General features: G+C 35.1%; 4 protein-coding genes and 1 non-coding gene across 7 annotated transcripts; 1 reads left to right on the plus strand and 4 right to left on the minus strand.

Moving 5' to 3' along the window:
- Positions 1–373: 373 nt before the first annotated feature.
- On the minus strand, positions 374–11703 carry LOC126974345 (CDK5RAP3-like protein). 2 transcript variants are annotated; one of them, XM_050821806.1, is made up of 9 exons: positions 11685–11703; positions 10785–11198; positions 8930–9082; positions 7589–7813; positions 6822–6938; positions 5444–5599; positions 3747–3940; positions 2899–3070; positions 374–497 (listed from the first exon to the last, which is right to left on the minus strand). In XM_050821806.1, exons 2-9 carry the CDS (start codon positions 11064–11066, stop codon positions 426–428), a joined length of 1371 nt encoding a protein of 456 aa, XP_050677763.1. In that variant the 5' UTR covers positions 11067–11198; positions 11685–11703; the 3' UTR covers positions 374–425. The 2 variants fall into 2 exon arrangements, with proteins under 2 accessions (XP_050677763.1, XP_050677762.1); XM_050821805.1 differs by lacking the exon at positions 11685–11703 and adding an exon at positions 11279–11497.
- Positions 11704–32317: 20614 nt separating this feature from the next.
- Positions 32318–42392, plus strand: LOC126974355 (leucine-rich melanocyte differentiation-associated protein-like). 2 transcript variants are annotated; one of them, XM_050821818.1, is made up of 6 exons: positions 32318–32461; positions 33698–33814; positions 34944–35084; positions 35300–35410; positions 38183–38332; positions 39548–42392. In XM_050821818.1, the coding sequence occupies exons 1-6, from the start codon at positions 32433–32435 to the stop codon at positions 39786–39788; spliced, it is 789 nt and encodes a 262-aa protein (XP_050677775.1). In that variant the 5' UTR covers positions 32318–32432; the 3' UTR covers positions 39789–42392. The 2 variants fall into 2 exon arrangements, with proteins under 2 accessions (XP_050677775.1, XP_050677776.1); XM_050821819.1 differs by lacking the exon at positions 32318–32461 and adding an exon at positions 33379–33490.
- Positions 42393–48235: 5843 nt separating this feature from the next.
- LOC126974342 (peroxidase-like) lies at positions 48236–67903 on the minus strand. The gene is made up of 12 exons (XM_050821800.1): positions 67715–67903; positions 63859–64102; positions 62527–62735; positions 62201–62374; positions 60113–60306; positions 57778–57979; positions 56402–56599; positions 54689–54872; positions 52884–53111; positions 50574–50637; positions 49206–49404; positions 48236–48463 (listed from the first exon to the last, which is right to left on the minus strand). The coding sequence occupies exons 1-12, from the start codon at positions 67887–67889 to the stop codon at positions 48267–48269; spliced, it is 2268 nt and encodes a 755-aa protein (XP_050677757.1). The 5' UTR covers positions 67890–67903; the 3' UTR covers positions 48236–48266.
- Positions 61065–61137, minus strand: Trnas-aga (transfer RNA serine (anticodon AGA)). Its single transcript has one exon. It is a non-coding gene; the product is annotated as a tRNA-Ser (tRNA).
- Positions 67904–68759: 856 nt separating the features above from the next.
- Positions 68760–120889, minus strand: LOC126974351 (uncharacterized). The gene is made up of 6 exons (XM_050821812.1): positions 120592–120889; positions 86845–87067; positions 75384–75559; positions 74814–74940; positions 73341–73460; positions 68760–71018 (listed from the first exon to the last, which is right to left on the minus strand). The coding sequence occupies exons 1-6, from the start codon at positions 120874–120876 to the stop codon at positions 70933–70935; spliced, it is 1017 nt and encodes a 338-aa protein (XP_050677769.1). The 5' UTR covers positions 120877–120889; the 3' UTR covers positions 68760–70932.
- Between the last annotated feature and the right edge of the window lie 8423 nt (positions 120890–129312).

A 129312-nucleotide genomic window follows, 5' to 3' on the forward strand; every position in this document is an offset into this window, starting at 1 on the left:
TTGAAAGAATTAGCTACGAGACCAGCACTTAACTTGGCACTGACTATGACAGAGGAAATAATTACCTACTGACTCAGAAATCTCGTCCGTCTTCACTGGACGTGGTGGACACGGGTTTCTACAGAATTTTTATTTGATGAGGCTGTATATGTACTTCGTTTAGTCGGGTGACCACGTGGATATGGATTTTCAGAGGCTTAGAGTTAAAAAAAGCGTATCGCCGCATATCTAGGCGATGAGATGATAACGTTGCCGGGTCAATTATATAGAATATAATCTCCAGATCTCAAATAATTAATTCAATCATAGTAAGGTACAGAGCATTTACAACATTATTGGAAAACAAATTTTAATTTTTAAATAAAAAAACATAGAAACGTAAAAATATATATTTTCGGTCAACAACATCATATAATTTGAGACAGTTACAGGAATTTAACACCGCCGATTATGTTGACAGGACGCCCTTTGTACTTTTTAGAGATTTCCATTTCAATCTGAAATAAATATTATTTTAATATAATTATAAATTATTTAAGACTACTTTATTTATTTTATGGAAAAGGAGGACAAACGAGCGTACGGTACCTGGTGTTAAGTGATCACCGCCGCCCACACTCTCTTGCAACACCAGAGGAATCAAAAGAGCGTTGCCGGCCTTTTAGGAAGGTGTACACGCTTTTCTTGAAGGTACCCATGTCGTATCGTCCCGGAAACACCGCACAAGGAAGCTCATTCCACAGCTTTATAGTACGAGGAAGAAAGCTCCTTGAAAACCGCACTGTGGAGGACCGCCACACATCCAGATGGTGAGGATGATATCCTTACTTGTGGCGTGTGTGCGAAGGTGGATTTCGGCGGCAGGAATTAGATAAAACAGCTCTTCGGAACATTCCCCGTGATAAATGTGGTAGAAGACACAATGAAGCGACGTCTCTACGCAACGCCAAGTGATCCAGCCGTTCACAGAGTACTGGGTCCCCGACAATTCGAGCTGCTCTGCGTTGCACGCGGTCAAATGGATCGAGCTGATACTGGGGTGCACCAGACCAGAGCTGACAGCAATACTCCATGTGAGGCCGGACCTGCGCTTTGTAGAGCGCTAGAATGTGGGCCGGCTTGAAGTATTGCCGTGCTCTATTTATGACGCCCAATTTCTTCGAAGCCAATTTGGCTTTGCCCTCCAGATGGCCACGGAATTGGCAATCGCTCGAGATTTCGAGACCCAGTATTCCGATACTAGGCGAGGCTTTAAGGGAAGTGTTCTCGAAGAGCGGTGATACGGCAAATGGGGTTTTTTAGTGGTAAACGCGCAAACTTGAGTCTTCTGGGGGTTACATTGGACAAGGTTCAACTTACCTCATTCCGCGACCTTCTCGAGAAAGGACTCGATAGAAGACACAAGTTTCTCCCGACACTGGTCGACGATTTCCCGAGAGAGACCTGCAAGGCCCGTGTATATGGCATCACCAGTGCTGTCGTCTGCATAGCAATGTATGTTAGAGGTGTCCAACATATCATTCATATGCAGAAGAAACAGTGTCGGAGATAGCACACAGCCTTGGGGCATTCCAGCGTTCACGGGCTTGTGATTCGAGCAATAACCGTCAATAACGACCTGTATGCTGTGCCCAGTGAGGAAGCTGGAGGTCCACTTGCAAAAGCTCTCGGTAAGCCGAAATGATGGAAGTTTTACACGATCAAAGGCCTTCGTTATATCCAGGCTAACTGCCAGGCCTTCCACCTTGCTTTCGATAGCCGCCGCCCATCTATGTGTTAGGTATACCAGAAGATCACCAGTCGACCGACCAAGGCGAAAGCCGTACTGCCGATCGTTGATCAACTGGTGACCGTCAAGGTATACCAAGAGCTGGCGGTTAATTATGCTCTCCTTGATTTTGGAGAGTAGGGAGGTAATAGCAATAGGCTTGTAGTTTGCCGGATCCGAACTGTCTCCTTTTTTTGGGATCGGATGGACAAGGGCTGACTTCCATTAATCAGGGACTACGCCTTTTGAATAAGAGTGCCGGAATAAACGCGTTAGCACCGGCGTCAACTCAGGGGCACACGTTCTAAGCACGATTGGAGAAATGCCATCCGGCCCGCTCGACTTCCTGACGTCCAACGAAAACAGAGCTCGCCTAACAGTTTTCTGTCTGAACTGTACTTCCGGCATGGAGCTCTGACACCGCGGGATGGTCGGCGGTGTTTTTCCGTTGTCGTCAAGAGTCGAGTTGGAGGCAAAAAGAGTGCACAGGAGATCGGCTTTCTCTTTTGCCGTATGGGCCAGGGTGTCATTCCTCATGTGCAACGGCGGCATGGACGGCTGGTTGAAGTTACCAAGAGCAGCTTTCGATAACGACCAGAAATTGCGTGTTCCGGTCGGATACCTGGAAAGCTGCTAGCCAATTTTGACGAAATGCATCGATTTCGCACGGGCGATTTGCCGCTTAAAAATGTGGTAATATCTTTTTAAGGACTGCTCTCATATTTTGGGGGGTGATGGTGAGGGGGAGGGGGAAGGGATGGCCTCCGGTCCTCCACACTAACCTATGCGAAACATAGCGGCACTAGGCCGCTACTTCACGCCGGTATTCTGTGCGAGTGTGGTAAGTAACCCGGACGAGTCTGGCCCGATATCACTCACATATCCACATCCCGACTTATAAAGTGTATTTTGTATCATCATCATCAGCCGGAACACGTCCACTGCTGAACAAAGGCCTTCCCCTAAAGATCTCCGCGACGACGGTCCTGCGCTGCCCTCATCCAACATATTCCGGCGATCTTGACCAGATCGTCGGTCCATCTTGTGGGGGGTCTGTTGGTAGACTGCGTCTTTCGTTCCGTCGTCCGTATCAGTATAATTAATAAAGAATCCCAATGATAAAGTCTTACATTGGCCTGCAACTCCTTAGTTCGTTCAATGATCCTCGCTAGCAGGGGCCGCAGCTCCGTGGCCGTCTCGCTCGCGCCGATAGCTCTGTCCCGCTCGCGCGCGGCCAGGCGCGACAGTTTGTCACACACGGCCAGCTTCTGTTGTAGCTGGCCGCTCAACACGTCCACGTATCTGTGGAACATGACACAACTGCAATGAGGCTGAATGGAGCACTAGCCTGTGTTTACGTTCTGAAGGATAGAAGTGTATCATCACAATCGTATCATCAAAAGTGTATCAGTCATCACAATCGGAATAGAACCGTCATTCTGTGATAGGAGAGAGATAGAGAGAGATAACTTTTGACATAAGGTTGCTTCGATTTTTTTTTTTTGACAATAAGGGACGAGACGAACGGGACGTTAAACTGATGGTAATTGGTACGCCCTGCCCATTACAATGCAGTGGCGCTCATGATTCTTGAAAAACCCAAAAATTTTGAGTAGCACTACAATTGCGCTTGTCACCTTGAGAAATAACAAGTCTCATTTGCCCAGTAATTTCACTTGCTACGGCGCCCTTCAAACCGAAACACAGTAATGTTTACACATTACTGCTTCACATCAGAAGTAGGGTACCCATAATCTAGCCGGCATCCTGTGCAAAGGAGCCTCCCACTAGTGGGATCGATCCTATTCTCGTTTGACTTGACGCTTTGAAATGTCATGTCTGTGAATTTATTATTTTTAGAAAGTGACAAACGGCCTTCGTAACGAGCATCCCGCTCGGAACGTTCATTGGCGGTTAGTGACAGCATCATTCAGGTCCGTGGTTATTGTTCTCCTTAAAACAGGAAGTACCCACTTACTTAGGGGAATGTTTAACGTTGTGCAAGTGAGTTATTTCCGGCGCTAACAGCGAGGAGGTCGCCACGTGTACGGAGTCCAACATGGCCGCCAGAGCAGCGACGCTCTCCGTCGGCAGTTGTTGTATCAACGAGAAGCTCGAGCTCTCGTTGGAAACGTTCGTCTCGTGGAGTCGCATCTTCAGGAATGATTCTAGCTGAAAATAAATTATACATAAAGTAATGTTCTATGTATAAGAATAATTTATAATTATACAGCTGTGAAAACGTTTAAAAAATAATTGATGTTGACTGATCTGATGAATCTCTATTTTTAACAATGCACGCACACTAACACAAAGTGTCATACAAATCGCGAGTGTAAGTCGTAGCTTGTCACGGACACTAAAGTAATAAACTTGGCCTGTTTTCATCGGTTGTCTAGCAGCAAGAGTCTCTATCTAGACGAATAAATTATTTAAGCTTTTACATGTGCATTGTCATAAAATTACAATAAGTTTCAATATTTTACAAGCTTATATGTATGACTATCACATTGTGATTATTATTAATTTCAATATATTCTTGATAATGTAATGCATGTTCATAGGCACATAACGAATTTGCTAGAAACTGTCATAACCATAATGTTAACACCAGGAACAAACATAAACTTATAATGCCTACTACTAGGCTAAGTCGAGTAAGTAAGTCATTTGCGGGGCGATGTATATATGTATTTACAACAAGATTCCAGAAAATGTTCAAAACAAATGTATTACGAAATTCAAAAGAATCGTTAAGAAATGTTTGAGTGGTAAAGGTTACTATAACATAAATGACTTTCTTAATGATACCACTGATTGGGAACGGAGCGAATTTTATTGTACCATTTTACATTGTAACCATATTTTTATATAAAAAGAAGCTTCGTTTGTTGCACCTGTTCATCTCAGGTGTCAGACATATCTTTTGGAATGGGTTGTAGTTTTTTACATTCAATGAGTGATTTTATATAAAAATATTTGAATTTTGAATTGTCAATCAATCGACGCACTATTCGGAGACTATATCGTGGGAACAAATAAAGCTGTCATTAACAATAAACCAATTAACTTCCATATATACTATCCACTAATAATCTACCTTAAATAGATGCCGTTCTATTTTAATTTTTATTTTTCATATTGTGATCTGCTTTTTTGACTGTACTATTATTCAAAATATTCTAGGCTAGTTACATCAACTAGTGCTCATTATTTAAAATATGGCAACAAAAGCGATGGGTAGTCTGTTCGTCTTGCGGGGCTGCATGTGTTGTTTAGGATCATTTAATCTTTGGCTTTGATCCTAAAAAATAATGTTTTTGTACAATAATTAAACATATATTTAGAAGAGTATCAATGTATTTCTGGCCACTCTTCATGACCTTTCTTTATCAAAATTGGCAAAAATGTTCAATGCTTTTATTCGTCATTTTGTGACGTCATTTAATAAATGTATTTTGATTTCATTTATAAATATTCGCTCAATAAGGTGTGCATACATACACACATATAATATATCTATATAAAGAAAAAATTTGTAAGCAGTACTTCTGTTCCAGTCTTGTGATGATATTTATAATACTAAATGATGTTTCAAATACTGTCAAATGTGACATGCCCTGATAAGCCTTCATCCCGTTCCCTTCATCCCTTCGCACACGAGTGGTACTGTACCTCGACAAGTTGATCTATGATCTGGTTCCTGGTGGCGGGGTGGTCCAGTAGGCGCAGAGCTTCCCTCCCGCGAGCAACTCCTCCGGCCACGCCCTGTGCCTCCACCACGATACCAGACTCCTCCAAAGACACCCCCGAGATCTCGCCACTCACATTCTATAATAAATGTTTACTAGTACTACAACTAAGAGCGGTTACCAGGGCTCCTTTGCACAGGATGCCGGCTAAATTGGAGTGAGACAATCGGCATATTAGACTGCCCGTCACATTGAGACACTTATGTAAATTATATAAAGGCCGACAACGCTCCTGTGATTCCTCTGGTGTTGCAAGAGATTGTGGGCGGCGGTGTTCACTTAACAACAGGTGACCCGTACGCTCGTTTGACCTCCTATTCCATAAGTCTCAACAAAAACGAGCGCAATTTGTAGGACAGAAAATTTTGGTTTTTCAAGAATCCTGAGCGTCACTGCCCATGAGGCAGTGCGTATCAATTACTATCAGCTGAACGTCCCGATTGTCTCATCCCTACTGTCATAAAAAAAACTAACATTGTATACAGTCTATTTCCAGGCTGAACTACAACTATTATATTTATGAGATACAGTCCATTGATAGACACACAGTCGTCCGGATGTAAGGACACAGCGTACATGTCACCTGATATTAAGTGATCACCGCTACTAACACTCCCTTGCAACACCAGAAGAAACTCACACGTTGGTTGCCAGCCTTTTAGGAAGATGTTCACGCTCTTTTGAAGGCATCTCGCATCATCGTTTAAAGACCGCTGAAGGAAGCTCATTGAAAACTCGATGGCGGTAGGGACCATGTTAATCTTCTTCGCCTCTTCGCTCAAATATGCCAGAAGAAGACATAATAAAGCGAAGTCTGTCCGCAACGCTACATCCAGCAGTTTACAGAGTACTAGATCCAAGACAACATGAGCAGCTCCGCGTTGAAGTATTGCCATACTCTTTTGATGACAATACTTTCTTTATAAGGTTACCTTAGTTAGTTACCTTTCGCGTACGCGATAGCTACATGGAACCCCTTACTCGATAACATTATTGTCTGCCTGTCCATCCGCCTGTCCAGACCCTACTCCTCAAAGAGTAAAAATTTTAAATAGACATCATCACATCATCAATACTGTTGGTGGTGTTAGAAACTATCGATTAAACTATTAATTAACTATTAACTAACTAAATCTGTTATATCAAAAATACAGCAATTTAAAATTTGATATTACACTGGTGTATCCATCAATCAATAAATTGGTTATTTTTAGTGATATTAAAAGATTGTTCAAGTGTAAAAAGACTAACAGTAGACTAGTAGCAAAACATTCTTCTCATTATAGTTATAAAATACTTACAACATCAGCTGTTGCATTCAAATTGCCCCAGTCTATCTCAGCTGCATCTCCGTCACCGAAATCTATTTCAGCCGGAGTATCCAAGGTCCCAAAATCAATGTGATCACCAAAATCAATCTGTATCATATTATTACACAAGCATATTAATGTCTTCTCTCAAAGAGGTTTAAAGAAATAATGAAACTATAAGAAGGAACAGTATTACTGGATAAGAGGATGAGAAAAAAATATGTAAATTTCAACACAAAATGGAAGGAAGTATTCATGTTTTATGGTAAAATTATACAAATGAAAACATAAAAACTAAGACAAAAATATTAGATGTACAGAAAAGAATTAAGCTACCGGAAAAGAACAAATGTGTTTATGAGAATGGGGATGAGGGATTGAGAGACATCTCCAACTACAAATGTGGATGACTTATTTTATGTACTTCATACATTATATTATTTATTAAAACTAGAATAAGTTTCACATGTAAAACTGATACTGTGGTAGAAAATAAAGGCTTATTTTATATTATATTTATGTCTTTTATGGGTTTTACTATATATTTATGTCTATATTCATTTAAAAATTACATTTACCAATTCAGTCTGCTTTATGAAGCAAACTAGTAGGACAGTATTGTCTAGAATGTTCTGTGGGTGTGAGTATCATATTATGATACTTTTGATGTTTGTTACTGAATGCCCAAAAGTGTTTTTGACTGATAAAGTGGATGTAACTTCACAACAAAGTGTCATTTAATTTTTTTACACTGTTACCTGATCTCCTGCACCCTGCTCATCATCAACATCAATATGCACAGGGTCCTCTTCAATCTGCAGTGGTGCTTCACCATATGTCCATTCATATACTGTTGTGTTACCATTTTCTATCACATGTTGCAGCAGTGGCAGTACTTCTGTAGCCTGATCACCAAGGATGTATTTTGAAAATGCTGTGTACAATTCTATACTTGGTCTTAATGGTTTCAGTGACCCTCCAATCTGAAATTCATCATAATTTTGTAAGTAAAACGTTTATTCACCTATAAGTACTGGTTCTGCACAGGCCACCTAAAATTGTATATAATATTAGATAAAATAGGCTATGTGTGATGTTTACCAATTGTTGTTGCAAAATGTTATGTTAACATCACTCCTTATAGTAAACAAATAAATTTCTATGACGGCTACATAATATAGTTTATTGGGGTAAACATTTGGTTAATAGGCAAGATATGTTATGGCACCATTTTCGGAGCTCCTAACGTAATCTGTGTCTACCATCCATCTTGGGGTAAATTATCAGGTAAAAAACAGCTTAACAATTTTCAACCCATCTGCACACACCTAATTGTGGAGACATTGCTAATAATAATTGGCCTCTGGTATTATTTGCTATATAGCAAATTTTTAGCATTTCTTAAATAATTTATGTGTAGATAGAGCCTCTTGCTGTTAGGCAACATAGAAAAATAGGCCATGTTTATTACTTTGGTGTGCATGACTGCTAGATGATAGATAGTTTTGCTGAAAATAGAAGTTAACAGTTCGCCTGTATTTTTGTGTTCACAGCTGTCACAGTCTATTGGTATTGGTAAAGGGCTCCTGTTTCCGCAATTAGACCGCTTAATTGGGTCCATTTTGCGTGCAGTGTTGGCCAGTCATACCAACCAGCCCAGCTCCTTCCAGTAGTTCAGAACACTCCTGGGGTATTTGCAGACTTCCTGGAGCGACCTTGTATTTACTATGGTTTGTGCCCGTTGGTTGGCCACCCCAGCACATTCCTGCTGTCACAGTCTAACTACACATATAAATTATCTAAGATTTATTGTTATAGTCCGATTAAGACCAGACCATGTTTGGTGTCCATGGAAATAAATATTAAACATTTGAAATATTTTGCAAGACAATTCAGGACATAATATAACCCTTTAACATTGAGCTTAAAAAACAAATGACATACTTAAGTAATATCAATTTTACTTTATTTATTATATATAAAAAAATGTTTCTATTGTTTTAACTTTACCCTTTTTTATCCTTATTTCATCTTCATATTGTCTATTTCATTATATCCGTAATACTTAATTTATATGGTATAGAAAGGAGATATATTACCTTATCATATATCGCAGATAATTCCTGAAGCCTCTCAACTAATTCTCGCTTTATCTTGTCACCTTTGATGCCAAGCTGCTTACACAGATTAAGAAATTCACTTTTCGTTGATGCTTCACTCTTCAGATAATCAGTGTGTTTTTTTTCACAGTCCTGTACTTAAATAAATATGTGTTACATTATTATATCATACATAATTATAAGAAGATTATATTATTATGTAATGATTGTTGCGAAACAATAGCAACTGTAAGGGTGCCAAATTGATAGAAATGCCCCTTTTGAAGTTAATAAGGTTGTTCATATAAGATAAACTAGCTGACCCTGAAACATTGTTTTGCCATATAAAGTATAATTCACGTGATAGTTTTATAAGTAATAAAATATTGCCTATATTATAGCCTGTACATCATTTTGTTCTATTGTCAATAGTTTTTGCAGCGCACGCAAAAATAGGTTTTCGATTTTACAGCTTGTTTTACAAAATAGGAATTTTATTACGAATCCCTAATTTTGAAAAAAAAACATAGCATGTAGCCTTCCTCGATAAATGGACTACCCAACACTGAAAGAATCATTCAAATCGGACCAGTAGTACCAGAGATTAGCGCGTTCAAACAAACAAACAAACAAACACTGCAGCTTTATAATATTATTATATATTATATTATATTATAGTATAGATGTATATATTTCTAAATGGCATCATACACATACCAGAGAACAATGGGAGGTGCTTCATCAGGATGAGTGGAATGAATTAGCTATTGCAAGTCCATTCTCACTGTAGTTGACTGAACTTACAACTTACGGCAGTTGTTTCATGTATAGTTTATAATGTCTGAACAGAAATTTAAGATATTTTTTAAATCTTTATACTTAGCTTATTTTTTAACACTCAAAGTATTAAAAACATTTGCAGGAGCACAGCTATACAATAAGCTACCGAAAACTGTTAGAGAAGCGACTTCGCTCAACATCTTCAAAAAAAGGCTGCTATATCATTTACAAAGCAATGAATAAAAACATCTTATCATAATAACAATAAACTTTATTTTGTAACTTGGACCAGCACCTTAAAAAACCGGAAAGCAGCAATGAGCAAATTCGCCTCTCACTCAGTGATTTTATGTTCTCATGTAAGTGATGACAGTCTTAATGAGAAATTAAAGTTCTTTAAACCGAAAGTATGACACTTAATTTTCAATTAATAAAAAGAAACCATCTGTTTGTATATAATGAATAACTCTATCTAAAACAGACTGAATGGGCAAAAGATTGGGCTTGTTTTTTTTTCATAAGTCCTGTAATGAAAAGGTATAAATTTTGCAATTGACATTCATTACCTGACTTAGTAGTTAGGACTAAAAAATGCTTAGGTTTATAGTATGTATATAAATATTTATATTTTTTTATTTATTTATAATCACTTATAAAATGCTTACAGAATACTTTTATTTGTTTATGGTGTGTGTGTATGATGCAGCTACTGTACTCAATAACTTTTGTATTAATTTACATTTACATTTTTGACTAACTCATCTAGGGCATTGACTATTTGACATTTGATTATGTTTGTTGCATCATTTTAGATATTATATTGTAATTGAAATGATTTGTAAATCGATGAAAATGTAAATCTTGATATAAAAGAGTGGCAATGAGTTTCTTGCTATTTCTTCTCATTAGCTCAACCCTTTACGAAGTAGCAGTAGATTCAATAAGAAAAATATTTTTTTGACATTCATAAGTGTCATTTCTGTGACCTACATGAATAAACTGATTTTGATTTGATTTATGTATGTTTCAATTAAACATAAGATATGTAAGGACTACAATAAGTTATGAAACTTACAAGTTGAGCTTGTTCCTCTTTTGCTATTTGTTTCTTCAAGCCAGGTATTTCATAGCTAATATTTCTAGCAAGTATTTGAGCTGCTTCAGCTAAATACAAGTTGTCCTTCTCATAACACTTCACAACATCCACCCAATCTTTCATTCTTTGTGAACCATATCTTCCAAAAAGATTTTTAGTGTCTGCTTCAGTTTCTTTTAATATCTCAATTATTTTTAGGCAGTGAAAATAGTTTATATAGCTTCCTGATAGTAGAGCAGCAATATCATCGTGTTTTGGCATGTCTTGTATGGCATTATTAATTTTTTCCCTCACTGCTAATATATTTTTTTGCCAATCTTTATTTACATGACGACGGCTTATAAGCCAATCTTGAAGTTTGCCGATATTTATATCAATGGGTATGTTGCTCTCCTAAATAAATGAAAAATGAGTTTATTAAGTTATTGAAAATAATAAACACCTTAAAAATTTAAATCCAAGCAATAACTTACTTCCATATCTGATTTTGAAATTTCACAATTATGATTTAAACTGACTTGGCCTTAAGTAAAAAAGCTGAATGTAGTGATACCCACAAAAGGATTTTTAGATACAAAATACTGATGTTTAATATAAAGTTTTTTTAATAACACAATAAAAACATTTCTATTAGAAGGATCAAGTTTGTGTTGTGGAATGTGGAATGTGGCCTGTCACCTGTGAAGTGTTAGCTGTCAGCTGTTGCCACTTGGCAAGTTGGCAAACCGCAAAATTCAAATTGACATATTCCACTCTGGAGATACCTAAGCATCACAAAAAATTAATAGGGGTTTGATACAAAGAAAATATTTATCAATTTTCGTAAACGTGCCAAAATTAATGGTCGTGCAGGATTCAAATCCGTATCTAGTTACTTACCACTAAGCGAACCGTTCAATACGACACCGATGTTAATGGGGCAAGCGTGACAATCAATGACAAACGATCTTACGGATCATCAGATGGTAAGTGATACCTGCTGAATATACTCTTTTGCAAAACAGACGAATAACAGGAGCGTTGCCAGCTTTTTATAATTTAAATATTGATATTTAAAAAACTAAGGCATGTTGCTTCCAAATCTTTGCTTAGTTTATTATATACTTTTCTTGCACAGTCAATTTTAATTAACTGCATTCCTGTCTGACGTGGTGCCACAAAAAGTAAATTCTTAACTGTGGAAAGATCACAGATAATTTTGAAAGAAAACAGTTGAATTTTAAAACTGACATTTCTAAAGCCAAGATTCTCTATCGTACTGAACAATTGTATAAAGACTGCGACGTACTATGCTTTAGAAAACTTTATGTCATACATGTTACTCTTAAAGGACACTAAACTTTAATCCCTGATCCTTTTTACCCTTTGAAAAGGAGAAAACATGTTATTATTAAGACAACTAGTGAAAACACCACTTTTGCAAAGCGACGGTTTACGAAACAATCAGAACATGTTTATAACCTTATTAATGAAAAACTCGAGATCTATACGCTTAACAAAGTGGAATGTAGACGAAGTTTAACCAATTGGTTGAAATATATGAATTATGTGGAAATGGAAGAGCTATTTAACTACACGGACTAAATTTTAATTTAACTTAATTTAATTTGGACTTTTGTACTATCAAGAATATATAGTATAAGTATACCTAATAGGTACTCCTAAAGGTCCTTCTTGATAGTAGGTACAATAAGTGGTGTTTTACGAAAAGTAACAATGACACTCAATATAATGCTCATACACACGCACACACACACACACACACATACACAAACACACAGACATCCTATTCGTATAATATTTTTCTTTTGTGATATTATATTTTTATAGACTTAATTTGTGATCCCTATTTTTTGGTACTGTTAATTTTAATTGATATGGACGTGCGTGGACTTCTGGCACAAGTGTTCCTCACTTAATAGAAGGTCACATCGACTATTATGTTTGTACCATTTTTGTTACTGAAATAAAAATTTTTTCATTTTCATTTAAATAATATGTGGTCATGTTGTATTGTCCTGGCACGGCACAAAGATGTTCATTCCATTGTGAAGCGATGCCGCACATCCACATGGTGAGGACGATATTTAAATTCGTGGCATGTTGTGCGCTGGTAGAATTCGGCGGCAGGAACAGATCAAATAGCTTATTGGAACTGAATAAGTCAGTGGCTCGTGTCATACTGCCTTTCTGGGACTTATTTTGAATAAAAATTATATTATTTATATGATATTAAGGCGGGTACGTATTCTCTATGAAAACGTGGCCTTATCACTGGGGGACTGACTTGATATTGCGGTGCTCAGCTCGTAGTGCTCCAAATTGTATCACTAGTTCACATAATAATCCCGGGGTATAAAGAAGTCGAAACACAATACTTAAGTTACTAAATATATTGACGTGGATTCGAAAGTGATATCGGCAGAAGTTTCAAGCGAAGACTGACGAATCATATTTTAATATGGCTGACTGGAAGTGGTGCCCATTCTTCACCCCAGGTGGATAACGTTTTAAATTAGGCATTGAAAAGTACCTAAATGGCGCGAACAGGAACACTCCCCGTGATAATTGGGGTAGAAGCAAAGAATATGTAAGTACAGAAGGCTCACTCACTCAATTAAAGTTATACAATAAGGTGCAATTTAGATCGCACAGTGCCTCTCTGTCCATCGCGTAACTCTTACCTCTTCTGACGACCTTAGGGTTGTCTTCTTTACCTAAAACTGTAATCTTATAAAAAAGGTTTTTTCCTTATAATTAAGTATATAATCGTAATTTTAAATCAATAATCTTTCGTTATCAAACCAATATTAGTTGCAGATAGTAATGTTGTATGTGTCGGAAGACCGAGACATAGTCAACATAGTTCATATTTCCTTCAAAAAGTAGGAACTATTTAAATAGGACATCCATTTAGCCCAGTGGTTAGTGACCCTGCCTTCTGAACTAGTGGTCCCGAGTTCGAATCCCGGTAGGTGCAAACATTTATATGATGAATATGAATGTTTGTTTCCGAGTCATGGATGTTTATAATATGTAGTTATATATAAATAATATGTTTAAGTAAATATGTATATTGTATTAAATATATCATTGTCTTGTACCCATAGTACAGGCTATGCCTAGTTTGGAGCAAGGTAATTTGTGTAAAAGAATGTTTAGAAAATTATGAGCTTAAACAGAACCCCGACGCAAGCTTGGACACGTTCTCTTAGGAACTATATATAACTTTTTTGCGGTCGCCTCTTTGTATCGAAAAACGAAACTTAACCATTCAAACCCAAGTAATATCTATAGGTAATAAATACGTAGCTAACATGGAATGGTAATTTCATGATAATAATCACTGTAAATTAGATTAATTTAGCGTCTTAAGGAAGCTTAAAAAATTATATTTGGATCGCAATGGCTTTTAATATGTTTTGTATTTTTTTTATTTTTCTCTATTTTTAAAATATCGGTCGGACAGTAGATGACAACAAAGCCCACGCGTGCGTCTCGTGAGTCCCTACTGGTGTGGCCACCGCGTGTACTTAAATGAAATAAAAATAACTTTATCCATGTACGTCACGGAAATGACACTTATGAATCTCAAAAAAAAATCTTATTGAGTCTACTGCTACTTCGTAAAGTGTTGAACTAATGAGAAGAAGTAGCAAAAAACTCATTGGCACTCTTTTAAATCAAGATTTACATATTCATTGTTTTACAAATCATTTCAGTTACAATATAATATGTAAAGTGATGCAACAAACATACTCAAACGTCAAATAGGTAGTCTATGCCTTTGCCAATATTAATAAATACAAAATAAAAGTTATTGAGTATCTACAGTAGCTGCATCATCCACACACACCGTAAATAAATAAAGGCAGTCTGTGAACATTTTATAAGTGGTTTTAAGAATCTGCAGCCGAGCCTCCGGCAACAGGATCATCCTGCCACCACAAGTAGCGCCCGTTCTCGAGCATGACGCATGAGCCAGCCATCGCCTCCCTCAACCATATTTTACTGAAGTTTATTGTTTATTTACCTGAAGGGGACGACCCTTCCCATGTCGCCGCCACAAGCAATGACATTTAAGCGAGCATGACGAAGCCTGTTACGAGAACTCAAACAAACAACAAAAAAGAATCTTAATCTACATAATATCATGCAATACTCACCAAATACCTCTACTTACAATTTGACAATTCTGCTTAAATTTGTAATTAATATTATATAATATAATTAAAATCATTTGTAATTATTAATATTATGTTTTTACTCACAGTAATAAAAAGCTCAAATCCTTTAGGGTAGTCAAATCAAAATCACTTTCACACAAGTCAAATAAAATATTTTAATACGTATAAAAAAACTACGTTTAAAAAAATCGAATTCCAAAATTGAAAAGTATCAAATAACTAAAAATTTAATTTAATTTTATATGTGCTACCAATTATTGATAGGTTTTATGTCGGTGCCAAGCCCTAAACAAAATAAAACTCAATATTATAAACAGCTTACTTACTGTAATTGTTAAGGTTGTCGGACCACGCGTGTCTGTCCGCTTGGGTAATTTTGTTCTAGACGAAGCTATTCAAATTCAAATATTTTTATTCAAAATAGGATGTGACATCACTTATTGAAAGTTAAAAAACTACCACCCATTCCAAAATGAATGCCTCAGACCTGAATCCCGCTCAAAGTCACGCGTGGCTAGTGTGAGTACTTATTATTACATTTGGCTTGGCACCGACTTCAAAGCTATCAATATGTAGCACATACAAATTGTTTAAGCGGCAATCCGCACGTGCGAAATCGAAGCACGTTGTCAAAATCGGCGAGCAGCTTTCCAGTTACCCAACTGGAACACGCAAGTTCTGGTCGTTGTCAAAAGCTGCTCTTGGTAACTTCAACCAGCCATCCCTGCCGCCGTTGCACATGAGGAATGTCACCCTGGCCCATACGGCAAAAGAGAAATCCGATCTTCTGAGCGCTCTTTTGTACATTTAAAACAAACTACACTATACATGAACATAACCTTAATCAACTCAATCACATATATAAACAGCATTACAGACATAACAGCTTCATTCAGATTTATAGAAACAAAGCCTTATTACACACACATTACCTCATTTTCCAATTTACATTAATACAGTATTTAATTTCACATAAGTATCAACCGATTAGTTATCAGAATATTACCTATTTAAATAATAAATTATATATTAATAACGTAAATAAAAATGGATAGCTATTGCTATTGTTACTATTGTAAAACATTAAAAATTTATTATCAAAACGCCAGAGGCCTAAGAACAAAGACAAAACTATTTTATGATAATTTGTTACCACAGAACTATGATATTATACTTATTACTGAGACTTGGCTACATGATGGGATATTCGATGCGGAACTGTGTTGCGATAGATATAATGTCTTCCGTTTGGACCGATGGTCACTATAGGAGTCGAGGGTCACGGAGGGGACTATGGTTCTATGTCTATCTAGCATACAAGCACGTGTGCGGCCGGAATTTCATGTAGATAATTTAGAATGCATATGGATGACCATACCCGCTAAAAATGTAAGGTCTCTATACGATATTTATATAGCTTTGACTTATATGCCCTCAAATCTGCCATCAAAAATACACACCCTACTTAAAATAGCCTCAGACGTTTAGATTACTCACCCTAACGACAACTTGTTGATAGCGGGTGATTTTAATTTATCGTGTGTTGATTGGAGTCTGAATACTCACCCTAAAATATTAAAAAAGGGTTCAGTCGAGGTACAAAAGGCTGCACACAACCTAATTACTGATCTATCTTTCTTTGGTCTTTCTCATAATATAATACACTTACTAACAGCTGCAATAACACATTAGATCTTATATTCTCAACTTTCCCTTTAATAATACAGAAAGCTAATTATCCCCTTGTAAAAGAAGACGTTTTCCATCCCGCACCTGATATACAAGTCCCTCCATTCAAACCTAAATCTAAAATTATATTTCAATATGAAAAGCAGATTATTTAAAAATTTATAATTATTTAATGCAAACCGATTGGTCTTTTGTGGTTTTGAGGATATTGATTTGCAAAATGTCATTACAAAGTTCTATAAAATTATCAACGATATTATAGAAACATATGTGCCAAAACTCGCTCTAGTAGTAATACTTATCCAATATGGTATTCTTAAACATTTATAAATTTAATTAAAGAGAAAAATAAGATATATGCCAATTGGATAAAGCCCCGAAATCCTAACGATGACTCAGACTTTACTGAGCTGAGGAAAACGCAAAATAGTCTACAAGATAAATATTATAAAAGATATATCAACTTTGCACAAAATACGATTAAAACCAACTCTAAGATGTTTTGGAGTTATGTAAAGTCCAAACGAAAAAATGTTTCTTCCTGTCCTCAACAAAGACCCTTGGTACTTCTCAAATCATTAACCCGATTGATATATGTACAGCATTTAATCATTTCTTTACCAAATATTTTAATCAACGATTACCAAGCTATACCAAGATAATAGTTTTGATAACTGTCCGCAATCAAGTATTATTCAATCAATAGTTGTTACAGAGAAAGAAATAAGAAAAATCATTCTTCATCTCGATAAAAACAAGGGCGCTGGTACTGATAACATACATCCAATTTATTTTACTCACACGGTCAACAGCCATACACACCCTATTACATTGCTGTTTAATAGATGCCTACATGAGGGATATTTTACGAACATCTGGAAAACTGCTCATATTGTGCCAGTTCACAAAAAAGGGTCAAGGTACCTACAGAGAATTACCGCCCCATATCGATACTTGATGTTCTCAGTAAGTTAATCGAAAGAGTTGTTCATACACATATTTATCCTGCGCTGAGTACATTAATTCCTGAAGAGCAACATGCTTTTATGAAGGGGCGTTCTACAACTACTAATTTAGGCTGTTTTATGGACTATGTTGTGTCAAGTATGGATGGTGGGTCTCAGATTGATGTGATCTTTTGATTGTGACAGCCTAAGAAGCGGGGCCGCGTTAGGCGCATGATCGGCACGGTGCTCCGGATCAGGCAGTGGTACGACTATCTCAGAGGAGGGTCAACGGAAACTAGGTAGCCATCCGGATGTGAGGTCAACAGAAGGTCCAACAGTGAAGGTGTATGATCTTGCACATCTGGGATTCGCGTTGGCGCAATAACCAGTTGCGCCAGACCATATGCTAAGGCGAAGACATAAACAGATCTCCCTGCATGATCAGTGGTACGTGAGCCTAGCCATTCGGCGTGGTGGGCATTAAAATCGCCAAGAAACACGATCTCTGCAGTGGGGATCTGCTCCAACACGGAATCTGTAGCCATTTGGATGTGTTCGAGGAGCCGGTCAGTCTCTGCGTTACCGCTATGGGACCTATACAGGAAGGCGTAGATTCGCGGATGGTAATCGCAGTATACACGCAGCCAGATTATGGATAGGTCCTGTCCTTCAAGAAAACTCAGGCGTTGAGAAGACACATCCTCCCTGACGTAAACGCACACGCCAGCCCGTGGCATAAAGGAGTGTTCCAAATTATACCCCGGGTACGAAAGGTAAGGTGAATCAACCAGGGAGGATATCTGTGTCTCGGTTAAAAAGAGCAGGGCCGGCTTTGCCGTCTCCAGGTGAAAGTGGACGGCATTTAAATTTGAGCGAAGCCCCCTGATGTTACAAAAGTCCACAGCGAGTGTGGAGGAGGGTGGTTTGAACCTCCTGCTCTGTTTGCCCCGAGTCAGTCATAATTATCAAAATAATGGTCTCATACTTATAATGTGCTAATTGGAAAGCTCGAAATGGATTTTATCCTCTTAGACGAATTCGATAGTTACCTTGAGCATTTCATGAACATGTTGATAGCCCTGTACAACACTCTATCAAGCTAGTAGGGGCAAAGCAGCAAAATTCAATTTACAAACTTGAAGCTCTATTGTACCAAATCACTTAATTAGCCACACACACACATTTTGTTGGTTTAGTTTGATATAAAGCTTCCATGGAACATCACAAGTTGGTAACTATCTAGTCAACCGATAAGAAAAAAATTGTAGTAAGTATTTGTGTTGTCTAGTTCTAGTTAGTCTAGTAAAAATCGGACAAACGAGCGTACTGGTTACCCGGTGTTAAGTGATCACCGCCGCTCACATTCTCTTGCAACACCAGAGGATTCACAGGAGCGTTGCCTTAAGGAAGGTGTACGCGCTTTTTTTAAAGGTCCCATGTCGTATCGTCCCGGAAACACCGCACAAGGTATTTAAGCTCATTCCATTTTGCTAATTGATTCATGTAAGTATATAGGCTTTTTTGTAATTTAATCTATGAACGTACTTAGAAATAAAATAATATAAAAATTATTAAATAGTATGTTAAGTATTGAATGTATATTGAATAGGAGATAACATATTTTAAAAAATCTTGAAGAAGTGGGGACATACGTGTCTGTTTAATATAAATCTAATAGTCTTCTCTCTGTGCGAAGCCGGGCCAGGTCGATGGTAATGGTATATTTCTAAAAGAAAACAATAATTAGTATGTACCTAATCACACAATTATCTGTAAACATTTTGCTGTGATTTTATAATCTAGCAAAATAGAAATATGAATAGTAGAAAGATACTATCAAGGTACCTAATCAAGAAAGAAGTAATAGATCTCTCCTCTTACGTTTAAGTAATTGTATACCTACACACAAAACTACGCATGCAATGGAAACAGTTGGTACCTTGTTGTTGATTTTTAATGGTTATTACGAAACATAAGCTCACGAAGAATGTAGGTACACATTTCAATCAAAATGAGAAAATTATTAAAAATTAAATGAAGAGGAATCTATATGAAACACTCTCAGGTTTATTAGCACAGTATGTGCTTGTTAAATTCTCTATGTTCGTATTGACTTTCAATAGAATGTCGCTATATAATTTATCTACACCCATGCTTTAAGTCCTCTATTAAAGATTCTGAAACAGTTAGCTTATTGCCAACATTAAAACACCCAATGTTCTAATAACCATTACATCATCCAAAAGAGTGTTGTAATGTTGTACTGAATTTCATAACAACACTCCTATGTTTTTTTATCCCTTCATGCGCAAAGAGTTTAAACAGACAGCCACAATCTAATTGCTCGATGCGTGGTATCTATATGAATTAAAAAAAAACATTTTCGTTTAAGCGCGTTCCACACTACCAGAACGTCGCGCACCGTAAAAAAAAGGGTTATTCGAATCCCCGCCATTTTTTTTTCGATATTTTATTGTTTTGTTTACACAAAAGGAGCGATTCATTTTACACGCTGCAAAAGAACATTATATCCGAGTGAATATTAATTATTGCACTACACAAAATGTAAATTACTACTAAAATAAATAATTGTTTAATTAATACTTACTTAATTTGTATATAATCAGTAATGAATGATATTAGGTTACTACTAGGACTGGTGTTTTAAAGTTAGCAGTAAGCTAACTGTTCCAGAATCTTTTAGAGGATTCATATTCTGGGTGTAGATAAAGTCTTGTATGCAACTATTGATAATTAGGAATTAAAACACTCATGTGATACTATTATCACACTGGGCTTCGCCTCGTTTGATAAATCCACATTCGTGTTTTAATACCCCTTGTTACACAGTTGCATAAATAACTATTTGAGTATCCTAAACTGTGCTAAAAGACTATTCACGATTCACTATATAGTTATACACCTATAAAGGATTTTAGAAATAACATGATGACCAAAAACATGCCAAATAATTGTTTGTTTCATTATAGCCTATAGGTACTTGTGGTGGCAGGATGATCCTGTTACCAGAAACTGCTTCAGATTCTTAAAAGTAATTTTTTTATCCCAAATTTTTATTTATTTATTTACGGTATGTGTGGATGATGCAGCTACTGTACCCAATAACTTTTGTTTTGTATTAATTAAATTTACTTTTTTGACTTTCTCGTGTAAGGCATTGACTATTTGTCGTTTGAGTATTTTTGTTGGATTACATATATTTTAATTGAAATCGTTGGAAAACGATGAAAATGTAATTATTTATTAAAATAGTGGCAATGAGTTTCTTGCCTTACAAAGTGGTGGTAGATTCAAAAATGAAAAATATTTTTTTTGACATTCTTATGTGTCATTTCCATGGCCCACGCGAATAAAGTTTTTTTTTATGGAATAGGAGGACAAATGAGCGTACGGGTCACCTGTTGTTAAGTGATCACCGCTGCCCACAATCTCTTGCAACACCAGAGGTATCACAGGAGCGTTGCCGGCCCATAAGGAAGGTGTACGCGCTTTTTTTTAAAGGGTCCCCGACAATTCGAGCTGCTCTACGTTGCACGCGGTCAAATGGATCGAGCTGATATTGGGGTGCGCCAGACCAGATATGGCAGCAATACTCCATGTGTGGCCGGACCTGCGCTTTGTAGAGCGCTAGAATGTGGGCCGGCTTTATTGCCGTGCTCTATTAATGACGCCCAGTTTCTTTGAAGCCAATTTGGCTTTGCCCTCCAGATGGCCACGAAATTGGCAATTGCTCTAGATTTTGAGACCCAGTATTCCGATACTAGGCGAGGCTTTAGAGAAGTGCTGTCGAAGAGCGGTGATATGACAAATGGGGTTTTTTGATGTGAAACATCTATAGCCGCACGTAAAACCGATTTCTGGCGTGGCGACGCATGCCGTGGCGACGCGTCGCCTTGTCACAGTAATACTGTCCTCAGAGGCAACATCGAAAATAACTATTACCGAAGTCACTGATTAAACGAATTAAGTAGTCACGATTTGAAATAAATTCGTAAATTTTTGTATTTAATGAAAATAAATGTTTATTCAATAAATATTCATCGTTATCTGGAAAAAAACGTAATATTTTATTTTATCATTATGACATATTTAGTTCCTATCACAATATGTTCTTTTCTGCATAATACTTTTACAAAATAATGTCGATGTTTCACATCTGCCAGGCGTCCCGTGTCACATTTTTTTAGTGGTAAACGCGCAAACTTGAATCTTCTGGGGGATAAATTGGACAAGGTTCAATTTATCCCATTCCGCGACCTTCTCAAGAGGACTCGAAGAAATGTGATTTTGATTTGATTTGATTGAGTCAAAATATAACTAATTAAATAACAGACTTACATTACAATCCACAAACCGACACACACGACTATAGCTACCAACCAATTCAAAAGATAGGATTCATAATTTATAACCAATGACTTTCTATATATATGTATAGAACGTCATTGTTTATAACTAATAATCATTTCCATAAAGTGTAGCAATATCATAATATATGATTAATATCATTTATTATCGTCGTGTCCTTACTACGCATTAATTTCTGATTTGCCAAGATGTTGGAATTTAATTAATGTATTCACTCATCAAGATATGTCTGGAACCATAAGGCGTAGAGACTTGTAGGAATATTCCTTTCGCCGAGTAGGGATAGGGCTAAGAACTTTACGAAATTCCACCCGCAAGAGTTTTTTTAACCGACTACAAAAAGGAGGAGGTTATCAATTCGATGGGTATTTTTTTTATGTATGTAAACCGATTACTGTCAGATTTATGTAATTCTTCTTTTGTTTGATGCGAAATAGATGCCATTTGGTCCCATAAAAATTTTACATAGTTTGGCCGAGTAGTTTTCATTTTATGAACATTTATATGAAAATTTTCGTCTGCCTGGATGATATAATTATTTTCTGTGTACGGCTTTTTTTGGAGTTTTCATTCAAGTTGATTATATATTATTATTAACTGACACTAAAACGTAAAAATTAAAAAAACTACGTTTAAAAAAACGGACGTCAAAAACTGAAAAGTATCAAATAACTAAAAATTTTATTTAATACACCTCTTATGCAAACCTTTAATATTAATAAAATACTATTATTTGTATGCGCTACATATTCATATCTTTGAAGTCGGTGCCAAGCCAAATGTAATAAAGGTACCTACACTCGCCACGTGTGACTTTGAGCGGGATAGCTTCGTCTAGAAAAAAACAACCCAAGCGGACAGACACGCAAGGCCAGACAGCCTAAATAAATACAGTAAGTAAGCTGTTTATAATATTAAGTTTTATTTTGTTTAGGGCTTGGCACTGACTTAAAACCCATCAATATGTAGCACATACAAATAATAGTATTTTATTAATATTAAAGGTCAAGGTTTGCATAAGAGGTGTATTAAACGCATTTTTTTTAATTATGATGAACAGAAGAACGTCTGTCGGGAGTTATGTTCGGACGATCATAAAAGGTCTTTTTAAAAATTATTATTTATTACACAAAACTAATTACAATGATATTAAAATATGACGTGTTACTTATAACAAGACTGGAGCGAAAGTGAATTATAAAAATATTAAATTATAGACAATCGAAGTTCAGCGTCAGCATCTATTCACTTGTTCAGTCTGCCACTCAGCTCTTTCACACCGATGGGGCCCCGGTAACGCCTCCCCCTTCAAGATGGAAGCGTAACTTGCAGCTTCCTCCAGCGTCCTCGTTGGCTTCTTCACTGGCTCTTGGGTTAGGCTTCATCCGCTTGCTCTTAAGCCATTGATAGATCTTTTTGGATATTGTCACGAAGCCTATGAAGTATAATATTACTGTAGTCCAACTCGGAGTCGCCATGATGAGGGGCAGATTAACTTCATCTGGATCTTCCACCTCTCGTGCCTGGTTAATAAGACCACGGATGTTGTCTAATGATATATCCTCGATATGCAAAGTGAAATCAGCTGGTGACTTATATGAATAGTCTTGTTGATGTGGCAATGGTATAATTTCATTCATATTTAAAAAAAATCTATGAGCTTGAAGTGTTCTATTCATTATTTGAATCACGCATCCTTCTGAAATAGTAATGATTTGGAGTCCCTTTATTTTTTCGTAATGAGTCCTTCCATCACACATTTTCCTCACTAGCTCTTCCGTTGTTGGAATAACAATCCAGCTGTTGTCGTTGATCTTCTGAATTTTCCCACTACGCAAAACCATTTTAGCTAGTGTGCAACTGGCAGGTTTGTGTTGCACCAGTGCGATGATGCAGTCTTCATTTTTCTTTATAGACAATTCATTTAGTTGGCTGCATAGAAGTGTAGTCTCGGAGATATGCCGGCATCCGTCATCAAGGTAAGCGTACCCCTCACTTCCAAGTGCAAGGTATTTGGATTTTGGGATTATCGTAAGGTTTTGTTTATCGGGGATGGAGTACAGGTGAATAAGGTCATAAATCTGGAGGTCAACCGAGGGGATTTCTAATATAAAATTTAGTGTGTGCATTGTTTTATAAGCTTTAACCACCACAGATTTCTCTATATCATCTATTGTACGTATACCTATTTCCGAGATTGGGTTGAGAAAATAGTTTTCCTTGATACTTAGTAATTCATTAATTAAATTATGAGGATTAATTATACTAGGATGCATGACTTCCATTCGGGTAAACGTAATTGCATTTTCTAATATCATTAGCTTATTTAAAATTAATTGTAAACTAAAACTTAATTGGACGTATATATCTAGAAAATGTAATTGATTATAAACTAAATTAGAACTATTAGAAACATTATTAACTATCGAGGCTAGTTTATTCTGATTCTTATTAATCTTTTCTAATTCTGAGGTAAATTCTTTAATAGTATTTTCAGCCAAAAAAAATGATTTTTGTTGCTTGTTTTTAATATTATTAACGGTATTCTGTATAGAACTAATTTCTTGTTCTATTTTTTCTGCGTCATTATTGTCCAAATTTCCAGTTATTGCTTTTACTATTGAGCCAAGCCCGTTTACTAATCCTCGCTTAACTCTATAATTATTAGAATAAGATCTAAATAAGCTAAGTTTCTTATCTACCAAAGTAAAAGTGTAATTTAACTGATCTTTGTATGTTTTATGCGAATCTCCGGATACTGTATTTACTTCTAAAGACTTTGTTATCATAAAAAGAGAAAGTAATTTCAGTGACGAAGATTGAAGTGCTGTAATATTGTATACACATACTAGGCTGAAGGAATCGATCTGCTTAAATACTTGCCCTTCTTTAATAAGTACAATGCCATTTGTATTATCTATTGAGTCTATAGCTACGTCAGCTGATGCGTAGAGCACGAGGGCTCCTGCGTAGAGCATGAAGGCTCTTGAGATGAAGATCCTGTAACAAGATGAGGCCGTCTGAGCAGCTTGTAATGAACTCTTATCGATTTGGCATTCGGATGACTACCAATAATTTCGGCTATATTATTAGGATGCAAGTGAATTATTTTATACGGACCTTTATAAGTAGGCTTTGTTTTGTCGTCTCGCGCCGTTTTTGCCACCTGTTTGTAAACAGTTTCACCTACCTTGAAAGCCGCTTCATGTGCTGCCTGGTTCCTCTTGCTAATTATCTGCTCCTTATTTTTAGACATGTATGCTGTAACGCACTCTTGTACAGCTTCTGCGTTATTTTTATGTTTTAGAACATAATTTTGATAGAATTCCTTCGGGTAATACAGTTCAAGTGGATTCCTAGATGCTGTATGTCCAAACATTAATTCATGTGGTGTATACCCAGTACTGGAGTGAATTGAATTATTATAGGCGATAAGTGCATATTTCATTAACAAAGGCATAGGATCGTCTTTATTTGTCATTCTCTGAATTCTTATTATTTCAGCAATAGTGGAATGGAATCGTTCTATTGGAGAATTTGAGTTAGGGTTGTAAGGGGTTGTGAAATGTATGCTAATATCATGTAATGCAAAGATCTCTTTTATTAAATCATTTTCAAATTTCGAATCCGAATTTGTAGTGATTTTCATGGGTAAACCGAAAACAGAAAATATTTGTAATAGTGCATCTGCTACGTGAACGCTACTTGATGCAGTTAGGTTGATGGCTTGCGCAAATTTTGAGAAATTATCTATAACTGTTAAAAAAGTTGCCCCACCTGTGGAGTATAAGTCCATGAAGAGATGCTCCATAGGTTTTGTAGGCGTGTCCGTTAAAGCCAAAGGTGGTCTCAGTGGGTTTCTTTCATATTTAGCTCGCAAACAAACATCGCATTGATTGATGTATTTTTGAATGCTAAGTAACATATTTTGCCAATGATATTTTCTACGGAGTTGTTTATATGTCTCTTGTATTCCCCTATGAATTGTTTTTCCTATATGATGTTGTTTTATTAAATCCTCCTGTTCAGTTTTATTTTCCACTAAGGTTACCCGTGATGTGCACTTAAATAATTTTGGACCTCAGTCGTTAAATACTGTTGTATACACACGTGAAAATGCAAGGTATAACTCTTCATTATGAAAAAAACAGTGAAATACTCGATCTGCTACAGTATGTTCCTTTAAGAATTCAATTATTTCCTCTTCTGTATTATTTACAGGGATAAACACATCTTTAATTACTTGCCTAGAGCTTGTTGACCTATTTTCTATGCGGTAAGTTGATCCTGGGGTCGACCTAATATGAAATTGTTTTTGTTGTCTATCTATAGCCTCAGATATTATAGGTATACCCCTGTTCTCATTATCTGGCTGTGTGTGATTAGTGGATACGAGTTGTTCAGGGTCATTTGCTACCGTTATATTATCTCCTTCTGTGACTATAATTGATGGTGTGACATTTTCGTTTACTTCAAGGTTGTCCGTTTGCAGTTCGCCTGCCTGTTCCCTACGTGCATGTTCAAATATTCTATTTATTATTTCATCACCATCATTATCATCGAAGTTGACTGCTAACGAATCTATACTATTATGAAAAATTTTTGCCCTTGACAATGCGTCTGCGTTAGTGTTTTGCCGACCCTTCTTGTAAACTACTTGATAATGATATTCTGCCAACTTTAAGCGCCAGCGTGTTAATTTTGAGTTTGGGTCTTTAAGTGACATTAACCAAGTTAACGGACGGTGGTCGGTGTATATGGTAAACTTCCTACCATACAAATACGGCCTAAAATATTTTACTGCCCATATGATCGCTAACAGCTCTTTCTCTATGGTAGAATATCTATTTTCCGTTTCAGATAGAGTTCTAGACGCGTACGCGACTGGTTTATCTGAACCCACACGTCCTTGGGACAGTACTGCACCAATTGCTACTTCTGATGCATCTGTCGTAAGGATAAATGGTTCATCAAAATTTGGATATTGTAATAGAGGTGCATTTGTTAATATTTGTTTACATTTGTTAAACGCATCGATGAACTCAGGTGAATGAATGACTGAATGATTTTTCTTGAGACATATGGTCATAGGTTTCGTGAGTTTTGCAAAGTCTTTTATAAATTTTCGATAGTATCCAACCAAACCTAGAAAACATTCGACTTCCTTCTGCGTTTTTGGAAGTGGAAAGTCTAGCACTGCTTTAATTTTGTCCCTATTTGGCTTTAAGCCTTGGTCTGTAAGTTCATGGCCTAAAAATGTCACTTGTTTTTGGAGAAACTCTGACTTATCTAGCTGTATCTTGAGATTATGCATTTTAAAACGTTCAAAAACCTGTGTTAGCTTATGTATGTGTTCTTGTAATGATGTAGAAATTATAATTACGTCATCGAGGTAAGTAAATATATTTTCTACACCTCGTAAAATATGGTCCATAAGACGCTGAAAAGTACTAGGCGCATTCTTTAAACCGAATGGCATCCTAAGGAACTCATAATGACCTCTTTCTGTTGAAAATGCTGTTTTTTCTACGTCACTCGGGTCCATTTCCACCTGATGGTATCCGCTCGCGTGTGTTGTCGTTAGGCTAAAATCGCCACGGATTTCACACGGATATAGGATACTTCGTAGAATTATTGCATTGTTAAGTAAGGCTAGGGTACAGTGAAAGCTATAATGTCTCTTAAAGATTGCGATAGTGTTATTAAGACTATGGGTGATTTAATTCCGAGATATAACGGTAACCCCAAAACATTAAATTATTATATACGAGAAGTAGAGAGCGTTATTAGTTTAATAGAGCCTGGCTGGCAAGCGCACCCCGTGTTAATAAGTTTAATTAAGAGTAGGCTTAGTGGCGCAGCTATAGATGCTATAGCGTACGAAAACTCACTGGACTCGTGGCCGGAGGTTAAACATGCGTTATTAAGACGTTTAGGAGAAACGAGAAACGAGATCCAAGTAATGCAGGAACTTACTCGAATGCGTCGCCTTAAATCGGAGGACGCCGAAACATTTGGAAAACGACTTAGGGACATATTAGATACATTATTTACAGTCGGAAAACATACCGATAAAAGTTATTATGAAAGTATGGTAATAGAACATTATATAAGTCAGTTAGAATTTAACCTAGGAATAGGTGTTAGGATTATGAAACCCACGTCGTTAGAGCTTACGATTGTTGCGGCTAGACAGGAGGAAGCTAAACTAATTTATTATAGGCAAGCAAATCCTGGTACAAATACTGCATCTACTTCGCAAATAAGACAGAAAACAGATCATTCTAGATTATTCCCACAAAATAATTATTTGCGTTCTATTAATAATAACCCTCCACGATTATTCAATCCTAATTTTGTACCCCAACAAAATAATATGAATTCACAACAACGACAGCAGTGGATACAGTCCAGCCTGCCTTGGAAGAATTCTCACCAAGGTCACAAGACTTCAGGTAATGTACGTAATAATTTTGGACATCAACCCAATATGCCTCAACAAAATATAAATCCGACTCAAAAAGTATCAGATGTAAGTAAGAGGTCCGTCAATAAGCCAGAGAAGCCACAATTTGCTTTCGAAGAGTTGTTCTACACCCCGAACGACTACTATCAGGTAAGTAACCCAATTGATTATGATCACCACCAGTATTTTGAGGAGCAGCCACCTTCTGAAGAAATTCATGAACAAATTATTGGGGAAAATCAGGCAATTACCTCAAGTGATGAACTGGATTTTCGGGATGGCAACAACACAGACAACCAGAGCTAGTAAAACTGAATCATCACTATAAAGATCATTTGCCCTATATCGAGATACCTGAATATAAAGGTAAGTTTTTAATAGATACAGGAGCCTCGCGATCGATGATATCCTACCGACTGCGCCAGTTATGTTCGGACGATCATAAAAGGTCTTTTTAAAAATTATTATTTATTACACAAAACTAATTACAATGATATTAAAATATGACGTGTTACTTATAACAAGACTGGAGCGAAAGTGAATTATAAAAATATTAAGTTATAGACAATCGAAGTTCAGCGTCAGCATCTATTCACTTGTTCAGTCTGCCACTCAGCTCTTTCACACCGATGGGGCCCCGGTAACGTGGGTCAGATAGTTATTTATATTTGTTTTTTTGGCTTTCACGCCGTAACTACACTACCAATCATAAAATTTGACACACACTCTGGGTAGGAATAGACATAGAGTAAAAGTGGATTTAAGAGTCGCCGGCAGAATTAATTAATTAATTTACCAGTGGGAGGCTCCTTTGCACAGGAAGCCGCCTAGATTATGGATACCACAACGGCGACTATTTCTGCCGTGAAGCAGTAATGTGTAAACATTACTGTGTTTCGGTCTGAAGGGCGCCGTACCTAGTAAAATTACTGGGCAAATGAGATTTAACATCTTATGTCTCAAGGTGACGAGCGCAATTGTAGTGCCGCTCAGAATTTTTGCGTTTTTCAAGAATCCTGAGCGGCACTGCATTGTGATCGTCAAGACGTATCAATTACCATCAGCTGAACGTCCTGCTCGTCTCGTCCCTTATTGTCATAAAAAAAAATTAGTCATCATAATATATAGCTAGCCAAATCTTCCTAAACACCAACATTCATCAATATCAAGCCGTTCTTGAGTTATAAAAAAACATACAAACCGACAAGCAGAATTTTCAAACATTGTAGAATTGGTGTCAGTGTTTATTTATCATTTGACAAAAAATTCTCGTAACAGACAGAGGCTAGGGATAGATATAGCAGTGTAGATTACATTCCGAGATAATAAGTAATAAATAATATGTAATAAGTCCACGTTAACAAGGAAACGGGCACAAGTATTAGTATAGTCAAAGTAAAATAAACTTTATTTAATTAGACATAAACTAAGTGCTTTTGAATAGTCACTATAAATATTTCTTATAAAATACTGAATTTACTATATTATGTTCGGAAAAAGTAGAGCTCGTTATTCTATATTGGATACATCAAGTTTTAGAGCTTGAATTCAATGTTTGAGTAAGAATGCTTCGTGAATATGATCGTCTTGATTACTGTCGTAATTATCTAGTAATCGTATCTAACAAAAACACAGATTTTTTTCACTATAACAGGTCGACCAACCAAGGAGACAATAACTTTGAAAGCTAGTCTTATGGTCTTAGTAATTATAAGTTGCAGAGATTTTAAAATTCAAATATTTTTATCCAAAATATCATTAAAAATCACTTATTGAACGTCAAAAACTACCACCCATTCAAGCAGACTGCCTCAGAACGGGCGCAAGAAACTCAGCGGGCTTTTTTTTTAATTTTGTTACAATATATATAGTATCATAAATTAAAATATATAATTAAATAGCCTGAGGGTGTTCAATCCATTCCCAGTCTGTGTAATAATTATGGAATTAATTTATGTTATAGTAAGTTTACGGTATACCTTTACCACACAAACGTTTTGTAACAATTCTTTTGAATATAACACATTTATTTTGTATATTTTCTGCGATCATGTTATAAAAGCATCGCACAATAAAAGACTCTCCGACTAACTTAACCAAGTAGTAAGCATATGAAGTTCAATCGAGAATATATTGAGATGCAACAGTCAAAATGTTTATTTCTGTAATTGAGTGAACGAACCAGTTAGCTACCAAAATGCATACAGGTATCCAAGATATTATGTACCAACAGCTGTAGGTACAATTTTGTAGGTAGATACATACTATTTACCCTAATTACTAACATTCACACCTAAGAATGATGCCACAAGACACAATATGTTTGGCATAGTTTTGTTTGTGTCGTAATTATACAATCATTGAAGCATAAACAAACTCGTCTAGCAATTACATAAATAAACAACGTAAATAATAATTTTCACAAACTTTTCGTAGTGTGCATAATTTATGAATGATTTATGTTGAGTCTTCATGAACTTTAAAATATAGAAGGAGCGCATAAGAAAAACATTTCGTATTATAGTATAATAGTAATTTGAGTAAGATTATTAAAGTATACTTTTAGTTCATATTTTTTACAATATAAATCAGTGATAAGAAGTCTGTAATTTTAGTTGTAGGAGGTACCTACACATAATATATTGTACAAAAAACTATTAATCGAAATTCAAAAAAAAACTTTTAGATTAAACCTTTCTGGAGGTTTACGTCGTTAGTTGTATATTACATAATAAAAGAAATAGACATTTTAACTATTGCGGAATGCCTCTTACTTCTCTCTTCTCTTGCCTCTTACTGCTTAAGTACATAGCGAATTTTCTAGAATTACTGTGATGATCATAACGTTAACACCAGGAACAAGCATAAATTAATATTATGCATACTTACTAGGCACTAAAAGTCTAGTTTGTAAGTCGTTTATTGGGTGATGTTTATTCTACTAAACTTTATTCATCTGGATCAAGGACCACCACCTTTTTTTAAGACAATAAGGGACGAAACGAGCATATCGTTCAGCTGATGGTAATTGATACGCCTTGCCCATTACAATGCAGTGCCGCTCAGGATTATTGAAAGACCCCAAAATTTCTGTGCGGAACTACAACTGCGCTCGTCACCTTGCGACATAAGATGTTTAGTCTCGTTTGCCCAGTAATTTCACTAGCTACGTCGCCCTTCAGACCGAAACACAATAATATTTACACATTACTGCTTTACGCAATTTTTTTCTGCAATAGGCATTATACCTATCACCACTTCAGAAAAGGTTGAGCTTTAATAAGAAGTGGCAAGAAACTCATTGCCATTATTTTAGTTCGACATTAACAGCCTAGTCATTATATAAATTATTTTATTATACATATTGTAGTGATTCAAAAAAAAATACTCAAACGTCACATACTCAAAGCATTACACGAGTAAGTATAAAAAATAAATGTAAATTAATAATAAAAACACAAGAGTTATTGAGTAGAGTAGAACACACCGAAAATAAATAAAGGGTTAAATAAATAAGGGTTACAATATTATAATTACTTATATAAAACTATAAAAGGTAACTAATTTTAAAATCATGAAGCAGATTTTCCGATGACAGTATTATTCAGCTCAATGAGCATGACGCATGGACCAGTCATCGCCTCCCTCGTTAAAGTATCATCACCGTCTCTGTGCTCGATCCGTCACTTATACACAAAGAAAGCTCCGTCTAACTTATTAATAAAGTCTTCAGAGTGTGTGCTAAACTTAAATTACGAGTTATTTATATACTACAACTATAAAAAGAGGTCAGTAACTCGAAGTTATCTTATCTACCCTTGTATTGTGCATTACAACTTCGAATCGTACACACAAATACAATGTTAAAACTATCTGCATAGTGCTTTATTTACGTATATTGTAATCAATTGGAACTTCTGTTTAGTGCATCCATCAGGAAATTGAGAAAATGGAAAGTGAAATAACTTCATCGAATATGTAAGTTTGATTGTTGTTGAAGTATCGTAAATACCATAAAATAAATGTATAACTATTATAATACTTGTTCAGAGTCAATCAATTTAAGAGTGACAAATTACTCAATTTGTTTTGATTTGATTGTTCGGTGGGAGTTTCTTAACTTCAGGAATGGAATCATGAATCCTTTAGATATTTTGTACGTATTAAAACAAAACAGTGCGTACCTATGATTGAAATAAATGACTAAACGAGCCAATATAATATAGCTTTGCATTACATATTTCTGTAGGTACCATGCCTGAGACAACCCTTGCAAAGTCGTTTACCATGCATTGCAAATCAATATAGAACCTATTATTTTTAATATCGTAATTGTTCTATACCTACTAATATGAGATGCTAGAAACATTGTACTCTCATTTAGTTGCGACGCAATTCGGGCTTGCTGTTTAAATTTGAATTGAATATTGTATATTTATTATTTTACTCTACGGTGGAAGATACGGTACAAAACACCTACAACAGTGATTCTAACGAGTAGTACCTAGATTATATAGGATTCACGAGTAATAATAAAAGTAAAACTATAGGTTCAGACAGTGATTTATTACGGATATTGCCAATTCCAACGACCTTATGTTCACTCACACCATAGAGAACTAAATAATTATTATGAACTTTGGAAATACAAGAACAATTTTATTATTTATTTGGATTAGCCATTGATTGTAGCTGATGATATTTATAAAATTATTTTGATTAGTTGTGCTAAGATAGGAATTCTGCGAATAAGGTAGGGAACCCTAGATATGGGCTCTATTTAATTTTGTAGGTACCTACATTGTACGCGAGTCGCGAAGATTTAATAATTTACTGTCAAGTGTCAATGCCAAAGTGTAATGTCAAAATGTGCCAAAATGGGAAATTTCTTGACTTGTTGAAGTTGACTGTTAGCTGTTGATGTTTATTCTATAATTGCATAAAATATAATACATATTATTTAGTTAATTACTAAATATTAATTAATTAATTAGTTATCTAAGTAAGGTGAGTGTTAGTGAGATAAAAATTAGAAGCGTTAGAAAAATATATTATTCTCTGTATAAAAGTATGAAACAATATATTATATTAACAGTAATTTAAGAAAAACTTTGGGATTCTAAATGGTAGCATAAAATATATAAATATGTGATATTTACTACTACTACTTGATATCCGATATTATGTTGTATCTGGTGAGGTATTTTGTTTCAGTCTTTCAACAGCAATACAAGAGGACGAGGGAATTATTGCTTTGGATGTCTCTAGTAATGTCCTAGTAGATTCTGTTACAGCAATGCCTCAAACAGCTATAGCACCTGAGTTGATTATGTATGTACTACATCGTATTAAAATATTATATTATATGACGATTTATTATAGTTTAGAAGAAGCAATTACCTTTGTACAATTGTGAATTTTACCATACTGAATTTAATGTATATTTAAAGTGGGTACTTGTTGATTACTCTAAATCAAATTAAAATTTAAGACAACAATGAAAACAGCACTTTAAGTATTATACTACTGTTTTACTTACATGAACCTCTAACTTAAGTACACATTATTCATAAACATTAAATAAATCTAATTTCCAAAACATGTCTTGATAAAGTAGATTTTTTATATCTCAATAAGATATATAAGGTACATGATTGCCAAAGAAATTTAGGAGATGCAAAGAAATGATTATTAAGATTGTATAAATAAAGAATAACAAAGACTAAATATACAGACCTTACACCCAATAAAAAATATTTAACAGTACCTTACTCTAAACTTCTACTGAGTACCTATCAAATCTTTGTCAGTTGATATAATATAGAATATGATTTTTTTTTATGGAATAGGAGGACAAACAAGTGTACGAGTCACCTGTTGTTAAGTGATCACCGCCCCCCACAATCTCTTGCAACACCAGAGGAATCACAGGAGCGTTGCCGGCCTTTAAGTATGTCGCCTACTAGGCCTAATATATAAAAAATGTATAATTTTAAAGGTTTCAATTTAAAAAAATTTAGTTTTATCCATGTTTTAATGAGAAACTGCTAAAATAACATTAGAATACAAAGGTAAATTTCGCTACTATATACAAGATTTAATAATAGAAGAATTACAAACAAGAATTAATAAGAATAGCTCAGATGTGACATTGGGTGATCTGTAAAGCAGAAGACCCGTCCGAATCCAGATGCCCTATTTTTTTTTGTTCAAGGTTTGAACATTCTTAAAAATCCGAGCAAGGCTCGGTCGTCCAGATATTATAGTATACTTAAATGTCTTAGTTATCAGGTCATAAAATTCCTGTCAAATGTACAAGAATTAAACTGAGAATTGTAACCCTGGTGTGACTTTCAATAAACTTGAGAAAATTTTCTTTTTCTTATTTAGTTAATTATTTATTATTATTACTTTTTCAGAAATTTTTTTTGGTTGTTTTCAACAAATATCACCTTTTCAGTTCTGATGTCACCAATAATGATGATGAAGAGCCAACAAAGCTTACTCTAGCATATGAAAGGTTAAATGAAATCCCAAGAACAATTGTTGAAAAGTTTTCAAATTACATACAGTATTTAGATATAAGTCACAATAAAATTACGTAAGTATAATAAGTGATTATTAAATTAGTAGCGTTCAGATAAACAAATAGAAACAAAAGATGAATTTCTATGAATAAAACACATAAAAAATACTGCTATTGGTGAGTAAATTAAACTGAGAAAACAAATAAGTAGTCTATTTTTTATCATAATATTTCAATATACCAGAATCAAACTTGATAAACTATAAACTTGTGTATATTTATCTTTTCAGCAATTTGGATCCAATAGTACACTTCAAACATTTAACATCTTTGATAGCTGATGACAATCTGATCAATGAGAATTGTATTTTGCCACCGATGCCCAAATTACAATTAATATGGTAAGGAAAATATATTTTTGTATTTATTCTGTACTGTGATTCTTTTTTTATATAAAAATATGGTTACAATGTAAAATCGTACAATATGTAGATACATTAAATTATCAAGAATATATTGAGAGGCAACAGACAAGATGTTTATTTCTTTTAATTTTTTTTTTTTTATGGAATAGGAGGACAAACGAGCGTACGGGTCACCTGTTAAGTGATCACCGCCGCCCACAATCTCTTGCAACACCAGAGGAATCACAGGAGCGTTGCCGGCCTTTAAGGAAGGTGTACGCGCTTTTTTTGAAGGTACCCATGTCGTATCGTCCCGGAAACACCGCACAAGGAAGTTCATTCCACAGCTTTGTAGTACGTGGAAGAAAGCTCCTTGTAAACCGCACTGTGGAGGACCGCCACACATCCAGATGATGAGGATGATATATATAACTTGTGGCGTGTCGTGCGAAGGTGGAATTCGGCAGCAGGAATTAGGTTAAACAGCTCTTCGGAACACTCCCCGTGATAAATGCGGTAGAAGACACACAATGAAGCGACGTCTCTACGCAACGCCAAGTGATCCAGCCGTTCACAGAGCACTGGGTCCCCGACAATTCGAGCTGCTCTGCGTTACACGCGGTCAAATGGATCGAGCTGATACTGGGGTGCGCCAGACCAAAGATGACAGCAATACTCCATGTGTGGCCAGACTTGCGCTTTGTACAGCGCTAGAATGTGGGCCGGCTTGAAGTATTGCCGTGCTCTATTAATGACGCCCAGTTTCTTTGAAGCCCATTTGGCTTTGCCATCCAGATGGCCACGGAATTGGCAATCGCTCGAGATTTCGAGACCCAGTATTCCGTTACTAGGCGAGGCTTTTAGGGAAGTGTTGTCGTAGAGCGGTGATACGACAAATGGGGTTTTTTTAGTGGTAAACGCGCAAACTTGAGTCTTCTGGGGTTTAATTGGACAAGGTTCAATTTACCCCATTCCGCGACCTTCTCAAGAGAGGACTCGATAGAAGACACAAGTTTCTCCCGGCACTGGTCGACGATTAATTTTTCTCTCAATGATTCTTAAGAACCTAGGTTATAAATAGTGCGAATAGCCCTCTTCTACAAAGATGGTGTTGATATCGGCTGCACTGCATTAGCCCAGTAATTTCACTAGCTATGGCACACTTTAAATCAGAACACAGTAATGCTTGCACATTATACAGGCTGCTGTGGTAGGAACCCACCCTAGCGGAATCCCATACAAAGAAGCCTCCCACTTATATATTTGAAATAATAAAGTCGAAAACTACATCTGTCAGCAGACCACATGAGAACAATATGAAAAAAATAAACAGCATAACCCACTGTATGTGAAGCCATTGACAATAAACAACATCCAAATTTCAGTATAGAAGAGGGGCTAAAATTAGATTATTATAATTTCCAAATTAAAACCCAAAACGACACATACCTACCATAAAAAGTGTGCGTGTGTGTAATTTTTACGCGCGATTGAAGTAAAACTTAATTATAATTGACTTTAGGAGTAAATAACAGATACATATATATACTTTTTTTGCTTATCTGAAAGCTCATAGACAAAATATGTTATTTTCGTTTGCCCTTGTTTGTCCCACCTATTCTAGGACATCTAGTATATAACAAATATTCTTAAAAAGTTGAAAGACAAGAAGATTTAATTTATACCATTAAATATATACTTACATTAAGTAAAGCCGTGTTATTAATAAATAATTGAATAAAAATAATTAAATTATTAATATCACACATATCTATATAACGTTGTTATTGAATATTAACGAATATGGCTCTATGGGCTCGGACCATTTGCCTGTCCGATGGACGAAGAAAAATTAATGAATGTGGCAAACGTCAGACTGAGAACTTTATTTATTACAAAGTAGTCATAAATGAACAAATACACTTGGAGATTTTCAGAAAATATTACAGAGCAATTTGAAAAAAATAATAATATATATAAATTTTCTGCCGGAAGTACTAATGTTACTTCCGTAACAAACGTTTCCGTTCCTAACAAACAGACAAACAGTGGATTTGTATTTAATTACTCTTCTTAAGTCTTTATTTTCTATTAGTTTGCTTCAAATGCACAGTCTCACCAAATTCTGGTGATTTATTATATTAGTAGGTAACAAAGTGTGTTAAATATAATTTATATCAATAAAGAAATCAAATGAGTTGATTAATAACCAAAAGTAGATTGTTAGTTTGTGTTACACACCACTAGAGCAATATACAATCTTGAGCATAGTTTTTAAGTTTACGCTTTGAATTATTGGTGTAGGTACTATTTTATTACTGTGTTTTAATAAAGTAATTCTAATGAGAGAACAAAATTGCTTTACCAATATAAAAGGTAATGGTGTAGACACCATCTGATTGATATGGAATTATCGGAGATCCAGTGCTCTGCAAACGGCTACATCACTTAGCGTTGCGAAGAGACGTCGCTTCATTGTGTGCCTTCTACCGCATTTATCACAGGGAGTGTTCCGAATACCTGTTTGACTTAATTACTGCCGCCGACATCCACCTTCACAACCAACAATGGAATGAAGTTCCGTGCCCGGTGTTTCCAGGACGATACGACATGGGTACCTTTACAACAAGCGCGTACACTTTTCTACAAAGACGGTAAAGGTGCTGTGATTCCTCTGATGATGTAGGAGAATGTGGGCGGCGGTGATAACTTACTGGTGTTAACACCAGATGACTCGTTTGCACTCTTCTGTATCTGTATTTTTTTCAGGTTAAATTATTGTAAAATCGCTTCACTTTATCCTTGGGTGGGTAAGTTAAAGGAGTCATGTCCGAACCTACAGTATTTATCACTGATGGGGAACCCGGCAGCACCAAGCTATTTTAATGGAGGGACGTTTTACGAATATCTCCAGTACAGGTACATATATATGATATACAACGTGTTTATGTTGACTTATATTGCCATGACTCTAAGGTACTAACGAGATTGTATATTAGAATCGAATTTTGGATGATTTTTTTAAATATGTTTTTTTGCGTTTCGTATCTTTCATAAAAAATAATTGAAATAATTATCAAATATAAATGTCCCACACCCTTACGAGAAAATTGGCAACACTCTACTTACTTATGAATGAAAAATATGTCACCACGAAACTTTAATTGATTATAAAGTCCTTTGATAAACTTTGTAAGTGTAAGTTTGGCAACGTCGCTAATATTAGGACTTGACATACCTACTGGTTACAATCAAGACACAATGGACATTTGAAAACCTTTTTTTACACCAATAATATGCATTTTAAAAACATGTTTCTTGGACTTTTCTTTTTAGCTATAGACAAGCCTAAAGTTATGAGAATTTAATATAAGCACGTTGTACAATTATAGATAATTGTTTACTTTCAACATTAAATAAAGATGGGAAAACCTTTAACCAGGAATTTTACGGTTTTTGGTTATCTATATTCATTATAAAGTTCTTATTGAATAGCACAGTTTATAAATGTTCTTTCATTGCCGAGTAATTTTTCGAAGCTCATTCATAATTTAAATTATATTTTACCATGTATTTCTTTAACTACTCGAACTACGAAATGATAGATAAAACCCGGTAATAACCGGTTTCTGTGGAAAACCTGTTATGTATTATGAGTTTGTAAAGTGATACTTCAATTTTATTTATATATTGTGTAAAGAAAGATGTGACTCACGTGTAACTGTCTAGTGTCCTGTGCTTCCCCGGGGCAACAAAAGAATAGGGAGGGTGTTGTAAGAGGCGACTTAGAACATTTACTAGTGGGAGCTAGATTATGGTTATACCACAACGGCAACTTTATCTGCCGTGAAACAGTAGTGTGTAAGCATTACTGTGTTTTGGTCTGAAGAGCGTCGTAGCTAGTGAAATTACTGGACAAATGAGACTTGACATCCTATGTCTCAAAGTGACGAGCGCAATCGTAGTGCCGCTCAGAATTTTTGTGTATTTTCAACAATCCTGAGCGGCACTGCATTGTTCAACCATCAGCTGAACGTCCTGCTCGTCTCACATCACAATTTCATTTATTAATCTTAAATATTTTTACTTTACGATATTTACAAAATATAAAGGACGACTAAAATATATTTTCAGACTGTTCGTGATATCGCAGTTCCCATCCCTCTACCACCTCGATGACAGAAAGGTCACAGATGATCAGAGGGATGAATCACACAGACTGTACAAGAGGCCGCTCCTGGAGAGAATTACTCGGCCCAGCTCCGGCGGGGTTCCCAGCATCATGAACACTTCTATTACGTGGAGCTCGTTCCAAAATAAACTGGCGTCTCTTTGGAGTCGAGACAAACAGAGCAATAGGAATCTGTTGATATAATATCTACAAACTTACGAAATCAAGGCTCGAATGATAGAAACTTTAGAGAGGACTTGATGACTATGCATACATAATATCTTACATCTTATCATATCTATACCAGATTGATATTATTGCTTATATCATTCAAATTCAAATATTTTTATTCAAAATAGGATAATAAAACACTTTATTAAAGTCAAAAACTACCACCCATTCCAAAAGGTATGCCTCAGACCTGAGAAGAATGGGCGCAACGAACACATCGGGCTTCTTTTTTATATAAAAATATGGTTACAATGTTAAATCGTACAATAGTATGTATTATTTAATAGCCTGAGGGCAGTTGCTCTATTCCCAAGTCATTTATGCTATTTTACCTTTACCACAAAAACGTTTCTTAACAATTCTTTTGAATTTCGTAATACTTTTGTTTTAAAATAAAAAATAAAAAAAAATAAAATTCATTTAATTCAGACTTTATTTGATTGTTTTGAACATCTTCTGGGATCTTGTTGTATAAGCATATATACATCGCCCCACAAAAGACTTACTTACTCGACTTAGCCTAGTAGTAGGCATAATAAGTTTTATGTCTGTTCCTGGTGTTAACATTATGATTATGACAGTTGCTAGTGCAAATTTACTTATGTGCCTATGAACATACATTATATTATCGAGATTATATTGAGAAGCAACAGTCAAAATGTTTATTTCTCTAAATATTTGAATGATTCTTTAGGACCTAAGGTTATAAATAGCATTGCAATCAATATTGATTTCTGTTCTCAATCTACACAGATGCGATTTTATAGTAATATTATTGTAATAAAGACTTTAATTAATTGTTACGGGACATTATTTGTATATATAATTTATACACGCTAAACATACATTTCTGCATATCGCATACCTGAAATATTTACTTGTGTATACGCAATTATTGCATTTTAATTATATGAACTTGAAAAATACTTACAGTGATTTAAAAATATTTTTGTTTAAATACTAGCTGACCCGACAGACGTAGTTCTGTTCATTATAAAAAAAAAAAAAAAAATTTCGTAAATTAGCTGACTGATTATTTCTTACAAATTTCAAGTCTCTCTCGGCTTTATGGTTCGGGAGATATTGTGATGAGTCGATACATAGGTGGAAATCTCTTTTATTTATTAAACATCAACAATGAAAGAATCAAAGAAAATTGTTTTGTTCAAAAACAACTTGTCAATGTAATGCCAAATAATGTATAATCCCACTTGTTACGTTTCATTTATTTTATCAAATAAATCCACTTATCACTTCTAGTATAGCCATAAAGATACTTTTATAACAGTTGCATTTTATCGCAGCGATATTGCGATAATACATTCCTTGTAGTAAAATAGAAGTATTTTATTATTATAGTAAATCACTTCTACATCGATATTGAGTAAAACAAACTGACCAATGTACATTAATGTCACTAAGCCTTAACCAATCAGCGTACTGTCAAAATATTGACGTTTAAGAATCAACCAATCAGCATGTGACATATCATGTCATACATTCAGCAATTTTATTTTATGTAGTTGAGAATACAATATATTGATATTTAACTATTGTTATAAAAAAAAATAACATAAAAACAACCGACTTCAAAAGCACTATTCCAAAACAATAGATATACTACCTATGCACTAAAAAGTATAAAATAAATTGCGTATGTTTATACAATCTAATTACATAATCTAATTCTAGTAACCATTATTGTTATCTTAGGAATCGGTGTCCCTTCCGCCGCGGCCCCGCTCTCGCCTCTCGCCTCCTCACATCGCACGTGTGACTCAAGCACTTCTCACCTATAACTATGTATGTAGTTACAAACCTACATTGGCTGACACCGACTCCAAAAATAACAATAATCGTTACTAGAATTAGATTAATTAATTAGATTGTATAAACATAGAATTATCAAAATCGGTTATGCCAGTCGCAAGTTCTTAGGTAACAAACGTAAAAAAAACATACCGACTAATAATTGAAAACCTCCTCCTTTTTTGAAGTCGGTTAAAAATACTGATATATAAATGACCAATAAATGTTGTAAGGAACCTATGGAACTTATTTTTCCAGCTTTACTCTGAGTATCGATTTTACATTTTTTTATATAGGTAGGTTAATTAGAGGAGCAAATAGTCAAGCGGCTGATCTGAAATATTACTTAATAATCTCCATTTCAGGATTGCGGTTGAATAAAAATTCGGCCGTAAGACGTGAACCAAATATTGTCAGTGTACTTAGATCATTAATATAAAGACTATGACAGCTGTGAAAACATCGAAAAAAAAATTGAGTTAAGAATTAAGGTCTATTTTGAGCAATTCACGCACACTAAAGTATTATTAGTGGTCTTTTTTTATCGGTTGTCTTACAGCAAGAGACTCTATCTAGACGTTTAATTATTAAAGTAAAGTAAGCTCTCTGTCGACTATTGCGATATGTTATAATGTGTTTCATAATATTTTAATTACGTTGGTTACTCTTATACATGTTAAGTACCTCATTGTAATATCACTGTAATCTGTTTATCATAGTACCTACCTATTATAAATATTCAATTTTGAAAATATATGTATATTTAAATACTGTTGTTTATTTTCTTGAATAACACAAAACTGATTTATTTTATATCAAAGGATTATCTAAAATCAATGACGTTCTATACATATGGACATATCATTCGCAGTCTGACAGTGGAACGGCAAAAGTGTGCTTAGAGACAATGTAAGCACTCTTCTCTCTTTAGTCGTGTATCAACTGTGTGTCACCAAGCCCAAGTGTGCTATAATAAAGTGCTCAAATAATACGTTAACGACGCAAAAAAAACATGGTGTGACTTATCAGCGGTAAGTTTAATTTATTCATATAAGATTGGTTTGCAAGAAGCGTTAAAAATTTAGTAAAACTAATATTTTTTCATTAAATACGGTACAATTTTTGACAAATATTCACATCCCTTTCTCTCCCACATGTCAGAATGAGACAGATGAAAGGACGAGACAAGTCAGAAAAGAAAACTATAGAGTCGCTCTTTTTTTAAGGCTCAGTGAACAATTATTAGCAATATTGTATTTTGTATACGGAAACTGCCATAGGGTCACTTTTTTAACTTCCCGCTAAGAAAATTGAAAATTCGGGAAAATTTTACCCCAAAAAAAATTCACGTTTTTTTTTTGGAATAATTTTAAATTACTTTCCCGCTCAATTCCAAAAACTAATCAGCTCATAACATCAAAAACCACGTCGATAGCCACCAAGCCGGTCAAAATCAGTTGATTCTTTCGTGAGTTATCGTTCACGAATGAAACCGAAAATACTTTTAAATTCCGAGTTCGATCAATTGAAACTCGATTTTTTTATATTTGAGATGAGGCTCGTAAAACTGAAATCGGTTCATTCATTCATAAGTAATTGCCGTTTGAAAATTCAAAAAATAGTGTTTTAGTAAACTTTAACTAAACTAAACTACTAAACACCAGACATTTGAGCTCGAAGAGCTCAAAAACAGCTCTTCGAGCTCAAATACATAGAACAGGTAACTCTTTCAGACAACAGAGCTCAAAACCATTCAAATCAACTAAAATTTTAGAGCTCGAAGAGCTCTAAATCGTCTGTACCTACAATTTGAAGCGATAGGTATAGAATTAGCGGGAAGTTGCAAGGATGATCTTTAGCGTCACCGTTTTCCTAAATTTTTTAAAAGCACTTTGAATGATGATTAGCAATATTGTATTTTGTGCTCAAGAAGTCACAGCCGGTGAATACCTATGAACAGCTTACAAGAACGTAAAAAATTACAAACATCTTCATCTTTCGAATCATTTCCTCGAGGCTGCTTTATATATTATAACTACTTAAATATTTAAGCGTTTAAAAATTCTTATCCATAAAGTATGATAAAACTTTTTTTACTTTAAAAGTATGGAAATCTCTTTGGAAAGTCAATATATTCTTAGAAACATAAGAAAATTTTCAAGACGTGACGTCACCTCTCCGCACTTTCAGCCGACAGACCGCTATATAAGGTGCAGAACTGGTTGAGAGTTGGTAAGCACTTGCGCCAACTGCGGCGGCGCACACACGGCGAACAACGCCAACTGCCCGGTGTTCCGCAAGGAGACGCGCAACCGCCGGGCAGGCACCACTGCACGCACCGACTCAGCTACGCGCGCGCATGCTACCACCGCCTACACATAGGATGCCAACGCGCCCGGCTCGCTCATGGCTGCCGCCAACCAGCCACAGCGACCGGGTAAACGCCGACGCAAGCGCGGTAAACACGCTCAAGTGCGCCAAGGCGTGCCACCTGCCGTGCTACCTACGGACCTCGCACTGCGCCTCGCGCTACTGCGCCCGCCGCACCGCAACCTATCCAGCGCAGCAAAACATCCAAGCCCATCGTGGTCGCCACCCCCGCAAGGCAGGCGAAACGAGTGACGCCGCTGGACCTGCGATTCACCAAGCTTATCAGAACACTGAACCAGGTGCTGATAACCATCCAGGAGCAGCGTGACCCTATCCCCTGGTTGCTTCACGGATCTCTGCGCCTTTTATGGCTGAGCTCCGCATCGCGTTCTGGAACGCTGACGGGCTTTCATCACAAAAAGCCCGTCTTTTCAAGACCTTGCTCTCTCAGCGTCGAGTGGTCATAGGCCTGATTAGCGAGACTCACCTGAGAACCGTGAAAATTGAAGGTTTCCGGATACTATGTCTACCGGGAGGTCCACACCTCGCCGATCGGGACTGCTGACAGGGGTTCAGAAGTCTTGGTGCGTCGGAATGTCATCCACCAACTGCTGCCAGTACCTCAACTGCAGACGTCGCGCTCCCTAGGCGTGGAGATCTGCATCGAGCGTTAGCCCACCCATGTGTTCGCCTTCTACATCCTTCTACTACTTCTATTCGAATCGACTTGCAGTGGCTGATGTCCACACCTTGCTGGACTCGCCTCTGCCCATGATCCTCGCGGGCTACTTCAATGAGAAACACACGGCGTGGAACTCCAACATTGTGAGCCCGGATGGCAGACGCCTCCTGGACGACGCAGACCGCCACGGCTACGAGGTGCTAGGACTAGAGGTCCTGTCGCACTACCCGTACTCTGCAGCCCACATGCCGGACGTCATCGACATAGCCGTCACGCGCGGCCTAACCGCCGCACCGTCGCTAGACGTCCTGGATGACCACCTCATCTCCGACCACCAAGCAGTTCTATTGACGCTGAAGACAACCCCGATGACAACATCGCTACCTTCTGAGGATCGAGCGGAGATATTTGCCTTTGGACCACCTGGAGACGCAGCTTACACCCAACCCAACTGCGGATGTGCAGCACGTAGAGACTATCGAGCGACATTTGAAGAATTACTCCGAGTCGCCGATAGGGCCGATAGAAGACCCCGTCGTGTTCTGCCCTGGACAAGTTCAAAGGATGATTCGACGAACTAGACTACGTAAAGCCCCCGGCCCCGATCGAATCACCAACAAAGCCCAGCGTCACCTACCTACGCGAGCAATCGCGACGCTGACGCGGATCTTCAATGGAATCATCCGTACCGGGCACTTTCCATCGTCATGGAAGCTCGGCTCCTTGGGAATTAGGATGACTCGCATCCTAATTCCCAAGGAAGGCAAGAACATCATGCTGCCTGGGAATTACCGTCCCATCACTCTTCTGTCCACCACCTCGAAAGTCTTCGAGAAGCTACTGTTGCTGCACATCACGCCTCTCTCCTACGCTAACGCCTGGTTCGCGCTGACAAGCGAGACGGGTCGCAAGTCGCTGCGAGCACAGCAGTCGCTGGCGCTTCGCACCATCCCTGGAGCACCACACTTCGTACGGAATCAGGTCATCTCCAGAGACCTGCACATGGAGAGCCTGGATGACTTCGTTCGTCGCCTGAGCACCTCTGTGTTCGTGCGCGCCGATGGAGCGCGATCCCAGCATTTGCGTGGCATCGCGCCATACCATCGACGACCACCGGACATAAGAGGACTACCACGTGACCTAGTCTCCTAGGACACGACCGTTTCCTCGCCGCTGGCTGATGGGCGCTCACCGGTACACTTCCGGCTGGCTTGACCTCGCTGAGCGGCGGGCGCAAGCCAACCACGGACCTACCACCCTGCCGCAGTCCGCAGATCGATCGCGACACTACGCGGGCTCGATCATACTGCAGCAGGATACCACCGGACATTACACCATGGACCAACCGGTCCCACCCAGTGCCCCGCCTGCAGTTGCAAGCGGCGTTCATACCACTGAAAGGGGCCATCGCCCCGAACAGTTACCCCGAGGCCCGTAAGGGCCTACGCGGAAGACCCAGGTGTGGTGAGCATTACTTCACATGAACATCTCACCGAAACTCTGTCCGTTTTCGTATTGATTGTTAGTAGTGAGTAATTATTTAAATTGTGTTGACAGTGACAGGTGGACAGGATGAAGACGTCTATAAAAGGCGACGTCTCCCTAGCGTCGATACATTTTCGCTGCAACAGTTGACTAGTTAGGACGTTACCCTGCCCGATTTCTATTCGAATATTAGTCTTTGTCTTGTTTGAAATTTATTCTTAGAAGCTTAAAACCCCTTTTTGATCTTATTTCCTAATTATATTTTTCAATTTAGTCAAATTGAGGCACACACAAAAGTCCATTAGCCACATTTATAATGTGATAAAAGTATCATTCACGGATATGTTGGTGTCCGCTTACTACTACAAATGCCAAAAGAGATAACCTGGAAAAGATGTCTAAGTCTCAAAGACAAAATTTAACAAATATTTCAGGGAACTTAACATTTTAAGGGATTAAAAAAATACTTAACTGCTACTCCACTGTTGTCACTGTCTAAATCAGGATCTAAATTCAATATACGCAGCGTAAACTGAAATAATGTTAAATAGGCAGCAGCCAAATGTAGTATGAATAGATTTGGCAGTCGAAGCTTAGTATGGAGTCATTTGTGGCATATGTCATATTTCGGCTATGTTTTTGTATGACGTGAATTGTCCATATGTATAGAATATCGTTGTATAAAATTGATGAAAAAAGAAATGTACGATTTAACGTCAAATATTATACACTGTCAACTCATATCTACACATATAAACTAACATAAGAGTGACCAACCATTGACGTACCATAAACAACAGCTAGACTCAAAAATTGTCTCAAGCCAAGCTCTGCCTACGCGTCTATTAGGCAGAGTTCTCGTTTAGTTGTGTTTCGCTTTAAATACAACGCGACTCAATGACAAAAATTAAAAACTGTCCAAATAACAGCACATCCAAACTTAAAAAGGATGGAGTATCGTATTTCAGGTTACAAATTAAAAAAAGTATGTTTTTAATCATTTTACAATATTTTAGAATTCTGTAATTATAGATTTTTTTTATTTATTACACTTTTTTGACACCACACTAGCAAACTAATATAACTTAAATACTAACATACATAATAATATCATATTGTGCAAATGGCGGCCTTATCACTATAATATAGTGATCTCTTCCAGGCAACAATTTGTAATACAGTAAAAGAGAAAAACAGTGCATCAAAATTGTAAGAAAAGTGTCAAAAATATACACACATATAATATATACTATATATAAATAAATATATACTATACTTACTAAAATATAGATTAATATACAAGAGAGTAAAAGAATACGCAAATAAAAAATAGAAACAATACAATTTACATATGTGATCAATAACGTCCTATATCCCTAGTCTGATAGCGGAACGGCAAAAGTATGCATAAAGACAATGTAAGCACACTTCTGTCCTTAGTCGTGTGTCAATCACCAAGTGTAAGCGTGCTATAAAAAAGTGCTCAAATAATATGTTAACGACGCAAAAAAGATGGTGTGACTTATCAGCGGTAAGTTTATCTTATTTATATAAGATTGGTTTGCAAGAAGCGTTAAAAATTTAGTAAAACGAATATTTTTTCATTAAATACGGTAAAATTTTTGACAAGTATTCACATCCCTTTCTCTCCCGCATGTGATTATGACACAGATGAAAGGACGCGACAAGCACACAGTCAGAAATGAAAACTATAGAGTCGCTCTTTTTTTAAAGGTCCATTGAACAATGATTAACAATATTGGATTTTACAGAAAGTCATCGCCGGTGGATGTGAACAGATTACAAGTTAGAAAATGAAAAATCAAATAAGTACAATAAATAATCTGTATACCTCTGTAGTACCAAAAGTTGCCTGAAATACGCTTTTTCCTTCACGAAAGAAGAAAATGTACTAGACAACCAAAACATCCGAATCGAATAACATTAAGACTTCAAGTACTTGTACTACTCATTACGGATTTTCGGCTTGCAATGAAAGGTGCTAGAAACTTCGTTCCTGACGGGGACCCTATAAGCTTTTAACTTTCCAAAATAAATTGTGCTATACAAAAGGTGTTTATCAGTAGTTATTTTTTATTTATTTATCAGTCATACAGCTCGTATTTAGGCCGCTTCCACGCGGTGAGGTCGACACGTGGAATATGATCGTAATCATCACATCTGTACTTGGGGTTGTACGTGGACTCCAGTTCGAATGCCTTCTGCTGAATGTATTTGACCCCGTCGGTGTTGTCACATAGCAAGCGAGCCATTGAAGACTTCTTTATTTCTGCGAGTTGCTCTGAAATAAATATTGTTTTTAAATTGATAAAACACTATATTAAGTTATAACAATAAACATATTATTATTGCTACTATAATACCTTTATTTATTTACAGTGTACGTAATGAACGAATCATTAATTTTTTTATTGTTAATCATTTCTTTTATCTAACACAAGCTAGTCAAAACGTTTGAGTAATTGTGGTGCATCACTTAACATACATTGTATAAAATATAATATAACTATTAATATAGATAAAAAAGGGCGACAATGAGTTTCTTGCAACTTCTTCTCATTAACGTCAATAAATGTTGTCAAAAGGGTGTCAAATATATATCTATCCAAGTGACAGATCAAGAACAGTCTCGTGTGTTCTAAGACGGTGGCAACAACTAATAGAACAGTACTTTTACTTCGTATTAGAGCGCCCGAATCGACGCACGCACACATGCACGCAATTTACATGGCTGCTATAGTTGGGCCATTACAAACGATTTCGGATTATCTATTCAAATGTTAGATTGTTTGATCAAAGAGTGCAGTTCAGATCATTTCCTTTATCATTTTTTTAGTGTGGCACCAATAATATGGTCGATATTAGGGGAATACGAATTTATAATCTCAGCGCTGAATTCAGCTTTCGTCAAATGGTTCTCGTATGGTCTTGCCCATTAAAGGACTAATTATTCATGAATATTAAGACTAATTAGCGTAACAGGACGTTACGTAGCTTTAAACCGCTAGGTCCCAACTCCATACCTGGTGTAAATGAATGTGGCATCTCGCTGTTATCATAAAAGAACCTATCTCCAGTGCGGGTCCGGTAGAACTGCTCAGCCACTATGCACTGCAGCGTGTGCCCCAGAATTGAGCCGTGAATGTCTGTCTCCATTGCACCCCCGACTAATAAGTCAATATCATCCACACTCTCGTACAAGTTAGAAAGTGCGTTGATACGCTGAAATGTATAACAAATCGATTAAGTTATTATTTGAATGCCTAACGTAAAAATTTACCTAAGTACCTAACAAAAAATTAAACAGGCATTTCGAATACGGTCACATAGAACTCTATGACACAACTGTGTCTGCGAAAGATCTTTTTGATATAAGACACTTTTCATCCATTAATGGGGGAATGTCGGTTCCTATTTGGATCTTAAACTTATTGTTTTGCGTTTTCTACTCGTAATACTATACAGGATATTAAACCTTACCTTCACTTGAACAGAAATAAACAGTAGGTATATTATTCACCAAAGAGAGAAAGTTAGTGAGGGTGCAATTTATAAAAAGGCATAAAAGGCATTTATTTTCTCAAAATTTATTCCTTTATAATTCTTTTTGATGTCATTTCTAATATACTATATACTACTACCGCTTCAGAAATAAATGGCGCTCTGAGAGAGAACAAGCGGCGCAAGAAACTCTCCCAGCATTCTTTTTTTGCGCTCTTTATAATGAAAAATACAATATTGTACTGTCATTGCTATTGCTATGAAATAATCATAATCTAGTCCCAGGCTGTCGGATCACTTAGATATTCAGCTGTGGACTATTAGGATTTACGACAGATCCATTTCTTATTAAAACATTTCAATTTATTTATAGATAATGCCTGTGTAGGTACATATACCCGTAAAGGTCTTATGTATCTTATGAAGCCTACTAGAATTAGTTATAAGAAATTTCTTTTTTCTAGTGTTTATAATAATGAAAATCACTATTAAGAGCAAAAAGGTAGAGACTCGAGACGTAGTCGAGGGTCTCAACACGCCCGAGTAGTCCAATAACGCTTAGCCCCGAGTGATACACACTGCTTTATACTTCACCTACGAGAAAAATAAATGCAGAAAGTTATTTGTCTTTTAGACGGCCTTTTATAAATATATTAATTGACTGACTAACGCTGTTTTTCGCGGTTTTTCGTGTCACAAAATATTCACTTTGAGTACCTAAGTCAAAATGAGGAAGACGTGGGAAATTAATTTTTATATAACTTTTCTGTCCGCGTATTTATACGTAATAAAGGACGCACTGTTGGCCCAGTTCTGATATTAATACAAAGGCACATTTTGTAGATGATGTAGCAACTGTTATCAAATACTATATACAAAGGTATACTCACATCTTGAGATATCTCGTTACATAAATCTTGAAATGATGTCGCTCTTCGAAGTCCACATATTTCCCTTAAATTTTCAGAAAAAATAAAAACAAAAACACAACAATTTGTAATGTTGTAAAGTGATAACCCACACTTCTAGGATTAATCACACAATTTAATTTGAAAACAAAATTTTTATTTGTTACACAAATAAAACTGAAAACATTTTTTTTTTATCTCAGGTCAACTCTCAGGTTGTGGCTTCATCTATAGGATATTTATTTACAGTTGATAAAAATAACAATAGAGCATACAAGATTTTATCAACTACACCTCACTCGAACGGTGGGTTTGAAAGAGCGCTCGCACGGAACGAGGTCGCGGGTTCGAGTCCCGCAACGTTTATAAAACAATTTTTGTTTTCAGTTTTATTTGTGTAACAAATACAAAAATACTCTACTTAACATTGAATCCATCTGAGTGCTCAATTTGCCCCATATCCCTTGCTCAACTTACCTCACCCATGGGGTATGTTGAGCAAATATGACTTTCTGTATTTAAACAGCTGTAGCTCTTAAACTCAACTAGCTAGAAATAATTACTATGGACTCTTTTGCTAAGGGATATATTAGTAATTGATCAGTTTGCAGAGCAAGACATTAAGAGTTATCGTTGAGGAGCTATGGCAGCTCAAGTGAAAAATTGCTCAACTAGCCCCGCCCTACCATACCTTAACTGGCTAGGTAAAAGAGGCTAGGTATAAAACTGAATGAACCACATCAATGTAGATGTGGCGTTCAGGTAGATGCTCTTGGGCGTCACGGTCCATCCTGCCTAAGCCCGGCAGGCCGTATCATTCGTCACGCCAGCATTAATGAAGTCATCCGCATATACCAGCTATTTTAGACCCAAATGGTAGTACCCGCCGCGATGGCAAGTGTCCTGATGAAATGACCCTAGTGGCGTGGGACGCGACTTGCGTCTACACTCCGGCTCCTTTTCATGTCCAAGTTACGTAAGTTGGTGCTGGGGCTGCTGCTTCGACTGCCGAAGACAGCAAGCGTCGCAAATATGCTGGTCTCAGTGAATCATACATCTTTGTGCCGTTTGGAGTCGAGACACTTGGCCCGCGGGGCCGCGGAGAATGTACAAAGTACTATATTCTATTTCGGTCGGCGGATCAGTCTAGCTATGCAACATGGAAATGCTGCCAGTATTCTTGTTATGTTTCCCCAATGTTATCACAGTATTGTAAAGGTAGTTTTGTTTTGTTTGAATAAATTTAATTCATTTCAGCCGAACTTTCTAAGGTTACGTGACGTTTGGCGAGTACTATTTCTTTCGTATATTATACTTATAATAAACTTGGTTTTTATTTAATTATTAATTAAAGCCGTTCAAGTTCGAGACGGACTTCACACATAGGGTTCGCTACCATCGTACGAGCTGTAGGTAACACTACTTATTTCCATTTAAAATACTTTACATGTTTTAAATACTTTTTTCCATGGTTTTAACGATTGCGGCTATTTATTGCTATAGGGGCGATACTACTAATCTATTCCGAAATTTCAGCTTTATAACCATTGCAATTTATTTAATACAGACAGGCAGACTGAGACACCTAAAAAAGAGGCAAATAGTATTTTTTGATCAACGCGAGTGTTACACATTTATTTCAATAAAAGACTTTTTAAAGGATTAAGACGTGTGAAGATTTTTGTAATTATTTATTTAACCCGACCTGTTGTGACCTTTCCAGGCTCACGTTTCAACCTCCCGAAAATGTGAAAATGTAACTTTTATGCAAAAACCTAGTAAAAAATTCAGCTTCAATTACACTAGATTTAATCTTTTAAAAGTATTTTATTTAAATAAAAAGGCAAGTTTTATGGTTAGCTCTCCAGCTAAAAAGTGTAAAGGTGCGTACAAATTACGCGCAGCAACCACGCGAGCCCATGATCGACCCGAGTTGACATTCATTTGCCGCGCGAGCCAATATGTTGATATAAATTTAGTAGAACGTGACTACTGCGCGCGGCAGTCGATCCAGCTTGAACAGGCCGCTAGATAGACCAGTTCATTCTTGTAAACCAAATTAACAATAACGTTAAAATTTCTGGCACTTGGAAACTTGGTTAAAAATGCGTGCGAGCGAACGACAGAAGCTTCTTTGATGCGGACATGCGGTCTTAAGAACGGACAGCGAGCGGTTCGCCCCGCCGCTCGCGGCACTTTGGAGCGCGGCGTGTAATGCGTACGCACCTTTATGTTTGTGAGAAAATGAACGTGAATTTCGGAAAAACTAGGGAGAAAAATCAAAATAGGTACCTGTAATCATTATATGAAGCGATTCCGTGATCCCTCCCTCTCTGAATGTCCATGGCTATCAGATCCAAGCCCCACTTGTTGTGCGACTTGAACAGCAGGTTGGTGATTTCCCCCGTACAGTGCGGGTCGGACTCACCAGCCTGTTGGGTTACGAAGCCACGGACCAGGTCGTCGAATGACTCGTCTGACGTTTCCACAAGGCTCGGATTGAAATAATGATCACTTAGCCTGTAGGTATTATTATAAATTGATTATTTAAATTAAACAATTTTGTAAGGATTAAAACTATTATTATTATTATTTTGGTTTCGTGACCTTTCCAAGGTATTTATTTATTCAGGAGGACTTCTATAGGAATATTGTCTGTTGCATCATTTTACATTTTATATTGTAATTTGAAATGATTTGTAAATCGATGTACTTAAATGTAAATCTTGATATAAAAGAGTGGCAATGAGTTTCTTGCTACTTCTTCTCATTAGCTCAACCCTTTACAAACTTAGCGGTAGATTCAATGAGAAAAATTTTTTTTTTTTGACATTCATAAGTGTCATTTCCGTGACCTACATGAATAAACTGATTTTGATTTGAATAAATTGATTATTTTATAGTCTATTTCTTCGTCTGAATTACGCAGTAAACTGTTCCACCATGGATGTGTGGTGCTTCTCTACAGTGCTTGTCTTACAACCTAACTAAGGAATGACTTATGCGGTGTTTCAAGGACCATACGACGCTGATAACGATCCTGTGATTATGGCTATGCTGCAACAGAGTATGGGCGGTGCTGATCACGTACCACATGTGACCTGACCTCGTTTGTAAAAAAAAAACAAAGTATAAGTTATTTACGCTCTAGGTGTCTATAATTCTCAATAGCGATGCCAACCAGAATTTTGTGTTTTTAAGAAACCTGAGCGGCAATGATTTGCAGTAGACATGTTTATCATAAAGATAATAAATAAAACATTGTTTAATAATATAGTCTCTAGAGTTTTGGAGACGTCAAAATCAACGAAAATTTGCCTGAGTTTTAGACAAAGTAAATTTAACAAACAAGAACAAACATAAACTTGTTATGTATACTACTTTCTCGTGGAGATTTAACGACTAACTTCGAGTTGTTGTATAATTGAGATGACGTAATATCATATATTTTAAGTATCTCAATAGCTCTCTATTATTAATAGTAGTATATATACTAATAACAGAGAGCTATTTTTTCCTTCGGTTACAATACTAAAACTACTGAACTGATCGGAGTAATAACTACTGATATCATAAGATGCAGCGTGTTTCGTAGAAGATAGTTATATGGTGGTTACTTATCCGGGACCTATATTTTTTTTAACTTAGAAATACCTATATATTCGCAATACAAATAATTCAGTCAATGATATTTAATTACATATGACAATTCATACAATGAGCGGGCGAGATCCATAGGAGAACCAAAGTTACCAACATAGCCCAGATGGTTGCGAAACTGAAGTGGCAGTGGCAGAGCACATAGCTCGACCACCACATATAGCTCCACACATAGCTCGTCCACCTACCGAAAGACATAGTGTTGGTTGGCCCCCACAAGATGGACTGACGATATGGTCAAGATCCCCGGAATACATACGAAGTCGGCGATCTTTGGGAGAGCCTTTGTCCGGCAGTGAACGTTTTCCGGCTGATGATGATGATGATGTGTACTTAAATATCCTTGAAGCTTCTCCAATTTTATTATAATATCTGTCATGTATTGTTATTATATCTATCACTCTTTTCTTTTAACAAGTATCATTAAAATATTTTACTTATATAAATACGCCGCCTGATAATCAGCTGGGCAGCTCATCAGGGAGTCCGGTACCATCGTATGTAGATATCTGAACGCGCCGGCTCCAAAGCCGTTGATCACTCCTGGATTCACATCCTCACTGTAGTCTCGGCTGTAGAAAGATGTCGGTGATATTCTGTAGTAACGGATGTAGTTCTCACCTAAAACATATTAGCAGATTCTCTTACAGTTCACAAGTTTTCCGATGCGTTTGTATTTGAAATAATATGATATTATGAAACAAGTGTCACAATACAGTAATGGAATAGTAGTAGAATAAATAGTACTTTAATATCGTACTAAAGCGACCGAATCGACGCACGCACACATACATATAACTTACACGGCCGCTAAGCAATCTTGGGGAGACAAAACTATTAATCGCCACGCCCGCGCCGTACGCCGACGAGACTGATCGCTGTCCGCCGCGCCGTCTTCGTCGTCGTCATAACGTGGCATTAGTAATTATATTTAAGAACAGCATTTAAAACAAATATTTTAGCATTACTAATTTATAATATAACTATGTGATAAATAATCATTAAATTAACATGTTTCATTCACGAACCTAAAACAAATAGGTACAATAAAAATCTAAACTATTTTACTTTTTGTGTGTACCATCCTTAAAACTCCGCCTCGACGTAGGTATAAAGGAGAAGCTGGCGGTCTGCAGTCCATTTTGGACTTGTACCTTTAATGTACTTTTGATAGACAGAAAGTAATTTTATTATTAATTTGCACAAATGAAAAATAAATTAATTAAAAAACAACCGACTTCAAAAACAATAGATGCACTAAAAAGTAAAAAATAATTGCGTATTTTTATACAATCTAATTAATTCATCTAATTTTAGTTACGATTATTGTTGGAATCGGTGTCCTTCCGCCGCGACCCGCTCACGCCTATCGCGTCCTCACGACTCAAGCACATCTCACCTATAACTATGTACTCGTATGTAGTTACAAACCTATCTTGGATGACCGTCGAGTCCGTTACTCTTACGAGCTCCGTTACTTTGTCATGGATTCCATAATCAGAACCCAACCAAACTACCTTTGAAGTATATCCTTTCCAATAAAAAAAGAATCATCGAAATCGGGTGGCGCGATATTGAGTTATTCGTAAATTTATCATCCACATACGTATAGCAAATTTAAAACTTTCTCATGGTTTTTTCATGGATGCCATTGTCAGATCTGGACCAATCATAATGGGACCACACGGGAAGCACCAGCTTTCAAATAAAAAAAGAATTATCAAAATCGGTTCACCCAGTCGAAAGTTTTGAGGTTTGTTAACATAAAAAAAAGAACATACCGACGAATTGAGAACCTCCTCCTTTTTAGAGAGGGTCAATTTTCGTCTTCTATCATGAATAAAATCTAAACTATATATTTTACAATAATAATACGTATTTGAGATCCTTGTAAGGAGCTCTATCATTTGATATATGACACAGTAAGGTTTGCTAAACTGTTTCTTTACATCCTAATCTGTCCGCCGAAAATTTTCTTTGTACATCTATGTTTGGGTCATAGGATAACACCATTCTACAAATCTGATTTAGTCCGGTAGATTTGGAGCAAATTGGGTGTGATAGATGGACGGACAAACAGATAGACGACGGCACGAGTGATACTATACTATACGGAACACTAAGAAATAATTTATTTTGATGATACTCACCAAAATTGAAGGGCAGCCATTCCTGGTACGTAATATGTTGTATTTCAGCGATCACTATCCTCCTGGCTTCTTGGAACAGTTTCTCATCACTCCACAGCGGGTTCAGAGAGCTCAGGATGTCCGCAATACGGTTGTGTTCTCGCAACAGTATTGTATGAAGAACGGCTAATGTCGGGGTCTGGTTGATTCTGCTATCCCCTAAAATATTTGCAGAAATAAAAGGAATATAAGGTCTTAACATCTTATGGCTCAAACTTTTGGGTTCAATCATGTCTACTACTCGGCTAAGTCGAGTTATTAAGTCTTTTGTGGGTCTATAAATATACAATAAGATCCCAGAAAATGTTCATAACAAATGTATTACGAAATTCAAAAGAATTGTTAACGTTTGTGTGGTAAAGGTATGAAAAATCTGAAATGGAGCGACCGCCCTCAGGCTATTAAATAATAAATTTTATTCTACGATATTGCATTGTAACGATATTTTTATGAAAAAAAAGCCCGCTGAATTTCTTGCGAGCGTTCTTCTCAGGTCTGAGGCATACTTTTTCGAATGGGTAGCAGTTTTTGACATTCAATAGGTGATTTCATACTTATACTATTTTGAATAATAATATTTGAATTTGCATAATAGGCAGGTCTCATCACCTACCATCAGATGAACTTGTTACTAGTCTCGTTTCTTTTTCTAATAAAAAAAAGTAATCTATAGTTGAGACATTGCAATTTAAATTGCAACGCTGCCGATATTAATACAATATTTGTGCTGCAGAAGAGGGCTATTCGCGCTACTTATAACCTATGTCCTAAAGAATCATTGAGAGCAAAATTTAAAGAAATTAATATCTTGACTGTTGCTTCTCAATATATTCTTGATAATGTAATGTATGTTTATAGGCACATAAGTGAATTTGCCAGAAACTGTCATAACCATAATGTTAACACCAGGAACAGACATAAACTTATGATGCCTACTACTCGGCTAAGTCGAGTTAGTAAGTCTTTTGTGGGGCGATGTATATGCTTTTACAACAAGATCCCAGAAAATGTTCAAAACAAAAGTATAACGTTATTCAAACGAATTGTTAAAAAACGTTTGTGTGGTAAAGGTTACTAAAACATAAATGACTTTCTTAATGATACCACAGATTGGGAATGGAGTGACCGCCCTCAGGCTATTAAATAATAAGTTAAATTATTACTTTGTAAACATATTTATTCGATAAAAAAAAAGCCCGCTGAGTTTGTTGCAGCCATTCTTCAGGCATTCATTTTGGAATGGGTGGTAGTTTTTGACTTTCAATAAGTGATGTGACATCCTATTTTGAATAAAAATATTTGAATTTGAATTTGAAAACCTAGTTACCATTTCTTACCTGCATGGTAACAAGGCTCAGACATATTTCTCAGGTCACACACAGCCGTCTTATCATCCACTGTCGGAAGAAAACCTTTCTTGCAATTAGTTCGTGATTCCTCCTTGAGCCTGCCGCCACTTTTCTTTCGAAGTTTCACAGCCAGCTTTGAGTCTGATCCGTATAGAGGGGATCCGTCCAGGTAACTTGTGACTGTATTCATCTATAATAAAATGTAATTCAGTATTGTGTATTCTGTTTATTGATATTGTAACAGAAGGAAGAATAATTTAAGTTCTTATCCCTTATTGTATTAAGGTCTAATTATATATTATCAATTAATTAAATTAAAATTCTCGTGTCTTGGTGTTTATTACCAAACTCCTCTGAAACGGTTAACCCATTTGATTGAAAATTTTTGTGTATATCGGTCTGAGAATTGGTCAACATCTATTTTTCATACCCCTTAATGATAAGACCACCCTAAATATTATTTTTATTTTATTGACAATTTTTTTATTTTTATTTAAGTATGATTCAGCATTAAAATACATACAACTACAACAATTACTTTGCCTACGATCAACACCTATTTTTGTATCGCAATTTTTATATTATTCTATCCCACCCACAGACAAATACGCAATAGAGTTGCAAGATGGCAATCGAATACAATAATTGTAGTACCATATATTGGGTAGGTCTGAGAATCAGTCATAGTGTATTTTTTGCCCCAAAATCTATAATTATTGATTTTTTTAATTATGGCATTTATATGGCAATACAACGTTTGCTGGGTCAGCTAGTAATGTATAAAATTCAATGTTTGTATATTAGTATTTAATGCGTTGTTCCAACGTTCATCAGAGAATTTAGTGACGTATGGTTTGACAGATCTGCTGTGAAACAATTTCATTGTATCAACAGGGAGCATATTTTACGAAATAATTCATGATGTTATGAAATATTATTGACAAATTCATAAAAACCAGTATTATATTTATCATGTACATAACATCCGTCTGTCGAGTCAGCTAGTAATATTATATTATTTTGGTATATATAGAATTATTTAGCTTGCTTTGTGAGCATTAATTTTGTAATTTTTAGTTATCATATATCTATAACACGGTTCGTCATGTTCTCTAAAATTGTATTGCTTGCGGCGACGTCGTATGCCTTTTTATAACCGACTTCAAAAAGGAGGAGGTTATCAATTCGATCGGTATTTTTTTATGTATGTATACCGATTACTCTGATATTTATAATCCGATTTACGTAATTTTTAAAATTTTTACATAGTTTGGCCCAGTAGCTTTCATTTTGTGAACATTATTTATGAAAATTTTTGTTTACCTCGGTCATATACGACTTTTTAGGCGTTTTAATTCAGGTTGATTATATATTATAATTATCAACTGACACTAAAAAGTAAAAAAAACTACGTTTAAAAAAAACCAACTTCAAAAACTGAAAAGTATCAAATATCTAAAAATTTAATTTAATACACCTTTACACATATTGATAGCTTTGAAGTCGGTGCCGGTGTCGGTGAAATTTTTTTTGAATACATTTACGTATTGAAGACCCCGAAGAGGGACCCATATGTCGGGCTCAGGTGTAAACACCCCGACTAAAAACCTCTGTACTGATAGCCCTAAAGGCTTTTACAGCGAAGCCTGGCGGGGGCCTTGGAGGCCGAAAATGTAGCTCACAGGCGCGGGGCGAGACTTCGCACTCGCCGCCGAGTGCAGTGATATATGTATGTGTGTTCATAATTATGTGTAAATGTATATAAGTGTAGAGTATTTGTGTGTAGTGTTATTGCTTCGTGTGCCGGGTCGTCTCCTTCCCTCAAATATGTGCGAGGTCCATGCGTTAACTCGTGAACGGGTGCTGCTTCTGGTGCCATGGAGCTTCGACCTGTTATAGTGAAAAAATCTGTGTATTTATTAGATGCGATTACTAATTATGTATGTCAGTAATCACGACCACCATGTTCACGAAGCATCCTTACACAAACAATGAATTCAAGCTCTGAAGGTTGATGCATCTATTATCATACGATAATTTATATATATTTAGTTAATTATTATTTTAATGTTTTTTGCTTCGTTAGGCCAAATAATTTTAACTTGTTGTGTGCATACATAAGTACACACACACTTTTTTTTTAATTGATTTTGCGGAGTGAGACTTCCGTACTTGTACTACTATATATTCTTTGGTCGTATATTGTCAGTATGATGCAAATAAAAGGTGGGCTTGGATGGCAAGACTAAGTTGTGGGTCAATTCTTTAAAGCCGCATTCTCAGAGAGATCAGTGTACGTGTGCGTGTGTGTGTGTGTACTCGCCTGCTCCGCATACCCCATGCTGCAGTCATCTCTAGTTGTAGTGACGCTCCTGACAAAGTTAAGACATTTGATGTCGAAGTGACAATAGAACGGGTCGTTGTCGGGGACGCAGATGGGAATACATTTGTCATTCCTCAAGTCTTGGGGAAGCACATCGACACCATTCCCCAGGCAACACTGGATACCTCCCTCGTCTGAAACAGTTTGGACTTTAAATAATTTATATGTATTTTAACATCCTTTGCACAGGATGCCGGCTAGATTATGGGTACCACAACGGCGCTTATTTTTGCCGTGAAGAAGTAATGTGTAATCATTATTGTGTTTTGGTCTAAAGGGCGCGCTAGCTAGTGAAATTACTGGGCAGATGAGACTTTACATCTTATGTTGTAGTGCCACACAGAATTTTTGGGTTTTTCTAGAATCCTGAGTGGCACTACATTGTAATAGGCAAGGCGTATTCATTACCATCTTACTCGCCTCGTCGCTTATTATAATTAAAAAAATATCTTGATAGAGCCCGTTCCTGTTATTCAACACATGACAACAGATTTATTACTTTAGTGTGGTTGACAGCTACGTCTTACACTCTCGCGATACGACAGTCACTTTGCTTTAGTGCGCACGCAGCGTTTGCTAAAAATAGAGGCTAACTGTTCGCCACTATTTTTTGAAATATGTTCACAGTCTATTCAGACTTATAAATTTTCTAAGCATTGGATCATAAATGTATCAATATAAACAAAAATAAATAAATTCTCAGGATATTGACATACTTATTACCAAATTCACGACGTATCTACTAAGTAGTTCATTTCTGACTGTCAATGTTATACTAATCGTGTTTTAGAGAATTTCATAATGGATAATAATAGATATTATAAACAATTTGTTATGTTTTTTTTAAAGTGATAACCCTCACTTCTAGGATTAATACACAAATAAAATTTTATGAACGATGTGGGACTCGAACCCGCGACCTCTCGCGTTCTGTGCGAGTGCTCTTCCAACTGAGCCAACCGTTCGAGTGATGGATCGTTGATAAAATTGTATGCTTAGTTCAACTCTCAGGTTGTGGCTTCATAAAATTTTATTTTCAAATAATATTTGTGTAATTAATCCCAGAAGTGAGAGTTATCACTTTAAAAACATAACAATTTGAATAGGTATTATTACTACCTTCGTCGAAGACGTTTCGAATTCTTAGAAATAAGAATTTTCGACAAAAATGTATCGAATAAATGTCTTCCAAGCGTGTTTTCAGGCATCGGAAAAAAAAAGTTTTGAAAGTACATTATATTATTAGTACATATATTATTATATTTAAATTTCTCTTTGATTGGATATTTCCTTAGATATTTGGTTTATTTATAAACTCGTCAAAATGTCATAATAAAATTGAGGAAGCCTAGCCTTAAAAAATTAAGTCACAATCAAGAGGATCTCTCTCTCTGTCTATTTCATGCACAGATATAACGATAATGACAACAATACACATAATTATAAATTTTTGGCTTTTAATTAGACTGGAATCTAACCATATTTTGCAGTTTTATCACTCAATTCTTTAACTTTCTATTTTAATACTAGCTGACCCGACTGACGTTGTTCTGTATACATAATATAATAATAAAATACATTTTTTTTAATAATTTGTCAATAATATCTCAAAACATCAATAATTATTTCATAAAATATACCTACCCTGTTGTCCCTGTTGTTATAATGAAATTGTCTCACAGCAGAACTGTCAAACCGTGCGTCAATAAATTCTCCCACAGAAAATATGTCCATACAAAACAAATATTGGAAATAAAAATAATTATGGGTCCCAAATCGAAATAAAAAGTATCCTATCTCTCAAGTTGGTCCAAACTGCACTCCATGAAGTAATCACCATTAAATTAAGGAGTCCATTGAGGACAAACATTGTGACACGAGATTTATATATATTAAGATTTAATATATGCATAAAATCAAACTGATTTATGATTTATTACTATATAATTATTAATAATTATCATTATACTATTTGCTACTTCTATACTAATAATTCATAAATACATATTATTTTTAATTCATACACACCTGTAGTTTCCATAACCTGGAATACGAGGTCATGAGTAACGAACTGTCCCCATTGCATGTTTAGATAAGTAAACACACGACTGGATAAAGGTCTATCAGTGAACAGCCTTGTGGAAAGAAGCCGAGGATTTGGCAGAGGACCACCACTTTTGGCTGTTGGCATCGCGTATATACCTGAAAACGGAAGTAAAGATAAATATCCAACTCCTTATATTATAATTACTGACTCCTTCAATGTGTAAGAAATCATTTGCGGAATTATGCTGGTATTTTCCAATCCTAGTCCTATATCTAGCCCTTACTCGTTACAATACTGTTTCAATTACCGTCTGAATAGCGCGGCGTTGCAATCCTATTGAAGGGTGCTCCAGTTCTGCCCCAGCCAGGGTGCTCCAAGTTGTTACAGGTTCCATCAATACTTCTATATTTATCACAAGAATGACATATTTTGGTATAGGGCTTGCAAAAATAATCCTTCGGCCGAATTAATTCGTTTTCTAAATATGACAGGAATGTGTTTGGGGTCACTTTTGAGCTGAAAATTAAAAAATATTGTACGTGTACTTTAGTAATCCTAATATCACATAATATTCAAGATATATTTTATTTAGATTCTTGAAAACGGTTAACAGTATTAAAGAAATTTACTAAATTTTAGGTACGCTAATCCGATATACCCAAAAGACTTATTTCATATATGCTATACATCCACCAGTAGAGGTCGGGCACCCAAGAACCAAATGAACAATATTTTTTCATTTAGCACCAGATGGTAAGCTAGAATGAGTTATAGCAAGAGCTTCCAGCATCTTTTCCAAATACAAAATGGAATTACACGAAAAGGTCAGGTATTCAAAGTTCTAGGGGCAGCTAAAAATAAATCCAGATAAATCTTTTCAAATTACTTAAATATAATTTAGGGTTTGACTTATAAACGATAATCTAAATGCTATCTTTTTTCATCGTAATTTTTCAATAAAAATGTTTTATGTTCCACTACAGACTTTCGATACATTTTCCTAGACAACATTCCGAATCGAGTTATCCATCGCTTGTTTATTTTTAGGAGTTTTATCGAGAATTAAAACGTTTTTGAACTTGTCGACAAGATTATAAATTCTTTACGATTGCGGGATTTTTTCTAAGTTCTCGACATAATATTTATTGTATTCCATATAACTTTCAAATTTGAGTAAAGAGTAGGTACTTTACATTCGCCTGTTGGTATTGTATAGCATAAGCAAAATACTTAAGGAATTAATGAATTGAAGCAAATTTTTATAATTAATGCTTCATTAATAAGCCTATCGAGGTTTCTTCAAAATATTTATTTATATGCGGTTTCTCTCACATAAATGCTTTATGTGGCATTCTAACCATTGCATTAGAATTTCATTTAATTTTCCGTTAATCAATATGTATTATTTTATTTAACGTCAATAATTTGGTCATCACCCAACAGGCAAATTTTTAATATTAGGTTAAGTTAGGCCATTATTCCAATTTATGCAAATTTTGGTTAATGAATCTTTTATCTTATTAAATATTAAATATTAAATATTAAATAATACTAGTTTAGGTAAATCGTCATTATTTTCTTTGGTAGAATAATAAAACGATAACAAAACGTCTGAGTAGTTAAAAACAAGTGATATTACCTGGTACATAACTTCATTTGCATTAGTTTCGTTGCTGTAACTAATTCATTGGAAACTTCTATTGACTTCTTCAGCTCTCTGGGAATTTTCGGTGAGAAGAAATGAAGTAGTGCGGGGGAGCATGATTCTAATGTGACGCCATTTTTGACGAGCTCGTTTGCCCGTTTCGCTGCAGCTCTGGAAAGTTCTTTCCCGCAGCGAACACAATCTGAGACCGTTTCCGCGGGGATTAAACAGTCTTCATCTGTAATTGTGAAATTAAAAGTAGGTATTAGATGAAAATCATTGAGGTTTTCATGAGTATCCATTACGGAATTGATTCAATTCTATGTAACTGGATTAAATTCTATGTATTACAACTATTAAAACATAAAATCACATACGTAGTTTTATGTCTTGTTGGAATGTCCAAGATATATTTTAAAGACGGTGTCTTGAAAGACTTTGTTGAAGTCTAGAAATAATTTTTACAAAAAGTGATCTGCCTAATGGTGGTTTTTCATCAATATAGAGTTATTGGAACGAAGTTCCTTACGGCAGGCTTGGAGGGGATAGGGATTTTGCTGCGCGACCGAACTGAAAAAAATGTGAAAGTAAAACCGTAAGAAAAAATCCGTGGAAAAAAGTGCGTGGAAAAGTGCGTGGATTAAAACCGTTAAATGAAACGTGCGCAGGCGCGACAGTCGCATTTACAAGCGAATAGTGTATATATTATCAATATTATTATATTAATATATGATAACGATTATAGCAATATTAGAACGATTTTTTTTTGCAATTTGTGTCGATTCTACATTAGCCGAAGGAACTTTGTTCCTACCTGGTGTCCCACGACACCACATCATTTTATATTTGTGATTATTATCCGCGTATCAGGACAGCAAGATCCTCTTATTTTGACACATTTTTAACCTTATAGTCAAAGTCAAAGTCAAAGTTTTTATTTGCATAAACATGTTAGATTGATGTTACATAAATATTATAAAGTACATGTTTGCCACATTTATGACGTGCAAATTTTATAAAATAGGTATTAGGATGACTAAGATAATATTTTGTACCTATTCTTCCCATAAATATTATTACAAGGAAGAGACTTTTGTTTCTATTGCATAAAACATTAAAAAATACTTTCAAAAACATCTCCATTGGCTTTAAAACAATCCTTTAAACAATGAGTCAAGCTATAAGTCTTCATCACTGATAAAATCAGAAACTTTCGTTTTCATCCAAGTAGAAGAGTATTGCTGAAAGGTCATAAAATAACTTTTTTTTATGAAAATAAGGGATGTGACGAGCAGGACGTTCAGCTGATTGAATTGAAAAACCCCAAAAATTCTGAACGGCACTACAACTGCGCTCGTCACCTTGAGGCATAAGATGTTAAGTCTTATTTGCCCAGTAATCCAGCCGGCATCCTGTGCAAAGGAGCCTCCAGGTGAAAACTTCTCAATAAACGTAACAAGGCTTGAAGTATTGGACAGAAATTATAGATGTCACTGTGTACCCACTGCTTGTAAGGATCATTGCTATTTTGTTGCCTTTGCGACGAATTTTAATTAAATATTTATATAAATAGTCTAGTCACCAAACTCAAACTCCTCCTTCCTCCTACGTTGTGTTAAAATAATAAAAACTCATTTTTAATAAACTATTATAAACAGAGATAGAAAAAAAAATTGTTAATTAGTTAACAAATTTTGGTAAGCCAAAGTAAGTATAAATTAAAAAAAAAAAACATTTTTTTCTAACGGCTATTTATTCCTTACAATTTCTGGATGATTACAAAATTTATTGAAATATTTAAATACTAAAAATATATTTTATTTGGTATACTCTCTTTAGCGGTAGTTGAACCATAGCGTCGAGGTGCGTACAGAAGGTATAAAAGGCATTTTATTTCTCAAAATTGATTCGTTTAGAATTATTTTTGATGTCATTTCTAATATACTAGATACTACTACCGCATCGGAAACAAATGGCGCAGCATTCTTTTTTTTGCGCTCTTTTCAATAAAAATATACAATATTGTACAGTCATTTCTATCGCTATAAAACAATCATAATCTAGGACTAGGCTGTCCGATCACACAGATATCCAGCTGTGGACTAGTAGTATTTACGACAGAGCCATTTTTTAATAAAAAATTTAAATTTATTTATCGATAATGCCTGAACAGTGGCTGGAACTTTATTTAAAAGAGTATACATTTACTCTTAAAGCTATTATGTATCTTATGAAGCCTACTAGAATTAGTTACAAGCAATCCCTTATTTCTTGTGTTATAATAATGAAAATCACTATTAAGAGCAAAAAGGTGATGGTTTTTGTGAACATATATTAAATTTCTATAAATGTACTGACAATGAACAGTCATAATGTTTATTTCTTTCAATTTGACTGTCTATAACCAAGCTGATATATAGCACGATCAGCTTTTGCAGAGCGCGTTTTTTATTGCGCTCATAACGCGCGTTATGTGCGAACCTCCCTCGTACGTCTGTTTCCGCCATTCAGCCGCGAGCGTGAAATGCTGGTTTTGCGTGCACAAGACGTCGAAACTATAAGATATTGTTACAAAGTGAAAAAAAACCTTTCGTGATACATTGCAGTGACTTCAGCGAATTCTTTCATTGCATTTCATGTTACATTTCACCAATCTGTACGCACCATTAGGACTCCGTGGAGAGTCTCCACTGGAGACCTATTTTCGGCATTCAATTAAAATTATAAAAATAGTGAGTTCCGGGAGTCTTCTCCGGAAATTTCCTCCTCTTTACGGGGCTTGATGGCGGGATATAATCAAAGATTTCAATAGAATAGATATTTATTATATTTTATATAATTAACTTCTAAATTAGAAAAGTTACAATATAAAACAAGAGCCAGCCAAATACATTAGCTTTATTGTGATATTGCAAATCTTCTGATAATACTGAAGCAGGTTATTTAGACTTTTATCAAATCAACATTATATTCTTCTGAAGCTTAATTTAAATTTTAAACAAATTTTAAATTTTAGTCAAGTAAGGCAATGAAATCTTCGTTGCCCTACTGTTCGTTCAAGCCAATTTTATTTTAATTTGTAATGAACTTTAAGTATTTCTGAAATATTAGATTAAATCCCCTTAAATAACATCGTTTACTCTTCTTCTTATTAAAAAATCGATAGGAATTAAGAAACATATCTATACAATGTGTTATGTTTTTAAAGTGATAACCCTCACTTCTAAGATTTATACACAAATGAAAATTGAAAAAAAAAATATGAATGATGCGACACTTGAACCATTAATCAAATCAATTTACTAATATGCAAAAATTGGAGTTCAACAGGCTATTAACTGTAAAGTAGATCCTGTAGATGAAGCCTCAACCTGAGAGTTGAACAAAGCATACAAGATTTTATAACGCTCGAACGGTTAGGTCAGTTCGTTAGAGCACTGGCACGGAACGCCAAAGGTCGTGGGTTTGACTCCCGCATCGTTCATAAAATTTCAAAATTTCAAAGTTTATTTGAATTCCTATACAATATACAGATTACAGACACAGAGAGAGAGTAAAATGTTTCATGTACCTAAGTTATCATAAAAAATCAGAACATAATTTTACTAGAATCAAGAAAATTTATAAATATTATAAACAATGAAATTATTTCATCCAAATTGAAGAATAACCATTTCTTATTACAGTTCAGATTTTCCGAAATGGTGGTAAATTGCTTAAGTACGTGATCATTTTAGTCCTTGCAATGTTTATTTGAGTAAAATATAATATTTTGGAACTTATTCTAACAGTGCTCACAAGCTCCCTCATTTTTCCATTGTAAAAAATAAACAAGAGAAGTGATACTAACCAGGAGAAGAAAGGCTGAATAAATCCTTTATTTTAGTTGTTGTGCTGGACAGAATGGGACACAGGTCTGTGATGACGTCATCCAACAAACACTCCAAGCCCGAAGCAAAACAACCGCTAACACATAGACACAACAGAAACACACTTGAAATAATCACACATATTTTGAAATACATATCTTATTAAAATAATTTAAATAGATATTTAACTTGTTTTCACACTGGCAATATTTCGGCCGCTAAAATACTACTTATATTCAATGATATTAAAGAAATGAGGCTGAATGACATTCGACCGTTGCCTGTCCCGGACGTAACATATAAAACATAAAATAATCAAATAAATATTTTTTAACACGGCTTGATAGGTTAAGCCTTTGTGAGATTGTATTTCTTATATTATTCTCAAATCTTGGCATCTTATCCGATCACGTACAAACATTACGTAAACTTGCAGGTAATGCATTGTGATTGTTCAACGTATCAATATTACCTAATACATATCATAATATTATATCAACACAATAATAATTCAATGAATCATTGATGTCTTAAGCATATTCAATGGGCTTTAGCATAATGTTAATTGAATATTTTTACGGCATCGTATGGTACGACACCTTGTTGTTGCTAATATTGTACTGCAGAATTGTAAAGCACTATTTAATTTAGTAAAAGTAGAACTGCCGGTTTTTTATGAAAATAAGGGACGAGACGAACAGGACGTTCAGCTGATGGTAATTGATACGACACGCCCATTACAATGCAGTGCCGCTCAGGATTATTGAAAACTCCAAAAATTTTTAACGGCACTATAACTGCGCTCCTCTTTGAGACATAATTTGTCAAATCTCATTTGCCCAGTCATTTCACTAGCTACGGCGCCCTTCAGATCGAAAGAGAGTAATGTTTACACATGTTTATTATATTTTTTACCCGATCGATAGATAGGTAGTTTGAGGGTTCTCTAAGTCAAAATATATTTTGAGCAAAAATTGTGTGAATTCGTAGTTGTAAATTGTATCATAAGAAAATAAAAGAATTACATTTTAATAAAAATAATTTATTTCTCAGTTACACCATATTACATCGATATTTTATGTGTAGCAACCATAAACTAGCGTTTAGACAAACAAACAGTGCGAGAGAGAAGAACATAATATCTAATGGAGATACAGCAAAATAGAAAAGAAAAGTAAATGAATTGTTAATGCAACCAAAATAGATTGACAAATCAAAAACTGTGTGGCACTCTTGGCATTAGGTCCTTAGTATTTTGAATATTAAACCAATAGCTAATGAACACACTCACAAAACTATATTTGTCATGTATTATCGGGCTGTCAGTTCGTCTTTAAGCTAGTATATAAGTCTATGATAGCAACAAAGCAGAGAGTGAAATAGGATTTTTAAAATTAAAAAACAAAATAAACTTAAAAATACCTGTAGGTAACTACCTAATTATTTAAAAATTATAAAAACAGTTAATGTCTCGAGTTTTACAAAAATATTTAAAGCTTATTAAAACATGAAATTTTGTTCCTGTGCAAAGAATTTTATAACAAAGATATAACAATAAAATCTCTCAAACGTAACGAATAACTTCGAACGCCGAATTCCATTAGAAAGAAAGCCCATTTATAAATCACATCAAAAGTAAAACAGTTTACTTTTCAATTTTAAACAGAGGCCACAATTAAGATACCCGAAGGTATAAAACCTTCGATACTGCTGTTTTAATATTGGTCGAATATAACACTAACATCGACTTGAGTACGAAAATTATGTTTTTATAATCGGTTGTTATAAACGGTCGAGTTAAAAAATCAATTCAATTTTGGTAAATTTTTCGGTGCCTTAATAAAACTCAACATATTTATCAACTATAATAAATACTATCGCATTATAAGCCAAGGTGCGTATTTTGGTCCTCTATTATTTACAACTTTTTTCTATAATATAATTTAATAACATTAACAACACAATGTGTAACTCTAAGCATCTAATTGACAGAAAAATAACTTTGATTTACTTAAATAATAAACATTTTGTTTATATTATCACCAGCCCTAACAAATAGTATCGATGTCAATCAGTCGTTGCCCGCGATTACATAAATTACTAGAATGCTCCAATTGGTTTTAATTCTAGCTCAAGATTTATCTTAGCTAATTTCTACATACATCTCTTACTTATATATTAATATATATTTGGCTCATCAACTTAAAAAGTCTAATAAACTTTATTTACTAAGGCTAACGCTTTTGAATCGTCACTACAAATATTCCTTTTAAATGACTAAATTTACCATAATATTATGTTCGTTAAAGTTGAGCTCGTCAGAAGAACGTATAAGAAACTCAAAGGCAATTAAAGGCAATTTCAATCGTATAGAACTGATTACTGTCACAATTATTAGTAACTGCATCCAACAAATACAATGATTTATTAACTATAACAGGTCGACCTGGCACCACAAGCAGCACCCGCTCACAAGTTGACGCATGGACCAGCCCTCGTCCCCTTCGCACATATTTGAAGGAAGGGGATGACATGGCACACGACGCCGCCTCAAGCAATGCAATTTAGAGAGCATGACGAACCATGTTATAGCATAAACTACGCATGATAACTAAAAATTACAAAATCCATACTTACAAAGCATGCCTAAAGAAATACAAATTATTCTATATAATGCAATAGAATATTTTATATTATTCATACATTCGATTATACAATCATAATATAAAGGATTATTAGGTGGACCAGAACCTTCTATTGTCCATACTTCTTTATTCATCTATATACATATATTCTTTAAGTTTCGTAGGTTTTGTGAATAAGGTGATTTTTTATAACTTTTTTGAATTTAGAAGGTGTTAGACATGTGATACTATTTGGAATTTTATACATACTGGTAATTCAAAGCAAATTGTCAGTGGCTGAATCGTATCCAATGCTAGGTAAATGCAACTAAATCTATGTAACCAAAATCAGTCAGAGAAGAACAAAACGCGCCCGTTAGATCATTGTAAATTAGAAAACAGCGTATAAGTATTTTTCATTATCCCTTTATAGACTCTCATCGATAGAGGATCGTCACTATGCCTCACTCAAGGGATTTAAATGTGATTTTATACTGTCTTACGGGCACTGAGTGTTTGACATCAGTACAACAATATAATACCTAACATCACATTTGAACGAAGCGCTTGTTACACTACCATCTAAGACTAAATCCTAGTTTCTTGACGCTAACGATGGTTCTAAACACGTGGTCCCATATTTTGTTACTGATCCCGAACGCTGAAAACAAATAAAAATAACTTAATATGTACAACTAGTCAAAAAACATCTTATATATAAAATTCTCGTGTCCCAGTGCTTGTTACCAAACTCCTCCGAAACGGCTGAACCGATTTGCTTGAAATTTTATAAACCCGATAGGTAGATCTGAGAATCGGCCAACATCTATTTTTCGTACTCCTACAAGGTAAGGGAAAACCAACACCTAATTTTTTTTTTATCTTTTTCACTATACTTTGGAGTTTATTGTAGTTTACTTCTTAAGAATCGATTTTCATATAAGGCACCCGGTATGAGAAAAATATGGAGAGTAAAACCTACTCATCAAATGGGATAGTAACGTTTTTGTGTATGTGTTTGTGTGTATACTTGTGTGTGTGCATGATAGCTTACGCATGTAGTATAGTATACCTATTAGGGTGTGCCAAAATGTAACTTCCTTGATGGACCTTTTAAAATTTTCAATTTTTGAGTTCCGCTTTTAACAGGAGTTGTGTTTGGGCATTTCCTGACATATTTTGAGTGTTAAGGATTTATTTGATTTTTTTATCAATGCGCTTTTATTATCTTCTGCTGTATGTCTGTTTGTAACCGACTCCATTGGACTTGATTTTGTTAAGTACCTGTTCAAAGACAATCGTTCTTGAGGAGGAAACTCCAGTCGTGCGTCGGTGCTGACACACACACTTTTTTTTTCATTTTTTTTATTGTGATTCAGCATTAAAAATACATACAACTTCAAATTTTCACCTGTCTACAATCAACACCTATTTTTGTATCGCGATTTTTATATTATCCTGTTCCATCTACAAATCCGCTATAGGGTTGCAAGATGGCAATCGAATACAATAATTGTATTACGATATTTTTGGTAGGTCTGAGAATTGGTTGCATTTATTGTTTATACTCTAAATTTTTTTTTAAATTACTATATATGACTATACAACGTTTGTTGGGTCAGCTAGTTCTCTATATAAATGTCTGTAGTCGATTGACTGATTAGTCAATACTGGCATCCAACGTCTCGACCAACTCTCTTCTACATCCCGAATAGAATTCTTCAGTAGAATCAGATTAATTGTCTCATTATCCTCTTTATAATGTATCTGCTAAGGAAGTTGCGAGATATTCCCAATACAAGTGTCCTAAGACAACTTACTTAAGTCTCAACCACTTAAAATGTATATGTAATCTTTGAAATAAACGAAATTTCTTATTTATTTAAATATGTTATAGAGTTGTCGAAGTACCAACAAAGTACTGTTAGACTAAATCATGTCGGATATCACAATTCAATCATTAATAAAATTAAAACTAAAGACAACTTAACAACAACAAAAACTTAGCGGAATTAACATGAAGTAAAAGCTCATAACAATTTAATAATAATTATGGATTTCAAAATAAAGTCTAATTCAATAAATAAGCAATTAATTATTTAATTAAATGACACATTAGCTAAAGATGTCGGCTAGTTGAATGTCATAAGGCGCCATTTTGTGATGGCGCCATGATAGCCAGGACAATAACTGGAAAACTAAGACTTAGGCTGTCCAAGAATCCTTTGCTTTGAAAGAGTTACATCATTAAAATTTGCAGGGAGTATCATTTTAGCGATCAACTATTCTCATCACTTCTTATTATAAAACATTACATATCTATACTAATAAAAGTTTACTTATGTATGCACGCAAGAAGTTATACTTCTTTGGCCTAACAAAGCAAAAATCCTTAAATTTATTTATTCCTCGTGCTATTCTACGTTTGTAGAAAGAACAATATTGTAGAAATCTTACAACGATGGCTTTGACAAATTAAATAACGAATACGGCTGTACGGGCTTGAACCCTTTGCCTATCCTAATTATGGACGAAGAAACCACAAAAAAAATAACGAATGTCGCAAACGTCAGAAAATTTTAGGAACCAATTCAAAGAGTATAAGAATATTTATGGTTCCATCAACTTAACCCTGGTACGTTTGTGTTACAGTGATGCGCGCGCATCTAAAATTTCACTCTCAGAGCCGTTTTTTCTTTCAGTTATACTGCGAAAACTACTGAACCGATCTGAATAGTACTTATACCATAAAATGCAGTGTGTTTCAGAGAAGGTTTAAGTGTTTTATTCATGGAGATTACTTATCCGGAACCTTTATTTATTTTTCACTTAGAAATAGCTATAACTATATATACTATATATACTATAACAACGTCGCCGGCTCTTCAATTATTGATATATCTATTGAGTTGTGAATTTCTACAAAAGAAGTAGTTATTTGTTACTGTGATAAAATAACGATAGTAGAATTAATAAACCTTACCTTTATCATGATTAACGAAATGATGGTTCGAGTGATATCGCTTCATGGTATATAAATAGGAACCATCTTCTGGTGAGCCGTGGTGAACGTAGTAGTGTATCATGTCGTAGGTCAGGTAACCTGGATACAAAATACATTCAATTCAAAAATTCCATACAATTTAATGGGCAGTCAATCAATTACCATCAGCTGAATGTCCTGCTCGTCTCGTCCCTCATCGTCATAAAAAAAAAAACATGTCAATGTCAATTTCATTATCAATTTAATAAAAAGTAAACATGTAAGAAGTGAAACCATGCATTGTGCATGAACCTCTAAACGGCATATGAAGGTAAGTGTTGCTAGGATGACACATGATTTCAACCGCTATGAAAGACATTACTATCACCAGTAATATATATATGTTCTCCTGGGGTCCATGTAGTAATACGTCGTGCGCATGGCGTTAGAATATATTAAGGTATACTCGCGTCATACATAAGACAATCTGTTCTTCAACTGTGATCGCCTGGTACCAAAACATTATATATGCTTCCTATCTCATTATCTCATCCCATGATATTATGAATTTATTAAATATTTGTGTCTGCTCTTTTTACTGTCGCTTTTTCGTTTCATCGACTTTCAAGTCACAACGATGCTAAAGAAGTTTTCACTTCAATGAATAAAACAATGGTGAATTATGCAACAGTGCTTTCATACCCCTTCCATGGTAGCGGTAAACGTTTCACGCAAAACGCGATATGGATACTATTCCTTTACGCCGGCAGCGCGTTTTTAATTCCGGTCATAGAAAAATGGGTCCTACGCTAATAAAGATTCACTTGATCCGAGTTCTTAAAAGTTATTTACGCATAAAATTAATTCGCTTCAATTTATGTAATATTAATCCAATTTATTTAATATATATAATATTTTTATTCAAAATAGGATATGAATTACTTATTGAAAGTCAAAAACTAGTACCCATTTCTAAATGAATGGCTCAGACCTGACAAGAACAAAATTATGTATATTACAGCCATTGTAAAATACTCTATTTGATTGAAAAGAATGGCCGTTGAGGTTCTTGTATGTTCTTCTGACGAGCTCAAAATTTTCCGAACATATGGTAAATTCAGTAATTTAAAAGAAATATTTATAGTGTCGATTCATAAGCGCTTATCTTAAGCCTATTTAAATAAAGATTTTTTGACTTTGACTTTGGATACTGCGTCTTTAGTCTACTCTAATTCTCGTGGTGTGTAAAGTGCCTACTATCCCGCAACAATTTACCAGTGGGAAGCTCCTTTGCACAGGATGCCGGCTAGATTATGGGTATCACAACGGCGCCTATTTATGCCGTGTAGCAGTAATGTGGAAACATTACTGTGTTTCGGCCTGAAGGGCGCCGTAACTAGTGAAATTACTGGACAAATGATTCAAAAGCGCTCAGTTTAAGCCTTTTTTAGTTTATTTGACGTTGAAGCTCACCTATCAAGCCTCCTGTTATTTTGATGAGCGGATACTTGAAGATCACCCACAATGGCACACTCAGGATGCAGGTGAGGACGAGCGCTGGTATCGGAGGAAACACCTGACGTAGACCATCAAATGGCACCTGAAATAATACTTTAATAATTATTATTTGATATGAATGGCAAACCTTTATACAAATGCAGGTTTTCTCTATTCCTGAAATTTGGTCAGAACAACAGCAAAGATAACATAGATGACATTCTTAATGATGCCACAGATTGGAGAATGAAACCATCGCCGTCGGGCTATATTAAAAAAAATAAAAATAAAAACGGCCAAAAAACTTAAATAAAAAGGTAAATTTTGAAGTTCAATAAGTGATATCATATCCTATATTAAATAAAAATATTTCAATTTAAATCCAGAGCGTTACTGCATTGTAGTGGGGAAGGGATAGCTTACTGTCAAGTGAGCACCTTTCTCATCTGGTCACTTCTGGCTCGAGAGTATCAAAAAGAGAACTTAAGAGAATAAGAAAGACTGAGACAATTCAATGATTTTATCGTATTAAAAATCCGACTGTACCTTGTGGTGCATACCATGTATGAGGAAGTGCATCTGTATCACGATGAGTGAGCTGCCAGGGTTATAGTGGAACACCCATCGGTGCAGAGAGTATTCCAGCAGGGTCCAGATCATCACACCAAGCACCAAGTGCCAAGCATACTGCAGCACCGTTAGTTGACTGCTTCTACAACTCTCTGAAATTGTTCAAATTATTGGTAATAATAAAGTCTTCAATGTGTGAAGGCAAAAGAAATAGGGTCACAAATAAACGCGTGCAACAATAGCCATTTTGTGGATGTGCTAAAATACCTCTGTGTGCTTTTAAGATTCAATGATTATTTGAAAATCTCATCAAAATAGTTCAGCCGTTTTAGGGTTAATAGAATGTTTGTATTTTTTTGTACACGCATCGATTTTTATATTTAAATTTAATTCGAATAATAAGAATGTATCGGAAAACATCTCATACTCTACAAGGGTACAGATGATATTTTGTGTATATTTTCATTCGATGAATAGAGAAAGTAACAAGTTTTCCGAGTGAAGACATCGCGCCAAACTGGATCTAGAGTCAATATTAACATTTTATTTTTGTTAAATTTAATTTATTTATTAGCTTATCCAACACAGTAACCACTTGAGTAATAACATTAAATATTATTCTTAGTAGATCTAAATCTAAACAATTTATTACACAAATAAAATTTTAAAAACAAAATTTTATGAACTTAGAGGGACTCGAGCCCACAACCTCTGGCGTTCCTGGCCAGTGCTCTAACCAACTGTGCTATCCGTTCGAGTGACGTATCGTCACAAAATCTTGTATGCTTTGTTCAACTCTCAAGTCCCGCATCGTTCATAAAATTTTGTTTTTCAAATTTTATTTGTGAATTAATCCTAGAAGTGAAGGTTATCACTTTAAAAACATAACAAATTGTTAACAATTTATTATTTTTAAAGTGATATCCCTCACTTCTGGGATTAATAGGACCCGCATCGTTCATATATTTTGGTTACAAATTTAATTAAAATCTAAATACAAGTGTAATTGCACTTACAGGCAACGAAAACATGCAAATACAAACTAAAATTTAATTTTGCATCATAAGAACTAAGAAATACAATATAATTATTATAAACTATAAAGTAAAGTGGAAATTGACAAAAACTAACAAAACTTATTTAATTAATAGCAGAATTAAAATATTACAAAAAGTGCTTAATTTTTGTTGAACGTTTACTAAATATTCCTGTCTAGCAACATAGCTGTTTCTGAAGTTTGTTCCGAAACGCAGGAAACTTATCATTAAAAATGTCTACACTTCGATCAACTATGGGAAGTCTTTTATAAGTGCGAACAATTCTGTCAAGAGTACGAAAGTGACCTACGTTATAAAGACTTTGCAGTAGGGAGCGGATATATTAATTAACGAGAGAATATCGGTGCAATCAATTCCACTGTTAACAATTTTGTATAGAAAGAGACAATCCTATATATTAGTCCTATCATACAGTAATTGTATCATAAATAATCGCAAGTATCAAGTAAGACATAATTGATAAGCTGTATATCCTACAAAAAAGTTAAAATCTCTTCTAACTTTTTGTGGTGTTTCCAATGTCATTTATGAAAATATTAAAGAAAAGGGGGCCTAAATGAGATCCCTGTGGCACACCGGACGTCAACTCAAAGAAAGAAGATATGAAACTGTTAACCACTACCCTGCACGTTCGGCTAGATAGATATGCGATCTCAAGTCTAAGCCATTCAAGATAAGTTTCATATATTCCATGCTTTGAAAGCTTATACAATAAGACAGTATGCTTTACCTTATCAAATTCCTTCTGGAAATCGGTATAGACGTCAGCATAATATCAATAGTTTAAATAAAGAAGATTTGTGACTGTCGATTTACCAGCAGAAAAATGTTACAGTTAAAGGCTTTTTTTTTCAAATACTTCACGCTTATAAAATGTTCATAGTACCTTTATTTAATTACAATGTGTGTGGACGCTGCATCTACTGTATTTTGTTGTGTCAGATTGAATATATTGAATTTAAAATAGACGTTAAATGATGAAGCTGTTAATATTGATTTAAAAAAGTGGCATAGAGTTTAAACTCTGACACAAGTAGGAAAACGCGGTGCGGTGGAGGCAGTATTCTACTTTAGTGCCGGCAGAGCAATCAGGCTATGTGCATGTGCTGAGTTACTAAATCATAATAATTTAATAATAAAATAATATATCCAAATGCATAGATATTAATTAATCAAAAATTATTTTCAACATTATGTTAAACATCAAATTTATTTTCATCGTTTTCTGTTGTAACTACATAGTCTGGCCATAAATACTGTTACATAAAAACTTTTCTTTTTTTCAACTTTTTAATTATTTTGAATTTGGAACACGTATATTATTTTTTTTTAAAGTTATTTCGATTTTGCTCCATTTCACATATTTTTTCGTGTTCATTATCAAATTACAACCATAGACGAGTAAAAAAGAAGGACTCCGTGCCGTGATTAGCAAGTGAAGCACTTTTATGCTAGTGTGTGTACTGTTACGAGGGATACCCCAATTACTTTAAACTCTGATTTCTTAAATTCTGATAGATTGTTTTACACTTTTACACAACGCACGACGGCATTTTTAAAATATTTTATTGCGACGCAAACTGATCTGTCACAGACGACGGCAGTATCATAATGGCGGCCGACCGGCTTATATTAGTGTAAATGTGTGCGTGGGGCACCCACACATTTACACTAATATAATCCGGTGTATTTACACATTAAACGGCTTGTTTTGGTGCTTCACTGTTTTGTAAGGTGGCACGGAGTCCTTCTTTTTTTACTCGTCCGCGATTACAACATGGAATGGGGTGTTGAAGAAAATAGGATTGCAGTGATCGCCTTGCACAAAGTAGGTATGGAGCCATGTCTGTAAAGCTAGAAAGGTCAAGTCGGCAGAATCACTCGTAATATATCTCAAAATTTAGTGCTCATTTAGTGCTAATTTAGTGCTGATAACAGATATTTGGTGCTGTGATAGGGGAACTAAAAATGAGAACACTGCTAACTTTTCATTAGGCTAGCAGTGTACCATTGTGACTATAAAGGTCAAGTCGGCAGAATGTCTCGTTTTATATCTCAAAATTTAGTGCTCATTTAGTGCTAATTTAGTGCTGATAACAGATATTTGGTGCTGTGATAGGGGGACTAAAAATGAGAACACTGCTAACTTTTCATTAAGCTAGCAGTGTACCATTCGTGACTAGAAAGGTCAAGTCGGCAGAATCACTCGTTTTATATCTCAAAATTTAGTGCTCATTTAGTGCTAATTTAGTGCTGATAACAGATATTTGGTGCTGTGATAGGGGGACTAAAAATGAGAACACTGCTAACTTTTCATTAAGCTAGCAACACTGCTAGCTGGTACACACCATTCGTGACTAGAAAGGTCAAGTCGGCAGAATCACTCGTTTTATATCTCAAAATTTAGTGCTCATTTAGTGCTGATAACAGATATTTGGTGCTGTGATAGGGGGACTAAAAATGAGAACACTGCTAACTTTTCATTAAGCTAGCAGTGTACCATCGTGACTAGAAAGGTCTAGTCGGCAGAATGTCTCGTTTTATATCTCGAAATTTAGTGCTCATTTAGTGCTAATTTAGTGCTGATAACAGATATTTGGTGCTGTGATAGGGGAACTAAAAATGAGAACACTGCTAACTTTTCATTAAGCTAGCAGTGTACCATCGTGACTAGAAAGGTCTAGTCGGCAGAATGTCTTGTTTTATATCTCGAAATTTAGTGCTCATTTAGTGCTAATTTAGTGCTGATAACAGATATTTGGTGCCGTGATAGGGGGACTAAAAATGAGAACACTGCTAACTTTTCATTAAGCTAGCAGTGTACCATTCGTGACCGCGTTATGATACAGTTGGAGCGAGAGGCACAGCAGCTAATAATTTAGTGCTCATTTAGTGCTAATTTAGTGCTGATAACAGATATTTGGTGCTGTGATAGGGGGACTAAAAATGAGAACACTGCTAACTTTTCATTAAGCTAGCAGTGTACCATTCGTGACCGCGTTATGATACAGTTGGACTGAGAGGCACAGCAGCTAATAATTTAGTGCTCAATTAGAGCTGCCTGTACAAGCAAACAGATTTTTCAAAAAAAAATTTTTCAGTTTTTAAGTATAGATAACTGCTGACATAACGATACGAGCAATCATAGAGCTGAAAGATGACTTTAAAATCGGTATTTGTGAAATTGAAAAGAGTTACTAATTAGTTCTCAATTAATGCTACCGGTAAACCCAGAAAAAATTTTAGAAAAATCATTTTTCAACTGCCCGCTAAAAAAATCGAAGGTTTTCAATAATCGAAAAGTTATGGGTATTATTCTCTATTGCAAATATTGAGTTCATCAGATCTCAACGTTATAAGGTAACAGAAAACTACCCTGACTCCCCTCGCGATGTAGCCGCTGTGTGCTAAAGCTATTGCATAGCATTTTTTATCAACTTATGCAATTATAATTATTTATTTATTTTATTTATGCAGTATTTTTTTCCTCTGTTTTTTTTTTTGTTTGATATTAATTCAAGTTACACTTTTTGAGCGTGGTGACCGATAAGAAAACAATTTTTTTTCTTTTATTAAATAAATGAGAAGTTAGTATTGTTCAAAATATTTTTATTATCTTACAATACATGTAGGTTATTCAAGAATATTTATCATTTAAACTATAGGTTTATGGTAACTGAAATAAGAAATATTAGTTACAGACTTGATATCTAAATATCTAATAAAAAAAAATAAAGGAAAAAAATACTGCAAAAATAAAATAAATAAATAATTATAATTGCAAAAGTTGATAAAAAATGCTATACAATAGCTTTACCGCGGCAGTCCCCGAGTGCAACTCCTCTTTTTTTTTTAACACACACACACACACACAGCGGCTACATCGCGAGGGGAGTCAGGGTAGTTTTCTGTTACCTTATAACGTTGAGATCTGATGAACTCAATATTTGCAATAGAGAATAATACCCATAACTTTTCGATTATTGAAAACCTTCGATTTTTTTAGCGGGCAGTTGAAAAATGATTTTTCTAAAATTTTTCCTGGGTTTACCGGTAGCATTAATTGAGAACTAATTAGTACCTCTTTTCAATTTCACAAATACCGATTTTAAAGTCATCTTTCAGCTCTATGATTGCTCGTATCGTTATGTCAGCAGTTATCTATACTTAAAAACTGAAAAATTTTTTTTTGGAAAATCTGTTTGCTTGTACAGGCAGCTCTAATTGAGCACTAAATTATTAGCTGCTGTGCCTCTCAGTCCAACTGTATCATAACGCGGTCACGAATGGTACACTGCTAGCTTAATGAAAAGTTAGCAGTGTTCTCATTTTTAGTCCCCCTATCACGGCACCAAATATCTGTTATCAGCACTAAATTAGCACTAAATGAGCACTAAATTTCGAGATATAAAACGAGACATTCTGCCGACTAGACCTTTCTAGTCACGATGGTACACTGCTAGCTTAATGAAAAGTTAGCAGTGTTCTCATTTTTAGTTCCCCTATCACAGCACCAAATATCTGTTATCAGCACTAAATTAGCACTAAATGAGCACTAAATTTCGAGATATAAAACGAGACATTCTGCCGACTAGACCTTTCTAGTCACGATGGTACACTGCTAGCTTAATGAAAAGTTAGCAGTGTTCTCATTTTTAGTCCCCCTATCACAGCACCAAATATCTGTTATCAGCACTAAATTAGCACTAAATGAGCACTAAATTTCGAGATATAAAACGAGACATTCTGCCGACTAGACCTTTCTAGTCACGATGGTACACTGCTAGCTTAATGAAAAGTTAGCAGTGTTCTCATTTTTAGTTCCCCTATCACAGCACCAAATATCTGTTATCAGCGCTAAATTAGCACTAAATGAGCACTAAATTTTGAGATATAAGACGAGTGATTCTGCTGACTTGACCTTTCTAGCTTTACAGACGTTATGGAGCCGTTGATCATATTACAGACACTTCAAAAGCTTGGCATCAGCCGTATGTTCGTATATCGTATTATCAACAGATACAGCAACACTTCGTCTGTCGAAGACCAGAAAAGATCGGGGCGGCCGCGTGTTGTTAGAACTACAAAGGCTGTTAATGCTGTTAAAGCCAGAATTCGTCTAAACCGCTTTAGAAAACAAAAAATCTTATCGCGAGAAATTAATATTTCCTATTAATAATAATTGTTTTAATTAAATAATAACAATAATTATTAATATTTAATTAAAACAATACCTGAAGCTCGGTGCTTATCGCCAATATACAGGACATGCCTAATCAATCTTTACAATTAAAGAGAGTGGATCGATCAAAAAGACTTCTGTCGCGATACGCAGGTGAAAGGCACAGAAATATCCTCTTTAACGATGAAATATTTTCACGATTGAAGAACTCTACATTAAGCAAAATGATAAAGTGTACGCTCACAGTTCTAAAGAAGTTGCTCAAGTTGTCGGAAAGGTACAACGTGGTCATCATCCTGCGTCAGTGATAGTTTGGTGGGGCGTGTCTTATCAAGGAGTCACAAACTACATTTTTGTGAAAAAGGACTGAAAACTTCAGCCAAAGTATATCAAGATAAAGTCCTGGATCATGTTGTGAAACCTCTCAGCAATAAACTTTTTAAAAATATACCTTGGACTTACCAGCAGGACTCTGCACCTGGTCACAAGGCACGAAATACCCAAGCCTGGCCTTAAACCAACGTTCAGACTTTATAAGAGTTGAACTTTTAAAAATAAAGGCATTAAAAAGACACAAAAGGCTGTGTGTGTGTCCTATAGATTTCAATTAAGCGAAGCTACGAACAAAATAGATAAATCGAAGATTTGTTCGTAGAAAGATGTCAAATTCCTATACTCGTCTCCGTCTCTCCGTCGCTAAGAATCCGTAAAACAACTCTAGTAGTATGTTGTACTTCGTTGTGGCCGGCCCATGTGCTTTGCTGAGGTTTCCGACCTGATAAAATTTGGTTTATTTTGATTGCCTGAGATCTGATACCGTTTATATATTCGCTTTTAATGATGCTGTTCACCCAGTATAAATGTAATACAACAAAAATTATCTTTACCGATACTATATTTCATAGTATCACATTGTATGATACATTTTTACTGCATCTATATCTGCCATGGCTATAATCTGAATTATCTGTCAGATAATGGCATTATCATCGTTATCAATGAGATAACCGTACTTTAGTCTAAATTGAATGATAGTATACATTACAAATACTATGAGTACGAGCATAAAATCAATGCCTTGGAAGATAGAAGAGATGCTATTGACTTGTGACTCCTTTATGATGTATTACATTGTAAATTTGACTGTCCAGATATCAAAAATCAAAATCATAATCAGTTTATTCACGTAGGTCACCGAAATAACACTTGACACACTTGACACACTCACACACACACACACACAAATGTCAAAAAAAATTTCTTATTGAATCTACCGCTACTTCGTAAAGGGTTGATCTAATGAGAAGAAGTGGCAAGAAACTCATTGCCACTCTTTTATATCAAGATTTACATTTAAGTACATCGATTTACAAATCATTTCAAATTACAATATAATATGTAAAATGATGCAACAGACACACTCAAACGTCAAATAGTCAATGTCTTACACGAGTAAGTCAAAAAAGTAAATCTAAATTAATACAAAAGTTATTGAGTACAGTAGCTGCATCATACACCATAAATAAATAAAGGTATTCTGTGAGCATTTTATAAGCGATTATAAATAAATAAATGTGTATATATCTATACATATATATACACACAATAACTTTTAAGAATCTGAAACCGAGTCTCCGGCAACAGGATCATCCTGCCACCACACCTATCTTAAACAAAATATCATTCCAGGTACCAACATTGTGAACCAATCATACTAATTTTTGTAACATCCCTCTGCTTCTACTAAGTATCTTAAATATTCACCTCTATTTCGAATTCCTGACTTATAATAAGAAATTTTGCTTCGTCGACATTTTCAATTTATCACGTTTGAGGTTCAAAAAACTGACATTAAACTTTTTAAATTGTAGGAGACTAACTCCTTCTCCCTAAATCAGCATATTCAGGATAATTTATTTATCGTCACACCGTCATTTAAACATTATATTCAAACAAATACTCAATATGGATACAAAGTCTTCTTTTCTTTCTATTTAATTTTTTCTTGTAAGTTTTTTCTTAATTTTTATGTAGTATTCGTAGTAGTTGTTTTTTTCTTAAACTACAATATTTGTCACATACTATTCAACTGTTATAAGTACTCCTTTTAATCTATTCTATATTATTTTTACTATACTCTTTACATTTTGTTAATAAGTAGGGAATCATAAATAAATATACCATGTACTTTAAAATAATTAATATTGTTTTAGTGGTTTTGTATATCCAACCGTGGGCTGGGATCAATAATCTGCAAATTAAAACCCCTAATTTTCAAAAAAAAGTATGCAAAAATGTAACAAGCTCTCTCTGAGGCAATAAAAGGCGCTAAAATTCATAATCATACTGTTGGTAACTTTCACCCTGAATAGCAATGAAAGAGAGGCTCAAATAAAAAAAAGGATTGAGTGGTTTTATGAAACCACGGTAAAAGTGAAACTTTTTTTCACATTATAGACATTTAACTAAAATTTTTTGAAATATCCATTAAGGGTATAAAAATCGCTTTATCAATCTTGCTTTATGCTTGGAAAATTGGAATGATAATGGGAAATAATAAAGGTAGACTAAGCGAATAAAAGTTTCAGTTTAATAAATAACAACATTTACATTAAACACTGACAAAAACAAACAAAATGGCATGGAGTATGGGCACAAATGAATATGAGAGGAATAGTCTATACACAACACGGTCAGCTGCTGCGAACTATAAGCGCCTCCCGACCGTCACGCGACATGCAACACACAGACGAAAATATTTGAGACGATTTTGATAACTTCGTGCTTCTATTGATAACTGGTCTCAACGATGAAAGGACTGTATTGCAGCCAATGGGGACCACTTCGAATAAGCTTTTTATGTTTTAAATTGTTTTATATTTATGTATTAAACTAACACAATGTGAAAGTAATAAATGTTATTTGCCATGGATTTTTTTTGTCTCAGTATTTATTGCAAGACTAAGGACTGAGTAGCCCCAAGTGACATCAGTACTCCATGTGATTCAATCCTGAATTTTTATTTAGCCAAAATGATCTATATTAGATCTCTAATACAGTGCATTCTCCAATATTTGTTTGACGATTGCCATCGCACGATTTTTCAGTATATATTTATCCATTCAGGGGGTAGGAATTATTTGCATCACAGGCACAGAATATTTTTATGCCATAGGTTTCAGGTTCAATCCCATGTATTGAGTAAATAGCTGTTCGTCAACGGTAATACATTCACAAGGCTCGTAGATTTTATTCCAATTTGAAATGAAACTAGCCGAAATATCTCGTATAGCTTCTGTATCAGCTAACAAAGGGTCATTTTACATCCTTATCAAACCTATTTCAATTCGATTGTAAAGTAGACTGAAAGATGCAGCCCCGCCTCCATGACGAATAATGTTTCGATTACCAATTTGTGTTCTGGGAATTAGATCAGACTGCCAACGCATTTCATATTTTGCAATAAGAGTGTTTTCAAACGTTTCCAATCCAAAGCGTGCATTGGCCATCCAATCCAAAGAGTCAATCTCATTTTCAACTTTCGCTTCTGGATCACCATCTGAAATTTACATTCCATCCTACTCAACCAAAGGAATACAATCATGCCCATTATCAGAATTAACAAACTCAACTTCGCCTCTAGAAGATTCTGCTAATATCAAGTGACATCAGTACTCCATGTTATGTAGCAGCAGGCGGTTGATTAAGATGAAGCACAGCAGCCAAATAAATAAACCAACCATATCAGAGATATACCAACCATATCTGGTGCTTGTTACTAGTAAGAATTTCGTAGAACTTTCTTCCAATTTCCATGTCGATTGTATGTGACATGGCTTCATGGTATGAAAGCTAAGTAATTAAAAAATTATGGAGTAAGTATTTTTAAATACTTTTGTAAATGAAACATCTTTTTGAATTTAAACTATTTAGGGTTCAGTCATTTTTTTAATTATTTATTGTAATATACATCACTGCGGAAACTATCCAAATTACAGCAGAAACGGAAGGAGAGTGGTTTTTTTAACCGACTTCAAAAAAGGAGGAGGTTCTCAATTCGTCGGTATGTTCTTTTTTTAAAGTTTGTTACCTCTAAACTTTCGACTGAGCCGATTTTTGATAATTCTTTTTTTATTTGAAATCTGGTGCTTTCCATGTGGTAATTTGGTCCAGATCTGGCAGTGGCATCCATGATAAAACCATAAAAGTCTTAATTTTGCTATACGTATTGCGACGACAAAAATTTAAGAAAAAAAGCAAACCGACTTCGATGATTCTGATAATGGGATCCATGACAAAGTAACGACGACTCTTCAATTCTTAGAAGCAAATTAACGACACTCGGCTGATTTTTTTTATGCTAGTAGGATATTTAAGTCATCTACCATAACGTAGTTATGGTCAAGTAATTGTCGTTGTCGAATACGATGATCAATCTTTAATGACTTACACTAAGGGAACGATCTGTGGCAGAATTTCTAACTGTCTCTAATCGAATTGCATAGCGCTTACGTTCATTGCTGTATTGAAAAATTTTGTACATCTACACATATTTAGTCAAATTGTTAGTTAGTGTACTTCAAATTCACAAAAAATCAAAAAATAAAAAAAAATAACAAAAAAAAAACCGACTTCAAAAACACTATTCCAAAACAATAGATATAATATGCACTAAAAAGTATGAAAATAATTGCGTATTTCTAAACAATCTAATTTATTTATCTATTAATGTTATTTTTGGAGTTGGTGTCAGCCAAAGTAGGTTTGTAACTACATACATAGTTATATGTGAGATGTGCTTGAGTCACACACGCGACGTGAGGAGGCAAGAAGCGAGAGCAGGTCGCGGCGGAAGGACACTGATTTATTTTAAAATGAATTAGATTGCATATTATAACTATTGTTTTGGAATAGTGTTTTTGAAGTCGGTTGTTTTTTTTTGTTACAAATTTTTTTTAGTTATAGAGTGCCTTTTGATTTATGTACGGAAATATTACAAGATCAATTTCTCTCTCTCTCAATCTCTTAAACGGATTTTTTTACAGAACTTTATGTTGGAATTTGTTATAACGAGTAATTTTGGCTATTTTTGTATTTGAAAATGAAATAGAGTTCCGTGATAAGAGTACTACGTTAATGAAATCTAGGGTGATCTCGAGGGACTATTAAAGGGTAGTAGGAGAAAAACTGCACTTACCTGCACACAACACATGCTCGAACAGCTGTGTGGTTGCTAGGTACAAGATAATGGGAACCCAGAACGCTGGCACGACGTACCACGGGGTGAAGGTGAGACTTTCCAGTACTGGACTGGAAAAGAGTCGGCATTTTCTGAAGACAGCGCTGTTGACCCACGCGTCGTAATGAGGCGCTATCTTATGCAGCTGCGATAGGAGAGGCTTCGACCAGTCCAGTCTACTCTGCAACCAAGGCATTTGTATGATATTCAACAAGATACTCTTAGACTAATAAAAAATAACAATAGCGGACATTAGATGCAATAGCCAAACAATCGCACAGAGGCAAATGAAAATCTTTCTTCATAATGAATATATTAACATCTCTTAAAGAACCTGTTATTTTGGCAAATAAGAATACATGTATAAGGATTTTTGACTTATTTCATTTAATGCTACACAGAAACTAATGGCGCTCTGAGAGAGAAGAAGCGGCGCAAGAAACTCTCCCAACATTCTTTTAATGCGCTCTTTTTAATAAAAATATGCAATATTGTACTTTCATTGCTATTGCTATGAAATAATCATAATTTAGTCCCAGGCTGTCCGATCACTTAGATATTCAGCTGTGGAGTAATAGGATTTACGACAGAGCCATTTTTTTATAAAACATTTAAATTTATTTATAGATAATGCCTGAACATTGTCTGGGACTTTATTATAGAAGTGTACACATTTACCCTTAAAGCTATTATGTATCTTATGAAGCCTACTAGAATTAGAAAATCACTATTAGGAGCAAAAAGGTGAAGATTTTTGTGAACGTATATTAAGTTTTCATAATTGTACTGACAATGAACAGTCATAATATTTATTTCTTTAAATTTTTCTTTGAGAGACTGTCTATAACCAAGCTGATATATAGCACGAACAGCTCTTTTTTGCAGAGCAAACACTATGTCAATGTCAGCAGCATGACCCCACAGTAAAATACCGTACGTTATGATGCTGTGAAAATAACTGAAGTACACTAATCTAGCGGTCGCAACATTAGTGTACTCTCTAATCTTTCTTACAGCATATGCCGCAGAGCTGAGCCTATCTGCTAGCTGGGCAAAATGTGGACCCCACTGAAGCTTTTTATCTAACGTGATACCCAAAAAGACCGTAGTGTTCACAAGTTCCAATTTCTGGTCATTTATAAGAACTTTGGTTTGTACCTCCGCTGTTTTTTTACACTTTGTTTTTTTACTGTTTAAGTGCAGATTATTCGTCTCAAACCAACGCACTTTCTTTAAGAGTGCATTGTTTACCTCGTCATCAATATCTGCACGTCATTTCACTTTAAAAATAAGTGAAATATCATTCGCAAACAATACAATCTCATGGCTATCATCTACCACAAACGGTAGATCGTTAATATAATATATAAGAAATAAGAAAGTGCTCTGTGAACGGCTGGATCACTTGGCGTTGCGTAGAGACGTCGCTTCATTGTGTGTCTTCTACCGCATTTATCACGAGGAGTGTTCAGAAGAGCTGTTTAACCTGATTCCTGCCACTGAATTCCACCTTCGCACGACACGCCACAAGTTAGGATATCATCCCTACCATCTGGATGTGTGGCGGTCCTCCACAGTGCGGTTTTCAAGGAGCTTTCTTCCTCTACTACTACAAAGCTGTGGAATGAGCTTTCTTGTGTGATGTTTCCGGGACGATACGACATGGGTACCTTCAAAAAAAGCGCATACACCTTCCTTAAAGGCCGGCAACGCTCTTGTGATTCCACTGGTGTTGCAAGAGAATGTGGGCGGCGGTGATCACTTAACACCAGGTGACCCGTACGCTCGTTTGTCCTCCTATTCCATAAAAAAAGGGCCGAGAATAGAACCCTGCGGAACACCTATTCCCAGAGGTTTACCCGAAGACCGTTTGGGATTAATATCGACTATCTGAACTCTTTCGCTTAAATATGATTTTAACAGATTAAGGGCTCTATTTTTTACTCCATAATGTTTTAGTTTTAGGAGTAAAGTTTTATGGTGGACGCAGTCGAATGCTTTGGATAAATCACAAAAATGCCCAATGCATCATGTGACTCTTCCCAGGTATCAAAGATGTCAAAGATTGCTTCCTATTACTAAAAGAACTAAATGACTATAAGCCGATTCACATCATACTGTTAGCCTACCCACAATATTTCCAAATTATGCATCAAATCACCACTCACTAGAATTCGTAAAAACTACAAGAAGAAGAGTCTAGTCTAAAAGTTCAAAAACGTAGTTATTCTCGATAAAGATCCTTTAAATATAAAAATAACTAATTCAATTCCAAAGTACGTATTTAGAGTACGTTCATTCCTAATAATTTCATGGATATTTATATTTATTGAAACGGTTGTAATGAGGAAGCGGGGTAATGTAGGGTAAGTTCTAAGATATTATCTAATATACAAAATTCTCGTGTTACGGTGTGCGGGACCGAACTCCTCCGAAACGGCTTAACCGATTCTCATGAAATTTTGAGTGCATATTGGGTAGGTCTGAGAATCGGACAACATCTATTTTTCATCCCCCTAAATGTTAAGGGTGGTCCACACGATTTATTTTTTATTTTTTTGAACTTTTTTTTAAATTTGTTTGATTATGAGTCATGATCAAAATCGTGGAGCAGCTGGGCAGTGTAATAGGGTTAGATATAGCTACTGACAAAATTATGAATGTAATGAGAGTTGCAAAGGTAAATCGTCAAAGTACTCGACCGAGATCTGTCATAGTGCAATTCAATTCTCCGCTTACTAGGGACACTGTTTTGGCAGCAGTGATAAAGTATAATAAGACCAACCCAAGAGATAAATTGAACACCTCTCACATTGGAATCGGGGTAAGTGGGGAAAAACAACCAATTTATGTCATGGAGCATCTGTCACCTGAGAATAAAGCTCTACATGCCGCGGCGAGACTCAAAGCCAAAGAAAAAGGATATAAATATGTTTGGGTTCGAAATGGTCGTATACTAATGCGCAAGGACGATATTTCTGATTACAAAGTAATAAAAAGCATAGACTTTCTTAGTAATTTAAGTTAGAGTGTAAGGTTGAGGTCACGTAATGGTGTCATAATCCTAAAAAGGCGCTTCGATTAATATGTTATACCAGAATGTTCGCGGACTAAGAACCAAAACCCAAGATGTTTACCGTAACATAGCAGTTAATAATTATGACATTATTATTTTGACTGAAACCTGGTTGAATAGCTCAATCTCAAGTAGTGAATTGTTTGACACTCGTTACACCGTGTATCGAAGAGACAGAGAGACTGCAAAGCTTAACATTAAGTCTGATGGTGGGGGCGTTCTAATCGCTGTCAAGACCAATATAATTTCAAACAGAGTTTGTAACTGGGAAAGCGATTGTGAAGATTTGTGGGTGGTTGTAGATGTGCCCCATTTTAACAGTATACGCCATATAGCATTTTGTAGTATATATATTTCACCTCCTGTAAATAAGAAATTATTCGATATTTTTTTAAATAACTGCAATAGAGTTTCAGAGCAACATAATATGTTAACATGTATAATTGGCGACTTTAATCTTAGCTGTATTTCATGGAATGCATCTTTAAACCCAGCTGACTATAACATACCCCCAGCTCAGAGATTACTGGATTTTATATCAGGAAATGGCCTGCGCCAATGTAACTATGTTCTTAATAATAGGCAAAAGATACTTGATCTTGTACTCGTAGATTTACCTGTATGTTCCGTCAGTTACTCTTATAATCCAATTAGTAATATTGATCCAATGCATCCCCCCCTTGAAATTAGTATTCCTTATACGAGACAACATAGACTTGCGACTAATACTTCAAACGAACGGTACAATTTTTATAAAGCCGATTACGATTCCATTAATGAGTACTTGAAGGGAATTGATTGGAATTCGATATTGAACCGAGGTGATATAAATGAAATGGTTAAAGTATTCTACGAGATTTTACAGGTTGCTATCACAGATTATGTTCCCTTAAAAAAAGTTAAAAGCAGTAGGTACCCTTCATGGATGAATCGTAAGGTTGTAAAAAGAATTAAAGAAAAATACAAAATGCTAAAACGATTTAAAAAATATAATAATCCAATGGATGAAATAGAACTAAGAGTGCTTAGTGATCGCTGTGAGAAAATTACGCGTGAGGCCTATAAAAAATTTAATGAAGACCTGGAAAAGAAAATTCAGAAAAATCCGAAAGCATTTTGGACGTTCCTAAAGAGTAAACGTAGTAATTTTAACTCGTATCCAGCTGCAATGAGTAACGGAATTAAAACCTCAACTAGCGGATTGGAAATTTGCAATATGTTCTCTAGTTATTTTGCTTCGGTATATGATGAATCAAATAGTTCTTGTAATTTAGACTCATTATCTTATTTACGAAAGATTCTCTATCTGGACGTTAGTGAAAATCTTGCAGGCATAGAAATAAATCAGAATGACATCTATAAAAAGCTGGAAAGTCTCGATATTGCAAAAGGTGCGGGACCGGACAATGTACCACCGGCATTCATAAAAAATTGTGCATCAAGCTTAACTTCACCTTTATATCTTATTTTTAAAGCCTCGCTTAACTCGGGTAGTTTTCCAGCTTTATGGAAACAAGCAAAAGTTGTTCCAATATATAAGAGTGAAGACGAGAAAGACATACACAATTACAGGCCTATATCGATTCTTTCGGTTTTTGCAAAGGTCTTTGAATATTTAGTTTGTCCGACAATTCAAATGCATTTCAAACGTTTCGTGTCTGAGCATCAACATGGATTTTTGTCAGGTAGGTCTACCACAACTAATTTGGTTAGTTTCACATCTTCATTATCAGAAGCTATTGACTCGCAGAAGCAGGTGGATACCATATATACCGACTTTAAAAAGGCATTTGATAAAGTTCCACATGGAGTACTCATTGGAAAATTATCGTTATATGGGTTTTCAGGCCCAGGGATGAAGTGGCTTTCATCATACTTACAAGACCGTTCGTTCTATGTAGTCATTAATGTATTTAGCTCTTCAACTAATCTGGTAACATCAGGTATACCACAAGGTTCACATCTTGGCCCAATTTTATTTAATATATTTGTGAACGACATTGTTTCTTGTTTTGAACACTGCACACCATATTTATATGCCGATGACTTAAAAATAACGAGAACAATTTCTTCACCAAGTGATTCGATTCTATTACAGGACGATCTAAATAAACTTACCAATTGGTGTGAATCTAATGGCATACAACTCAACTGCAGTAAATGTGTGCATATTAAATTTACTCGCAAAAATAATATTATTCCGACAAGGTATGAACTGTATGGTAATACTCTTAAAGAAGTTGAACTCATAAGGCAAGTCCCTTAGGTGTTATGCTTGATAGGAAATTGACTTATCTCTACCACATAGAAATTGTAATAAACGAAGCGTCAAAATTATTAGGTTTTATTATGAGACAAGGTCGAAATTTTAAAGATGCCAAAACAAAAATCTGTCTTTACAACAGCCTTGTCCGCAGTCATTTAGAGTATTGTAGCGTTGTTTGGCGCCCACATTATTCTACACACTACTTAAGACTGGAGCGTGTGCAGAAAAGGTTCATGTGGCATCTATCATACTCAGCGAATATTTACAAAACGGTGGTGTCTTATAAAAAAAGATTAGAACACTTTAACATGATGACTCTTGAACAAAGAAGAGAATTTTTGGACTTAAATTTTTTATATAAATTGCTAAGAAACAATTTAGGCTGCCCCAGTTTACTATGTAAAATTAATTTCCGAGTACCACGCAGATATCCCCGAACTGCAATTACTCCGGTCGTGCCTCCATGCACTAGAACAGTCTTTGGCGCCAACTGCACTATCCCTCGCTTGTGTAAAGTATATAATACATTCAGTTCATTAATTGATATAAATATTGATTCCCCTAACACTATTCGTAAATTAGTTATCAGCAATCTAGCCAGCCAGTTATGAGTGTGATAGATTACTTTGCTCTGTTAGTTATAACATAGGTTATATATTTTAATTAAAGATTAGTGTATTTTATTTTATTATATAATTTCTTAGCTTAGATTTAGATTTTTGTTATACTTAGTTATATGTAATTAAAACGCTTATTATTTGTTTCTAACTATCTGTTAAACAATTCTCAATTGATTATTGCAGACTGTCAAATTTTTCATATTTTTTTTTCACCGGTTTTAGTTTTTAACTCACTTTTAGATTTGTAATAATGTATCGATAAGCGAAATTAGCATGTAGTGTTTACCTTTAAATGATTTTGCATACCCTGCACATGTAATTTAAATTGTTAATTGTTTAAGAAATATTTTTATGTAAAATCGCTGGTAGACTAATAAATAAATAAATAAGTAAATAAATGAGTCAGCATTAAATAATACATACAATTTCAAATTTTCACTCATCTACGAACAACACTTACTTTGGATCGCTATTTTAATATTATTCTAATCCATCGACAGACACGCAATAGAGTTGCAATATGGCAATCGAATATAATGATTATTGTAGTACCATAAATTTTATGTACGATATATTTGGTAGGTCTAAGAATCGGTCGTCATCTATTCTTATACCCTAAAAATATTAATTATTGAATTTTTTATTACTTTATATGGCAATACAACGTTTGCTGGGCCAGCTAGTTTTATTATATAGTATATATTAAAAGTTTTAATTTTTCTATCTCAGACAGTTAGGAATATACCTGGATATACGATTATCTTGGAATATTATTATTAATATTTTTATACACATCTTAGTATACACATCGAAAATTAAAAAAAAAAAACGTTAGCAATTTTTCGCTATAATATTACTATAATTATTATTACTATCAATTAATTTAATTTGTTAAGTAAGTCTACTCTAATAAAGTTATATTCGGAGGTGTCCGTAGGAAAAGGTTGCCTCCTATAACCCATACATACTTGTCAAAGAATAATCTAATACAGAAGTCTCACTCCGCAAAATCAATTAAAGAAATAGGGACACTTGCAATAGCACAGCACTATTAACCTACATTTTTAATCACCTAGAAGTTGCCTCTCTTTCTATCGCGTGTCTCTTACCTCTTCTGACGACATTAGGGTTGACTTCTATACCTAAAACTGTACCTACCTAGTATAAGGCCATCTTATAAAAATAGCTCAGTTTTTTAATTACACGGAGAGTGAGACAGGCCTTCTTACGTTATGAGTCATGGTTATAGTCATACATGTATCAATTACGAAATAATCTACATTTACATTTATTACTAGGTATATGTTATCTGATTATTTACGATTTCGACAAAATGTGGACACTAGTGATATGAACTAGTGAGTCAACTTTGCGATAAGATATAATACCTTAAAATTGAAAATTGTAACGTAGATAAATAGTGCGTATTATCACAGAGTAAGGATATTTCATACAGAGGTCCGACGAATCTGTCTAGTCATGCGTTTGGCGCACTCTCGCGTTTGGGACGAGAAAAATGCTATTATTGCCTAAAGTTAGTAAGGAAGGGCTGTTGATTCGCTCTTGCGTAGAATACATATACAAGGAATAAAAGTTAATGGTTGATCCAAAGTAGTAATGAACTGGTACCCTATAAATAGTAAAAGAAATCAAGGCAGCCGAATTAAAGATGAGCGACGACTGGTCACAAATCCTGTATTTGAGCCATAGAATGTAATTTCGATTAGAAATGTTTTTTTATTAAGTATTGCTGAGGATTCGATAAATAAAAATAAATGAATTATTATTTAACAGAACTTCTGGCCAAATTATTTTAATGTTGGAACATAATAGAAAAAAATTAAAAAAAAGAACCGACTTCAAAAACACTATTCCAAAACAATAAATATAATAATACGCACTAAAAAGTATAAAAATAAATGCACATTTTTATACAGTCTAATTAATTAATCAAATTCTAGTTACGATTATCAATATTTTTGGAATCGGTGTCCTCCCGCCGCGGCACCGCTCTCGCCTCTCGCCTCCTCACGCGTGCGACTCAAGCACATCTCACCTATAAATATGTATGTAGTTACAAACCTAACTGGGCTGACACCGACTCCAAAACTAACAAACCACATAAATGGTTTAATGCTGTAATAATAATGTAATATTCATGTATTACGCTATCGTACACAAAAATGACAATTTATATTAAGTACATAAAAAAATTAACATTTTATACCCATCCTAAGAAAATTGCTCAACGCCGCTAGAGAAGTTTTCATTTAAAAAAAATACATACAGATACGCTATATATATATAGGTATGGTATAGTGATGTCTCTAACGTCTAAACGTCAATGAACAAAAGTGTCGTCCTCCGGTATCTCTCATCTGTATACTGTGGTAATACAAAAATAAAAACGGTACTTCTACTACTTCTCCTTCTCTACGGCTTATTCTATTCTTTACATAGAAAGCGCATCAATTCATACATATACTACATCTGGAATCTTCTTATGTAACGACCGGATGTGTAGTACATTATGAACTAAGCGAGATGGTGAGAGAGAGATTGATGCGTCAGAGCCACAGACGAGCCTGAAAAGGGATCCGAGAGTGTCGTGATCAATGCACATACGTTGTGTGGAAGATTATCATAAGCGTAGCGAAAATGGTTCATATATTCGTGGACAAAGCGATACTTGTTTTTTAGCAATACCGTTAATAGCTGGTTATACCAAACTTATTACAAAAACAACTTTGTGTAATAAAGAAAATATTTTTTGCATTTATAATGTCACTTATTGTGTATAATGAAATATTATCATAATATTAAATATTTTTATCTATACTATATAATATAACAATATAATATTATAAAGCTGCAGTGTTTGTTTGTTTGTTTGAACGCGCTAATCTCTGGTACTACTGGTCCGATTTGAACGATTCTTTCAGTGTTGGATAGTCCATTTATCGAGGAAGGCTATAGGCTATGTTTTTTTCAAAATTAAGGATCCGTTATAAAATTGCTATTTTGTAACACAAGGTGTAAAATCGAAAACCTATTTTTGCGTGCGCTGCAAAACCTATTGACAATAGAACAAAATGATGTACAGGCTATAATATAGGCAATATTTTATTACTTATAAAACTATCGCGTGAATCATACTTTATATGGCAAAACAACGTTTGCCGGGTCAGCTAGTATTTATTAAAGTCACAGTTTTTTTGATGTGTCTAAGTGGTAAGCAATTTTAATAATATAAAAACTATTTGTAAATGTTAAAAGTATATTATTAACCGGAGAAATAAGTAATGTATCCTCTACGTAATACATTAAATGCATATAACTAGCTACCAGGTACCAAGGCAACATAAAATACTATCGGCCCTACAAATAAAATTGACATAAAGCAAGAATATGCAAAATGTTTACAAATAGACAGTTTGCTTATGATTGGTTTATTCGGACGTATAACGTTTCCCGCGTTTATTTGCAAGGCTGCTTGATATTCGGAAAACTTCAGAATTGTCATTGTTTTGACAGTGTTGTCAACGACATTGTTAATATTTTGCATATTCTTTGTTTATCATCAGGTATAACTTTATACCAAGTTTATTTGTAAGGCCATATGAATGTAGGATTAGACAGGTTCGATTAGTTAGGTTCAAGTGAGGCGCGGACGGCGGACAGATATTATCAGAGTATTAGCGAACGCGGCATTTATAGCTATCACAATGACTTATTCTTTTATCTTATCGAGATATTTTCTTACACAATTTACAATTTTACGATTGACAAAAGCAAATATTAAGTTTCGTTTTGACCATATTGTCTAGGTGGTAGGTATTTAAAATTGCTTTTTATCTATAGATTTCTTTTATTAAGATATATGCGGTAATATTAAGTGAAAAACACGCGTTAAAGCACGCGTGTTTTTGATAGATTATGAGTGTAAGAACTATAAATCAAATAAATGGATAAAGTAGTTGTAAAAATGTTTTTAGAAGATCATCGTATTAAATACGTTTTACAGCCGAAAAACAAAGATTTCGATTGATAGAACGCTTAGGGATAAAAAAAAATATTGCCCAAATGATGACCAAAAATAATTGAAACATTTCTCGAGCTGCTTTGGAATTGTTAGAAAACCCTGAAAATTTCTTAGCTCATTTTACAGCCATCGACGATACGTGGTTTTACCAGTAACGTCCAGAAACAAAATGACAGTCTACGGACTGGAAGACAGAAATTTTATAGATACTTGATGGCAAATGATCGCCGCCGCTCTCTTTAAAACACACAGAGGAATCATAGGAGCGTTGCTAGCCCTCAAGTTGAAGGAAATAGCCTTTTTGAAGGTATCCCTGCCCTGTTATATCATGTAAAATAAATTTAATTCAGATAGATATAAATTATTATTTGCATTCGTGTATTAGTGAAAATCTTTTATAAGTTAAATGTTAAAAAAAATAATAGTTGTAATTGTTATGATTTTTAGTTTAATATTTAGGTAATATATTGTATGACGACCTCTATAGTCCAGTGGTAAGTGACCTTGCCTACTGAGCTAGAGGTCCCGGGTTTGAATCCCGGTAAGTGCATTCATTTATATGATGAATGATATATATGAATGTTTGTTTTCGAGTCATGAATGTTTATTTGTATTTGTGTATGTTTAAGTAAGTATATTGTATTAAATATATCGTTGTCTTATACCCATAGTAAGAAACAAGACAAGTAAGTAAGGGACAAGACTTGAATCATGAATTGAACTTGAAATGAGTTTTGATTATTAAATGTTCAAATTAGTTAATGCGGATGTAGCGGCTACTGACAATGAATAGTTGCGGAACTAAATCTAATTCTATGCCTCAAATTACTTGGGATTTAGCGTGAATAGGAAGGACTAGGAAGAATTTAGTTATGTTTGTAAGAAATAAAAACAAATTTCAATAAGACCAAGTACCTACTTAGACTAAGGATTGGTCTCCGCTGCGCTCCAACTAGATACCCAAACAATGTGTGACGTTGACGTACCACATGTTCTGTTAAACTTTGCTAATATTTGAAACTAAAATGCCGGGTTGCGTAGTAAAACATTTTAAAAATAATATATAAGTAAGTTTTTTGTATTTTTTTTATTTCAATGTAAAATAACACGAAGGGTATGTTACAAAATTTGAAAGAAGCCGTTGAGTGTCAAGATGTCACGCACACAAGGATCTAGAAGATGCCGTAATAATAAAACTATTGTTCTTAGGAAGTGCGGTATCTAGTTGGAGCGCAGTGGAGACCGATCCTTAATCTTAAAATGCATAAAAAGGCATAAAAGGCATTTATTTTCTCAAAATTGATTCCTTTAGAATTCTTTTGATGTCATTTCTAATAACTACTAGATACTACTACCGCTTCGGAAACAAATGGCGCTCTGAGAGAGAAGAAGCGGCGCAAGAAACTCTCCCAGCATTCTTTTTTTGCGCTCTTTTCAATAAAAATATACAATATTGTACAGTCATTTCTATCGCTATAAAATAATCACAATCTAGTCCCAGGCTGTCCGATCATTTAGATATTCAGCAGTGGAGTAGTAGGATTTACGACAGTGCCATTTTTTTTATAAAACATTTATATTTATTTATAGATAATGCCTGAACAGTGGCTGGGATTTATTAGTTATGGGCTTATTATAGAAGTGTATACATTTACCCTTAAAGCTATTATGTATCTTATGAAGCCTACTAGAATTAGTTACAAGCAATTCCTTATTTCTAGTATTATAATAATGAAAATCACTATTAAGAGCAAGAAGGTGACGATTTTTGTGAACGTATATTAAATTTTCATAAATGTACTGAGAATGAACAGTCATAATATTTATTTCAATAAATTTTTCTTTGAGAGACTGTCTATAACCAAGCTGATATATAGCACGAACAGCTCTCTTTTGCAGAGCAAACACTATATCAATGTCAGCAGCATGACCCCATAGTAATATACCGTACGTCATGATGCTGTGAAAATAACTGAAGTACACTAATCTAGCGGTCGCAACATTCGTGTACTCTCTAATCTTTCTAACGGCATATGCCGCAGAGCTGAGTCTATCTGCTAGATATACACAATATGTGGACCCTTAGACCAAATCCTTATATTTTTAAAGTGAATGTGGCGACGTTTGATCCTAGGCGACACATAAGATATTATAATCTGTACCTTTGATATCCTAAGAAATCATTATATTTATTAAAATAAATCATTATATAACCATAGAATTATAAAAAAGAAAATTTTTTTACAAATAAACAACCGACTTCAAAAACACTATCCCAAAACAATAGATAAAATGTGCACTGAAAAGTATAAAAATAATTGCGTATTTTTATACAATCTAGTTAATTAATCTAATTCTAGTTACGATTATAGTTATTTTAGTTACAATAGTTACAATTGAGAACCTCCTCCTTTTTTGAAGTCGGTTAAAAAGACAGTATTGATGATCAAATTGAGACAAATAAAAATGTTTGTGCGTCACCAACACTCTCTTACTAACAACTAATTGACTATTATTTACTGAACGACTATAATAATATATTTTATATATGTATATGTATAAATAGAATTGTTCCTATGTCAAATAAGGTTTAAATGAATATTAACGCATTAATAATATTAAATAATTTATGCATTATTTTCTGATTCAAAACAAAATAAGGGCCACTTGATTTTTGTGGCCTTGCTAGCGATAATTTATTTTTTATGCATTCTCAAGTAGCTGATACTTTATTGTGGTGTTACCTTATTTGTTTACACACTTTTTTGAGCATTCCACCCGCATAATTGTTTAAAGTGGGTAGTTTTAGATAATTTATTGCAACCACTTGATTCTACCCGATTTTAAGACGGATTTCAACTCAGTCAAAGTGACGATTCTCTCAGGAACACTGTAAGTTTCGTTTGACTAGTGGCTGAATTAACATTTAAAAAAGTTATGCCGAGAATTCGAAGTCATATGGACTTGCCAACCGTAACTAGGGCCGTAACATTGCTTCAAGAAGGCCATTCGCAGCGTTCTGTGGCGTTGCAGCTGGGTTTTTCCCGGCGAGCGATCCAGAATGCTTGAAATCGTTTTCAAGAGACTGGGAGACTAACCAGGAGACGGGGATCTGGCAGAGTTCGAGCAACTACAGCACAGGAGGACCGCTACGTGCGCTTGACTGCGCGTAGAGAACGCTGTATAACAGCCCGTTCGTTACAAAACCGTTTGCTGCAGGTGACCGGTACACGTGTTAGTGATCAAACTATTAGAAATCGTTTACACGAAGACCAGCAGTTCTCCAGGAGACGTGTAGTGCGGATACCATTAACAAGTGCTCATCGTGCAAACCGATTATCATTCGCAAGGCAGCATCTGGCGTGGGATATGAATGATTGGAGGACTGTATTGTTTACGGATGAGTGCACAGTTAAATTTTTTAGTGATGACCGTCGCATTAGGGTCTGGAGGCGTGAAGGTGAGTGATTTTCGGATGCTTGCATCCATGAAAGTGACAGATTTGGGGGCCCCAATGTTATGGTATGGGGAGGAATCTCTATGTCAGGCAGAACCGAGCTGGTAATTCTAAACGAAGGCACAATAACAGCTCAACGTTACATCGAGGAGGTCATAAGACCCCATGTGGTCTCATATGCACATAGAATCGGCGCAAGATTCCATCTGATGCACGATAATGCTCGCGCTCATACAGCTAGGGCCACCAGAGAAGCCCTAGAGGAGGCTGGTATACAGGTGTTGGCCTGGCCTGCAAACAGTCCGGATCTAAATCCCATTAAACACGTGTGGGATTTACTGAAATGCAGTGTTCGAAGCACAAACCAACCCGTGCACAATGAAAGACAGCTAATAAACGTTCTGAAATCAAGCTGGGAACAAATTCCTCAAGAAACAGTGGTTCACCTGGTGGAGAATGTACCTTCTAGGCTTCAAGAGTGCATTAGTAATCGAGGACGGCATACTAGATATTGAGGAAAGTCATAAATCAAGAAACATTTTATGTTTTTTTTCAGAATTTTTTTCCTCACTAATTATTTTTGTAAAAATGTCAATTTTTAGAAAAAGTGGAGCAAATTTCTTTTTTTAATGGAATGCATCATTATTTTATGCTGTCTACAATAAACATCAATCAATTTATCCAACTGAAACATTGATCAACCTTTAAACCTCAAGAATTCATGAGAATACTGTAAAAACGTGGTGGCCCTTATTTTGTTTTGACTAGTATAAGTATAAGTTCTTGTATTTGGTTGTAACTTTATATTTGAGTTGATTGAATGTTAGGTAAATTGCTGTTTACGATAGACGTATTAAAAAATACTACTTACTAGATCTTGTTTAAACCATTTTTGGTGGAAGCTTGCATTGTAATGTACATCATATTTTTGTTTTAGTTTTATCATTCTCGTATTTTAAAAGTTACAGTGGGGTGGGGGGGGGGGGAATATTTTACCACTTTGGAAGTGTCTCTCGTGCAAACTATTCGGATTAGAAAAAAATATATTAGAAACCTCAATATGCGTATAATAAAAAAAGTTAAATAGATACCCCTACCTACCCACACGTATGGGTTTGATGAATAAAAAATTTGAGTTTCAGTTCTAAGTTTTTTTGTTTTTCTATTTTTGTGTGAAAATCTCAATGTGGTTCACAGAATACATACTTGCCAAGTTTCATCATTATCATCATTAGTTCTTAAAGTTTTGGAAAGAAGTAGCTGTGACAGACGGACAGACAGACCGACATGACGAATCTATAAGGGTTCCGTTTTATGCCATTTGGCTACGGTACCCTAATAAAAAACAAAAAAGATTCTTAAGTTCATAGCGGAGGAGCTCCAAGTTTATAAAAATCGGTTGATACTATATAGTATATCACAAAACGAATTACACCGAACGACGCGTCTGGCGGTAAGAAAAACTTGCCGTCTGCGGAGAGTCTACTACCGATATGAACAATTTTATACGATAGAGCGAGAAAGAAACGACTCGGCAACAAAATATAATTTGAATAGGTACCAATACTTCATAAAAATTAATTACTTCCACAGCTACGTAACACTTAGGTAATAAATACTCTTGGTATTCAGAAATACATCGTTTTTATACTAAAGTTTTCCAAATCGTCATTCCATACCCAAAAACTGTTCACGTTTTGGTTTTGGGGTAGCGCGCGGTAATTGTCCCTCTGTAAACATAATATAATAATAATATTGACACACTTTTACACAAATTATCTTGCCCCAAACTAGACATAGCCTGTACTATGGGTATAAGACAACGATATATTTAATACAATATACTTTACTTAAACATACATAAATACATATAAACATCCATGACTCGGTAACAAACATCCATATTCAACATATAAATGTTTGCACCTACCGAGATCCGAACGCGGGACCTAATGCTTAGTTGGTAGGGCGCTAACCACTGGGCTATGTAGGTCGTCATTATTATGAACCGTGGAACGGTCCTAAATCTGACGCTCTCGTGTAACGCCAAAATCTGACGCGTAGGTCGGATAGAGACCCCGCGGTGCGTGATGCAGCGGCCCGAACGTTCATATAAAAGTGCATAAAAATTCGCTTCAAAAAGATAAGTATAGAATAATTCACTTGAAATTGTGACACTACTTACATATTATGTTAATTAAAGAGACATACAATATAATCTGACTTAATTTAGGTTAATATTCTTCGATATCTGCTATTTAGTTCTTATGTATAATTAAATTATACTTTTATCTTGCTGAATTAATGTTAAATGGAGTTCCAATTGTTGGTTTTTATAATGTAAAGAGTAATTAAATGCTACTCACTTTAACAATAAAAAATAAATATAATAATATCAACGAATATGAGGAAAAGGTACAAAATTAAATAATCATGCGGTTTAATTAACACACAAATATTATTTTATGTGTAAAGTTTATGAATTTTATTATATTCTTTTTTTGAAGTAGTTTAAAAATTATTGACTTGATGACGTGCATGCCCATGCATGTCAAATCCATAACTTCACCGTACATTACAGAAAAAAAGGGTTTATAGATTAATTAATTAATTAATTAATAATAAAAAACGCGTACCTTATCTATTAAACAGCTTGCCTGAGGACATTCGACTAGAAACCAGTAAAAGAGAATTTTAAACTAAACATAAGAAATATTTATTGTCAACACTGCCTTAAAATTTAAATTAGATTTTTTTATTATATTTTTTATCAATATTTAGTAATTACACTTGTATAAAGTCAATGTTCTAATAAGCATTAATGTATAACAAGAGACTTGATCCTGCAGACAAACTGTCCGAACAGTTTTGCGGGACTATGCTTTTAAGATTCTTTCTGTAAATGATTAATAGTATAAAAAAAATTTTTACAATAGAACTATTAGGTATGCGTTTAAATAAGAAATCAAAAAGACGGTGATATAAGAAAACTAAAAAAAGTAAATTGGGTATGAAGAGTTTCTTGTTTTAGGATTTTTCATTACAAAAATTACACAGAAACACAGTCGGGTTTTTTGTTTTTAAATTACAATTTTTTTAGGGTTTATTATTAAATGAGATTGAGATTTAGCCAGTTAAGCTGGTACCGCCTTCAACGCGTGGAGTTCTACTCCTTGCTTATGTTGTGTTCTGATTCAATTTAGGGTGACTTTCAAATTAATACGAATCTAGCTGTATTTTAATTTGGCGAAAAAAAAAGTCGTAAACAGTCAGCCACGCATGACATTGGCTCAGTATTTAAAATATTAAACCATTAGCTAGCCTGCACTAACGCACACATTGGCAAATTGAAACTGGTCACGCATAATCGTCTTGTCAGGTTATCTATACGCTAGTATATATTTTTATTGATGTTGAATTGATACACCCTGCCTATTACAATGCATTGCCTCTCAGGATTCTTGAAAAACTACAATTGCACCTTGAGACAAGATGTTAAGTCTCATTTGCCCAGTATTTTCACTAGCTACGGCGCCCTTCAGACCGAAACACAGTAATGTTTACACATTACTGTTTATGATCGCTACGTGGTACATCCTACCATCGTCCCATCTTCGTATATAAACTAGGAACCCTAGAACTTTTTATTGATTTATAAAAACCGTCTGCAAGTGCTGATAACACCATAAATAATAGAATAAGTATGCCATTTGTGTCAGTTGCTTTGACGGACACAGTTTCAAGGTGCGCGCTAGTTGCTGGCAATTGATTCAAGAAAATCGATTTTACTTGACTGTAGGACGCCAATGAAATATTCTTTAATCAAATGGCATACCATAAATAATTAAATTGTCTTCAATAATCGATTAAAGAGGAATTATAACTAATTGACTTAACTATTGAAGTGAGAACTTCTATACGCGCTGATGAATGAGACTGGGCTGTCACGCTCGGATCAGTAGCGCTCATTTGGGTTAAGTCAGCTTCAAACTTTTTATGAAATATTTGGTATTTAAAACGCTTTTAACTAGCACGATATTTGATGCAGCATCTTACAAACTAAATTGTTTTGAATTGCTATTGTAAAATACTCTATTGATTGAAAAGAGTGGCCATTGAGTTTCTTGTATGTTCTTCTCACGAGTTCTACATTTTCAGAACATATGGTAAATTTAGTAATTTAAAAGAAATATTTATAGTGACGATTCAAAAGCGCTTAGTTTAAATGTAATTGTATAAAGTTTTTTTTTTACTTTCACTTTGAGTCGATAAGGGAGTGCGATCTGTCAGAGTAAAATTTACCAAACTTATTGTATATACAATTATAGTTACATAATATACACTTACAATATATTATATTGTTAATATATGAACATATATTATGTACAACCCGTTTCTTTTATTTATCTGTGTGATATATAAGTCTATAAAATAATAATACCTACAGCAGACACTCAAATATACAAACCTCAGCTATTCGCCATTATAAAAATTGATGGAAACAATCACAGACGTCGCCTCATTGTGTGTCTTCTACTGCATTCATCACGGGGAGTGTTCCGAAGAGCTCTTTCACCTGATTCCTGCCGCCGAATTCAACCTTCGCACGACACGCCACAAGTTAGAATATCATCCCCACCATCTGGATGCGTGGCAGTCCTCCACAGTGCGGTTGTCAAGGAGCTTTCTTCCACGTACTACAAAGCTGTGGAATGAGTTTCCTTGTGCTTCCGAGACGATACGACATGGGTACTGTCACTCATTGTTCTATGGTTGGCCATCAAGCCAAAATTAGATTTTATTTTAAATTTGAAGATTGACGCGGATGAGAAGACATTCAAATAAGACAGATTAAAAGAATAGTGAATGAAGTAAAATAAGAACGGTCGGCCTTCGGCCCAATATAAAATATAATAAGATGTATTCAGTTATAAAATGAATATAATGCAGAATATTAGATTGTTTGATTCTATAACGATCCCGCGTGTGAGGGAGGACTCCAAAAAAAAACGCGTAAAATTTTCTTAAAGGCTGGCAACGTTCCTGTGATACCTCTGGTATTGCAAGAGAATGTGAACGCCGGAGATCACTTAACATTCCAGGTACCCGTACGCTCTTTATTAAAAAAAAATAATAACTATATAATTTAAATCAAGGTTTTGTAACATCTAGTTTCAAGATCATGTCGGTTGACGAAATTGTTATGCCTTGAGGAACTACGAGAAGAAAAAAAAAAGGAAAAGTCATCTTTGATATGGTTCAAAAATCTTTAGCTACAAAAGCTGTCATTACGAACAAAATAATTTTCCATCCATTGCTATGAAATTTTCTTATGATAATAAGCGACGAGACGAGCAGGACGTTCAGCTGATGGTAATTGATATGCCCTGCTCATTAAAATGCAGTGCCGCTAAGGATTCTTGAAAAACCCCAAAAATTCTGAGCGGCACCACAACTGCGATTGTCACCTTGAGACATAAGATGCTAAGTCTCATTTGCCCAGTAATTTCACTAGCTACGGCGCCCTTCAGACCGAAACACAATAATGTTTACACATTACTGCTTCACGGCAGAAATAGGCGCCGTTGTGGTACCCATAATCTAGCCGGCATCCTGTACAAAGGAGCCTCCCAGGCTCCCACTGATAGATTATGTGTCTCAAGTGACAATTGACAAATATTTTAAATCGACTTACGGCTGTTCCCAATACTCAGTCTAACTCCTGTTGTGTCAACTATCGTTGACTTTTCTGTCCCATTAAACTTATCGACGGTAACTCACCTTATCCGTACACGCTGTCTGTCAATGGGACGACGTATAGCCTAACAGCGATGGAAGTTTGTATGGAAATTGTAATTCAAGCGTCCCAATATAAGGCGATAAGGGTATATTGGGACAGCTTCAGATTATTGACAGCTAATTACCGACAGTAGAAGGTAGTAATTTAAACTACAATGTTCATTCAATTTAAGTTCTCATATAACCCAGTGGTTAGTTACTCTGCCCACTGGGCTAGAGATTGCGGGATCGAATTCCGATAGATGCACACATATAGAGGTCAAAAAGTTCGCGGAATGACTGGGAAAAAAGATGAAATGATACATTATGTTATTTTTCCTTTTCAATATATTCCCCCTTAACACGAATACATTTTTGGGATCTGGCATATAACTTATTAATACCGTCGAAAAAATAGGTTTTGTCTTGGGCGTCAAAATACGCCGAAATCGCCGACTTGACTTCATCATCGTCTCTAAATTTTTTTCCACGCAGCTCTTTCTTCATCTTTGGGAATAAATAAAAATCGCTAGGGGCCAGGTCTGGACTGTAGGGTGGATGGCGTAGTTGTTCAAAACCGCATCGATGAATGGCAGCCGTCGCAACATGACTCGTGTGAACGGGCGCGTTGTCGTGCAAAAGGAGTACACCTTTTGTCAGTTTTCCTCTTCTTTTTTCTTTAATAGCTTCTTTTAATCGGTCCAATAGGGAAGCGTAGTCCTCTCCCGTTATAGAAACACCACGTTCTTTATAATCGATCAAAAGAATACCTTCAGTATCCCAAAAAATAGTCGCCATGATCTTTCCGGCCGATTGCGACACTTTAAATTTTTTTGGGGGTGGTGTGCCTTTTTTGTGCCACTGCATCGACTCCTGCTTTGACTCAGGCTCATAGTGGTGAACCCAAGTTTCATCACCGGTTACAATTCGGGCCATAATTTCTTCCCTAACTTCTCCACAGCGGTCCAAATACTCGCGGGAACAGTTGACGCGCTCACGTTTTTGCAGCGGCGTGAGCATTCTCGGGACCCACCTTGAACACACTTTACTCATGCCAAGATGTTGATGAAGAATATTTAAAATTGTGGTTTCTGATACTCCAACTGATGCTGCAAGTTGTTTCTTCTTCAACCTTCCGTCTTCCAATACAAGTTTTTCAACTTTTTCAATGATTTCCGGCGTAGTGGCCTCAATGGGCCGTCCAGGTCGAGGATCATCTTCAATTGACTCCCTTCCTTGCTTGAAAAGGCCGTGCCATTTGTAAATCATGGTTTTACCAGGAGCAGAGTCTCCGTAAACAGCTAACATCTCTTGCAAAATAGTTTGAGGCGCTTTTCCTTGTTTGGTGAGGAACTTTACGACGGCGCGATGTTCAATTTTCTCCATAGTGGCTAGTTTGTTCCCGATTTACTTGTTCACTCGTTTGTAACTCGAAAGCTAATGACCCAATTAGGCTAGAAATTGGCATATATAGTAATTATGAGTTACTCAAGTAGCGGCTACCTGGAGGAGCGACCTCACCCCCGCCAACCCCGCCATTCCGCGAACTTTTTGACCGCCCCTCGTATATGTATTTACTTATGTTTAATAATGTATTAGATACATCGTTGTCTTGTACCCGACCCCAGAGTACAGCCTATACCCAGTTTGAGAAAAGATAATCTGAGTAAATAAGTCTGTATATATTATATATATTTCAAAAAAAAGTTTAACAGGTGATTAACTGGTTTGACGGGTGACCTTACGCAACCCTAAATCTGGAAGGTAACTGTCAGAGGATAAATTTGGCCATACAGAGAGGTAACGCTGCAAGCCTTCCTCTAGTCCGAATTTTATTTTAAATTCGATGAAATACTGTAACTAAACTAGATATTAACTAATATCAAATAAGAAAATTTATTGAATTAGGCGTTACTTTGCGGAAATCCATAATTATACAAATGATTTAAGTTTTCTTTAGTGTTAATTCCGCCAATATTTGTTTCTTAAAAACAATTCGACACGTGTTTAACACTAAAGAAAACTTAAATCATTTGTTTAATATCAAATAAGTATTTAAGAGAAATAAAATCTAAACGATATCAACTTAAAAGTCCGGACTTTTATCGAAATATCAGGATTTTTCCAAGTTTGGTAAAATTACTTAATGGTAACCCTAATTGCGACCTGACTTTATAATTAGGCATTGCCTAATAGTTTATTTAATTAAATTAATATTGTATATAAATTAAATAATGCATTGTTAATTTTAAATGTACGTTATTATTCTATAGCAACAAACATACATCCATACATCCAGACGTCCATACATTCTTAAAAACTTTCGTATTTATAATATTAGTAGATACATTTTTGGAAAGCAGAAGAAGAAGGTAGGGCTGAGATTTTCACAGGTCCATACATCCAGACATCCACACATTCTTACAAACTTTCGTATTTATAATATTAGTAGATACATTTTTGGAAAGCAGAAGAAGAAGGTAGGGCTGAGATTTTCACAGGTCCATACATCCAGACATCCACACATTCTTACAAACTTTCGTATTTATAATATTAGTAGATACATTTTTGGAAAGCAGAAGAAGAAGGTAGGGCTGAGATTTTCACAGGTCCATACATCCAGACATCCACACATTCTTACAAACTTTCGTATTTATAATATTAGTAGATACATTTTTGGAAAGCAGAAGAAGAAGTTAGGGCTGAGATTTTCACAGGTCCATACATCCAGACATCCACACATTCTTACAAACTTTCGTATTTATAATACTAGTAGATACATTTTTCGAAAGCAGAAGAAGAAGCCCTACGGCTGAGATTTTCCCAGGGTTGTAAGATTAAGTTTAGAAGGTATCAATGTACCTATTTACTATGTCTGACCTAAACGACTTGTCGTTCTCACTCTTAGCCTCAGGTGGAAATGACGTCCCTCACATCACACAATTGAAATATGAATAACGCCATGCTGGGCTATATTTTTGCAGTGTTTCACTTTTATGGGATTTTTATCAACGTGACAAATTTTACTAAATTAGGTCATAAGTTATTGCTCACTAATCTAGGTATATAAGAAACTATAGTTTTCTATTTTTCCCACGGGAACTCATTAATTTTCCCGGATGAATGGTATCCAAAATGTTGAACGGCAATATAATTACCAACATGCCAAATTTGATTAAATTATGTGCATAAGTTATGGTTTACTAAGCATAAAAGTTACTTAAGTTTGTTAAATATTCCACGGGATCTCTTTAATTTTCCAGGATGAAGATGTTGACCAAAGTATCCAAGATGTTGACCGGAAATATATATATATCAACATGCGAAATTATATTAAATAATGTGCAGTAGTTGTTGTGTACTACGCTATTTAAGAAATTACAGACTTTTAACTGCCCCACGAAAACTCTTTAACTATCCGGGATGAAATGTATCTAAGATGTTGACTGGCAATATAAGGTAACAATATGCCAAATTTTATTGAATTATGTACAAACGTTGTTGTGTACTACGCTAATTAAGTAATTAGAGGTTTTTAACTGTCCCCTAACTCTTTAATTATGAGGGATGAAAAATATCTAAGATGTTGAACGAGGATATAAAGTATCATCATGCAAAATTTCAATAAATTCGGTCCGGTAGTTTCAGAGATTAGCCCGTACAAACAAACAAACAGACAGAGAAACAAAAAAATCCAAAAAAATCAGGACTTGTTCTATTTCTCTTCTAACATCCCCCTGACTCGGTTTTTTTTTCTTTGTACAGAAATTTGATCTCTACAGATTTATTATAAGTATAGATACAGATATTATGGGGAGAATTTACATTTTTATGTATTTTTGTTTTTATTGAACAAACTCAAATACCAACTCTGTTCAATGTAGGCTTTATCTCTGCATGTTGCTCTTCTCACTATCAAATCACCAGTGGGTTGCACAGGATGCCGACTAGATTATGGGTACCACAACGGCGCCTATTTCTGCCGTGAAGCAGTAATGTGTAAGCATTACTGTGTTTCGGTCTGATGGGCGCCATTGATTGTGAAATTACTGGGCAATCGAAACATAACATCTTATGTTTCAAGGTAACGAGCGCAATTGTAGTGCCACTTAGAATGCATTATAATGGGCAGAGCGTATCAATTACTATCAGCTGAACGTCCTTCTCATCTCGTCCCTTATTTTCATAAAAAAAAAACTACAGCGATACGATTTGAGATAGTTTGTTATCGCTCACGTTCACTCTAAGAGGCAAGAAGTAAAAGGGATAACTCGTGTGTCTGCCTGTCCAACAAAAAATAACTCACAAATTCTGAACAAAACAAAATGATATTCACAGTTTCTTTTTTCTAATGAGACAAAGCTTTTATATTTTATTTTATTTTATATTTTATTAGGAGTATTATATTACGTAAATGTGAAATAATTTAAGAAAATATTTTCCTGGCCAAAGTACAACATCTAAATGTACCTTGGCTACAGACCAAGATACACCACTACTCTAACTTCAACAAAACGGTGGTATGTCAAATAATTTGGGGTTACTTATCTCGTAATGTTATCATTGTTTTAATACTTTTTAAAGAAAAGAGCCATTGGCATATAAATTTTTATTGGCATTAAAAAATATTCCCCAAAAAACTTTTTAACGTCGATTACACCAAACACCGGCTTAATGGCGGTAAGTGACTACTATCATATTGAATAGTCTGTAGTGACGTACAGAATACACCAGACTAGACAATATTTTTTTTTTATATGAGAGGGGGCAAACGGGCAAGAGGCTCACGGGATGGGGAGAGGTGAGGCAACCGCCCATGGACATCCGCAACAACAGGTGTGTCAAGAAATGCGTTGCCGGCCTTTAAGGTGGGAGTATGCTTTTTTCTTGAAGGTCCCTAAGTCGTATCTGTTCGGGAAGACCGCTGCCGGTAGTTGATTCCACAAAGTTGCTGTGCGAGGCAAGAAATTTCGAAGAAAACGCGCGGTTGTGGAATGCCAGACGTCTACGTGACGCAATAGAATTTTAAAAAATTTGAAACCAGCGTAATAGCCTAGGTACACATAGTGCCAAGGTTCAACAGGCTCCCCTACTTACATATTATTTGGTGTAACGGCAATAAATCTGATGTTCTCGTTTATCGCTAAATCTGACGCTTGGCCCGCCCAGCAAGCTGATAGCTAATATTGTATTCTAGTTACCTATCTACTCTATAGGTACCCACCCACTAATAAACTTGATACAACGGGAATTGTCTGTTATTAGCAACGTTCACAATAATAATATGTGCCGCAGCAATTAAATCACCGACCACCACTAGTCATTAATAAACACTAGAGGCAAGACTCACAAATTGATTGGCCCTTGAGATGGAGTACAATAATTGTGGACATCTAGATATTGTTACCAAACATTGGATATTTGAACGTCTTACTTAATTATATGTACTTCTACTTGAACGATTCCGGCTGAAATGATGAATGATAAAATATGCAGGCAACCTTCACCGAGCAACTATTCCTGTTTTATTTGGTTGCAATCGGATCATCAGATTTGTCTGGTTCATGGGCAATGTCGGTAGTTTACAATTTCAATAAAAACAGTTCACTTAACGTTGCTTTATGCGTTAGTATTATCTATGGCTGTAACGGTTTCGTGACTGTCGAGCTATCAATAAACCATCGGTACGATAACGACCGATAACATCACGCAGGGACTTGTGAAGGTCTGTCACACCTACTGTTGGTAATTACTAGTGGTTTAATGGTAACTAATAGTTTCTGGATAATTTTATAGAGTGAAAATGTGAAGCATTTTCATTACTAATAGCCTAAACACATAATCGGATTTGGTACGGTAGATCTTACACACAGCGCCTTTCTTTCTTTAAGATGATATCCCTAAACACGCGCCGTAAAATGTTTGATATCTTATTTATATCGAAAATAGTTAACAATTATGTCAATAATACGGAGCTACTCGATAAAATATCTTTCACCGTACCTTCGAGGCATCGTAAAAGTATTCATAATACATTTAGCAGACCTCTTATAAAATCAAATTTAGGACTGAACTCCCCAATTAGCAGAGCTGGTGAACAATATAACATGCTTGTTACAAAACACCTAAATGTTGAATTAATAAAAGAATAATGATATATTCAATGACTCTCATGGCTTCACTTAAGAATAAAATACTAAAATACTTTTAAGTCATACTATAAACTTAAATTAATTCTCACATTTACTTCCATTTGTACTTAGTTATAAAATACTTACTTTAAATTATTATTATTCAATGCTGTGAATTGTAAATAATGTAAAGTTTATATTATTGTAAATGTAATAATCTGTTGAAATACTTAATAAATATACAAATATTCTATGATATGTCTCACTGTCTTTCGCACAAAATTATTATTATTACCGTCCAGTACCGAGTACGACGTTAAACCAATAATTATGCCGATGGTCCGGCCGTACCAAATCTGATCATGTGTTTAGACTATAAGGTAGCAAAATATACCAGAGTAATTTATACACAATTATAATTGTACACACCTACTGTAAGAGCTATTACGCACTGTCGACTTGTCGTCGGCGACTCGGTCGCTGGCGACTGTGATTTTCTACAGTTTAAATAGGTGTTTACGCACTTGGTCGTCGGTCGCTCAAGCGACTGGGCGACTCGCCGCGACGAGGCGACGCAGAAGCGACTGCCGGCGACCAATAGGAGCACGGCTTCAAATGGAAGCATTCACACTGCGACATTTCTGCGAGCAACTGTCTCAAAAATGACTCAGGCTTTCGATACCGAGAAATTTAACATGGAAATACAATTCCGAAAAGCTATTTGGGACTTACTAACTGACGAATATTCTAATCGGGATTTGAAGAAAAATAGTGGAGTTATTTGGAGGTGAAGGATTAGCAGAAGATGAAAAGGGATTGACGAGGGTATTTTCTCACATCTTCATAAAATATTTTAAGCATTCCTTTTGATCTCCGTTCTTATAACAAAGGATGTACCCAATACTCTCTTGATTTTTTTTTATTTTTCTTTCTCTTGATTAGTAGCGCTACTATAAGCTTCTTCGACGTCCATACTGCACGAAATACGAATGTACTTGGAATACTGTCACTCGGCTTGGTCTCCTGGGCTTAGTTGCCTATGTTTTGGTCGCCGACGACAAGTCGACAGTGCGTAATAGCTCTTAATGTGTTACTTTACTTACGTCATCCATTTTTGGATTCTCATTAATAATGCCGCATATTATGTATATTATTATTATTTCTTCAAAGTAACATACTATTTACATACGCTTGCATTCTTTGGAACCGTCGTATAGCATTTGTTCCAGTCTTCCCGAGAGACGTCTTGCACGACCTCTTGGAACGCATTCATCGCCTCTTCATGTCTTGTAAGTCGTATACCTCTTCGCTTATTTCTAATTTTCGAGACCTTCAAAACTCAAACGTTACCACAGCGGAGTTGTCATGACGAAGAACGGCTTTTCCGCGAGGAGTTTTTCGCAAACATTTTCAAAAACACTTTTAACATAACAAATCCTTAGTAACTGTCCTTGGTTGTATTGTATTTTCAATCGTCACTGTAGTAGCAAGCAACCATATTCTTGATGACGGATGAAGAATCGAAGGACTTTTTTAACTTTCGCAAATCTTCAAAAGGAACCAGTGCAACTTTTTTCTTTTTTAACCATTGAGAGGATTCTTTCCACAGGATGCTGGCTAGATTATGGGTACTACAAAGGCCCCTTTTTCTGCCTTGAATCAGTAATGTGTAAGCATTATTGTGTATCGGTCTGAAGGGCGCCGCTGCTAGTCAAATTACTGGGCAAATGAGACTTCTTATGTTTTTAAGGTGCCGCTGCATTGTAATGGGCAGGGCGTATCAGTTACATACGTAGTAGCAGAGCGTCTTACTCGACTCATCCTTTATTGTCATTTAAAAAAAGTCGATTGGCCTTTACTTTCAGCTTCAAAGTCTTCTTATTTCTTAATAGTATATAAATATACAGGGTATATGACAACTCACTACATCCCAAAAGTGGGGGGTTTCAATGCGACCATTATTCTGAATATATTGGTACTGCAAATTTCCCTTTAAATGAAATATATGGGAGATTATTTTTTATTAATATAAAAAATGAGGTTCACCGTATAGTAAATGATTGACTCTGCCCATTACTGAAACATACACCGTCTAAGGAGTTACTTCTTATGTCGTAACAATCTGGAATGTGCAAATCATACATAGCGGCCTTTTACATTTGTAATTGACTGTCGTATTTCATTTTTTTCACACCATTATGTTATTTTGAAATTATAGGATTCGCTATAGTTGACCCGACAGTCTATAGATGACTTTTCTCGGACCACTTAAAACATGTTTCTAATGAGAATTTGTCAAAGATATGAGCACAGCCGACATTGCTATTAATTTAATTATTTCTCCTAAATTATCAAGCGATTTGTTTTTATCATGGACACACTAACGCAAGCAGAACTGTCTAACAGAGCATAAGTATGACTGTCGAATCATACCTCATTTCCATACAGAATTACCATTTCCGATTTTTCTGATTTTGAATTTCAGTGCGTTTTTTTCCGAATTGGCACCAGCCATATCTGAATTTAAGTGACACCAGGAATAACGAACAGGAATTGATTTTTCTATATTATATAGATTTTTTGACATTATATTCTGACTATCTCATACTTTTGTTTTAAATTTTGACTGTTGCTTTTCAATATATTCTTGATAATGAACTTGAACATTGAGGAATTTGCTAGAAACAGTGACAATCATAATGATAACACGAAGAACAAACATATACTTGTTATACCTACTACTCGGCTAAGTCGAGTTAGTTAGTCTTTTATGGGGCGATCTATATGCTTTTACAACAAGATCCCAGAAAATGTTCAAAACAATAGTAGGTACTACGATATTCAAAAGAAATAACATCTCTCTTGATAATTCCACAGATTGGGAATGGAACGACCGCTCTCACGCTATTAAATAATAAGTTTAATTGTACATTACTTTGTAAAAATATTTTTGATGCAAAAAAACAGCCCGCTAAGTTTGTTGTGCCTATTATTCTCAGGTCTGAGGCATTCGTTTTGGAATGGGTGGTAGTTTTTGACTTTCAATAACTGATATCATATCCTATTTTGAATAAAAGTATTTGAATATGAATTCGAATTTATCCTTAACATAAACACATGCCAAGAACGGACGAATAAAAAAAGAAGGGCTCCGCGCCGTGATATCAACAAGTGAAGCACCATTAGGCTAGTGTGTGTGTAGTGACGGGGGATACCAGATAACGCAAAATACTCGTATGTCCTGTTATTAGTCATAGTGTTATATAGCCACATTACTTTTAACTCCGATTTCTTAAATTCTAATAGTCGGATTGTTTTCTAAACTAACAATAAATATAATCGCAGGCATATTATGAGTAAATAAACAAGTTACACCTAGAAAGTAAGGATTTGATTCTTGTGCCCATGTCTTGTTTGCAGCATCTTTGTTTTAACTGATATAAAAATTACGTACTAACATTTCTTATTTTTAAGAATAGCTTCACAAAAATCATTCTTAAATTCTTTTTTTGCCACTGACGTAGTATCAAATAAGGAGATTTTTAGAGAACAAACAATAATGTGCTTTATAGTGATTTGGTTGCTAAGTAAGGTATAGTTACTCTTAAATAAAGGGTAAAGGGTAAGTTCTAAATCAAATAAGTAAAATTACAGTTCATACTTTTATGTCCGTGACAAATGCGGTCTACCATCTGTCAGCCATTTTGTGTCTTCTAGCCCCCTTATTCATAATGGTCCGCTAACTTTAAACAGCCGCAAAGGAGTGTTTTTTCTCATTCTGACTTAGGTCAATAGAAGAAGACAGAGTGCGAATTAGCAATGCTTTAAGTTAGCAGACTATTATGAATAGGGGGGTAAGACGCCACGTCTCTGCACAACGCCCAGTGTTGGAAAACTTTCCAGGATCCAGTAGTCTGTCAAAATTGACAGACTACTGGATCCCTGACAACTCAAGCACATCTCACATATAACTATGTGTGTAGTTACACCTATCTTGGATGACACCGACTCCAAAAATTACACTAATCGTAACTACAATTAGATTTATTAATTAGATTGTATAAAAATACGCAATTATTTTAATACTTTTAACCGACTTCAAAAAAGGAGGAGGTTGTCAATTCGTCGGTATTTTTTTTATGTTTGTTACCTCAAAACTTTCGACCGGGTGAACCGATTTTGATAATTCTTCTTGTTGTATTTGAAAGCTGGTGCTTCCCGTGTGGTCCTATTGTTATGTCCATGTCTCATAATTTGGTCCAGATCTGACAATGGAATCCACGAGAAGACCATAAAAGTCTTAAATTTTGCTATACATACGTATAGCAAAGTGGATGATAAATTTCCGAATAACTCAATATCGCGCCAACCGATTTCGATGAATTATTGGAAAGCATATATTTCAAAGATAGTTTGGTGAGAGCTTGGTTAGGTTCTGATTACGGAATCCATGGCAAAGTATCGGAACTCTTCAATTAAGCGCTTACGTTCATTGCTGCATTGAAAAATTTAGTGTATCTGCACATATTTAGACGAATTCTTAGTTAGTGTACTTCAAATTCACTAAAAATCAAAAAAAAAATCCGACTTCAAAAACACTATTCCAAAACAATAGATATTAAACAAATTCAATTCGAAGTCGTAACAACTACTGTTAATAAAAAAAGGATAAAGAAAAAAATAAAAAAAGTTGTAATTGATATATTTTCAGACAATATTTCGTCATTTAAACGGAATTTATTTCATTTTTATTCATATTTTTTTTTTGTAAATTATAGGCAAAAAGTAAATTTTATTCAAATAATTTATAAATACTGATAAGTTTAAGACTGTTTTATATAATTGTGAAATGATGCATGTTTTAATTATTATATAATATTATTGTTCTCTTATTCATTTACGTTTAATTCAATTTGTAAATATACCGATAATGTTTGCATTCATTTTAATTAAATATGTTTGTGTCTATGTTATTGAAATGTGTGTAACACCTATAATGAAGCCAACACTTAGAATTTATTATTTATTGTAATAATATTAATATACTATTGTTAGTGTTTGTCTTGTTGGTGTTAAATAAATAAATAAACACTATTCCAAAACAATAGATAGATGAACTAAAAATATTTTTAACAAAAAAAAACAACCGACTTCAAAAACACTATTCCAAAACAATAGATATAATAAGCACTAAAAAGTATAAAAATTATTGCGTATTTTTCACACCGATTCCAAAAATTTCAATAATCGTAACTAGAATTATATTGTATATGACCACACGGGAAGCACCAGCTTTCAAATAAAATAAGAATTATCCATATCGGTTCACCTTGTCGAAAGTTTTGAGGTAACAAACAAAAAAAAATAAAAAACCGACGAATTGAGAACCTCCTCCTTTTTTGTAGTCGGTTGAAGAGAACAAAAAATTGTGTGATAACTACTATTCTATCTGTGAAAGGTAATTCCTTGACACCTTTATTGTACCCTAGCATTGTTTTTACTCAATTTCTCAATACGCGGTAGCATTTAAAAAATATTTTAATGCGACGTAAACTGATCCGTCACAGACAATGGCAGATATCATAATGATGGCTGATGGCTTATATTAGTGTAAGTGTGTGCGCGGGGCTATGTATTTACTCGATAACTAGATTGCTTTGATGCTCCACTGTTATGTAAGTAGGTGACACGGAGTCCTTCTTCTTTAACTCGTCCGAGATCATTAACTGTGTTTCAAACCAGTATTTTTATTAAACAGCCTCTTATCATGAACGCTTCTCACGTATAGGCGTTTCATTATTTTTTATCAACATAATTAATTCAAAATAAATATATTTTACAATAATACTATTAATTTGATGCTTTTCATGTTTGATTCATCTCTTTATCTCAGACTTAAGAATAGGTATGAAAAAGAGACGAAACAAAAAAGTATTCGTTTAAGGCTGGGGACTAAGCCGGTGGCCTTGAGGAATCGGGCGAAACTATTTTACCTCTCTCGCACAAGATCGCCATAGTTTTAATTCGGAATTCTAGTTGGTTCGGTGAAAAAAATATTTAAAATACCTCTACTTTGATGTGGGGTGCGTTTTTACTTCCCTGGACCAATGTGACAGATTTAGGTACTTGATTTTTACATTGAAACTAGCTGACTCGACAGACGCTGTTCTGTCAATAGAAAAAAAATGTGTAAGTATTCGGGAAAAATGTAGTAAAGCTAACAGAAATATGTAATAAGAGTTATGAGTTAAAAATGAAACAGAAACTTATTTATGAATGATTTATTTTTTTTAGTAAATAGTAATAAAATGATAAGGATTAATATCATATATTTTGTGTGTTCATTTTGAAGTATTAAAAATGATATAATAAGACTGTAGAATATTTGTGTTAAACTTAACATTTAACAATTTATTTAAGAAAAAATGGTTCCCATGAATTACGAATTCACACGCTTTTTATCTAACATCAACGGAATCTGTCGCCTTAAGAGAAATAGGTACTATAAATACTAGCGAGAAGATGACAAAAGACGAGGTTACATAAAATCCCTTAATATTTATTTTTCTTCACTTTTCTTATCTAAAACGACCATTCAACCTAATTTAGTTTAGATATTGGATTGTTATTTAGAAAAATTATATTCTTTGAAATATATATTTCTGATAACGTAACTCACGAGGATCGAGTTACGTTATCTTGTAAGCTGTTAGCTTTCTTGTATAACATGTTTTCATGTAAGTCTGTGATGCAAAGAAAAAAACTTAATATTTGTTAAGTGGTTTTAAGACACGCCAGATTAATCTCAGTTGTTATATTATAAGTACTTTAATAATGTGCGTATGTTAAAATGTAGCTGACAATGTACAATAACTCCAAGGTCTCATGAGAGGCAGACAAGAATCAGTCCTGAGAAAGAATTAAGGATACGAATAAGATTGATTCCGGGTAAATGTTATTGTATGATAGGGTTGTCAACCACACTCTATAATATAGTATCCAATATTTTAAGGCATCAACGAAACTACTATATTTATCAGCAAACAGAGCACATTTCTTCTGTGATGAACAAACTGGAAAGATGAGCGCAGTTGAAGTAAAGCAGAGTTAATGGTATTTTGTAGATTGTAATGAAAGTTCCTTGAAAATAAAAACCTATCAATGAAATCCCAAAGCAGTAATAAAATATATACTTAAATATGATTTAAAAAATAATTTTTTTTTAATTCCCTGTCTACTATATTTTTTAGGGTAGGTAGGTACTGAATGAAAAATACTGCTGAAGCTAGTGTGCTTTATGTATCTAGTTTAGTTCGGCTACTTAAAGTAAAATATAACTTATAAGGTAAGTAAGGTAATTAACCACCTATGTCAAACATATTTCGTATTGATATTCAAGTGCAGTATGAATTTTGAGGGTATATGACAAAGCTCTAACAAAAATTTAAGTTTTGCGAAAAACTTTAAGATTCAATTGTTCAACATTAACTTTTACCAACCAATAAGTTAAATAACAAACAGGGAGGTCAGGTGTGGTGACCATGGAGTGTACGAGATTGCAATTCTGCACACGGACGAAATATATTCCGTACTAGCATATAAAATATAGTATTGGTTACTTTATAATACTTTCGTCATTTGTTGTCACACACATAAACACACACTATCCGATCTTAAACTACACAAATAAAACTGAAAACAAAATTGTATGAACGATGCGGGACTCGAACCCGCGACCGATCGCGTTCCGTGCTAGCGCTCTTTCCAACTTAGCCAACCGTTCGAGTGACGTATCGTTTATAAATCTTGTATATCTTGTTCAACTCTCAGGTTGTGGCTTCATCTACAGGATCTACTTTACAGTTGATAATCTGCTCAACCCCAATATTTGAATATTAGGAAATTGACGTGAGATGTCACTCTAGCTCTTGACTTCCTTTCTTAGAAAAAAATTTTAAAGTAGAAATTTTCTTTTCGGTTTTATTTGTGTAATTAATCCCAGAAGTGAGGGTTATCATTTTAAAAACATATGAATCTTCAACTGTGTAACTATTAAATTATATCATTGTAATCTTATATCAGACACGATACCCTGTATTATATATAGTTTGTATGTATAGTATATGCAATGTTGTAGTTATTATATAAAGAAACTAATACAGTTTCTGACATACAGCCTGCTGACGTACTGACTAACGGACGAACAGCGGAGGCTAGTAATACTGATAGAATTCACGTTGGTAACCTTTCACTTACAGAAACCTAAGAATTACCAAGGTAGTGTTACTAATTGTACATAAAACGATTAAATTGTAAAAATGTAATTATTCTGTACCTCTAATTCTTCCATAAACGCAATCTCCTCAACATCTCTGCTCTCCTCTTCCTTGGTGATGATCCTGCCGTTCTCACTGAGTCTCCCGGTTAAATTAATATCCTCACTCACTTTAAAGTCATTTAGCATATGATACGCACTCAAACTATGCCCGTATTTTTTCATTACATTAGTCACAGACTTGCCTTTAAACATTTCTAATGTATTAAGCCCCCCGGGATGGTCTCGTAGGAATTCGTTTAAATCATATTGTTTCCCGCCATAACAGATAGGAAAAGCCATCATGCCGCAAGCTAAGTCAATCCACAACTGAACTCTTATCATTACACTTCAGTGTCTGTGAACGTATTTCAGTTACAGCTAATTCACACTTTATCGTAAGCGAGGACGCAGTTAACAATAAATTAAGGTATCAACGATCACATTGCGAAATGTAAAGTAAATTTATTACTAATATATAATTTTTTTATAAGAAAGCTTTTCTTAATTCAGTAAGTGTTATGTGGTAGGTACCTCTTCTCACAGAAATTCAGACTCTTATTACTGACTTTTGAAACTTGTACTGTCAATAAAAAACTAACTAATCACTTAGCGCTTGAACTTGACAAAGTGTAAATTATCCGTCCGATGAGTCATTATATTTGCAGGTAAGTGGGCTTGGTAATGTGAAAGTGATGTTTATGATATACAAACGTAAGGTTCACATGTTTGTTGGTGATCACTGCAGTATATATACGTAATAGCTATCAAACTACTAGTCTTCTTATAAAATTCAAAAGTCAAAGTCCAAAACACTTTATTGACATAAAATCTAAATTACGATGTACATAAGAAATAGGCAATCTATTATATACAAATGATTTAAGTTTTCTTTAGTTTTAATTCCGCCAATATTTGTTTTTAAAACAATTCGACACGTGTTTCGTCTTTACACGAGGCATCATCAGGACGTGTTGTCTCGCCAAAATCTGGCACGAGATATCTCATGCCAGAGTCAGACTCATTCAGTCTCGTGCCAGATTTTAGCGAGACAACACGTCCTGAGGATGCCTCGTGTAGAGGCGAAACACGTGTCGAATTGTTTTAAAAACAAATATTGGCGGAATTAACACTAAAGAAAACTTAAATCATTTGTATAATTATGGATTTCCGCAAAGTAACGCCTAATTCAATAAAAATAATCTATTATATCTTGTATATCAATCACTTACGGCAATCACTTTCGCATCATTCGGCGGCCCTTCATCAGGGTGAGTTTATAGTGATAAAGTCCCGTCTCACACTACGGATTTGCGCTCGTTGTTCGCCGCTTGACAGGGCCCCCCACGCAGGTTGCACCGGTGGTGATGACGATGCACGGTATCACTGAAACTTTTGTTAAAGTGTGCACAGAATGTACTCACAGTGTCCGCTATATGATCATCAGCACTATGGGTCTTATTCCGAGATGTATTTAACAATACGGGTTTCCAAGTTGGTGGCAGAGACCAACTTATTAAAATTAAACTAAATTATAATTAAAATTAATTCGCCGCGCCGGTCACAAAAGCTCGCGAGACCCAAAGTTCTTACCGCGGGCCAATACTTTCACCTTACCGAACCGAAAACAATGTGAAGTGTCAGAGTTGAAACGATGTTTTTATGTTGCGTCCTATTTCTTCAATGTTGCTATTGCAGCACTCGCAGATTATTTCGTAGACGCTAAGGCTCCCCAGCGAATCCAAATCTTTAGAGGATTGTAGAAGATTACCAATCTGTGTCAGTGAGTGTATAATTTGCCTGATGCTACATCAACGGCTGCATGAACTAATGATGCGCAAACCTAGTGGTAGCCTGGTGAATACGGTATTTAGAAAACCTACACATACATATGGGAATGTGCTTACTTGTGAATTGTGCTTAGGTACTGATCTTTAAAGCAGATTATCATCACCAACTGTTGCACTTGTAGTTTGTACCGCGCACTCTCATTAATCGCGCACTTTATTTGCCATTGACTGACAAACACGACCAGTGAAGCAGGTCCGCCGATATCTACCATACATGAGAGGGGTAACGGAACGCAAAAACTTGCGATACTGGGCACGGGGTATTGTAACTTTTGCCATTGTGACAGTTTAATTAGAAAATCAATCAGGAACAACGTAGCATGTATTATAAATTAATAAAAACATTATAAGTTCTTTTAAATAATCAAACATGAGTCAAAATATCAGATAAATTGCTTATGATAAAATCAAAAGATTTAAGTACATACATAACGTGATCATTGGTAGACTTCACATACAATAAAAGCTGCTCCAATAGACATAACAACTTATTAAAACACTTAGAACATATTTCACAAACCAAACGATAGAGGTCACGTGGTTTTGCGCGACTGTAAAGTGCTAAAATTATCATCATTAGAACCCTCAGTTGAATGAGACACTAAATACTAAAATTATTTTTACCAATATGGTAAAAATTTTGGATTTCAATTTTGTACGTGTTTTCACATAAGTTACACATTAACTTTAATTTGTATTCAATTTAGGGTTAAGCGATTAGAGAATGTCTTTCATTAGGGGCGGGGGGGTTCCGTTCTATGTTTCCCTTAGTCGTCTCTTCCAACAACCACAGGAAGCGATGGTGTGGTGCTATTCTGGTGCAACACCCGGAATTCGTTGGATGAGGGCAGCGCAGTATCTATCGTCGTGGAGATTTTTGTGGCAGGTCTTTATCCAGAAGTGGCCGTCTTCCGGCTGATGATGATGATTAGAGAGATATTTTTTTTCTTCTCTTGGTGTAAGGTACAGACTGGAGCAAATTTTTTATTATTACAGTTAAGTTTATTTAATGTCGACATTGTAGCTCCACACTGTATGTTACGGACTGAATGATTACTCCGACATTATATAAAATGTCCGGAAATTTAGAAAAATAACCAATATGAAACGGTGATATGGTAATAATTATTGAAATTAAATAGGGTATATTATGCATGTAACTTATATTAAGTTCAAATATTTATAAAGTCTCGATAAACATAATCACTGGTACAGATATTATTTTCGGTGGTTAGCGATATATTACATAAATGGTTTTATATATATATGTATGGTTCTTTATTATTGAATGATCTGTTTAATTATTTATCAGATAATCTTCCAAAAATAGACGCGTTTATGATTCTATGTATTTGATAACGCGTTTTTCATGTTTCGAACCCAGATTTTATTTCTGTTGAATTTAACAGAGTGAAATCTACAAGGTAATTATGTGATAATAAATTTAATTAAGTTTTTTCAATTCGTATTATCTCACATTAATTTGTGAAACTAAACATAATCTATAAATGCAGAAAATATAATTTAAGTAATTGAAATTACTATATCCATTGTTTTTTCTGTTATTAAAGATCTCAACGAGAATCATATTATGGTAATCATATCAATGTTAACGTTTTGTTTTAAGTTTACATTTTTAAAGTGAAAAGAAATAAAATTATTAATACTAAAAAATTACATATTCATTAAACTCACTTCAATTTTGGTACTACAATATATACCACAATAATATAAGCAAGTTGTTGGAAATACTTTATATTATCTTCTCTTTGGTTTTTTATGTAGTACCTACAGTATAGGTCAGCGCGTGTCACGCATACTCCCTTCTCGCAACTCATCAACATGTCTTTAATCTATATTATCAGATTTCCTGACAGTCACTTAGCAATATTCATAATGATCAGAGAGTGTAATAAATAATGAAGTTTAGATAGTAATTAATCACTTGGCCCGATGTAGTTCGCCATGATTGATAATACCCGGGCATTATAAATGATGCCCTTATTTATCACATAGCAATAACATACATAAAAACTAATACAATAATATGTTTTTCTTAATATTTCATGAATTTTGGTCAAATTATGACCTACAGGCAACCTCTAGATAAAATAATTACGTTGGGCTTAACAGTCTGTAAAAACGGACGTGATTTGTATGTATGAATATTTTTACATGTATGATTTTATGTATGAAAATTTGTTGTCTTAAGGTAAAGCTGAAATTGAAGCCAGCATCAGGAAAAACAATGAATTCCCCTCCGGAATCTCGGATCTTCACGTAAGCGGTTGATCTGTGAGAGAAGCTGTAGCGTGGTCGGGCAGAGGATAGAATTGATATGAAAGAGGTCTGAGCACCTCTCCTCTAAGCCACCAAGAAGCCAGAAAAGAGAAAAAGGACTCCTATTACGTATAAAAAGGAAAGCAATCGCGGATCTAGTACAACGGGCATAAACAAAATTAAATCACCTACATTTTGTAAATATAATAAGTGTAGTTTTGTTTAGTACTAAAACACTAAATTTCACCTTCAAAAATTAACTAAAAAAGCAACATGTGTTTACATTACCTATCTATATTTCCGACAGGCGCTATTATCAATGAAACCCCATTTATGATTGAAATAAGAAATATTCCGATAAAAAGTTCCGCCGGTCGTCAGCTTTATGTTAGCCAACAGACGACTTACAAGGCATTAAAACTAAAACTAATTAGCTGCAACGTAAGCGTCTGTAATGTGGATTTGTCCGTGAGTTTGACCCAGCCTAATGAATCATTGTTAACGACCGGAGACCTTCTAGGTCGGCAAACATATATATTTATTTATGTTTATTGCATTTCACATTTTACATAGTTTATGAGTAGGCATTTGTAGGTTTGGTTAGTATTACTCTATATTCTGGGGTTTTGTCATATATTATATTTTTTTCATTTCATTGTTCACATTTTTTTTGGTTTTGGATAGCCTAAGCCCTTGTTTCAATATTGCCATATTTGATGCTTCTATAGTGTGTATGCAGAAGACAGCACAGGGTATCCTTCTCACATCCGCCGTGCCAACTTCTCCCGGAGTAGCGTCGACGAGAACCGGAACAAACTTATGATAAATTATGCTTTGCAATGTCTCGAAGTGGGACCGGAAAAAAATTGTACAATTTAACTATAAGAAGAAACAAGTTTATGTGTTCACCGCTAAAAGTCTTCCTTTTTCGTAACCCCTCGGTTCAAGATCACTCCTCTAACTGCCACAGCCTGTATCGACATAGATACTTGGCATCGATATATCAACCAACGTTCAGTTCCGTGGTCACTTGAAAGAGAAGACCAAACTAGCCTCTAAAAAGCTTGGTGTACTCAGTAAGGCGAGACAGTACTGTACTGGAAGCCACCGCTTGCAACTACTGCTGCAGATGGAGTAGGTACTGTTCTCACCTCTGGGCGGGCGCTCCCGAGTACGAGCTTCTGTAAATTGACCGCATACAACGAAGAGTTGCTCGAATCATAAACGATCAAGTCATTTCCGATCTGCTCGATTCTTTGGCGTTGCGTAGAGAAGTGGGTCCTCATCTTCTACCGCATTTATCACGGGGAGTGCTCAGAAAAGTTGTTCAGGTTGATACTGGCAGCCAAATTCCACCAACGGACATTACGTCAAAATGCAATTATGTTAACATAATGCCCACTCGCATTATGTTAACATAATACAGCATTCTACAACACGTGAGCCTCTTAGCCGTTTGTCCCTCTTATTAAAAGATTAATTAAGTAAGAAAGTCCCTAAAGATCAATAAAAAATAGTGGTAATTTTTAAGATAATAATAAATAACTTCAGAGATAAATAAAATATACTTACCTATGAAATCATGAAAATCGTGATATTTGTAAGCTCAAAATACAAATTAACTCAGCAAGTTCTGTGTATTATGAACCCAACGTACTTTTAGGGCTTATTAATGTATTGTTTCATATTTTGGCAACATACAGTGAATGAATAAAAAAAAATCTTATTCTAATAATACTGTTATAGGCTATTTTGATAGAAAAAAACTTAATAACTAGGAACATTAAGCGTCCACAAGTTATGCATAATACGTTTAACAATTAATAACCAATACTCAACTTGCCCCACAGCACGTCAAAATGAGACAAGATCAAACGCTTTAAGACAAGGGGGTAAGCGTATATCTTCCTAATTTATATAAATGATCTACCTAACCTTGTAGAAAAAAAACACAAGGTGGTACACTTCACTTATATTCAAAGTGAAACGAAGCCAAGTTTTATATGACGAAGTAAACAATGCTCTATCTGACATCGTGTACTGGTGTAGCGCCAATAACTTATTGTTAAATAGTCATAAAACCAAATATATTAAATTTACCGCGCCAAATGTAAAAAATGTAGATGCGAATATTTTATTAAATGGAGAGGTGGTAAAACCATTGGAATCTGCTGTATTTCTTGGCATTACTCTTGATTCCAAATTGCAATGGGGCCCCCATATTGAAGGATTGGCGAATAGGCTTAGTTCTGCAGCATATGCGGTTAAGAAAATTAGACGGTTAACTGACATAGATACGGCGCGACTAGTATACTTTAGTTATTTTCATAGTATTATGTCCTATGGTATATTGTTATGGGGCAGTGCGCCTATATTACTACCATCTTTGTGCTGCAGAAGAGGGCTATTCGCGCGATTTATAACCTAGGTCCTAAATAATCATTAAGAGAAAAATTTAAAGAAATAAACATTTTGACTATTTCTACTCAATACATTTTTGATAATGTTTTGTATGTTCATAAGCACATTGAGGCATTTTCTAGAAATGTGACATTCATAATGTTCACACGAGGAACAAACATAAACTTGTGATGCCTACTACTCGGTTGGGTCGAGTTAGTAAGTCTTTTGTTGGGCGATGTATATGCTTCTACAATATGATCCCAGAAAATGTACAAAACAAATGTGTTACGACATTTAATAGAATTGTTAAAAAACGTTTGTGTGGGAAAGCTTACTATAGCATAAACGATTTTCTTAATGACACCACGGACTGGGAATCCACCAACCTCAGGCTCTTTAATTATAAATGTTTATTGTATGATATCACATTGTAATCCATATTTTATATTAAAAAAAAGCCCTCTAAGTTTCTTCGTAGTCTGAGGCAGTCTCTTTTGAATGGGTGGTAGTTTTTGACGTTCAATAAGTGATTTTAAATCCTATTTTGAATAAAAATATTTGAATTTCAATTTGAATCAGCTTTGTATTGTGTGTGTTCTCTTTGGTTTGTACCTCTCTATCTACATCATTTATATAGTCGTATTTCTGGAGATATTGATCACGCTGTCAAACACCTAGGCTGCAGTGGTTGACACCGAAATGGGTCTGCAACTTCTCATGTAGGATGTTTCACCATTTTTGTTTCTGACAACGGACACTACAATCGTTCTTATTAGCTGTTCCGGTAAGTAAGAGTGACTAATATTTAAGCTGAAAAACAGAGAAAGGACTCGCGGTAGATGTACCTACTCCAGAATATCTAAAGCGTTCGATGTTAAGACCATCATGACCAGATGATTGATCCACTTACCATCTCATAAATTATTTTTTTTAAGATCTTGCAGGTGTCTTTTCAAATCGATCTGTCAAGAAAGAAATTACAATGTAGCCTCCATATTGAAACATTCACTTAGTTCTGCAGCATAGGTACGTGGTAAAAAAGATTAGACAATAGGTATTATAAATATATACAAACTGGCTTAGATATGAGCGACTACTTTACTTTAGTTATGTTTATACTATATAGTATTACGGGCAATGTAGCCGATATTAATAGCATTTTTGTGCTGCAGAAGAAGGCTATTCGCGCTATTTATAACCTAGGTCTTAAAGCATCATTAAATTTAAAGTCTTTTTAAATATATGAAAATTTTAACTGTTGCCTCTCATTATATTCCTGATAATGTTATGTATAGAATAATAACAGCCGCCGCGTCAGTGTTATTCTGTCAACTTCCATGACAAACAGGGCGCGAAATTTAATTTAAAAATGACTTACTGTGCAGTGAAAGGGTGTCACAACGCATCTCAAAATAAAAATAAAGATAAGAAAATCACATTTCACACCTAAATATTATTTCACAACTTTTAATTTAAGCTTAATTCGTTCGTTAAAACAGCAAAATATTTTGTAAACAACAGACGCCATTAAAAAAGTATGTTGCCAGCTATGAATGTAATATATTATACTTATAGAGTTCCTCCGCTGGGATAGTTTTTTGTGTTTATTGGTAGATATTGATAGGAGGGTATAATGTACGACGCCACATGATGTTATAAGTATTCAAAGTCAAAGTCAAACAATCTTAATTCAATTAGGCTTAAACTAAGCACTTTGAACAGTTACTATAAATATTTCTTTTAAATTACTGAATTTACCATATTATGTTCGGAAAAAATTGAGCTCGTGAGAACATTAACGGCCACTTTTTTAACCTTTAATCTTTTAACTTCAAAAAAGGAGGAGGTTTACAATACGTCGGTATGTTTTTGAAGAGTTACTTCTTTATCGACGTATGAGAGAAATTTTATAGCTACTCGTCATGGATTTTGGTTACGCGGCATTTTTTTTTTTAAATCCAAGATGGCCGCCGCGCAAATTTATGATTTCAACAATATTGATATCGAATCTAAGGTTCTCGAGGGTGCAGAGAAAGAATTTGGCATCATATTGGAAATCCAAGATGGCTGCCGCGCAAATGTATAGGAATGACACCCTAGCCCATACGGCAATAGAGAAAGCCGATCTCCTGTGCTCTCTTTTCGCCTCCAACTCCACTCTTGACGACAACGGAAAAAAAACCGCCGACCATCTCGCGGTGTCAGAGCT

Source organism: Leptidea sinapis, chromosome 32 (assembly GCF_905404315.1).
Source record: "Leptidea sinapis chromosome 32, ilLepSina1.1, whole genome shotgun sequence".
NCBI classification, from domain to species: domain Eukaryota; kingdom Metazoa; phylum Arthropoda; class Insecta; order Lepidoptera; family Pieridae; genus Leptidea; species Leptidea sinapis.

Coding starts and splice junctions, on each gene's coding strand:
- LOC126974345 (XM_050821805.1), bottom strand. Junction 3,071..3,746: donor AACGTTAAACATTCCCCTAA/GTAAGTGGGTAC, acceptor CATGTTCCACAG/ATACGTGGACGTGTTGAGCG. Junction 498..2,898: donor CTAAGGAGTTGCAGGCCAAT/GTAAGACTTTAT, acceptor TATTTATTTCAG/ATTGAAATGGAAATCTCTAA.
- LOC126974355 (XM_050821818.1), top strand. CDS start 32,433: ATGGAAAGTGAAATAACTTCATCGAATAT. Junction 32,462..33,697: donor GAAATAACTTCATCGAATAT/GTAAGTTTGATT, acceptor ATTTTGTTTCAG/TCTTTCAACAGCAATACAAG. Junction 35,085..35,299: donor ATAAGTCACAATAAAATTAC/GTAAGTATAATA, acceptor TTATCTTTTCAG/CAATTTGGATCCAATAGTAC.
- LOC126974342 (XM_050821800.1), bottom strand. CDS start 67,889: ATGTATTTCAAAATATGTGTGATTATTTCAAGTGTGTTTCTGTTGTGT. Junction 62,736..63,858: donor CAAATGAAGTTATGTACCAG/GTAATATCACTT, acceptor TTTAATTTTCAG/CTCAAAAGTGACCCCAAACA. Junction 57,980..60,112: donor GCATGGGGTATGCGGAGCAG/GCGAGTACACAC, acceptor ATTTTATTATAG/ATGAATACAGTCACAAGTTA.
- LOC126974351 (XM_050821812.1), bottom strand. CDS start 120,876: ATGATGGCTTTTCCTATCTGTTATGGCGGGAAACAATATGATTTAAAC. Junction 74,941..75,383: donor TACATGGTATGCACCACAAG/GTACAGTCGGAT, acceptor GTATTATTTCAG/GTGCCATTTGATGGTCTACG. Junction 73,461..74,813: donor AATAACAGGAGGCTTGATAG/GTGAGCTTCAAC, acceptor TTTTGTATCCAG/GTTACCTGACCTACGACATG.